This window comes from Eublepharis macularius, chromosome 18, assembly GCF_028583425.1.
Source record: "Eublepharis macularius isolate TG4126 chromosome 18, MPM_Emac_v1.0, whole genome shotgun sequence".
Lineage (NCBI taxonomy): Eukaryota > Metazoa > Chordata > Lepidosauria > Squamata > Eublepharidae > Eublepharis > Eublepharis macularius.
This window is the reverse complement of record NC_072807.1, coordinates 14,037,058-14,172,573: the sequence shown is the minus strand read 5'-3', so window position 1 is coordinate 14,172,573 and position 135,516 is coordinate 14,037,058. Positions and strand designations below refer to the sequence as shown.

General features: G+C 46.2%; 3 protein-coding genes across 5 annotated transcripts in view; all 3 read left to right on the top strand.

Annotated features, from left to right (window-relative positions):
- The window catches only part of LOC129345739 (uncharacterized), a 13,775-nt gene extending 7,428 nt beyond the window's left edge, over positions 1 to 6,347 (top strand). Inside the window, exons 3-4 of the mRNA XM_055002972.1 lie at positions 1,823 to 1,889; positions 5,132 to 6,347. Coding sequence (XP_054858947.1) covers positions 1,823 to 1,889; positions 5,132 to 6,258 — 1,194 coding nt within the window. The 3' untranslated portion in view covers positions 6,259 to 6,347. The remainder of the gene's footprint in view (positions 1 to 1,822; positions 1,890 to 5,131) is intronic.
- A 2,382-nt stretch (positions 6,348 to 8,729) lies between these two features.
- Positions 8,730 to 33,930, top strand: NOX5 (NADPH oxidase 5). The gene is made up of 17 exons (XM_055002286.1): positions 8,730 to 8,755; positions 14,252 to 14,375; positions 15,036 to 15,186; positions 16,207 to 16,417; positions 17,302 to 17,536; positions 19,907 to 20,060; positions 20,595 to 20,770; positions 21,859 to 22,041; positions 22,414 to 22,546; positions 24,276 to 24,424; positions 25,814 to 25,946; positions 29,466 to 29,569; positions 30,546 to 30,670; positions 31,148 to 31,232; positions 31,314 to 31,413; positions 32,176 to 32,342; positions 33,561 to 33,930. Exons 2-17 carry the CDS (start codon positions 14,256 to 14,258, stop codon positions 33,690 to 33,692), a joined length of 2,358 nt encoding a protein of 785 aa, XP_054858261.1. The 5' UTR covers positions 8,730 to 8,755; positions 14,252 to 14,255; the 3' UTR covers positions 33,693 to 33,930.
- Positions 33,931 to 67,457: 33,527 nt separating this feature from the next.
- GLCE (glucuronic acid epimerase) lies at positions 67,458 to 127,478 on the top strand. Of its 3 annotated transcripts, none has more exons than XM_055002837.1 (5): positions 67,458 to 67,584; positions 90,550 to 90,627; positions 114,693 to 115,288; positions 116,845 to 117,090; positions 122,342 to 127,478. In XM_055002837.1, exons 3-5 carry the CDS (start codon positions 114,706 to 114,708, stop codon positions 123,364 to 123,366), a joined length of 1,854 nt encoding a protein of 617 aa, XP_054858812.1. In that variant the 5' UTR covers positions 67,458 to 67,584; positions 90,550 to 90,627; positions 114,693 to 114,705; the 3' UTR covers positions 123,367 to 127,478. The 3 variants fall into 3 exon arrangements, with proteins under 3 accessions (XP_054858812.1, XP_054858814.1, XP_054858813.1); XM_055002838.1 differs by lacking the exon at positions 67,458 to 67,584 and adding an exon at positions 78,843 to 78,889; XM_055002839.1 differs by lacking the exon at positions 90,550 to 90,627.
- Positions 127,479 to 135,516: the final 8,038 nt, after the last annotated feature.

Below are 135,516 nucleotides of genomic sequence, written 5' to 3'. Positions count from 1 at the left end.
TCTCCTCCCTTCATGTATACAATGATTGTAGAGCCACCATCTGCTGCCATTTTTGCACTATAGGACATTAAGGTTCAGAAATTGAGGCTAGATTGAGGACATCCATCCAGTGGTGAGCTGGATCTTGAACCCTCTTCTCAAGTGTGTTAGTTAGCCTTACGTTTTTACTGTAACAAATATGTTCCAAATTAACTATAAATACATGTACTTGCTTTAACCCTTGACTTCATTTGCTGCTTAGCTCAGTCTGCTACCTACGGCAACCATATTAAACCTGCTGCATGCCATCTATTTGACATGTTGCTTTTGAGGATGAGTGATAGGAGGATCACTGAACACCCAAGAAGATTCCTTTTATTTTATATGGATCAGTGCCAGGTTCTCCAGCTGGGTAACAAAAATGCAAAGCATGAATACTGGATGAGGGATATACTACTGGGTAGCAGAGTATGTGAACAAGATCTTGGGATATGGATGAATAGGAAACTAAATATCAGCACTCAGTGTGATGCAGCAGCAAAAAAGGTGAACACGATCTTGGGGTGTATTAACACAAAGGCCACCAGAAGAGAACCTTTCTGCTTCATCCTGACACTGTGCTTTTTTATGCAACGTTCCTAACATTGAGTTGTGGTTGTAATGGTCAGAGTTTTGGACTAGGAACTTGCAGACCTAGGTTCCAGCTTTTACTCACCCATAAAGCTCACTAGGTGACCTTGAGGCCGTCATTCTCATCTGGACTTACCTTGCAGGATTGTGGTAGGGAGAAAATGGAGGAGGGGTGAGAAATGTAAACCACCTTATTGACAGTGTCAATAAAAATTGAAAATGGATAGATAGGGCAGAATGCCACCCCACCAGGACCTAAAAGCATCCTTCACAATTTCCTGGGATGGAACAAAGTTCACACGGGTAATGCAAAAAGTCATTAAGGAGACATTTGAAGACTGTATTGGCAAGACTTTGCAGAGCTTGGGCCTTCAGCTGTTGCCAGACAACAAAACTCTCTGTAGGCATGGCTAGATGGGTATAGCTTGCCTCCTATTCCGCCCAGGCTTGGCCAGGCCAGATGTGCTTGTGGAGCTGGACTTGGGAGGGGCAGACCTGAGGGTCTGAGGCACTGAGTCTTCCTCCAACAACTGAAGCACCAGAAACTCTAGCCCAGTGCCTCTGTCCCAGTATCCACCTCCCCCAGCCCCATCCATAGTTTTAGCCTGGGCAAAGCTAGAAGATGGAAATATCTTTGCAGGATCTGCCCAGCAGACTAGTCAGAATATTCCTATTTTATTTTATTAATTCTTAGCCCGCTGAGACTAACGGCAGATTACACATTGGTTGGGAAAGGAATATCGTCATGCTGTCTGCACTTTTTGCCCTGCCCTATCATAAGAAATGTGACACAGTTACCCAGTGAAATGTCTGGAACCTTTTCAGAAGGCATCTCAGTCCTCATATTAGGCCATGTAGATGACTACTCTGTTCTTGGTACTGATTGATACCTATGAGGATTTCTAAGCATGAATACTTAGTTGGAGCTTGCTAGCAAATAACTGACACAACAGTTCTGTACCCGAAGCAAGTGAATGGGCTACAGGCTACGTGGATTCTTCATTTGTAACTTTCCATATTCACCCTGCAGAGGTAAAAAAAAATAATCATCTTTGTACTGAGCACAGGTAAACTAGCTTTGGCCATAGTTTTGAATTTCTGCTAATTTTAAAAACAATTTATTTTGTCCAGGTGTTTTTTTTGACTTAATTTAGATTTATGCCAAGTGATGAGAAACTGACTACTTCAGTGAATAGGGCCCTTTCCTTTACAGATATCTGTGCACCCAACTGCTACAGTGCAGATTTCATCGAATGAAGAAGAAAGCCCCAAGGATCAGAGTAAGAATTCTTCTTTTACCTTTCCATGTCAGTTGTAAAAGATCCTGGCAATAAAATTACTTAAAGTACAAGGAACCAATTCATGGGTGGGCCTGTGTCTCTGTTTCCATGTTCTAAAGCAAAAGGCATAAGTTCTGAGCATCAGCAGGACCATCTTGGTTGCCTGTTTAGTGAAGCTCTGCCCTCTTTTCCTTTTCTGTTCCAGCATAAAAGGTGTGCCAATTAAGCCTCTTGCACACCAGGTTATGTTTCTAGTGGCTTTCCTTGTTTCATGGACAGTTCTGGGATGCATTTAAGTGGGTAGCTGACCTCCTAGAGTATCATGCAAGTCAACTAGATGATAAGCTGGCTACAGACCCATCATATTTATCTATAAAATGTATAGTCTGCATTACTCACTTTAGAATGGCAGGAAAAATTGAAAAACAAGCAAAAATCTTATACAGAGCTAAAACAATACTAAAACAAAGCAGAAGCAATTTAACTGTACATGTTAAATAATGCAAAAATTACCTAGTAGGTGCATACTTACAGCAACATACAGTATGCAGTAGTGTAGTCTACAGTCACTGTCCCTTTACCAAAACATTTTTATGAACCCTTTTCACATATACGTAGATATATCTGTGTTGGTGTGTGGTCAATAGGCAGCACTAAATAAAGGGAATTTTGAATCAAAGGACTTCTTGGGCCCAGTCCAAGCCAAACCATTGGCAAGAAGGAAGATGTCAATGACTCTCTGTTGGGAATACTTTGAAATCTTCCAGCAAACATCACTTATTTCAACCAAGAGTTATAAGGGCGGAGGAATAGGAAGGGGACACCATTTAAGGTGGTTGATTTCTCTCACTATGAAACTTGCTCAGGTAATGCAGTGGAGGTATTTGTCACTTTACCACTCTGGGTGAAGTATTAATTCCAAACAGAAAAATCCCACAGCCAGCAACCTTTCCCTTCCTGGGAATTCTGTAGTGGCTTATTCCAGCTTTTGGCCTCAGCTGGGTAGTTTCTACTTCACACCTCATTTTCCTGCAGGACTTGTCTGCTCCTACTCCCTACCTCTTCCCTCCCCTTTCTCTAATTGGCTCCTCCCCTCCTCTCAGAAGACCCTGCCCCACTCTTTAGCTCCCCAGACTTCTCTTGTAAAAGCTAAGGTTCCTTAGCAGGATTGAATGTGTTCAGTTGCGCTGCCCAGTTCTGGCAATGCATTTCTACTTGTGAACTTAAAAATAAAGAGTTAAAGGTGCCAAGCTGGAATAAGGAAACAAAGCTGCCCCAGTAGAGACTGAGAAGAATGTTTTTGGGACCCGGTCTAGCCCGTCATCAGCTCTTCTAATAGCAAAGTCGATGGTCCTTTTTATCAGCAAGACAATAAATCAGGACTGTCCACAGACAACGAAGCAGTTTCTGCATACTCACGGGACCCCCCCAGGTATGCAAAAAATGGCTTCTGAATTTGAAAAAGAGAAATAAACGCCTAGTGGCCGCTGAACATGTTTCTTGCCCTCCTGGATTCATGCAGCGTTGCAAGCAGTTGAGTATCAGTTACAGAAAAGGGGGGGGGAGATGGGAAGGGGAAATTGGCTTGATGAAGCCCCAAATAGTTTATGGTATCCTGGAGGGGTGCAGGAACAGAGGAGGAGGCATGCCAATGAGACCGTGTTGTGATTGGGTCAGATACTAGTGGAGAGGGGAGGAGCGCCAACTTGCAACCCTGTTTCCCCAGTCTCCCCTGATCCTTTGCCACCAAAAAACAGGAGCAGCACATGTATGCACACATGCATGCTCAAAATGCACTCTGGTTGCTGCCACCAACCTGTCCCCTAACTGTCATAGGCAGAGCTGGATAGGTGACGCTCTGCCATCCTTTTCCATACCTTGCCACACACAGCCTCTAATTACAGCTGTGGATTTCATTGAGTAACCAAGGTGGCCACAGCTTGGGGGGAAAGCAAACTTTATTTACATTAGAAAGAGAGGCTGCTCATCCAGGATCCAGGGAGAGGGGAGAGAGAATGAGCTCGAGAACACAGCTGAAGTTGCAAAATAAAGAAATTCTAATGCACTGGACCTCCATTGGGGCACTCCCTTCTCAAGGCCCATAGGAAATATGCCAAGGATTTCCTGTGCAATGGGATTTTGAATGGGTGGGTTAAGGTACCGTTTCTCCCCTGGAGACTGGACTGCTCCTTCCATGAGTTTCTGATTCCTGCTTGGAGAAGAAGCTGGGTGTGGAGATTCATACCTCTAGCACAGCGAAGGAACCAAGATGCCATTAGCCAAAGTCATGGTCCTGAGAAGAAGAATGTGGCTAAAATGAGCTAAGCCCTGCAAGGAGAACACAGCCAGGGGAAATGTGCAAAAAAGGATGAGAAATTACTGGGAACACGATGAGACAATCATGACAGGCTTCTGTCCCTTGACCCCAATCCCCACCTCATTCAGGGTGCTGTAAACTTTTAAGAGCTTTGACCATTTTGAATTTAAAAGTGTCATGGGGGGCGAGATTAATCGGGATAAGTGGAAAATCACCTCCTCTAGTTTTACTTAATTGCACCCCACCAAGGATGATCACCTCTAAAAGGGGCTGAGTCAAGTATGTTTTTATTCTGCCCTTCTCCCAAGGAGCGATGTGCATGGTTCTCCCTTACCTGTTTTATACTCACAACAGCCCTGTGAGAAAAGGCTGTGAGGGATTGGCCCAAGCTAATTCATGGCAAAGTGAGAGGAGGGAGGGCAGAGAAATTGTGCTCAAGAAGACTCATTCTGTGACTCAGGCATTCCCCAACCCCTTCCCTGTTTCATACATGGTGTATGGGAACGAAGGAGGGAAAATGTGCCTATCTCATTTGTACTGCACACTTTGGATCTAGTTCTTTTCCCTGCAGTGTAGGCATTGTGCTACAGTATTAGATGGCTGAAGGTCAGGGTTAGGTGAGGAGGAAGATAATTCAGGCCCAGAGCTCAGCAATATCACAGTTTCATTGTGGAGGAGGAAGATTTCCCGATCTTCTTCAATTCCTTATGGGCCCCCAACATTTTGTAAATACAAAGCTACAGTGAAAGAACCAAGCAGTTCAAAACACATACAGAATAAAGCAGAGCAAGACCCAACATTTAGCCTTACGTAACACTTTAGCTGCAATACGCCGCAACGGACATGGTCTAGAAATTGAGTTGGCTTACAGAACAGGAGAGGGCTTGCAAGAGAGACATTCGCTCATGGTTTTCATGTTTTACAGAATCAGCAGACGCTAAGGAAGAAGAGAAAACTTTGGATGATCTTGTGGGTGTTTTGCAAGACATGGTAAAAGATATTCCAACACTGGAACCACAAGTCCCCCAACCGACCGAGCCACCAGTGGTCATCACACCCGTCATAGAGCCTTCCCAATCAGAAGCAGTTGAAACTGTTTGGGTAAGTTTGAAGCCAACACCTAGGGAAGAACAAGCGGAGACATCAGAAACAGTTATCTCGGCCGACCAAATTTCCCCTGCCAGCACAACAGCATTGTGGGAAGTACAAGATAGCACAAGTGAATCTGTTTCTCTGCACACCACTGAGGCTACTGAGACTACTACAGGAAAACCACTGGTCAGTCTTTCACTCTTTATAGAAAAGGCTACTACCAAAAAAACAGTTAAGGACTTTGATCAGCTAACAAATGGAGCCTTGTCAAACCTGGAGCAGTCGCTAGAAAACGTTCAGAAATTAAATGGGATACTTGATACGTTCACGGAAAAACCAGCGGGTCAGCAAAGTGAAGGTGGGAAAGAACATAAGAGGAAGCCTACAGCCGAAGACATCTTGGACTTGATTGAAGAACTAATCGAAACCTTGAAAAGTACACCTTCCTATGTGAAAGAAGACCGAAATCTCTATAAATACATTCAAACAGCAGAGATCTACATTAAACAGGCTCTGGAGCTAACAGTAGAAGCAGAGAAGAAACTTCAGGAGGAGAATCATTTCTTGCCTTCAACACCTCCACCTGCCCAAGAGGAGAAAACGGCCCCTATGCCACTTCCAGAACCTTTGCCTGTTCCAACCGTGATTGTCCAATCAATATCACCTCCGCTTGAGCCTTTAACAAAAAAGGTAGAAGATGTACAAGTGAAAATGGGCAAGTTAAAAGCCTTTATTAACTTGCTGTATGGTTTTAGTCCCCAGCTAACGACATACACGCATAATACTGCCCATAAAAAAGTGGCTGAGGATATTGTTGAGAGAGCCCTCGCAGTCCTTGATGCTATCAGGAGCGTTTTCTGTGGAAGCAAAGAAGCACAGAGCAAAGGGGCCCTAAAGCAGCTATTGAAGGAAGACATGGAGCTTGTGAACCAAGCCATGAAGGCCAAAAGAGTCTCTTAAGACGGCCCGTTTGTTTCCTGGCAGTGTCGCTATTTTTCAGCAAATTTACATTTGATCAAATACCCCCTTTGTAATAGCCATGTAGGTGTTGTAGGCATTTTCAGGTCTGGAATTAAATTTTTATTTTTAAATAAAGCCCTCTCTCATTTTTTATCCCCTTCTTGAACTGATCTTTGAGAGGCTTACCATTGAACGGTGGGAATGGCGGTGGGAATTATTTATAGTCCACCTTTCTCACTGAGAGCCAAGGTGGATTGCACAGTGCAAGTGAAAATACAATATAATCAACTGCTAGGACATTCACTGAGCAAAGTACAATAATGAACAATAGTTAGGACGTATCGTCGAAGGCTTTCACGGCTGGAGAACGATGGTTGTTGTGGGTTTTCCGGGCGGTATTGCCGTGGTCTTGGCATTGTAGTTCCTGACGTTTCGCCAGCAGCTGTGGTTTATTTATTTGGTGCTACACCTCTGAAAATGCCAGCCACAGCTGCTGGCGAAACGTCAGGAACTACAATGCCAAGACCACGGCAATACCGCCCGGAAAACCCACAACAACCAACAATAGTTAGGACGTTCGGTGAAAGAGATACAATAGGGTACAGGAGCAGAAATTTGAAAAAACAAGCATAAAGCAGAGCAGAGATGAAATCTTTCTGAAACAAGGCATAACTAATTTACACAGCATGTTTAGCAACATGGAAACTCCCTAGGAGGCATACATCGGCAGACAGTATGTTTAGGTAAATTATTGGAGAAAAATCCTGAAAAAAAGCATACAAGTTATTACATATGAAGAAAAAGTAAAGAAAAGAAAGTGAAGTAACTCTTGCCCTTTTAGGGTAGCCTTGACAGCGTGAGGACAGCAGAGTTTTGTTGCTGGGTCCGATCCAAGGTTACACGCATGAAGCTGCCCTTTGCAGAATCAGATCGCTGGGCCATCAGCTCAGACTAGCAGCAGTTCTCCAGGGTCTCTGGAAGGGGTCTCTCATAGCACCTCCTGCCTAACTGGAAATGCTGATGTGGGAACCCGGCACCTTGTGTATGCCAAACAGGTGTTCTACCGCGGGACCACTCCACCTCCCCATCTCGCCAAACAGTCTGCTCCCAGCACAGGCTGGCTAGATTCTTCTAGGAAGCTTACAAATGGGCAGAGTTGTGATAGCAGTTCTTTGTTGGTGGCCTGGTTATCAGAACTGTCCCGCTCTTGAATGTGGAGGCTCCATTCCTACCTTTTTGTGTGTATTGATAGGCCCATCCTACACAGATTTCTCTATATCTTAGGAGAGGGGAATCATCTCTGTCTGTGGTCATCGTTGCTGGGGCAGACCCAGATGTTAAAACACCCCAGGAGCAAGCTGAGGGGAGAGGCCCATGGCAGGCTAGCATCCCCATAGGGCTGCTTGGCTTCTATCTGGCCAGCGGTGACATGGGAGGAGGTGACAGGTGACTCCAAGCCCCTTCTTATTGTTGATCCTCGCCCAGTTCTAGTCGAGCGGCTCCCGCAATATTTCTTGAGGCTCAGCTCAGCTTGCCTTGGCCACCAGGGGCCCTCTAGGGAAACAGCCGTCCAGGAACCTACCTAAAGGGCCAGTCTGCCCCTGATCACTGCAGGCCAATTGACATGATAAGAGATCCTTGTGGCTGCCCCGAGGATTCTGGACGTCACCTGTGATGGGACCACTTGGAGAAGAACGATACTGTTTTCCTGATCAGGAAACAACCTCTGGGAGCTGCTCTGTGCTGCGCTGGGGAACTTGTGTATAATGATGCTGACATGTAAGTTGCCCAGTGGGGCAAACAGCAGGTCCCTGGGGATATTTCAGGTTGGGAATATGGCACTGTGGAGGGGGAGGCGTAAGTCCCTTCTCCATATGCATCATGGTCCTGATCAGAATTGGGCTTCACGCGCCTGGGAAGCATAGAACTCCTGGCGCCCATGTGATCCAAAGCCCTCGTGATGACTGAGACTTGGTATTGTGCAAATCAGCCCTGTGCATTGTGCCTAACCCCCCCCCCCGGTAAGTTAACTGTGCGATACATGAAGAGACTGCGGACAAAACAGGAAGGGAACATCTTAGAAGACGGAGCTTAAATAAAACTGCTAGGCGAGATGATGCTAAGAGAAAAGCAGCTTTGGAAAGGCTAAATGAAATGTTTTCCAAGAAAGAAAAGGCACCGTGCATGCATTCTGTGCCACGGTCAGCCCCGTGGGACTCCAAAGGTGCCTTTTTGCATACAGCTTGTCAGCAGCACCTGTTTCTGGGTTCTTGCCTGAACTGGAGCTGCCTCCTGTCACCGGCAGTCCGATGGGCTGCTCATCAGCAACAAACATCCCGGCAAAGAGTCTGCACTTTGAAAGATTTTCTGCGTATATAGTAGATTTTATTTCATCCATTTTTTAAATTCAGTCAGAAAGGACAAGAGGTTCCCTAAAGTGTTGTGGAAGAGGTGCCCATAGGACTCGGCGTAGAAGCCTGTGGGACAGTAGCACCAGGTAATGCAATGGGAGGGGAGGGCTTGCCTTCTGCTCCAATGTGTTTATTTGTTTTTCTAGCTGTTTGTTCTTCTGGCCCTTTAGTGCATTAGAAGTGCTCTCTGCTGTGAAGCACATTAGGACTTGGATTGTGTGAATCACTCTTTGCGGGGTAGGAAAACTGGATTACCTGATCTCTGGGCAAGGGCGTTAGATTGAATAACCTTTTAAGATTCTTTTGGTCCCCCGATTTATTTATTTATGTCATTTATAGTCCGCCTTTCTTACTGAGACTCAAGGTGGATTACATACCTGCTTGCGGGGAGGGCGGAATATAAATACGATAAAATAATAATAATAAATAATAATAATAAATCGTGTGAGATTAGTACAGTCAATATCAAGGACATTTCCATAAACAATGCCACGGGGTAAATAAACACAACTTTACAAAGACTAGCATTAGCAAGACTCCAATGCAGAGTTGAAGAAATGCTGAAACAGAGCATAAGCCGTTCTAGGGCTGACATTCGACAACATGAAGCGCAGGTAGTTCATGGGAGCACATATTTAGAGCAACGGATAGTATGTAAGTGATTATTATATTCGATTTTTAGTCCGCCCTCCCCACCAGGCGGGCTCAGGGCAGAGTACAACATTTCAAATTACATAAATACAGTTAAAAACAGATAAAACAGTATACAAATAACATTAAAACAACTTTATACAATACAGCTGCTCTTCAGTTGGAGATGATAAAATACTGCTTTTTCAAGCCCTGGCTCATATGTAGGGTGGTGGACAGATCTTTAGTGTGGCCAGTGGGGGCCCAACCTAGCCTCCACCATATGCCTGGCGGAACATCTCTGTCTTACAGGCCCGGCAACATAGTGGTGAAGTCTGTGGTCCCTAACTCACTAGCTCATCTATACATACGTGACTTCCAAAGTGCTTTTTAATATGCCACATGCCACAAATCTTACTTGTGGCCATGGCAAACTTGCAGGGTATGTTAGGCCGAGACAGAGGCAGCCCTCCGACCACTCAGTGCGCTTCACAGATTAGAACCTGGGTCTCCCATTCCAGGACCCGTCCGCACACTCCCCGTACTGCACCCCTTTGCGCCATTCATCAAGTGAACTAAAATACCCATCGGTGCAAATGCCTTGCCTTCATATGCAAAGCTAACACAAGAATCTAGCATTTGTTTCTGCTGCCTGAAGGGCAAAATGCAAATGGCTGTCTGGTCTTGACATTCCCATAGCAACCCCACCCTCAAGTTTGGAAGAGCTATCTCACTCACAGTGTTGCCTGACAAGCAGGGTTTGCTGAAAGGTTACTGAAAAGGTCTGTCACAAAAAGGACGCTCGCCCGTGTTTCTGATGACTGGACAAAGGCCCAGCGTGACTTTGAGGGTGAGCTGGGCAGGATGTGACCCAATCTTTCTAAAGCTGGGAGGATTCATGAATATGAATCCATTAAGTTAAAAGAATAACGTCAATGGTTTTGATTTGTGAGCCCTGAAATCCAGTGTGGCGAGAGGGTGAGTGGCTAGCCCCACGCTGAGAATCAAGGAGCAGAAAAGTTGACAAGGATTTTTAAAGGTAGAGACTGAAATGGGCTGGTCAGGTCAAATCTGTGAGGAAGCAAGGCTTTTTCTAAGCAGATTCGTCTGAGGATGGCAGTGCCAAGTGGCTAAGGGCCTCACAAGTGTGGTACCACCAACCAGCAGAGGGATTCGGCACTGAGGTCGCTGCTGCTGTTGCATAGAGCCAGGGCTTTTTTTCAGCTGGAACACAGTGGAACGGAGTTCCAGAACCTCTTGAAAAGGGTCACATGGGCTGGTGGCCCCGCCCCCTGATCTCCAGGGGAGTTTAGATTGCCCTCTGCGCCATGCCTTGGGAATGTTTAGTTTGGAGAAGAGGAGATTGAGGGGGGGCATGATTGCTCTCTTTAAATATTTGAAAGGCTGTCATTTGGAGGAGGGCAGGGAGCTGTTCCAGTTGGCAGCAGAGGGTAGGACCCAAAACAATGGGCTTAAATTACATGCACAAAGGTACCGGCTGGATATTAGGAAAAACTTTTTCACGGGCAGAGTAGTTCAAAGGTGGAATCAGCTGCCTAGGGAGGTGCTGAGCTCCCCCTCACTGGCAGTTTTCAAGAAGAGGCTGGATGAATATTTGTCAGAGACGCTTTAGGCTCATCCTGCATTGGGCAGGGGGTTGGACTAGAAGGTCTGTATGGCCCCTTCCAACACTGTGATTCTGTGATTCTTACCAGGGGGTGCTATTTACCCTGTTAGGGAAACTTAGATACACCATTGGTATACATGGAGCTCCCGACAGGGTAGGCAGCACACCCTAGGGAAAATGGTGGGGGGGGGGGCATTACCTTATGCTGTCTGAATTGTTTTCTTTGTTTTGTAATCCGCCCTGAGTCTCAGAGAGAATGGCAGGATATAAACAAAGTAAATAAACACACACCTGACTGTGAGAATCTGGGGGGAAATGTAACATGTATTTATGCACCAAGGGTCAGCACAGATCTATGAGTGGATGTCCAAATATTTTCTTTCATGTTAAAAAGCAGCTGTGGTTGTGGAGAGGGGGGGGGCTATTTGTATTCGGGCCACGGAGCAGTGGAAACCGCCATGCGGTGCGGAGGGCAATCTCAACTCCCCTCTGTCTGGAGATCAGGGGGTGGGGCCACCAACCCATGTGACCATTTTCGCCGAGGGCAACCCACAGAGTTCCACCACTTCTTTTCCCAGAAAAAAAGCCCTGCGTAGAGCAAAGGTGAGAGCCAACCTTCAGCTGTTGTCATCTGAGCAGAGCAGGCCCCGTGGCGCAGCCAGCACTGCTGACTTGGGGATACTCATCGCCAGAGGCAGATAGCCCCTTGAACTTGCCCAGAAAGGCCGTGTCCTGGCATGCTCAAGGACAATCTGCCTCTAGAGCCAGTTTGGTGTAGTGGTTAAGAGCACGGGACTCTAATCAGGAGAACCGGGTTTGATTCCCTACTCCTCCACTTGAAGCCAGATGGGCGACCTTGGGTCAGTCACAGCTTCTTGGAACTCTCTCAGCTCTACCCACCTCACAGGGTGATATTGTTGTGGGGATAATAATGACATACTTTGTAAACCACTCTGAGTGGGTGTTAAGTTGTCCTGAAGAGCGGTATATAAATCGAATGTTGTTGTTGTTAGCCTATTCTGTACTCTTTTGGCAGCTGTGCGTTTATTGGTGATTCTTCTATATAGGACTGCCCCAGTTCATAAAATATTAGGACCCCAAAAGTCCAGCTCGGCTTCCCAGCAGCACCCATTATGTGTCAGCCTAGCAAACCTAGCCCACAATGCGCTACAATCAGGAGAAAGGCTCAAAGAAAGGTGTTCAAAAAGCTGGTGGCGTTAGAGAATTCCCTAAAATGTCCCCAGATGACAAACTGCTCAGCAGCCAGTTGGCCAGGCAGCCTGTGAGTTATATTGAGTTGGCCAGGCAGCCTGTGAGTTATATTGAGTTAGACCACTAAACCCTCTAAAGTAGGCTGCTTGGACTGGCAGGAGAGATTTCTCTACACAATGCTTCTTACCCTCGGATGCTCAAGTGAAGGGGGATGCAATGTTAGCAGGGACATGTATTTTAAAAAGACAGAAGACTCTGTCTAGTTCCCCTCTCTACAGAAGGGTAGTTTAAAAAGACAGCTGACAAAGATGCTCCTCACAGGATTTGTTAATTAGATGAAATTAACAAACACTTTGAGGAGCTATCAGGCTCTGTCTTTTCAAACCACCCTCCTGTGGAGATGGGAAATTAACAGAGAACTTCGGCTTTTAAACTATGCCTCCCAGCTGAGCTAACATTGTGTCTCCCTTCGCTTGAGCGTCCTCATGTATCGTGCAGAGAGACTCTAGCCCTCACAATGGCTGTTGTCATACATTTTAACCATCGCGCAAAATAGCACAAAACTCATGGAACGACGACATGTTCATGGCGCGATTTCCCGTCATGACTGTTTCGTGGTTACGATTTCCCATCATAACTCTGTTTTGTGGTGTGATTTCTGATGTGATCACGCCACAGTTAAGACGTGTGAAAACAGCCCAGGTGAAACTTCAGCCACTCAAGAGGCACGTAACTTCCAGCAAAACCCTGTTCATCTCATATATACCCAAGGTCACAAGATCATTTTCACCCTCTACTAGTAATTTTAACCCCCTCTCTACCACTTGCTCGCAATGTTTTTTTATACCACCAACTTTACTGATTGTTTTGTTGCTGATAATTAATTTTAATCCAGTTATGTAGTTGTATCATTTATTATTTCAATTTTGTTAACTGCCTCTGGCAAGATCTCTGGAGAGATGGGATAGAAATATTCTAAATAAGAAACTAGGAGCCAAGAGTAGGGATGGCCTAGCCATTAACCAAAGGCGATAGAACATCTCAGGAGTAAGCTTAAAGAGGAGCAAACTGTCAATTGCTTAACACATTCTTACCACCATGGGGAGATGCCATATGGATTTGTGCCTGAGGCACAATAAAGGCCTTGGGCTGTTTTTGACAAAGAGGGTGCAGCAAATAACTGATCACATAATTTCATTTCTCTCCTCCCCAATAAGAGTTTGTTCAGCTTGGTATAGCCAGATCTCAGATGCTAAGCAGAGTTGGTACTTGCATGGGAGACCACCGAGGAAGATGGGGGTTGCTCTGCAGAGGAAGGCAATGGCCAGGGCTCATTTCGAGGGGGAACGCACAGGAACACAGTTCCGGCAGTTCCCCAAAGAGTTCACATGTCAGGTGGCCCTGCCCACCTGACTCTCGGCCATTTTGGGCCCATTTCAGCCCGGATTGGGGCCGAAACAGCCTGGATCGGGCCTCTGACAGGTGGTGGATCACTCTCCCACTCAGGAGCAGCCCGATCCTGACAATTTTGGGGCCCTTTTTAACCATTTTCAGCCCCTTTTTGCCATTTTGGGCACAATTTCAGTCCTGAATGGCCAGGATTGGGTCCAAAACAGCCAGGATAGGTGATGTCAGGGGATGTGGCACATGCAAATCAGCTATGCTAATGACACACTTCTGGTGATGGTAAGGGGTGTGGCATGTGCTAATGAATTATGCTAATGAGTCATGCTAATGAGTTCCTCCAGCTCTTTTTCTAAGAAATGACCCCTGGCAAAGGCAAACCACCTCTGTTCCTCATTTGCCTTGAAAATCCCTTGACGGGGGGGGGGGGGGGGGGGTCACTATAAGTTGATTGCAACCTGACAGCACAGACACACACAATAGGTGGTTCCATGGCACCCCCAAGCCAATTCGTTCAGTGTGACGGTTGGAAACCCTGTTCATGAGTATTTATATACCGATTTGAGTTTAGAGTAGCTCACAGCAGTTTTTCCAGGTGCATGTCTGGCCCCAGACGGCTCCCAATCAATGTCGAATATACAGCGGAAACCAGAGCAGGGAGGTGACTGCAGAGATCCCTTCTCAAATGTTCTAGTTTCTGATTTCCTAGGCTCATGGATTTAGAGGACGACACACAATGGCTGGAGTGGGTGGCCAAGCAGTTTGAGAACATTGCTGGCGATGATCAAGAGATTGACTTGGAAGAATTCAAAGCTGCTCTCAAGCTGAAGGAGGCAAGTTTTGCTGGTAGGGGAGGATGTCAAACTAGGTGCTCGTGTGCGAATAAAGGCAACCAAGGGGCTTCCCATCTTGTCATGTACTCCCTAGAGGTGAAATCTGGAGGGCTGAGTGGTCAAAAGAGGCAATGGAGGACTAAGGCAAAGAGCAATCTAGAAATGGAGGGGGCCCCAAGAGCGGGGGAAGTCTGTTGGATTGAGGGGGAGAAGTGGGCGTTTATGGGAAGAGGTGGATCGAGCTGTTAAGATAGCCAAGAGGCAAGTTGTGCTGAGTGGTTTGTGCAGCACAGAGGAAGGCAAGCCCCTTCTGTGGCTCAACTTGGATCCGTTCTGGCCACCAGTGGCCCTTCTGGACAGCACCCACCAGGTATTTTCTGCCCCTGGGTTGGATAAGCAAAGGAGTATTGGGTGCTGGAGGAACTGTGAGCTACAGATGACCCCACAGCAAAGTACATGTGGGTGGAGGGAACGGTCTGTCATATCTTGATTTGAATCATCAGTCAAGCCTTTGCCCAATTGTTCAAGAATTTGGCTCCTTCCTTTCCTACCAGGCTGAATTGAAGCAAGACCAGGGACAGTATGGAGCAATGAGAACATAAAGATCTGGTTTCCATCACCTCTGTTTATGTTGCCAATATTTTCCCCATCTTCCTCTAGTCCTTTTTTGCTGAGCGGTTCTTTGCTTTGTTTGACGCCGACGGAAGTGGCACAATCAGTTTGGATGAACTCCTGGAAGCCCTGAAACTGCTGATCCATGGAAGTGAAACAGACAAGCTCCGGTTCCTCTTCCAGGTTTATGATGTGGACGGTAAAATTTCAAACTACATACATGCTTTGTTTGTCTTTTATCAAAACAAGGTTTTCTTCTGCAAAGTCTTTTCCTTATGCCCCTTACTAATACTGCAAGAAGGTAACTTGTAGTTGTCCTGGCTTTGCACAGCAGCCTGGAACAGTTGAGCTCTTGACATCCTGAACGTTGAACAGCTGTTCAGGGCAGACAGAAATTCAAGAGGCGCAGAATTTGTGCAGAATTTCATTTTGGCTCCAGTATCAGTTCAGAACAGCTGTTCAGGGCAGACAGAAATTCAAGAGGCGCAGAATCTGTGCAGATTTTCATTTTGGCTCCAGTATCAGTTCTTTCTTCAGACCTACACTTTTTTCCGTTTGCTTCATGTACAATTGACTCATCCTTTAGAGATGAGTTTGTTGGGCAATTCCGCAGTTACATTAATGAACAACAGGTAGGCTTTAAGTCTGTTCTCTGGCAGTTAATTCTTTCATGCAGGGCCGTATTATTCATAAGGCTGACTAGGCCGAAGCTTAGGGGCCCTGCAGGGACTGGGGGCCTGTCAATTTTTTTTGCTGAGGCACACCCCCACATAAATTCCAATTAATTGATTCTCTTATATAAACTCTAATAATAAGATAATTAACTGCTTCCTTATTGAAGGGAAATAAATGGTCTCTTATATTAAAACAATTATCCATAAATTATATATATATATTTAATAAATAATAAAACGTTTATTCAAAATATTACAGAATTGAACAATTATATCCCCAAAATGTGCTTTCCTGAAGAGTTCTACTTGCGCAATAAAAATATTTTTAAAATTGTGAATAGAATTCTTCAGGAGACCCTCAAAATGGATATAGGACCATGTACTGTGGTCTAGTACCTACCGTACCAGGGTCAGGCTGTCAGCTGTAGTGGGGTGAAAGACTGAAGTGCCAGAGGGGGCCCCAAAATACCCGAAAGCCTAGAGGCCCAGCCATGGGTTAATACGGCCCTGCTTTCATGTCAACTGGAAATCCTCTTTCATTGCAGGCAGTGGGTCTATTGACTCCGATGAGTTGCGCCTTGTCTTAAAATCATGCCTGAGGGAGAGTTCAATATCTTTGCCAGAGGAGAAGCTAGATGACCTCACCGTGGCTCTTTTTGAATCAGCGGACACTGACAAGAGCGGATCCATCACCTTTGAAGAGCTCAGAGGGGAACTGGAGCGTTTTCCAGAGGTCATGGAGAACTTAACAATAAGGTTTGTCATTATTTTCATCTGTGAAAAATTGGCGGATATAGAAATAATTCCCCCCTCCAATCGGTCACAAAACAAACTCCATTTAATCAAGGGTGGCGGGGCACGGATGTTCTTTGACTTCCATTTTGACCCTGTGTAAAAGCCAGCAAGGCAGAACCTTCTGTGCTTAGAGGTGGTTGGAGAACAGAAGTCCTATGATCATTAGGTTTGTTAAAAAAGTCAGGCCGGGGTGGGCACCAGGAGACCCTAAAGGGAACTTTTTCAGGCCTACAGGTCCCTGAAATATCAGTATTCTGCAAAATTCTTGGCTGGTTTTATGATCTTCTGGTTGGAATAGTCTATTTTATTTTTTAACTATTTTAAGTTAGTTTTACCTCTAGATTTTAAAGTTTTTATTAACCAGGGCTTTTTTTCAGCAGGAAAGCGGTGGAACGGAGTTCCGGAACCTCTTGAAAACTGTCACATGGTTGGTGGCCCCGCCCCCTGATCTCCGCATGGCGCGGAGGGCAATCTCAACTCCCCTCTGTCTGGAGATCAGGGGGCGGGGCCACCAGCCATGTGACCATTTTCTCCTAGGGCAACCCGCTGAGTTCCACCACCTCTTTTCCCAGAAAAAAGCCCTGTTATTAACTATTGTACCATGTGATTCTGTAAACGTGTAATGGCCAACAGCGAAATACAATATAAGTCTGCAGGAAATTCTGCAAAACAGTTCATGAGGTCGGGCGCTTGGCTTGGCTTAGCCAACGAAGAAGGGTGAGCTTGCTGCGCATGTGCCGTGGGGAGAGGTGCCTTTTCACCAAATTGGTGAGCTTCTGAATCCGTCCCATATTGCTATGGCTATCCAATGGCCCCTGGATGTTTCGTATTCTCCTCTCTTGTAGCGCTGCAAACTGGCTGAAGCCCCGCCGAGCTCCAAGGAAGAGCGGCGCACCACGCTGCCTGAGCCCAGCCTATTGGCAGAACAACAGGAGCCAGTTTCTTTTCCTGGGTGGATATGTGTGCCTGAACGTCCTCCTCTTCACCTGTGCAGCGCTGAGGCATGCTGAATTTGGCATCTGGCTGACGCTGGCTAAAGGCTGTGGGCAGTGCTTGAACTTCAACTGCACATTCGTAGTTGTAAGTAGAGTGGCACGCCCATCACGTGCAAACAGATAAGATTATAGAGCCTTGTGAGTGAGGCCAAAGGCTCAGCGCACAAAACAGGAACCGTTCTTCATCAGAAGATAAGGACATCCTCCTCCCGTGCATTCCCCTGGGCTCTCCTAAGGTGCATCCAGCTAGATCTCTGAGTGGCTGATTAGGGAAGTTGCATCAAGTGTCTTGCCCCAGAAAATGCAGCTATGAATAGTTGAACCAGCCCAGCCTTGGTTTGGCAGCTGACTAGCCTTTCCTAAGCAAGGCAAGATGCTGATGGCTGCACTTACCATACCACATCACACCCACTCCTCTGTGCTTGTTTCCAGAACCTGGGGAGAAGAAACACAGGAAGGACAGACCATCCACACATGCTTACCTTGGCTTTTAATAGTCTTTCCCTCTCCCAAGGGAATCCTGGGAACTGTAGTTCTGTGATGGGGATGATGGCCCCCATTTAGGATGCTGGTTTTTACCTTCAAAACCCCTTCAGATCGTTCACGGCACAAGGCTCACATATCTGAGATGCTTTCTTTCCCCATAAGAGTCCCACCATTGTAACTGGAGAGTTGGGCCCTGTTCTGGGTAGACCTGGGCCTTTTACAGCTGTTGTGGAATGACCTCATCCAGGGAAGGTCCAGTGTTCTTCCTCCTCCTCCTCCTTTACTTTTTGGTGAGGATGTCTTTTCTGAAAGCCTTTGTGGCTGTTGCACTTTCCATGACTGTTTAAGTCACCAGAGTGAGTTCACCTTGACTTTCTGGCCCAAGGTCCATGGGTATGATCCATCGGCCACCGTTGGTGATAGGTGTCTTCTGTGATGTTCAGTATGATGGCCTTAATTGGCGGTGGCAGCTCCTGATAAAGTTTCCACCAGTTCCTGAGTAAGGCCGGTGAGACAGGGCGTGGGGATGGTGGCCCACTGAGCCTAGTCCCACCCTACTGCCCAGGCAACTCTTTTGAAGGTATTCAAGAATGCCTCACGGTCATCCCTGGGCCCCATCTTCCCAATCTGGGGGAAGGGATGAGTCCAGGTGGCTGATGTGGGGAGCAGTGTCCCGCCGCCCCCTGGATTGGTGTGCCACATCTGACGGACTTACTTCCACCATTGTTGCTGGGCTTCTGCCTGTCTCTTTATCAGCCACTCTTGTCAGCTCTATCTGTTGCTTTCCCAACTGCTGAATGAGCCAGCCCTTGGCTTCTTCCACTGCCCTCGTCAACTGGTCCTCAGATGGGGTTGTACCTCCCACCTCCATGGGAGTCCCTGGCATCTGTGCCAAGTCCCACACTGCCCATCTGGTCCATCTGCAAGATGGGTGCTCATAGTTGGCTGGGAAGGGGCCGAGTGGTTAAGGGCCCAGGGGCTCATACCACTCAGAGCTGCAGGGAAGGCTGCTTTATGGGCTGTCTGAACCCGCAACTGGCCCTTGTCCCTTGTTCTTTTTCCTCCTCTCTCCTCCTGCACCCTCCCTTATGCCTCTCTCATGCTCTCTCTTCCCCTCCTCTCACCTTTATGGCCAGTCAGTCTTGTAACCCTGCCCTGGTTCTCACTCCCTGCTGCCTATCAGAGGCACTGCCCACCAGCCCTCCCAGGTCATTGGCAGAGATGGCATTGATCCTAGCATCCCCACCTTGGCCATACCACCTTCATACTTGGTGTGCTGTGGCTCATTCTCTGGGTTGAACCAGCTGCTCTCAGCCCCAGTGTGCCACCCCATTGCCCACCATCCTGCTGCTTCTGGGTTGGTCCTGGTCGGGTAAGTGATGTGAGGGGTGTTCCCGACCCCAGCAAGGCAAGGCATTCAGTGAGGAGGGGAGTCCAGGCAGAGACCCAGTGGCTGGTTGCGGTGGGGGTCCCCCACAGGTCTTCCCACCCTCACTGACACTTTTGAATGGAAACAAATGGAAAGGAAGTGGTAGCTTTCAGTGCCCATCAGGTCTAGTTCAAAGGGAGGTCTCAGTCAACAATCTGGTTGCTGTACTTTGATCAGCTGATGTTTCCAGGTAGTCTTCAAATATAGCCCTGTGGGCTGTGATAGTTTTATTGCATGAATCTTCTGACATTTGGGCATATTTGGATTTAGAAACCAATCCTGTTCCCAACACAGTGATCAGTATTCAGATCAGGCTGTTTGAATATTGAATCTTGACTTCCTAAATGTTCCACTTTTTGAAAAATGGTGAAATTTTAAAGAAACTCAGAAATGCAGTAAAATGTTGATAGAAACCTTCCAAGATGCAAAAGGAAGTACCGAACCAGGACCCCAGTAGGGTGCACCCAAGCCTGCTTCTCCCTTGTTGAACACTGAGGTTCCTCAAGGTAAATTCTGCCATGATTTCCTTTTTCCTGGAAGGTGCTGATGCTACGCCGATGCCTGACATGGTTACGGGCTACCTGGGTTGCTGGAGTCCTGCCTTTGGACCAGAATATCCTTCTGCACCAGCTGGTGGGCTATGTAGTGGTAGCTCTGACCGCCGTTCACACTGGAGCTCACGTGGCCAACTTTGGTGAGCACCAATCTCTGGGTCTTTTTCAAAAAGAATTCCCATCTCTTATAACAACAACAACATTTGATGTACATAATGCCCTTCAGGACAACTTAATGCCCACTCAGAGCAGTTTACAAAGTATGTTGTTATTATCCCCACAACAATCACCCTGTGAGGTGGGGCTGAGAGAGCTCTGAAAGAGCTGTGACTGGCCCAAGGTCACCCAGCTGGCTTCAAGCGGAGGTGTGGGGGATCAAACCTGGCTCTCCAGATTAGAGTCCTGCTGCTCTTAACCACTATGCCAAACTGGCTCTCTTTTAAATTAGTGGATGTATGTTTCAAATCTTAAAAATAAATTGAGCGTAGTATGAGCATAATGACAAAAAAATTGGGTTATAAGGCTGCATGGGCCTTGGTTCAGGAGTAACAAATGCTCCTCTGCCCAACCTGTTCGGGTGTCCTGGATCAAATCTTAATATGGAATGTTCATACTGGGAAACGTGCCTGGGATGTGGCCTGAATCGACTCTTCCTGGCTTTCTTTCCATGGCAGTAAGAATGTCTCAGACCCAAGACAGCTATTGCCTTTGGGAATACCTGTTCACAACCCGACCTGGGATCGGCTGGATCTATGGTACCGCCTCTCTCTCGGGCCTCCTCCTCCAGCTGCTCGTTGGCCTGATGTTTGTCTGCTCCTGCCCCTTCATCCGCAAGAGCGGCCACTTTGCGGTAACGGGACTGGCCTCCACTTTTCCCTCCTTATGTATTTCACTTGCTTTCCGATTAGCACCAAGCACACAAAAGAAAAGGATGAGCGAACCCACAAATGATATTCACCCCTAGAGCCATTTTCAGTTCCCTGGAGTTATAATAAAGAAGCGTATTTTGGGGGTGGGGGCAGACCGCCTTTTCTTCACGTCTGAAAAAGCACAGTCTGGTTGGGACATCTAGGTGGGTATGAGCCCGTGCCTCTCATTTAGAAATTATACATGTAGGTAAAGAGGAAGACCTAAAATAAGATGGCTTAACTGAATAAAAGAAGGCATGTCCTCCATTTGCAAGATCTGAGCAAATCTGTTAATGATAGGACTTTTGGAGGTCCTTTCATTCATGGGGTCGCCGTAGGTCAGAGACAACTTGATGGCACATAACACAGACCCTTTAATATATATTGTTCATCAGAGAATCTTTTCAAAGTACCAGGGTATGACACATTTGCAGCTCTGATTTCGCTTTGTTCAGTGATTAGCACCAAGCACACAAAAGAAAAGGATGAGCGAACCCACAAATGATATTCACCCCTAGAGCCATTTTCAGTTCCCTGGAGTTATAATAAAGAAGCGTATTTTGGGGGTGGGGGCAGACCGCCTTTTCTTCACGTCTGAAAAAGCACAGTCTGGTTGGGACATCTAGGTGGGTATGAGCCCGTGCCTCTCATTTAGAAATTATACATGTAGGTAAAGAGGAAGACCTAAAATAAGATGGCTTAACTGAATAAAAGAAGGCATGTCCTCCATTTGCAAGATCTGAGCAAATCTGTTAATGATAGGACTTTTGGAGGTCCTTTCATTCATGGGGTCGCCGTAGGTCAGAGACAACTTGATGGCACATAACACAGACCCTTTAATATATATTGTTCATCAGAGAATCTTTTCAAAGTACCAGGGTATGACACATTTGCAGCTCTGATTTCGCTTTGCTCAGTTATCCCAAATGAGTGATGTGTTCTCCGGCTCCTGGGGATCACTTGAATTTTATGACTGAAACAGCTTCATGGTCTCTCGGACAAGGTCTTCACTCTTCTGTGTAACTGACAGGTTTTCTACTGGACCCACCTCTCTTATATCTTCATCTGGGCTTTGTTAACGGTCCACGGCCCTCATTTTTGGAAGTGGTTTGTGGTGCCTGGATTTCTGTTCCTCGTGGAGAAGATTGTCGGTGTTGCCTTGATGCACATCAGAGGGCTACACATAGTGGAAGTCAACCTCTTGCCCTCTAAGGTTGGTTGCCCCAATGAACAAAATGGTAAAATGTTGAGGGAATATGTTTATGGAATGTGCTGAAGAGGGTAGCTGCTGGTTTAAGGAATGTGGCAAGAACTAGGACGTGGGTTTCCAGAAGTCTCCTTACTTCGTATGACCAAATCTCTCCTTGGCTGTTTCCACACGGCTTACCTTCCCTCGGAACGACCCGGAACATCACGCAAAAACCGCGGAAGATCGCGTTTTCTCGCGTGAGATTTGCGTGACGTCGCGCAACGTCGCGCAAATCTCGCGCGAGAAAACGCGATCTTCCACGTTTTTTGCACGATGTTCTGGATCGTTCCGAGGGAAGGTAAGCTGTGTGGAAACAGCCCTTGTTTTCCAACCCAGGTGACTCATCTAGTGATCAAGAGACCTCCGTTTTTCCACTACAAACCGGGTGACTACGTGTACCTGAACATCCCAGTCATAGCCAAGTACGAATGGCATCCCTTTACCATCAGCAGTGCTCCAGAACAGCCAGGTATTCAACTGCCCAGAGAGCAGCCAGATGAAAGAAATGGTGGGGAAGGCTTGACACATCAGCAGCTGTGCAAAGCAAAAGGAGGGGAGGACCAAGGGGCCTGTGGACTTGCAATCTTGATCTCAAGGGGAATTATTTCTTTTCTTTGAGAAAACAGCATTGCTGCAGAATATATACAGGAGTCTGCTGTATTTAATATTTTTTAAAAAAATTAATGCCCCAAGCTTGCTTTTTTGATGTATGTTTGTCATAAAATTGAATTTTATTTACTTATTTTATTTATTTGTACCATGCTTATCTCCCGGTGGAGACCCAAAGTGGCTTGCAACATTGTTCTTCCCTTCTTCATTTTATCTTCATAACAGCCACCCTGTGAGGTAGGTTAGCCTGCGTGTGTGTGACAGGCCCAAGATCACCCAGTGAACTTCCATAGCAGAGTGGATATTTGAACCCGGATCCCTCCCAGATTCTAGTCTGAAACACTAACCACTATATTATGTTGAGGTATAAGGGCTAGAGTGATTGAGTTGTTTTCTTTCTTTCTTTCTTTCTTTCTTTCTTTCTTTCTTTCTTTCTTTCTTTCTTTCTTTCTTACTTTCTTACTTACTTACTTACTTACTTACTTACTTACTTACTTACTTACTTACTTACTTACTTACTCACTTACAAATTCAGGATTCCAGTCACAGATTTAGAGACTGAAAGAGACCAAAGCTTAGGCTTTGGTGCTTAAGGGTAAGGTAAGTTTATTGTTTGTGGCTAAAGGCCATTACAATCCATACAAATAAAACACATACAACACTCTAGCATGTAAACATATGTACAAAGATTAAAAGACTAAAATGATCTAGGCAGAAAATACCAGTCAGATAAAACCATTGCTGTCTCTGGAAACAACTCTAGCCCGGATTTTCTTGGCTGCTAAGGCGAACCGAGAGACCCTATAAGAAACAAATACAGCAGAGTCAGACAGGAGAAAAAACAATTTATCAGCGTCTGAAGAGGAGTTCAAACCAATTAAAATCTCGTCTAGGAATTTATTCCTTGGCTCAGCATAAAGTGGGCAGGGTAGTAGGTAATGTGGTAAATCCTCCACAACGTGGGCACCACAAATACAGTAGCGGAGGGCTTGAGGTGTTTTGGCATAGCGCCCAGCTAGCAGCGCTGTGGGCAGAGTTTGGAACCGAATTGAGGTAAAGGCTGTTCTGAGATTGTGAGGGAGGATGTTGACAGGGCGCTCTAACACAGGCCTTGAAAAGTTTAAACCATGGGGAGAATTTGGAATAGGAGATCGCCTGCCTATCCGTTACGGCGTCACAGTACTTAAGAGATGGGGCGGGGGGAAGTCTTCCTCTGAATGCACTAGTTTCAAAACATGTATACTGCTCAGCAGTAATACAGTATTTTTGTTGCTGGCAGCAGTAGGAGTTTATTCCAAACTATTACATTCAGTGTTTTTCAGGATGTTTTAAAATGGGATCCCCCAACAGAGATTTCTTGATTCAAGAACTTTTCGTCCTACTTGATGCCCTTTTTCAACTTGCTTCTAGCCTTCTCATCACCACCAGATCCTCGTGTGTCACCAGGCAGGCAGTGAAGGTAGCTGCTAATTTGGAAATTGGTGCCATAATACAATATGAGGTCCTTTGCTCCTGGCTAATGGCTCACATCAGCTGGAAGGACTAGGAGGTTTGCCTTCATCGGGGAATGTTCTGTTCTGTCTCCAAAGGGATCATCTGGCTGCATATAAGGTCCCTGGGACAGTGGACCAATCGGTTGTATGAGTACTTCGTTCATCATTGTAAACTTTCCAACAATAACCCTGAGTGTCTGGCCAGAAATCCAAGGAAGAAGGGCTGGTCCCAGACATGGGTGCAGGTTTGTATTTTAAATTCTATCACTGCTGCAGGGTCATATTTCAGAAACCGAGAGGGCTCTCCCTGGGATTACAGACTGAAAACCAACAAACTGTTCCCAGGGGAAACAACACAGGCAAAAAGCCCTACAATCAACAAAAAGGTTTTCTGTAAAAAATTTAACAATTTTATAAAGTGCAAAAGTGTATCAAAATATTTACAAAATGTTACAAACCACTCATAATACAATATCTATACAAAATTCATATACAATCTGTTTCAAATGGTGGAAAGAATGATTCAACACAACTTAGAAATAGCCCAGAAGCCAACTCTACGGAGCAGGGACACTGTAGCTGAACCCGTAGGCGTGACCTTCCACAGCTTCACAGCATTGTTGTGACAACCTGAACAACTTGAAGTCTACATCCAGAGGAGTTAGCCGTGTTAGTCTGCAGTAGCAAAATCTAAAAGAGTCCAATAGCACCTTTAAGACTAACCAACTTTACTGTAGCGTAAGCTTTCAAGAACCACAGCTCTCTTCGTCAGATGCACATCTGACGAAGAGAACTGTGATACTCGAAAGCTTACGCTACAGTAAAGTTGGTTAGTCTTAAAGGTGCTACTGGACTCTTTTCGATTTTTCTACTACAGACTCTCTGCTCCATAGAGTTGGCTTCTGGGCTATTTCTAGCTTCAATGTTATTAGAAGAGTGCTTTTGCACCGCTGAAAAGGGACTCCTTGTGAATGAATTAACTTGTGTTGAATCATTCTTTCCACCATTTGAAACAGATTGTATATGAATTTTGTATAGATATCGTATTATGAGTGGTTTGTAACATTTTGTAAATATTTTGATACACTTTTGCACTTTATAAAATTGATAAATTTTTACAAAAAACTTTTTTGTTGATTGTAGGGCTTTTTGCCTGTGTTGTTTCCCCTGGGAACAGTTTGTTGGTTTACAGGGTCATATTTGGCTTTTCCTGCTAGGTATTAACAGGTAGTGGTGCGGGATAGGGGATAAGTATTGGGTGGTGAGAATGCTTTGGAGACGTTTGAAGGTTCGTTGCTTGAGTTTATCCAGCTAAAGGAAACAAGACAAGGAGGCTTCACTTGGCCTTTTTGCAATCTCAGGCCCCATTCCTGTCAAATCGCAGGTGGGGGCAGAGGCAGAGATGAAGCCAGGTGCATGTCAAGGTGGGAAGGAGCAGTTGCTCACGGAAAGAGCCTCTGCTTTGCACACAGAATGTCTCAGATTCAATTCCCGGCAGTGTCTCCAGTTAAAAGGGTCAGTAGATGATGTGAAAGACCTTTACCCGAAATCCTGGACAGCCACTGCCAGTCCGAGTAGAATACTGACCTTGATTAGTGTCTCCGTAGAAGGCATATGCTTGAACTTTGTTTCAGAAATGTCTCCTGGGCTCCTCGGACCTGGATCCATCTGTGGCCACCAATGAGGACGAGATGATTGAGATCTTGTCGTATACATCTACCACATGTCCCAGCTGGGCGACTGCCAGTCCTGGTGTTACTGGCAGGTGTGAGGAGGTGAGCACACAATTCAGAGAAGAAAGGCGGTGCTTTTCCTGGCAAATGAGGGCACATCCAGTCCTTAGAGAGAATCCTTGAAAAGCCCATAGTTGTATACTCCTTGCTTCATTGATTAACCACAGGGACAGTTCCAGGGAATTTAGTTTCCTTTGTTCACCGGAGATTTGGGATATCCTTCAAATATGTGATATAGCAGCAATTAAACAAGCGGAGCATATTGAGTACCCTTTTAGCAGGCAGCAAAAGCACTAATCCTGCATCAGATTCCCAAAGAGTGGGTGGCTTTTGTCCCAGACTCTCTCCTTTCCACCTCTGACTGTCTCCAAATTGTAACTACGATCCTCCCTCCTCTTTCTGGCAGAAGACAATATTTTGAGGCCTTCATTCGCACTGAGGAAACCTTGGTTGACCGTTTCTGATGGATATCCAACAGACATAATATAGAACAGAAGATTTTCTCTCCCCTTCAAATAATCAAAAGCGTAATATACTTTGAAGTTAAAGGCATAAATTATATCATTTCTAGGAAGACTAAAAGCCTTATTTAGGATCTGTGACCATAAAAACGTCCACGGCATCGGTTCTGCCAAGAAATAATAAAGAATTTGGTTGTTGTGAGTTTTCCGGGCTGTATTGCCGTGGTCTTGGCATTGTAGTTCCTGACGTTTCGCCAGCAGCTGTGGCTGGCATCTTCAGAGGTGTAGCACCAAAAGACAGAGATCTCTCAGTGTCACAATGTGGAAAAGATGTAGGTCATTTGTATCTACTCAGGAGGGGTGGGGTTGAGCTGAGTCATCCTGTAAGAGTTTCCCAGGGTGTGGAATGCTAATGGCGGGAGGCTTCACTGTATCCCGAGGAGGTTCTTTTGCATATGGATTGGTGCTTGATGTGCTAATCTTCTCTGCAGGGCTATTGTCGGGTGTGGAGTGTTTTGTTGGCCTGGTGTTTTTCAGAACTGGAGCCCATGCTCTGTTCATTCTTAAGGTTTCTTCTTTCCTGTTGAAGTTTTGCTTATGCTTGTGAATTTCAATGGCTTCCCTGTGCAGTCTGACAAAGTAGTTGGAAGTGTTGTCCAGTATTTTGGTGTCCTGGAATAAGATACTGTGCCCTGTTTGAGTTAGGCTATGTTCAGCCACTGCTGATTTTTCAGGTTGTCCAAGTCTGCAGTGTCTTTTATTCTTTTATTCTTGTCTGGATGCTACGCTTTGTGGTCCCGATGTAAACTTGTCTTTTCCACACTGTGACACTGAGAGATCTCTGTCTTTTGGTGCTACACCTCTGAAGATGCCAGCCACAGCTGCTGGCGAAACGTCAGGAACTACAATGCCAAGACCACGGCAATACAGCCCGGAAAACCCACAACAACCATCGTTCTCCAGCCGTGAAAGCCTTCGACAATACAATAAAGAATTTGTACGTGGTAATTCACATAGGTTTCTCTCCCTCTTTTTCTCTCTGCGGCTGCCAAACATATTTTTTGGATGGGAGAAGCTGAAGGGAACTGCTTCTTTAAAAAAAGGGGGGAGCTCAAACAAGCTCAGAACCACACCCCGAGGGGAGGGAGCATTGATGCCTTACCCCAAGCCATTTCCCTGCACAAATACAGCGCGTGAAAGGGGTCTTATTATGCTGACTTCGCTGTTCCGTGCATGGAGAATCTGTGCATAGATTCTTCACAATGAACCACAAATTCAGTGAAATAACTCCCCTCACTCACAGTTTTCAAGTGAGAAAATGGCATTACAGGGAAGCTGGAGCCTTCCCCTACCATTCTGAGCTTATTTGAGCTCTCCTTTTTAAAAAAGAAGCAGTTCCTCTCAGTTGATATGTGACTGCAGGGAGCACGTTAAAACCAGTGCATGCCTGTGCAGCAACGTATCATCTAGAGAGACCCTTAATTAACACTGGGCTTTGTGCAAAACCACAACTGTGAAGCTACAGCAGGCTAATCCAGCTTTTCATATAAAAGGTATTTCCCTGTACAGCTCATGAATTCTATCAATGCTTTTTATTGCTACAAGAAAACAGATGTAGAATATTGTGAGGCATAATTCCTCCCCTAGACACCCCCACCCATCCACATACTCTTCTACCCATGCAGGGATCAGAGTCAAAGTAATCTGGGACTGGATCTTCTGTGCTTTTATTTCTTATTAAAAAGAAGCTGTGGGGGTGGTTGGTTTGGATTGTTTCCACTGCTCCGTGGCCCGAATACAAATAGCCCCCCTCTCCACAACCACAGCTGCTTTTTAACATGAAAGAAAATATTTGGAGATCCACTCATAGATCTGTGCTGACCCTTGGTGCATAAGTACATGTTACATTTCCCCCCAGGTTCTCACAATCAGGTGTGTGTTTATTTACTTTGTTTATATCCTGCCATTCTCTCTGAGACTCAGGGCAGATGACAAAATATAGAAAACAATTCAGACAGCATAAGGTAATGCCTCCCCCCGCCATTTTCCCTAGGGTGTGCTGCCTACCCTGTCGGGAGCTCCATGTATACCAATGGTGTATCTAAGTTTCCCTAACAGGGTAAATAGCACCCCCTGGTAAGAATCACAGAATCACAGAGTTGGAAGGGGCCATACAGAACTTCTAGTCCAACCCCCTGCCCAATGCAGGATGAGCCTAAAGCGTCTCTGACAAATATTCATCCAGCCTCTTCTTGAAAACTGCCAGTGAGGGGAGCTCACCACCTCCCTAGGCAGCTGATTCCACCTTTGAACTACTCTGACCGTGAAAAAGTTTTTCCTAATATCCATCCGGTACCTTTCTGCCTGTAATTTAAGCCCATTGCTTCGAGTCCTATCCTTTGCTGCCAAGTGGAACACCTCCCTGCCCTCCTCCAAATGACAGCCTTTCAAATATTTAAAGAGAGCAATCATGCCCCCCCTCAATCTCCTCTTCTCCAAACTAAACATTCCCAAGGCCCTCAGCCTTTCCTCATAGGACTCAGGGCCGGCACCACCATTGAGGCGGTGAGGTGGGGGCTGTGGGGGCCATGGGGCCGAAGGGGGCGCCAGAGGGGGTGCCGGGGGTGGAGGTGTGCGCCACGGAGCTGGCGTGCCTGGCCCGTGCTGCCGCCAGCCAGCCCCGCACTGCTGCTGCCACAAGCCCCCTGGTGGGCACAGCAGCCATGGGCCAGGGACGGCAGGCGGCCAGGGCGGCATGCAGAGCGTGGGCAGCCTCCTCACACTGCCCCAGCCACCCGCTGGCCAATGGCCCCAGCTTTACTGTGTGATGGCGTCATCACGTGATGATGTCATTATGCAGTTCAGGGGCCAATGCACTTGCCTCCTTACTGTGAGGGGCTTGGGGATCTAATTGCCAAGGATTGACACCCTAGGACTGACAGTTTGTTCCAGATATTCATATGAGAAACAAAGTGTCTCCATTTCCTCATCACTGCAAGGCTTGGCAGATAGAAGCCCAGCTCAATGAATCCAGAAGGACTTTGGCACCAGACCTTGTACACAAGGTTGCTTCTAAAAGCTGGGCATTTGAGATTCTTTTGAAAAACGATACGATGTCCCTATTTCTAACACGAGCATCTTTGTGCCACAGGTTTTTGGCAAGCTAGATGACAACCGGCAACACTGCAACATCAAGGTAAAATCTGTTGTTTCTCTTTGACATTTGTCTATTATAAAAACAGTTCATTTGCGTACTGCTCTTAGTGCTCTCTCAGATTGGTGAACAAAAGCAGAGTTGTTAGCCCCACAATGCAGCTGGGGATGAGAAGAGTGACTTACCCAAGGCCACCTGGGGAGTCCATGGCAGGAGCGAGATTTGAACCAGTGAAGTGCTTCATTGGAGTCCCACTACTTAACCGTTACACCACACCAGCTAGCACTGTGCCTGGTACTGTACGAAAATGAAGAGATTTCAACCTCGGAAAATGTACCATCCATGTGAGATGGGCGTGGGGGGAGGCAGGAGACAAACGAGAAGCAAGAGTTTGGAGTGTGTCCAGCAGCGCTGGAGATGGACAGGAGCCAAGGCTGATGTGGTTCAGGAAAGGCTTTGCCAGGAGTGAGGTTTGCTGTCTAATCACAATGTGGTCCCTAATTGGTTGGGATCATGCTCTGAAGAATGGTGTTGAAGGAAAAAAGAGCTGCAGATTGCAGAGGCAATGGTTGTGAAATGGGCAACTGAGTAGGAAGTCGATTTTTTCCCCCTGGACTCTTTCTTCCCCTCCAGAATGGCAGATTTCACACTGAAAATGAAGCTTGATGAAAATGTAGTGCCTGGAGCAATTAAACTTTAATTGAGCCTTCCTTCAAGTCTTCTTTTAGTTTCTTTACACTCACAATCAGGAACCAGAAAATGAACACAGCTAACCAAAGCTGCCATTTGGGCAAAACCACAGGCGGCGGGGGGGGGGGGGGGGGAATGTCCATTTTGTCGTGTTTGCTCTGTAAGACTGGAACTTCTTTTCTGTGCTAAATCAGGGTGCCATCAGGTTAGTCATGCAGTGTCACCAAGGCCAAATCATGAAAAAACAAGCTAGCTTTGCAAAGAACAGAAGCAAATCTTCCTTGTGCAAGCCTCAGAGGCAACACTCTCTTCCCTTCTCTCTCCTAAGTGCTACATTGATGGTCCATACGGGACTCACACGCGAAGAATCTTCACTTCAGAACATGCAGTGCTGATCGGGGCAGGAATTGGGATCACCCCATTTGCTTCCATTTTGCAAAGTATCATGTACAGGTTGGCTTACTCTTCTGTTTCACCCTCACAACAACCCTGTGGGTTAGGCTCGGCTGAGGAAGAGCGATTGGCCCCCAAGGTCACCCAGCAAGCTTCCATGGAAGAGCAGGGATTTGAATGCCAGCCTCTCAGGTGTTAGATCAACACTCAATCCACTACAGCTCCTGATCTCCAACGGGTTGTGTTTAAATCTTTGGAAAAGTTCTGATCGTGCCTTTCTCCCTTTTCCATTTTAAAAAATGGACCAACTTTAAAAAAACGATAATAGAGCTGCACATTTGCTTAACCTTTTCCAGAATATTTTAAAACTAAAATGGTAAAATCTTTTTAAACATAGTTTTTCAGTTTTCCTAGCTGCAACCAACCGTCGTGTCAGGTGGTGTTTGTTCATATCAGCTGGAAGTGAGGAGGACATTGGCGGCTCCTTCTGCGCCTTGGCAGAGATGCCCTAGAATATTCGGTATTCTCCCCTCCTAGGTATCATATGAGACAGCAAGCCTCTTCCAGCCAGTGCCCCATACAGAGGGAAGCCTTTAAAAATCAGGAAATGAAGCTCCAGAAGGTGAGAACGAACGTGGGGCATTTGGTGATGGCTTGGAAGTTCCCAAAGAAAGCAGAACGTGTCAAGCCCTTCTTTTTTTAGGTTGACTTCATCTGGATCAATCGGGATCAGAAATCCTTTGAGTGGTTTGTAAGCCTGTTGACTAAGCTGGAAGTTGATCAAGCCAAGAGAGACCCTGAAGGTAGGGGATCAAGGTGTTTGGATCCTCGCTCAGCTGCGTCCCAAACTCGACACCGAACCAGGGCCAAGCAGAACACAACCACCTCCATTTTCCAAAACTGTGTCTCCTGCACTGTCCAGCCTGCCACTTAGCCTCCTCGTAAGCCCTACTCTCTGCACCCCCCCCCCATACACACCTGCAGAGGGGATGTAGATGGTGGCTAGAGACAGGGCTTTTTCAGTGGTGGCTTCATCTGTGGCATGCCCTCCCCGCCTTGAGACTTACTCAGTGCTTGCTTTCTATCTTTTAGGCATTTAGACCAAACATTTCTTTCCACCTAGATTTCAGCTGAGGAGTTCCATCAGGTGAAATTGTGTTCACAGATTGCTTCTAACCTATTTTATGGATATCATTTTAGGCAGCTAAACATTTTATACTTGTTTATGTTCTGGCTATATTTTTTTCCTGGCTTGTTAATTTTCATGCTGTTTTTATGGTTTTATTGTATTTTGAGCAGATCTCTGGAGAGGTGAGCACACAATTTTTTCTAAATAAACAAGACAGTATAAAATTTAAAAATAAATAAAAAGACCAAACAGTGGGATGGAATCATCTGCTAGAAAATACTTGGTCTGAATCCGCACAAAAACAGTCCCCTTGCAACCACGTTCCATGGCCGTGGCCTGCCAAGTGGTCTCAGCTGGCTCATGACCAGACCTCCTGTCCAGTCTCTGCTACAATTAACTTGAAGTTCCAACATTCTGCTCTCCTCCCGATGCACAGGCTGCTTTCTGGAGATGCACTTATTCATGACCTCGGCTCTCAGCAAGAACGATGTGAAGGCCATCGGCCTCCAGATGGCATTAGATCTGCTGGCCAAAAAAGAAAAGAGGGACTCCATCACCGGACTCAAGACCAGAACCCAGCCAGGACGCCCTGACTGGAACCAGGTAGTCTACCCAAAGCAACAGGGGCAAGCCAGGGCAGAGACCGGTCTTAATACAGATGCCCCCTGGCCAATGTATCAGAGTCAGAGGAGGCACTTGGGACTCTGATATTTGCTTGAACCGCTGAATCTGAGTGACCCCAGATCATGGCGATGATTTCCGGCACAATTCGGCAATCCCCCGTGTGGTGCAGGCAGCTTCTGTGTGGTTGCCGTCAAGCCCACACCTCCTTCCCGAAGGCTTTCATCGGCTCCTAGTTTAAAGCTCATTATCTTCCCTCTTCTTCCATGGGGTGAAATGTATTTTGTGCAGGGCTCATTTTGAGGGGGAACGTGCAGGAACGCAGTTCCAGTAGTTCTCCAAAGAGGTCACATGTCAGGTGGCCCCGCCCACCTGATTTTTGGCCATTTTGGGCCTGTTTCGGCCTGGATTTGGTCCCAAATGTCCAGGATCGGGCCTAAAACAGCCTGGATTGGTCCCAAAATGGCTAGGATCAGGCCTCTGATGGTTGGTGGATCACTCTCCCGCTTAGCAGCGGCCCAGTTCTGACCATTTTGGGCCCCCTTTCAGCCATTTTCAGCCCCTTTTTGCCATTTTGGGCCCAATTTCAGCCCTGAATGGCCAGGATTGGGTCCAAAACAGCCAGGATAGGTGATACCAGGGGGTGTGGCATATGTAAATAAGTCATGCTAATGACACACTTCCGGTGATGTCAAGGGGTGTGCCATATGCTAATGAGTTGTGCTAATGCGTTATGCTAATAAGTTCCTGCAGCTCTTTTTCTATGAAATGACCCCTGATTTTGTGGGATTCTGCGGTTGCATCTAGACAAGGAAATGAAAAACTAGTGGGTTTATACAGGGTCGACATTGCTATGGACCACTTTGGATTGCATGCAGGCTTTGCATGTCGATGGCCACACGTGGTAACAGTGTCCGTGTGGTGGCCACATGCAGCACTTGCCCGCTCTTATTTTGGCTGTGACAAGACCCTTTTGTAGGCATACAGAGTTATCGATGAGGTGGAGCTTCCACAACCATTTTGGTTTGGTTGAGAGGGGGGAAGGCCGCAGTGTCTGAGCTGGGAATGCTCCAACATGTCTTGGAGATCTTTTGGCACATGGCAAAGCCTTCTTTTTATAATGTGTAGACAAGTCCAAGAAGTGGCTGTACATTTCTGCTGTTTTCTCCTCTCTTTTTGCTCCCTGATGTTTGATGCCAGATCTTTCAGAAACTATCCGAGGAGCGTGCAGGAAAAGTCCATGTCTTCTTCTGTGGCTCTCCAGCTCTTGCCAAGGTCATCAGAGCCCACTGTGAAGAGTTCAACTTCCGATTTTTCAAAGAACACTTTTAAGCGGGTCCCTCTTGCTTCTCACTGGCTTTCCCGTGCTGAGGTGGCAAGCCCAGGTGGGGCGCAGAGGTGTGCTGTGTAGATGGCTCCATCCATTATGCTGCCATTCTGTATCCTTTGCTAAAAGACCTCGTAAAGCAATTTTGCTATCCTCTTCTGTAGGTGCAGCGTTTAGAAATGTAGTACAACTCGGAGACCATGTTTTCAAGATACTCTGCAAAATAAACCCAAATTTGGCGGAGTTTGTCAGTCCAGTGTCATCCTTACAGTGTTAAACTGGCATTGGTGAATAATAAGATATGCCACCAAGAGGCGAAAATTGGCAGGCGGCTGTTTTGGGCACCCCAGCCCCTTGCCCTGAGTGATAGGCTAGGGCTTATTACTGTGCCTGTTAGCACCACAAGATCTCTGTTGCTCCCCCAACATTTCCTTCCCTCTCCCCTGCCTCCCCCCCCACCCCCCCTGCTCTCTGCTAGGTGTTCCAGCCCCACCTACCTCCGGTCAGACTTGGACTGACTTGAGGAATGGAGGCACACCCATGTAGAAAGCCAGTTTCAGCTTGTCAAGGTATAAAAAGGAGGTGCTAGCAAGGTGAATGCCGAGACAGCCTCACCTGCTCCAAAGCTTGACAGATGTGAAAATCACTTCCCTGTTTCGGGTGACTGAACAAAAGGTTCCCATGCAGCATGTCTGATCACAACATCCCTTTTGGGCGGGTTGATTGGCAACCATTTTTCAGCAAGTTAGTTTCAAAAGGACATTTCCTTTCCACCCCCTCCACCAAAACTTTCCAGTGAGAGCTTGGAGTGGCTCAACGGCCAACAGCCTGAGATGGAAAACAAGAAGTCCTGGGTTCAAATTCTGCCACTGCTGGGAAGTTGCTTAGAGCCAAAACACACGTTAAGAAATACCTAGGTTCAGCACGTGTTCTCTTACCTCAAGGTTTGCCGGGATCTGTAGGCGTCCTGGAAGCTTAAAGTTTAGCATTTACAGAGCAGCAAAAAGGGGAAGGGAAATACAGGCGCCTGTATTTTAAGCTTTAAGCTTCCAGGACGCCTTTAAGCTTCCAGGACGCTTACAGATCCTTTAAGCTTCCAGGACTTTAAGCTTCCAGGACCCCTACAGATCTTTAAGCTTCCAGGACGCCTACTTTAAGCTTCCAGGACGCCTACAGATCCCGGCAAACCTTGAGGTAAGAGAACACGTGCTGAATCTAGGTATTTCTTCTCGTGTGTTTTGGCTCTAAGTGGCCTATAGAAACAAAGCTGGAAGTAACACCAAGGGTCATTTAGTCCACCCCTCTGCACAATGCAGGAAAATCACAGCTACTTTCCGCCTTACCTCCCCTATGACCAGGGCTTTTTTTCTGGGAAAAGAGGTGGTGGAACTCAGTGGGTTGCCAGCACAGGGGGCAACTCTTGGCGGGTGGTGGTGCCCTCGATACCACATGCATGTACGCAAAGTGTGCACATGCTCCCAGGACCACACAATGACGTAACTTTGGGTCATCTGGAACAAGGGGGAAGTTTTTTAAAGTTTAAATCGCCCTCAGAGAAAATGGTCACATGACTGGTGGCCCTGCCCCCGATCTCCAGACAGAGGGGAGTTTAGATTGCCCTCCGCGTGCTGGAGCGGTGTGGAGGGCAATCTAAACTCCCCTCTGTCTGGAGATCAGGGGGCGGGGCCACCAGCCATGTGACCATTTTCAAGAGGTGCCAGAACTCCGTTCCACCGCATTCCAGCTGAAAAAAAGCCCTGCCTATGACCATGCTCTATGCCCAGAGGAAGGCAAAAAACCTCTAGGATCCCTGACCAATCTGGCCTGGAGAAAAATTCCTTCCTGACTCCAAAGTGGCAATCAGCAAGCCTGTTGAACTTCAGCCCTGCATTACTGGCTTCCCTTACCTCACTGTGTACATTACAAGAATCTGAAGTGCAGATTATGTACTAGGTCTTCTACAAGTAGGTAGTTGTCTCAGAAGCAAGGTCTGAAAGTAGAAGCCACGTAATAGCTCTCATTGGATCCAACCAGAATGACACAACACAGTGTGCACACATTCCAGTTCTCCAGAGTATGTATATGTGAAACACTTTTGAACCTCTCAAAGTGCTATACAAATACTGAGAATGATTACAGTTACCTGAGTCCATTTAGGACACGGCATTAATCCTTGGTTTAGAAATGTCCCCTTTCCTTTGCCAGCATCCAGCTCCTTTGGCACCAGAGGGCGCTCCTTCCTCACAGACTAAAATCTTGATCCGTAAGGGTCTTCATAGAAACAGGGAGGCCGGACTTGGAGTTTCTCACAGACCAACCATTTTTTTAATGCTGATCCCAGAGAAGACAGCTCAGCTGTGCATGGTGACAATTTTCAGCAACGTTGGCTAGTCTAGGAGCCCCAAACGGGGGGACAGAGCTTGTTCTGCCACCCAATGGCTTTGGCTGTAGCCCCAGCAGCCCTTCCCCGGCAGGTTCCTCCTTCCGTCTGGGAGAGAGCAGAGCTAGCTTGCCAAGGGATCCATCTGGACGTATGGCAAGACCCCGTGCAGTCACTCAGCGGCAAGGGAAATTTGTTCTGCACCTGCTTAGAGACCTTTCATCTCCTTTGGCTGCCAATGTTCCAGTGTGACAACCTGGAGCTCAAAGCAGATGTCTGCCCGGGTGACTTGCAGCGCTCTCCTCCTCAGGAAAACACCTTTTTCTCTTTTTTGAGGTTTGCAAGGAAATGGCATCAGTTTGCGATGACGCATCCCAGCCAGCAGCCTCCACCTTTGCCAGCCAGGGGATCCTGCATGGTGCCTGCTGCTTCCTTCCCCCGCAGGTCAAATAACAGAGGAGGCACCTGAAGTCGAGAAACTGGTGGGGGGAGGAGCATTTGAATCCCTTCCCACCTCCGCCCTAGCTCCTGTCCAGCCTGCCCTCCTGCCGTCACTGCTGTTAAGATGAAGTCACCAGCACAGGTACCAGGCCCTGCAACAGACCCAGATGCCAGCTCTGCCCCTATATCTACCCAGGGAATACAATTACAGGACCCAATGGCATCAAGTACACTGTCTTTGGCTCTTACAGCTGCTCATCCTCCAATCTGATATATGCCCTCATGTGCCAACAATGTCCTTCTGCTCTGTACATTGGACAAACCAGCCAACCTCTACGCAAAAGAATAAGTGGACACAAATCTGACATTAGAAATGGCAACGTCCAGAAACCAGTGGGAGAACACTTCAATCTACCAGGACATTCCATCAAAGACTTAAAGGTCGCTGTAGTTCAACATAAACCTTTCAAAAACAAAATCCAACCGGAGGCTGCTGAACTGGAATTCATATGTAAATTTGACTCTGTCAAGCTGGGACTGAATAGGGACTATGAATGGTTATCTCATTATCACTGGTAACTGATTTCATTTACATAGGCGGGGTCAGGGAGAGTCCAGTGGCACCTGACGTGGGCTTTCGAGGACCACAGTTCTCTTTGTCAGATGCATCTGGCGGGGAGGGCTGTGGTTCTCAAAGGCTTGTGCTGCAGTGGAATTGGTTGGTCTTGGTGGTGGTGTTGGACTCTTTTTGATTTTGCTACTACAGACTAACATGGCAAACTCCTTTGAACCTTTATACAAACAAACTGATCCCCACATCAAAAGGAGCTGTTTGCATCTCCATATCAAAGGAGTTGTTTATATCCCTCATCTCCTCCTCCCCTCCTCTCTCCTCCTCTATATTTGACCAGTTTCTTTCTGCCCTCCATGCATCTGACGAAGAGAACTGTGATTCTCGAAAGCTTATGCTACAATAAAATTGGTTAGTCTTAAAGGTGCTACTGGACTCTTTTTGGTTAAGATGAAAAAACATCTCATTTGGCCTCAAATACCTGGGTGGGCAACTGCCAAAATCTCCCAGGCCCCAAAGCCTCAAAGCTGGGCCGGCAGCTGCTCTGACCCCTCCAAGCATTGACTTTGGTGCACACCTTGGCCAGCCCCTCCACTGGAGAAGGGACCTGGACCCCTTCCCTCTGCTGTCCTACAGCTTCTCTGTCTGGTTTTCCGCAATGATTCTGGCCACAAGTGAGGTTGGCCTGACAATCTGGTCAACTGAACAGCGGGCTTCTTCCTCTGCACAGCCTTCTTGGGCGATTCTCCATCCTGCTACCTGTGGACCAGCCAAGGGACTATTCTGTCGGCAGGAAGGATCAGCCGCAGGAAACAGCAATGACTTCTACGCACACTTTTTGAATCCAGAGGAGTCAGCCGTGTTAGTCTGTAGTTGCAAAATAGTAAAGAGTCCAGTAGCACCTTTAAGACTGACCAACTTTATTGTAGCATAAGCTTTCGAGAGCCACAGCTCTCTGACAAAGAGAGCTGCATCTGACGAAGAGAGCTGTGGTTCTCGAAAGCTTATGCTACAACTAAGTTGGTTAGTCTTAAAGGTGCTACTGGACTCTTTTTGTATCGGCATTCCTGATTGCACAGGAAATGATGGATAGCCGTGAAAGGGAGAAGAGTTATAAAATTCCGCCTGGAGTGGAGAAAGGGGACAGAGCACTCCAGGTGATCCAACGAAGCTGATAGGTAGCACATTCAAGATGAACAAAAGGAAGTCGTTCTTTATACAAGGAGTGATTAAAATGTGGGATTTGATGTCAGAGGATGTCGAGATGGCCGCAGGCGTAGACAGCTATAAAAGGGGGATTAGGCAGATTTATGGAGGGTAGGTCTATCAGTGGCTGCTAGCCACGGTAACTGACGTGACCTCCACGCTCAGAGGCAGTAAACCCAGAGGCGAAATTAGGGGAAGACCTCAGCCTCCGTGCCCCGCTGTTGGCCCTCCAGGGTAACTGGTTGGCCGCTGTGCAAGACGGGGATGCTGGATTAAATGGACCACTCGCCTGAGTCAGCAGGTTAGCTCTTATGCTCTTATGTTAAAATCCTTGGCCAGGCTTCACTTAGCAAATATTTATTATAAAGACTTCAGTTAAAGATATTTAGCCCCAAACCTCAGTCTGATGGAAGCAGAATACGGGAGGGGAACTCGAGGGCCCCCTGCTCTTCTGATCCAGCCCAGCATCTCTGTTTATTATTGATGGCCCACGAGAGACCAATTGCATCCCAACACAACTATTCCGGCAAAACCACATTTCCCAGCAGATGCATACGTCTTTCTTTTATGATGGACCTAGGCAATATGCTGACTCTTCTATTTAAAAGGGGGGTGGGGTGGGAATTGTTCAGAGAAGACTGTTTTTTATGGCAAAGCCAGCCACGAGTGTGTGTTTTTAAAGACATGTATCTGTTTATACACCCTGACCTGGATAGCCCAGGTGAGCCTGATCTCATCAGATCTCAGAAGCTAAGCAGAGGCGACCTTAGAGCCAAACTACAAGTGACGCCTTACACAGGTTGGACACTTGTCAGCTTCCCTCAAGTTTTGATGGGAAATGTAGGCGCCCTGGTTTTATAGCTTGGCTCTCCATTACAGCTGCAAGACCAGGATGCCTACATTTCCCATCAAAACTTGAGGGAAGCCAACTAGTGTCCAACCTGTGTAAGATGTCACTTGTAGTTTGGCTCTAAGTTAGTAATTGGATGGGAGACCTCCAATGAAGACCAGGGTGGCAGAAGGTGGCAATGGCAAACCACCTCTGTTGGTCTCTTGCCGTTGAAACCCCACCAGGGGGGTCACCATAAATCAGCTATGACTTGAGGGCACTCTCCACCATCTGTTTATACATGTTGGGGCAGAACAGCCCCACTGATGCATGGACACTGTCCCTCCTTGCCCTCCCAGTCCAAATCTCCACCTGGCACGTGCCACCCATGTGGTGCCCCTGCAACCCTCAGAGGGGCTTTTGCTCCTTCTCTCTTGTACCTGCTGCCACCACTTGTCCTTTGAGAGAATTGCCTATGGAGAGGGCCAAGACCCCCTACTCCTGTGGGCAAGGGTACCCCTCTGGGCAGATGCAGAGCAACCCAGTCTTGTTGCATTTTCACAGGGGATGGGCACATCCTTGTTTCACAGGACCTTCTGGGACTGGAGCCAGACTTGAGCATCCCCTGAGCTACCAGGGAGTATGGACCAACATTTCCACGCTACATGCATCAACCTCCATCCCAAGGCAAATTGGCTCTTTAACTGGCCAGGAGGGTGCCTGGTGGCCAAGGGGAAGCCAAGCCAAATTCCAGCAGCGCAATATTTTGTCAGGGGCAACCTGGTTTTGAGCTGGCTGGCAACAGCAGGGGGGAGGAGGCAAGCCCAGGTACCAACCTGATCTGGGGGGGTGTTGCAAGGACCACTTGGTTTGATCCTGGGCCATTTCCATGTCCCATCCCTCCCTTGCCCCTGATGTGTGGGGAAAGCCTTCCTTCCCAGCACAGTGAAGCTGATGAAACACTGAGTCCAGCAGCACCTTAAAGACCGACAAATTTTCCAGAGTGTTGTAAGCTTTCATGATTCAAAGCTCGTTTCATCAGATGCAGCTAGAAAACCAGTGACTTCTTGCACCCTAAGCGACGTCAAAAAGAGCATCTCTCATTGGCAGCCACTACATGGGGAGGGGAGCAAACAGGACAGGCTCCTCATCACACACACACACCCAGTGGCCCACGCACGGCCTCCTCCCGAGGCCCCGCTGCAGAATGACGCAGACACGGATGCTCTTCTTTCGGCCCCTGCTACCTTCTGACCTGCTGTTGACAGTGTGAACAATGCCTTAGGCTTCATGCATGGAGCTCTGCTTTTCCCTTGGGCTTCATCTAGATGATGGGACAAAGAGTCTGGAATGGGCAACCGTTTTTAAAAGCTGCCCGCATGAAGCTTGTCTTGGTGACTCATTTGCCTGCCTCCCTCCACGGCTTCCCACTCTTTCTCAGTTCCAGGGACTGCAATTAGCACATGGTTCATTCCATCAGCCTGCTTGCCAGTCCCTTTCATCTTCTTCGCAGGAACAGCAAGCTCCCCCCCCCCCTCCATGTGTACCTCCGGCAACAGAATCTGGGGAAACAGGAAAATGATGGCATTTGCTGCCTCGCGACCCCCAAAGAGACCCACGACAGCAGGCCTGGGGCTGTAAGGTGTAGATGAGACTTGAACTGGGAAGATCCCAGTTCAGATTCCTGCTTGCTTGGAGACTTTGGGCCAGTCACCATTACTCTCCTTGACCTACCTCACAGGGTTGTCGTGGCCCTTGGCAAGCAAAGGAGGGCAGCTATAAGGAAAGGGCTTGTTGTGGATCTGATCGGCTCTGCTCAGGGGCTTTTAGAAGCCTTGCAGGACTTGAACGTCTAAATCCATCAAACACTCCCTGTTGCTCCTTTACAAATTAAGATGAATGGCTAAGAGAGTATAGATCTCTGTTCTTGCAAGTAGCCCTGTCAGCCCAGGAAGGACCCAGCTCAGGATTTACACAGTGGAAGACTTAAATTTTCTGTCACTGAAGGCTGAAATACTGACTTGCCTAAGACTCGAGCTTGTGATTTTCTCCTGCTTTCAATCACCATGCCAATAGCACATTGCAGCGCTCTTCCAGTTCTAAGCCCGCAGCAGGGCGTGGGGAAAATCCATTGCCTGCCAGACGGGAAGAGCTCCTAACAAGTTGTAGCGAAGAAGGGAACTTCTTGTCCTGTCCACAGCTGGGGCTAGCCTCTGCCAAGGAGCAAAGACGCCATGCATCACTGATGTGTATTGATCTGGTCGTCTGCAAAGCTCAGGGGTGCAGAAGGCCGAGTCCCTCCTCTCCCTCTCCTCTCCTGCTTGCCTTCCCAGGCTATGAAAGAAAGACCAGCCATCCTTTCGGTGGAGACAAGCATATTCTTCTAGCTGCTTTGGTTGGTTTATTGAGCCACCAGATTTGTATAAGGAAATGAGCAGAGATTATGCGCATTGGAAGTAATGAGAGTTGACACAGACTCCAGTGTAGCTCTGTAAAAATACTTTACTAAGAGGATAAAAATTAAGGTTCCTTTGGAAGAAAATAAATTGCTAATAGGCTACATCTTGCTAGAAAAGAAGATTGAAGACTAGAAGATTAGATACAAAGGAGAGAGTGTGTGAACAAAGAGCAATAAAACTTCAGTATATAGCATCACTTAATTGCACCCCCCCCCAATAAACAAGTTGCCCAAAATGAAATCCTAATTCTGCTTCATTATTTATAGACTCCCCTTTCTACTGCCAGAATCTTTACTAGAAACCCTAATGGTTACATGCAGAGTAAGTTTACTAATTATGCAAGTAACACAAATAGTTTAACTTTTTCGTGACTGAAACGGAAACGCTTTGCTACAATCCCAACAATTTGTTAGCCACTTTCCAAGGATTTCAAAATGGCAGGGCTTTTTTTCAGGGGGAACATGGGGAACGGAGTTCCGGCACCTCTTGAAAATACTCGGCAATAGTGCTTGAAAATAATATGATTTCAAAGAATCCCGTGTGTTTCTTCCTCATTTCCCTCTTGAGAGTTCCACCACCTCTTTTCCCAGAAAAAACCCTCTGCAAAATGGGGTATCACAGACAGATTACACAATCAGACATTCCACAATCATAAAGCCATTATGACTACATTAAAACCACAATATTTAATTTGCAAATAACTATTAAAAAAATCACCATTCAAATAAGTTGACCGTATAAACAACAGGATGTAAATACCCCAGCAGTTTAAAATCAAAACTGTCGATTAAAAATCCCCAGGGAAAAAGAAGCTTTCACAGAATGCCAGTAAAAAAAGGGCCAAATGACTCTCTCAGGGCAATAAATTCTACACCTCCGGGGCAACCACAGAGAAAGCCCTGCTATGCCCTTGCAAATGGTCTCAATGCTCAGGAAGGTATTATAGAAGAATAGAGGCTCTTGGCCAGGTATGTTATTCTGGCTGTTTAGGGTTTGAAAGGTCAATGCTACCGCCTTATTCCAGGCCTGAAAATGGAAGGATCATGCCTGTACAATTGTTTCAGTATTGGCACAAGACATTCAACGCTGCTCACACCCTTGAGAAAAGCTGATCCTCCGACCCCAATGGCAATAAAACACCATCTTTTCCTACACAAATATCTTCTTGGGTTGCAAAAGTCAATGGAAGTACTCAGGGGTCATTTCGTAGAAAAAGAGCTGGAGGAACTCATTAGAATAACTCATCGGCATAACTCATTAGCATATGCCACGCCCCTTGACATCACCAGAAGTGTGTCATTAGCATAACTGATCTGCATATGCCACACCCCCTGGCATCACCTATCCTGGATGTTTTGGACCCGATCTTGGCCATTCAGGGCTGAAATTGGGCCCAAAATGGCAAAAAGGGGCTGAAAATACCCCAAAAGGGGCCCCAAATGGTCAGGATCGGGCCGCTTGCTGAGTGGGAGAGTGATCCACCACCCGTCAGAGGCCCAATCCGGGCCATTTTGGCCCCAATCCAGGCTGAAACGGGCCCAAAATGGCCAAGAGTCAGGTGGGCAGGGCCATCTGACATGTGACCTCTTTGGGGAACTGCCGGAACTGCATTCCGGCGTGTTCCCCCTCGAAATGAGCCCTGGAAGTACTTAATGGGAGAGCTGCCAACCTCCAGGTGGAGCCTGGAGATCTCCCAGAATTACAACTGATCTCCAACCTACAGAGATCAGTTTCCCTGGAGAAAATGGCAGCTTTAGAGCGTGGACTCTATGGCATTATACCCTGCTGAGATCCTTTCCCTCCCCAAATCCCACCATCTTCAGGCACCACCCCCAAATCTCCAGAAACTTCCCAATCCAGAGTAATCAACCCTACCTAATGGGACTACAGTGCAAATCCTAAACTGAGTTACACCCTTGACTTCAATGGGCTCCGAGAGGTATGCTTAGGACGGCAGCATTATTGAGGTGGAAGCTTGGTCAGAGTTGACAAAGTGTGTGTGTGTATAGTGTGTAAATATACACTTGCCACATGTACCCTGTGGGATAGCCACAGGCAGCTCAAACCTAATTTAGACCTGAGCTAAAGTGCCTCACTTCTATTCCAACATGGAGCTGGGAAAGCTAATTGGCCTCCTATGGGATCTCAGTAGAGCCAAGAAATGCCAAAAGAGACTCGGCTCCTAGGAACTGAAAACACAGCGACAGAACTAAGGTCCAAAGCGACCCCAGCCAATCACAGAGCAACATGGAGGGGAGGCTCAATTCCTCCCTCCCCCAGCACGCCATGGTCTAATTTGAATTGGGCCTCTGAGCACCAGAAGACAAGGTTTACATCTGGGAGTTTCAAACATGGGGCTCTCTGTGTGCTTCTGGTTTGACCCAGTGCTGAATACGTTTTTTTAACCTCTAGTACTTATATATAATCAGCCCACTGGGGATATACTTCATGCATCTGATGAAGTGGGTTCTGATGCAACAAGTCTCCTTTTTCTTTTGACTGTAACCAGCACAGAGAGAAATGTTAAAGGGAAAACTCAAAGCCTGATGTGGGTTTTGCCTTGGTGGCTGTTAACTTGGGAGCATCCCCCTTCCTCCTCACACATGAAAAACTTCCAATCTACCAAGCCACTTTTCCCAAGACCCAACAGCCTTCACACTCCAGCCAGGAGACGATAAAACCAAGATCTTTTATCCTTTTGGTGGGCCTCAAAGACAGAGATGTTCCACCAGGCATATGGTTGAGGCTGGTCCCCTATGCATCAGGTGAGCCTCCCTACTGATCTCCTGTTATGGGGGGGGGCTGTACAGTCATTCCCACCCCCCACAGGAGTCATAATGTGACCAGAAGTTAAATAAATGAATGAACATGCTTTGTCCAGATTTGGATGGCCGTCTTCCTCAATAAGAATAAGATTAGCGTGCCCACAGTGTACGCATCAGCATTCTAATTTCCTCCAAAATCCCATTTAGCAAAGTGACATTTCAAGCTAGTGCTGCTCAAAAGGCTTTTTAGTTTCCAGATCATTTCTGGATGTGCTTCAGGTGGTACAGAAAGCATCCTAAAAGAAGAACTTAGAATTCAAAGTGCACTGTGACTGTAATCTTACACAACAGCCCAGCAAGGTAGGGCACTTTTGAAAAGCAGGGGTCTTTTGCTTGCCTAGCATTGCCTGCTAAGTCCATGGCAAGGTGAGATTTACAGCAGGGATTTTCCTGGTCCTTGTTTAGCTCTGGACTGATCTTTTTATATCAATCAGGTCATCAAATTCAAGCTCTGGAAGGCCCGTCATCTGAGCCAATGTGGTTCCCTGCTCAGGTTTCCTTCCCCTGCAGTCATTTTTAGCTGTCCAGACAGTCTCCTTTGTTTTTCCTCTTGCCTCAGCCTCCCCTCAAGATTTATGGCTCCTGGCATCAGTGTGAGCAGCAGCCAGAATGAAGCCAGCCAGCTCCCACTTGCCTCTGGCTCTGGCCATTCATTATCCAGCCAATCCAGTGGCCGGGAAGTCCTTGCTTTAGTGGTGGGGGCTCTAAGGGTGGTTGTTCCAGCTGCTGTTTTTGCTTCAGGCTGCAGGCAGCTTTCTCACCCACCCTTTTTTAGGAGCTCCATCCTGCAGCTAAACCCCTATGAGCCCGACTATACATTCAGGAACCCAAAGGGAAGGGACTAGATCCAGAAAGCCCTGGCCCAATGAAGGCCAAAGGTGTAACCAAGGAGGCAGATGAGGCCTTGGTGCTCTCTGAAAGGGACCACCCTGTGTCTGGGTCTGGGTTGCAGGGGACTGAGTACTTTGCCATACACACAGAAAAACTCCCTGCACATAGAAAACAAGCAGCAAAGGGAAGAAAAAAATCCAATCAAGCCCTCTTCCCAACATTCTTCTTTTCTGTGTACAGCCAGGCATGATTTTGGGTCCTCTTTGAAGGATCTCAGTGGGGCGGGGCCTCCTTGGCAGTTTAAAGAAGCAGCTTGAGAAATTCTTCATGTAGCTCTTCTTGCTGCTGCAAATACAGAGATATCTATAATGGCAACAGGATGTGCAAACTTTCCTTGCTTTAACCTTCCCTTACCCATGGCTACCATTAACCACCACCACCATTTCCATGGATGCTAGATCACTAGAGGCAACATATACATTTTCTAAATAGCTCAATCAACTTATCCCACCATAGGTCAGGGTCAACAGGTTTGGTAGGTTTTGTAATGTTCCAAAGACTTGCAAACCTGTTAAACTGGAGATGACATTAGACCACTTGAAAAATGCATGCCATAGGCAATGCCGCCTTCCCCACTCTCTTGGAAAGGGTCTCCTGTCTCCATTTTCAGCGCAAGAACTGGCAAAAATGCCAACAGAGGCCTTATCTCAGGCTCTCCAAATGCAATTTCACACGTCACTCTCTCATTAGCCTTGGCAAGCAAGCACCTTCACATAAAACCTTGAGGAAGTCCCTAGAAAACCACCTAATTAACGAGGGACAGGAGAGTGGCATGGTATTGTAAGGGCTGCCCTCCATGTCACATCGAAGTCCTGGCCTGAAAACAGCTGGCAGCTGATGCCACCAGGCAAGAGTGCCATAACCTTTTGTCTCTGGGCTCTTTGCTTGTTTGATTCTCTCATCTTACATGTCCACGCTGACCAGTAAGAATATTGGGCAAAAACTGGAGTGAGATTTATAGAGTTTTGGGGTTACATCTTCTGTCTGCAGCGGGAAAGCTGACTCAGGAGTAGGAGGGTCCATTGTGGGGGGAGGAAAATGAACGCTTAGATTCATTCAGCCTGCCTGAGTGCACTGCCTTAAGAGAATTATTAACTGCCAGCAACTGATGAACCACCCGGTTTTTAAAATTTTTACTTAGCTTAGATAGCTACACCCAGGGCTTTTTTTTCTGGGAAAAGAGGTGGTGGAACTCAGTGGTGGAACACAGGACTGAACAAGGGGGGAGTTTTTAGAAGTTTAAATCACCCTTGACCAAAATGGTCACATGGCCGGTGGCCCCGCCCCCTGATCTCCAGACAGAGGGAGTTTAGATTGCCCTCGGTGCCACTCCGGTGCCACTCCATGCAATCTAGACTCCCCTCTGTCTGGAGATCAGGGGGCGGGGCCACCGGCCATGTGACCATTTTTAAGAGGTGCCGGAACTCCGTTCCACCGCATTCCCGCTGAAAAAAAGCCCTGGCTACACCCTGTTTTCCTCTCTAATGGGAACCCACAGTGGCTCAGAACAGTTTTATTCCCTCATCCAGCTGAAAAAAGAAAGCATGAAAACTTAACATGAAGGACCCCCCCCCCTCCAAATGTGAACTGCTTTCACATGGTGGGGGTGGTTCCTGGGCTTGCTTATGGGCTGGCATGCGCTTCAGTGACAAGTATTAGCAGAAACAGGAAATGTGCATCACGCACAACACTGAATATTCAACTGGCATTTTCTTCTCTTGACAATTATGACAACCATGTTTGCGAACAGAGGATGTTGTGTGCATGCTCTGGAACTGGCCTGGAACCCACCTGCGAGCACAAATACCTTTGGGACTTCTCCACCTGTCTTACTGGATTTCTGTCTGTCACCTGCGCAAAAGCCCTTCCTTGCGCTAACTGCTTTCTGTTCTGCAAAAAGGTGTTGGTCCCTGCTAAGCAGAAACTGTGAGGCAAGTTAGCAGTGGCAGAAAAATCTGCTTATTCTAAGCAAGACGTAGCACAAGAAATATGGGGAGTGCTACCTGGCAGTTTTCTCTCTGACTTCCAAGCAGGCATGTGGCTCTGAATGTGATTGGAGCAAGAGTATGTGGAGGGAGGGGATCCTTAAACCTTTTCCTATAGGATATCTTCCTAATCCAAGTTGCGTGCTCACTCCCTCTCAATTGTTTGGTGGTGGAGAGTGCCGTCAAGTCATAGCTGACATATGACGACCCCCTGGTGGGGTTTTCATGGCAAGAAACTAACTAACAGAGGTAGTCTTGCCTTTGCCTGCCTCTGCAACTCTAGTCTTCATTGGAGGTCTCCCATCCAATTACTAACCAAGGCCGACCCTGCTTAGCTTCTGAGACAAGATCAGGCTCACCTGGGTTGCCAAGGTCAGAGTCTCTCAACTCTTTACCTCCTCAGATATCAGACCACGTAACTTTTCTCCTAAGAGCTAAAAGCATCAAAAGGGGCTTTGATTGTGAAAGGAAAGATTAAACATCTCATTTTCCTCCCTCGGCTCCCACCAAACTCTCAGCCCCCCTGCCGTGGTTTATTTTATTTATTCGATTTATATTCCGCCCTCCCCACACCAGCAGGCACAGGGCGGTTGCATGAAAGCAAGAAAGGGCACTTCAGAAGGCACCTCCAGTCTCTCCTGACCCTCACCTGTCTTTGTTTGGAGGGGAGGGGAGGGGCCATCTTTGGGGGGGCAGAATGTCATGTCTGAGCCCCATCCATGCCAAGTTTGTTTCTGTTCTGCTGAACTCAGTGTATTTTGTTTTAGCTCAATACCACTTTGCTAGTGTCATAACTTCTCTTTCTCAGGCTTTCACAGGTGTTTATCTGCTGGACTGTAACAGCTTCCGATGTTTATTCTCAGACGGTGCTGTGTCTTGCCTCTTAGAGCCAAAACACACGTTAAGAAATACCTAGGTTCAGCACGTGTTCTCTTACCTCAAGGTTTGCCGGGATCTGTAGGCGTCCTGGAAGCTTAAAGTTTAGCATTTACAGAGCAGCAGGGAGGGAAATACAGGCGCCTGTATTTCCCTTCCCCTTTCTGCTGCTCTGTAAATGCTAAACTTGTTCTCTTACCTCAAAGTTTGCTTGGATCTGTAGGCGTCCTGGAAGCTTAAAGTTTAGCATTTACAGAGCAGCAAAAAGGGGAAGGGAAATACAGGCGCCTGTATTTCCCTTCCCCTTCCTGCCGCTCTGTAAATGCTAAACTTTAAGCTTCCAGGACGCCTACAGATCCCGGCAAACCTTGAGGTAAGAGAACACGTGCTGAACCTAGGTATTTCTTAACGTGTGTTTTGGCTCTTAGTAACTCATCGAGATATCACGAATATGTGGAACATTCTCACACAAAGAAAGTGCCAAGGTATTGTTTACAGTTGGGAGGAGGGAGAAAGGAGGAACCAAAGGGGTAAAAGAGAAGTGTCTCTCACATAATGTCTTTCCTGTCAATTTCTACTCATGCTGCTCAGAGCCAAGCTACAAGTGATGCCTGACACAGGTTGGACACTTGTCAGCTTCCCTCAAGTTTTGATGGGAAATGGAGGCATCCTAGTCTTGCAGCGGTAATGGCGAGCCAAGCTGTAAAACCAGGACGCCTCCATTTCCCATCACAACTTGAGGGAAGCTGACAAGTGTCCAACCTGTGTCAGGCATCACTTGTAGCTTGGCTCTGAGCAGCATGAGTAGAAATTGACAGGAAAGACATTATGTGAGAGACACTTCTCTTTCACCCCTTTGGTTCCTCCTTTCTCCCTCCTCCCAACTGTAAACAATACCTTGGCGCTTTCACTTGTAGCTTGGCTCTTAGACGCTTACATTGCTTCTGAGTAGACCTATGGACCTTTATATAGAACTGATTTGATTTCTGAATGAAATCCATTTGACTTAAGTACTTGTGTCTTACTGCAAATGGGCCAGAGATCTGTCTGCTATATCCTGTCACCCATAGCCTGACAGGAGCATGAGAAAAAACCCGTTCCGAGGCGTTTAGGCGGTCACATTCAATCTGACAAGATTTCCCTTGTGCTCTCTCTAGTGTCCAAATGCGTGGCTGGGGCCAAGGGGTGAAAGGTCTGGCTGAAGGTTACCCAGAGGTGAGAACTTGCCCGGCTGGTGCGTCAGCAGATGATAAACGCCAGTGTGAGTCATAAGTTTATGTCGCATCCTGATAACACAGTGGCACTTTGTCCAGTGACATAAACAAACCGAAAGGTGACAGGTCCTTACCCAGAAGAGCGTCCAATCTAAATTTGGGCAGGAAGAGAGAGAGCAAAGAAAGTGGCAAGGGGAGAGGGAAAGAGCATGCCAGCCAGCAGGCGTGAGCCCCTGCTCCTGTTGGCTTTTATGGGCTCAGGCTGGCTTCTGCCTTTGAGCGCCAAAGGGCTGGGCAGCAGGCCCTGCTCTCGCGCCAGGTCTTGCCTCGCCTCTCTGACAGCGAGCCGCCTTCCCTCACAAACCATCTAATATGAAGCAGATGGTCGCCAAGAGTCCTGGGAGGGAGAAAGAAACTGCCTCAAGGTCAGTGCAGACATGATGAACGCCAAGCGCCTCTCCTCTCTGCTGGGGCCCATGAAAAATTAATGCATTTCCTCCTCCCTGTCTGCAGATGCTCGGCTGGCTCCCGCTTTCCCACCTCTCTAGTTCATCAGATATTGCCTTTGGAGCGGAGAATGACAGGAAATGCTGGAGAACGCCATTCTCCTGGATCTCTCCCAGAACCAGCATCCTAAGTGGATGGGCTTTGGCCACGGGGATCTAGCAGTGTCTTTTCAAACAGCCATTCTCACATTCCCGCCATTCGCTTCAACAGGAAGGTATTTGCATCTCCGATGATTGCACTGCTGCTTCTTGCGACCTTGCGACCATCTGAACGTGCATATTCAGACTGTACGGGGAATTCGCTTGCTTGTTTGCGCAGGGAGTAGGAATAGAGATCTTCACCTAGTGAGGTGACTGTGAGCAACTGTGAAGAGTGACATAGATCCAGAGGAGTTAGCCGTGTTAGTCTGCAGTTGCAAAATAGTAACGAGTCCAGTAGCACCTTTAAGACCAACCAACTTTATTGTAGCCTAAGCTTTTGAGAACCATAGCTCTCTTCATCAGATGCATTGTCAGATGCATCTGACGAAGAGAGCTATGGTTCTCGAAACCTTATGCTACAGTAAAGTTGCATCTGACGAAGAAAGCTGTGGTTCTCGAAAGCTTATGCTACAATAAAGTACTGATTGTACTGATCTCACACTATGTAATCCGCCTTGAGTCTCAATGAGAAAGGCGGACTATAAATGACATAAATAAATAAAAAATAAATAAAGTTGCATCTGATGAAGAGAGCTGTGGTTCTCGAAAGCTTATGCTACAATAAAGTTGCATCTGATGAAGAGAGCTGTGGTTCTCGAAAGCTTATGCTACAGTAAAGTTGCATCTGACGAAGAGAGCTGTGGTTCTCAAAAGCTTATGCTACAATAAAGTTGCATCTGATTAAGAGATCTGTGGTTCTCAAAAGTTTATGCTACAATAAAGTTGCATTGATGAAGAGAGTTGTGGTTCTCGAAAGCTTATGCTACAGTAAAGCTGGTTAATCTTAAAGGTGCTACTGGACTCTTTACTATTGTGAAGAGTGTGATTCGGCAAGATACAGAAAACAAAAACAGATTTAAAGGTTTTATTGAGTTTATTGAGAGACTGGGGTACTATATCAGAAATGGGGGGAAGGAAGTTATCCTGAGTTTAAAAAAGCACAAGCAATTATTTCCTGGCAACACCTAGAAAACATCAGCAAAAGTAATCCCAATTCCAGTCGGAGCAGGACTTACCTCTAAGCTTAAAGTGTAAAATGTGGGGGGAAATGGGGAACAGGACAAAAGATGAGTGAAAGATCCAGAGGAGTTAGCCGTGTTAGTCTGTTGTAGCAAAATCAAAAAGAGTCCAGTAGCACCTTTAAGACTAACCAATTTTATTGTAGCATAAGCTTTCGAGAATCAAGTTCTCTTCGTCAGATGCATGATACAAACTGGTCAAATACAGAAGAGGAGGGTGGAGAGGGGAGAGAAGGGGACATATATCAGAAGGGGACAAGATGCAATTAGCGGGGAGGCAACCAAAACATTCCTTTGCTAGTAAACGTAAACATCTTTTGGTGTGGAGTCAGTTTGCCGTGTTAGTTTGCAGCAGTAAAAGCATCCAATTCCTATGTAGTATAAGCCTTCGATAACCACAGCTCTCCCTGCCAGATGCATCTGACAAAGAGAACTGTGGTCCCTGAAAGCCCACACTAGTCTTTCTAACTAGCATAGAGAAGCAGAATGCCAGCTCTCTGTGTGGTGCAGTGTACATTGGAAAATTTGGGGTGAGGTGGGGGAGAAGATACGGAGCAAAGATATACCTTTCCTATTCTGCATGGAAATCAAGAGGAAGAAGGAAGGGTCCAGTGCAATGGAAGCCTGTTGCTGTCCATGAGATGCCCAAAAGAGACCAAGTGGTTTCAGCAAGAGTACACTAACTGTGGGGTTGGGGTAGCAAGTAGGATCCAGGAACCAGCTAGTAAGTAAGAGAGAACAGGTTCCTTGATGGTCCTAAAAGTCAATTATTGCCCAGCAAACTGTGATCTTTAAAACATGGCCTGAATTTCAATGACCCTCAGGAAGCCAAAGCATAGAAGGATTGTCAAGGGAACGTCCAGCCCCCCTAGGGGAACCTGGCTATCTTTGTCAGCCAGCTTCTCTGTTCCTGCAGGCTTTCCTTATGTTTAGGGTTGCCGTATCCCTTTAACCTTCCAGTGGGAGGTGTGGGGGAGACCTGGTAGTTATCTTGTTGATTCTCTCACTCATGCATGTGTTCCCGGCACCCGCAATGATGTCACTTCAGGGCCCCTGCGAAGGGCAGGAGCATGCTCACTGCCGGGTGTGATGACATCACTGCCGGAAGTGATGTCATTCATTGCACCCATGGGGACTGCACCTGCTGCACGCTGGCCCGGGAGGTTTTTTGCCTCCTGGACCCACTCCCTGGAGCTTTCTCCCCCACCAGCCAGGTGAGTGGCCGCAGGGGGCAGAAGCTGGGAGAGAGGATCCCTCCACACACACACCAGGGGACCTGGCAGCCCTACTTATGTCTCAGTTTGATATCGAACATGGCCTCTCTGTCTCCTGCAATCCCAGACAGCATATGGCCTGCAAAATCAAGGAGGTGACCAGAAGACATGGCTCCTGCCCAGGAATGCTTACTCTTGTTGGTATCAGGAGCGACTGCGTTCAGTCTAATCAGGATTGCTTAGTTCCATGGCCTCTGAGGGCCAAACTACAAGTGACGAATGACACAGGTTGGACACTTGTCAGCTTCCCTCAAGTTTTGATGGGAAATGTAGGCAGCTTGGCGGAATGTTGGACAAGTGACAGTTGGAAAGCCCGTTGGACAGCAGTCGGAGAGCCAAGCTGCAAGACCAGGATGCCTACATTTCCCATCAAAACTTGAGAGAAGCTGACAAGTGTCCAACCTGTGTCATTTGTCACGTGTAGCTTGGCTCTTAGAGTCACAGTTAGCCAAAAGGGCCAATTTCTAAGTACAGTTCGGGACAACCTGGTTTGCAGGGAAATAATTAGAGGTATGGGGTGAGGGAGAGGCGGTCTGTACTCTTGTTAAAGACAGCACGGAGAGAGAGAAGAAGAAAGAGAGATACAGGAAGGGGTCAGGCCAGGGGACCACTCATCAAAACTGGTTAGGCTTCCCCTGGACTCATACTAAAACATTTGTACTGCTAGGACTATCCAAACTTACCATTAAAGTGGACCAGAGGTTGGATTCAGTCTGGAGACGACACCTTCCCCTGTAGATAGGCTTCCTGACTGCCTGTAACATGGCAACTGCTAATGGCAGAGCACAAAGCTTCCCAGCACAAAGATTTTATTGCAGTCCAATTGGATTAGTCCTTCTGCCAACTCGTTCCTGGCTACACAGTCAGCTCCATCGTTTCTACTCCCATGGGCTCAGATTATGATCCTACATGACAGAAGGCATGGCGATGTGTCTTAACAATTGTAGATATCTCCTGGTGGGCCTTGAGTGTCAGGAAATGGCTCTGGCTTGGTGCCCATTAGGGCTTGGAAGAGGTGAGTCCCCGCTCCTAGCTGAAAAGTGGAGAAAGAAGACAGGTGTCTGCGAAAAGATTCTGGAATAGACAGAGGGGGCAGGCACTGATGAGAGATGGTTGCAGTGCCTAGGAATGGAAAATGAAAATCTCTCTCTCCCTCTCTCTCTCTCTCACTAACACACACACATTGTCTTTTGCCTCCACCTGAGCTCTGTTTGTACAGTTTGGTATAGTGGTTAAGAATGGCAGGCTTCTAATCTGGAGAGCCAGGTTTGATTCCCCACTCTTCCGCTTGAAGCCAGCTGGGTGACCTTGGGCCAGTCGCAGCTTCTTGGAGCTCTCTCAGCCCCACCCACCTCACAGGGTGATTGTTGTAAGGATAATAATAACACACTTCGTAAACCGCTCAGAGTGGGCATTAAGTTGTCCTGAAGGGGGGTATATAAATGGAATGTTATTGTTATGTTATTAAAAACAAATACTACAATAACACCACAAGCCTCCAGGGGGCCATAAGTTTCCACTGCTCAAAGGGAACCCACTCCGGTCAACCCACCCCTGGAAATTTCTCACTACCCAGAGAAATGAGGCATGCCTCACTATTTTATCCCATATCTCTTTTAAAAAGGCGTTGAAGATGCAGGGATGGGTGCAAAAATCTGTCTCATTAGCCCCCTCCACAAGCATGTCAGGAAAAGTTTGATGCTGTTATGTTATGGTACAGGTTCAAGACCAACAAAAAGGTGGCTACAGCAGAGTGCAGAACAAACAAAAACTGGCATCTAAAACCAGGCAGGTAAACATGGGTTGCCTTGTGAGAGCTGAATCACAGTTCTCAGATCTGCTGCACAGAATGGCTGAGTCATGTATGTCGCCTGCAGCCACAGAAGAAGGCATTTTCGCAACCATATCAGGTGCTGCCTTCTGATGCCGTTTGCCAGTTGTGTGAAAGAAAGCAGCATGTGTCTTGACGAGCTTGCTGGCATCCTATGGCTGCAGCATCCATAGAAATAAGTTGTATGGAAGAGTTACATGACAGGAGCTGGGCCTGAGACAAGGGTCCCAGTCAACTTGGCCTGAGCAAAATGGTTAACAATCCCATTCCTGGTTTTTTTTCCTTCCCAGCCAAACTGGATTTTCCATTCCCTCACAGAATCAGCACAGCTTGCTAACATGCTCTTTCCTGTAGTTATTGGAATGGTCATGAATATTCCAGTACACAAGAACTGCTCAGCCAAAGGCAGGAGGGGCTTACTAGGCAATGGAGAAGGCGACAGATGATTTCTAGCCCATTCTATTGTAAGATATATCAAATAACTGGCTTCTTCCTGATACGATAAGATAAAGATACAACCCAGACCAAACCCGGGACTGTAACGGTAACATTACCCCTTTCTTTCCTTCCACGATCCATCAGCCTGTGTGTTGCTGTCAGAGCACTTTCATTGTTCCTGTGAAATCCAAATTTGTCATGAGTTCCTCAATAAACAGTATTCATTACCAGTGTGATCACATGTGACATATTCTATTACTAAGTGGTCCTTCTACATAGATATTATTCACTCAAGCGATCAGTCACTGTCACCTAATTACAGGATGCAGGGAACGGAATTAGCAAAATGAACTATGGATGTAAAATTCATTTGAAATTCAATTTAGGAGCAACATTAGCTTTCAATTAGACTGCCCAACAGTTTGAACTAGTCGTGTCCCCCCCCCCATCATTGTTTTTTTTTAAAAAAACCCAAAATTAGAAATGTCATTAGCATTGGCTGCAAAATTTCGTATTGATTCCGTTGATATAATCTTGGCAGTTTTGCTCAGGAGATGTTGCTTGTGTTGGCACATTGGTGGAAAACAAAAAGAACGGCTGATCTCTGGTGTTTGTCAACATTCTGTGGACATTCTAGGACAACCGGATGCAAACGAGGGCAGCACGGCTCCTGTGCTTTCAATAGCTGCATAAAAGAGAGGATAAGCCATGGCCTGTCATTTAGGGCTGAGAAAAGTTGCACCGGCTGAAATTCTCCTTTCTACATCTCTAGGAAAGACTGCCTTGCAACTTTCATTGTTCCTGTGAAATCCAAATTTGTCATGAGTTCCTCAATAAACAGTATTCATTACCAGCGTGATCACATGTGACATGTCACATGCCGCTGCCTTGCAACAGAGAAAGAGAAGTTGGGAAGAAGCTGAAGCTGATAATCTGTCTGGCGAAGCCCACATAACCTTGGTCCAGACCAGGGCTTTTTTTCTGGGAAAAAGAGGTGGTGGACCTTAGTGGGTTGCCAGCACAGGGGGCAACTCTTGGCGGGAGGTGGTGCCCCTGGTACCACATGTGTGTGCACAAAGTGCATGCATGCTCCCAGGGCCAGTGACATCACTCTGAGTCAGCTGGAACAAGGGGGGAGTTTTTAAAAGTTTAAATTGCCCTCGGCAAAAATGGTCACATGGCTGGTGGCCCCGCCCCCTGATCTCCAGACAGAGGGAGTTTAGATTGCCCTCCGCGCAGCAGCGCGGAGGGCAATCTCAACTCCCCTCTGTCTGGAGATCAGGGGGCGGGGCCACCAGCCATGTGACCATTTTCAAGAGGGCAATCTCAACTCCCCTCTGTCTGGAGATCAGGGGGCGGGGCCACCAGCCATGTGACCATTTTCAAGAGGTGCCGGAACTCCGTTCCACCGCGTTCCAGCTGAAAAAAAGCCCTGGTCCAGACCAGAGAACAGATCCTGGAGAACAGCAAGGTCAGGAATAGTCTTCCTTCCCCTCTCCTGTTTCCTTTACTGGCATTTCTTCTTGACATAAACCAGAAGACGAGGGCACCTCTTCCTCCGCCTTTTCCTATCAGGATGGTTGGTGGCAACTCTGCATGGGGCAAACCAGACTCTCTGCTGCTTGGAGGGCAGAAGAGCACTCTTCCTGCACCTTTGCTTGGCTCCAGAGTGTGCCATCGCTCAGTTTTTCAAAGGGTATGGCAGCCATCTTCTCCCATACCATAAAAGTCTAGGAAATCATGTACGACATATACGTAGTGACAGAGCAATGAACGGTGAAGTATTATGTCTCTGAAACCTCTCTTCAACAGGCATTACTTAAAAGTAATTTGCCATCTGATGTAATTTATTTGTTACTTAGATTAATTTTGTAACAGCCTTTGGCCACGTGCAATGAAACCCACCTTCCTGAAAAGAAATCTCTTTTGTTTTGTGTTGGGAAAGCAGCTGTTTGGGTGAATATCCCATTGTCCAGTCCTTAAGCTTCCCAAGGGTTCTGGAAATGTTGCTTCCCTCGCTGCGTTAAGATGCCGGTCCGCTTCCTAAGAAGACTGTCTGCTATGCCCATTCAGCAGCTGAAATATATCTGTTCATTTCGGTTTGTACAGATGTGAGTCCAGCAACTGCGGCGTTCTGTCCCTATTCTAGTTCAATAATAACATTCGATTTATATACCAACCTTCAAGACAACTTAACGCCCAGTCAGAGCATTTGCAAAGTATGTTATTATTAGCATACCATTACTAGCAGGCCATTGATTTGGCGGTCCCCCTCCCAGCGGCAAGTGGGCGCTTCGCAGCGGCCTCGAGGCCTGAGTCGTCTGCAATGTGCCCGCATGATAATAAAAAGTGAGTCGTCGCCAATTCAACTTACCTTTTATATATTAGGATTATCCCCACAACAATCACCCTGTGAGGTGGATGGGGCTGAGAGAGCTCCAAAGAGTTGTGACTGACCCAAGGTCACCCTGTTGGCTTCAAGTGGAGAAGTGGGGAATCAAACCCAGTTCTCCAAATTAGAGTCCTGTCGCTCTTAACTTCTACACCAAATCTGTGGGCCAGCAAAGATGTGGCCCACTGGCCAGCTCTGACTTCCTGGAACATCAGTGATTGGTGAGCTGACTTCTTGGCTTAAGATTTGCTTTCCTGCCAAAGATATCTGTCAAGTTGTGACGGACAATGCTGAATAAAATACAGGCCCTTTAAAAGCTCTGCAGCAGTCAATAAGCTGGAACTGTCCACTGTCTCCTGTGATTACCTCCTGAGTAGGTATGCTGTTTGAAGTGAATGTCATAATATTTCACTGGAGATCTGTTTTGCTCTTCATCTTTGCTGCTAATGTGAATTAAGCCAGGGTCTCTCTACGGGCTGCTTACTGAGTGATCAGTGATTATCAAGTACACTTTTCTCAATGCAGAGAAAAAGGGAGAATATTAGGGTTGCCAGGTCCCTCTGTCCTCTCAGCAGGAGGATAGGGGCCTGGAACTTACCCTCGCTCCGTCGGCGGTGTGATGATGTCACTTCTGGAAGTGTGTGGTGTCATCACTTCTGTAAGTGATGTCATTGCGCCGGCTGTGGGAGTGCTCCCGTGCTCCAATTTGGCCATTTGGGGGCCAAATCAGAGCACAGGGGTGCTCCTGCAGCCAGCGCGAGGGGTGGGAGTGCACGCACGCCACATGCTCCTGTGGTGTGTGCCAGTGGTGGGCACGCTCTAGGAGTTTGCCCCCTCCCGCCGATCACTCAGCGATCGGCGGATTAAGGGGGCAAATCCCCAGGAGTTTGCCCACCACCAGTGGGCACCTGGTAACCCTAGAGAACATAGGTTTGATATGGTGGGGATTTGGGGCCCAAATCAGTCCATTGCGAAGCACGGGATCACTCCTGGGCTCTGCATGATGACATCGCTTCCAGGAACTTACATCATTGTGCTGGCCCGGGAGCACTTGCACGCAACGTGAACATGCAAAGACACTGAGTGATTCCGCACACATTGGATAATGCACTTCCAATCCTCTTTACAGATCATTTGGAACGGATTTTTTTGTGTGCAGAACAAAAAATCCACCTCAAATGATTGATAAAGTGCATTGAAAGTGCATTATCCAATGTGTGCAGAATCAGCCACTGAATAAGGTACCAGGTTCCCCCCCCTCCCACTAGGAGAGTAAGGGGGCCTGGCAACCCTAGAGTGAACATAAGAAGAGCTGTACTGGATCAGACCAGTAGTACATTGCCGTAAAGTGCCAACAAACAGGGCACAGAGGGCACCTCCTGATGTTGCCTCCTAACAGTGGGGTTCAGAGGTTTACTGCTTCTGCATGTGGAGGTTCTTTTTAGTACCCATGGATACCAGCCCCTGCTAGATCTCTCCTCCATAAACCTGCCTAATCCCCTTTTAAAGCCGTCCATGCTTGTGGCCATCGATATACCCACCGGCAGTGCATTCCACAATTTAATACCTTGAGTAAAGAAGTCTCTATTGTACACTAACTTAAGTGCTTTTGAGTTCTAGTATTACCAGAAAGGAATACCATGTCCTCTGTTCATTTTCTTCACCCCATAAACAACAGTATAAAGCTCTGCCATGTTCCCCTAGGTTTGTTAACTTACCTTCTATGGTAAGCAATCTCTTGCTGCCTCCTCCTGGCCCCTGCTGCTGCTTCCGCAAGTGGCAGGGAGGAAATGGGAAGGGGGAAAGAGGTCATCGACGTCCCAACATCACTTCCAGAGAAACCCCAGAAGTGATGTCACCGATGCGCTAAGATTTCACCAATCTCCGTGGTGAAATGTGACACTCAACAATGTCACTTCTGGGTTTTAGCTGAAAGTGACATTGACTATCCTTTTTTCTCCCCTTATTCATTCATTCATTCATTCATTCATTCATTCATTCATTCATTCATTCATTCATTCATTCATTCATTCATTCGATTATATTCCACCCTCCCCACACCAGCAGGCTCAGGGCGGATTACAACCATATACAATTAAAACACATCAAATAATTGATACCAGTTAAAACCATAAAACAGTCAAAGTTACACAGTTAAAAATACATATATATATACATAATCATAATGGCACAGCAACCAACTGACCGACCTTCACCCATCTCTAGAGCATCATACTGGGGACTGTGTGCTAGATGGAGGTACTGCTAGTAGGGAAGGCACATTCTGCAGTCTACCAGCCAGGGGGCTCCGCCTAGCACTGCCCATATGCCTGGAGGAACGACTCCGTCTTGCAGGCCTGGCGAAAGGATAACAAATCCTACCAGGCCCTGGTCTCATTAGCCAGAGCGTTCCACCAGGCTGGGGCCAGGACCGAGAAGGCCCTGGCCCTGGTCGATGCCAGGCAGGCCTCCCTGGGGCCAGGGACCCTTAGCAGATCTTTATCACTAGAGCAAAGAGCCCTCTGCGGTTCATATGGGGAGAGGTGGTCCCGCAGATACGCCATACACTCTCCTCCAATCTCCAGAGGATTCCAGGCATGCGCCTGGCAAACTTATGCCCCACACCATCTTTTCTCTAAATTGAAAAGTCCGAGGCTGTTCAGCCTTCCCTCATAGAAGAGGTCCTCCAAGCCCATAATCATCTTGGTTGCCTTCTTCTGTACTTTTTCCAGCTTGGCATTGTCCTTTTGGAGATATGGTAACGAAAGTTGCATGCAGTATTCCAAACGAGAGCGTACCAGAGCCCTGTACAAACGCATTATGCTATTGGTCATTTTATTTTCAAGCCCTTTCCTAATAGTTCCCAGTGTGGAGTTTGCCTTTGAAACTGCTGCCACTAACTGAGTATTATCAAGCTGTCCCAGGGTTGCCAGCTTCCAGGTGGTGGCTGGAGATCTCCTGGGATTACAACTGATCTCCAGACAACAGAGAACAATTCCCCTGGAGAAAATGGCTGCTTTGAAGAGGGGACTCTATGGCATTATAAACTACTGAGCTGCAGCCCCTCCCCAAACCCTGCTCTCCCTAAGCTCCAACCCCTCAAATCTCCAGGTATGTCCCAACCCAGAGCTGGCAACCCTAAGTCCACTGCATCTCCAAGATCTCTTTCCTCTCAGTCTTTGCCAGTTCAGACTCCATTCGCACATGTGCTCACTATTTGGGGTCTTGCACCTCGTAGTCTGATTCTGGAATATCTAATCTGCAATATAGTAAAGAGTCCAGTAGCACCTTTAAAACTAACCAACTTTATTGTAGCATAAGCTTTCGAGAACTACAGCTCTCTGCACCTGACGAAGAGAGCTGTGGTTCTTGAAAGCTTATGCTACAATAAAGCTGGTTAGTCTTAAAGGTGCCACTGGACTCTTTACTAGAGATGGGCACGAACTAGGAAAATTTTGAAACATGCAATTCATGGTTCGTCACGTTTCACGAACCAGGGACTTTCACAAACTTGCCCCAATTCATGAACCAGTTTGTTTGGTTTGTGAAAATGTCACTTCTGGGTCAGCAGAAGGTGTGCAGCGAGTCCACCCCGTCCCCCCGCCCATTGTCTAGGAAACTGATTGATCGGCGTCAGGCTGTCTGTAGTGACAAACCAAAATACGAACCAAATGAACTGGGCTAAAATTCGTCATGGTTTGTGAGAATGAGCTCCCGTGAGCTGCTGGTCCACAAATCACGAACCAGTCCGGTTTGTTACAAACTTCGATTCATATTTTGGTTCGTGCTTGCCTCCACTCTTTACTATCTTGCAACTAGAGACTAACACGGCTAACTCCTGGGAATCTAATCTGCAATATCAGCCCCTGCGACTGGCAGGAAATATGAAGCCTTTGGATTGGCCAAGCCTGATATAAATGCTGGGAGAGGCTAACAGAGCAATCCTAAAAAGAGTTACTCCAGTCTAAGCCCATTGATTTCAACAGGGTAAAACTTTTTGAAACGCATTTCACACTCTGGTGCTGGTTGCCCACTCCACTTCTAGCACATGATGGCAGGGACCCTTGGTGGCAGAAATAAATCCCATGTTCCAGTTCAGACAGTTTCCCTGTGTCCCGTCCTGGACCTGATGAAGCTGTGATCTTGGTCATGTGGTGTATTATCTGAGATACCAAAAAGTGGTGCCTCCTTGTTGTCCAAAATTTTTTTTATTATAAAGTTTTCTTTTTTAAAAGGTCATTTTTAATTGATTTGTAAAAGGAAAACTGATTTATTTGGTTTAATGGGGCAGATATAGCATTCCAGCAATTTTGAAATTTTACTGTATCTTATAGGCATTGCTTCCAAGGCATTTATTGTGGCTACGGGATCCTTGTATGTGCATAACATATTCTTCATAAATTGTATGGTTATTTGGTAACAGCGGACCACTGATGAAGATTTTGCTGACATGCTTGGTCTTTTGTTTTATTCTAACGTAATTAGCCTCTTCTATACATTTTTATTGACATTATGTGAATGCTATGCATTTCTTAAAAGTTTTGTTATCACTGCTTTTTAAGAACAGATATATCCTTCTTCCGCAACCTTTTTTCTTGGCTTTTTTAAGTTTCAGTTTTAGTTTCAATAGCCTTATCTCTATCCCCCTTTTTCTTTGCCTGAATGTTTTCAGGCAGGGTACCATTGATACTAACCAGTGGCAGGGGACAGACATGGCGGGGGGCTACCCCCATCAAGTCCTATCATGTGCTTTAGTGGCCCTTAAGGATGATGGGACAGGCTTGACTCCGTGTGATAAACTGCGCATTTAGTTTTACGGGGTCCTACCAATCAGGGAGTACAAAGAGGCCAAACTGGAATACAGCTCTATATTTCTAAGTTTATTGCGGGGAATAAAATATTAGCGACTCTATTATTCTTTACTGCCGGGTATTGAAAGTTGGAGCTCTTTCCCGAGCTGATCAATTGAGAGGCTGAGACTCTTTATGTCCACTAAACCAATTAGCAAGTTCCAAGCCAAGGTCAGGCTTTACTCCCAACAGACCTCTAGAGGAGAAGATTAGGTGAGTTCTAGGAGTTCTTGCAAAACACACATTTTGTTTCTCCTCTGTCTGGGAAGACATCCGTTGCTTAGCATTGTGATAGCAAGCACACAACCTGAACTCTTCACTTTGGGGCTTCTCATTCAGTTGCTGATGTGGCCACAACTTGGCTAGCACAGGTGAGAGTTAGAAACTCAACACAGAACTGACTTTTTGCAGTCGTCTGGAAGCAACGCCTGGAGGTCAGAGAGCACGGCCCACTTCTGCTCCCCCATTAGCCAGAAAACCGATCCTGCTGTTAGACTTCACTTGGTGGGCCTGATTGATGTGCTTTGATCAGCATCCCCGTCTCCTTTTTCTCTCCTTTGCTGGAGGCATAACATAAAGGTTAATAACAGATACCGGGATCCAGCACATCACAAACTGACAATGATAAACCCTTGCGGAATACCGATGGCAGGCAGACGACAGGGGGAAGTGTCAGTTTGAGTGAAGTTGGTCCTTCATCCATCAATGCTTTGACAGAGCTACAGAGCTGATGTAGCGCAAGCAACTGTGGGGCTCGTCCTTTTTACAGCAGCAATAATGTACAATCTGGGAGATGTAGCAAATGGGTCTGGTTTCCAGGAGCTCAAAAGAAGTTTATTTGCAACTGGTTCAGTTGGAGGGGTGCTATCCACCGGCACGTTCGCCTGTGCAAACCCTGCTTATTACATGTCCGTTGCGCTGAAATGGTGGTTCATGCCAGTAATGAAAATATCATGTGGTGAGCTGTTCCTGTTGAAGACCATTAGGAAGGCGTACATCCAATAACTGTGCCCAGGAAGAAGTTGTGTATACAAAACAGGAATGATATAATATGCAAGCATAATCCCATCGGCACATCAATATTTTCATTTGATCTGGATTGTGGTCACCCTTCCCTGTGGGACTTTCTGCCGACATTCCTAAAAAGGCTCTACTGCAGCTCTCACCCAGACGTTTCTTTATGAATATTACAAAAACACGGACAAACAACTGTTACCTTGTATAATTGTTACCTTGTATTTATTATATATTTATTACTTGTATGAAATTGTATTTATTGTTGACACTTTGCACTTTTGCACACTTTGCACCAATATATTGTTATAAAAATCAAAAATTTCTTTGACTGTATATTCCCGGTATTGTTTCTTGTAGCCTTTGACTACCCGGGGTTTCCCTGCTTTGTTTCTGATTACATAGAAATGGCAGCCAGTGCATGCACTGCATCCCCCAAGCCAATGGGAGGTTGATGCTCTCCCATGTGGCCACATCCCTTGGTGGCCTAGGCACACTTTTGGTTCAGTGAGGGAAGACAACAGCCTTTTCCACACATCTTTATTGTAGCGGCACACCATTGCTATTCTGCCGTTTTATTTACATCAGTACGTATGTCCTCGTAATCCAGCCACCCACATCCCGTCATTTCCCCATTATTGTTGCACTTTACCAGAGAACGCACATTTGCCGGTTTTTCTGCTTGGAAACGGGTTTTTCATGCATTTTTTTGATTGCATGAGAACGCTTAAAAGCTCTTCTTAAGAGAACGGCCACACATATTCAGCCACTCCTCCTAGCTCGCTTTCCCCTCCTTCCGAACACCCAGGGGTCATTTCATAGAAAAAGAGCTGGAGGAACTCATTAGCACAACTCATTAGCATAACTCATTAGCATATGCCACACCTCTAGCCATCACCGGAAGTGTATCATTAGTATTGCTGATTTGCATATGCCACACCCCCTGACATCACCTATCCTGGCTGTTTTGGACCCAATCCTGGCCATTCAGGGACAAAATTGGGCCCAAAATGGCAAAAAGGGGCTGAAAATGGCTGAAAAGGGGCCCAAAATGGTCAGGATTGGGCCGCTGATGAGTGAGAGAATGATCCACCACGTGTCAGAGGCCTGATCCAGGCCGTTTCGGCCCCAATCCAGGCTGAAATGGGCCCAAAATGGCCGAGAGTCAGGTGGGCGGAGCCACCTGTCATGTGACCTCTTTGGGGAACTGCCGGAACTGCGTTCCTGTGCGTTCCCCCTCGAAATGAGCTCTGTGAACACCAATCCTCCTAGCCTTTTCCGAGTCCAGTCCGAAGTTTCCATCATTTAAAACAATATATTAGCTTCTTATTGCGCTATTGCAATGCCACATTGGAAAGGAATCTTGATTGAATATTCCTGATATTGATAATGGAGACAGCCCTGGAAATTCATCGCAGAATTTTGTTTTACAGTATATTGTGAAAATGACGGTTCCTTCCTTGTGTGGATAACGGCTGGCAAACTAACAGCCTATCCCTGCCTTGCTTGAGGCAGGGGAATTGACCCAAGCTTACATAGGGAAACAGTGATACAGCACAATTCTGAATGCGGGGAGATTTTTTTTAAAAAATGAATGTTGGGTGTGAATGTGCTTACATCAGCTGTGATGAAAACTCATCCCTGGCCAAAACCCCGCTTTTTTTGCAGCACGTGTACTTCTGGAAGTGCGACGGAAATGCACAAGTCAAGACATTTGCCGCAGCCTGAGAACAGTCCGTCATGAGAGCAGGTTCACAAGAAATGCCATTAAGGTGTGAAAAAAGTGCAAAAATAAGGCAGTGCTGAAATGGCCAACAATCAGGGCAGGGCGAGTCAGTCCCCGTCCACAATGTACCCTCATCTCAAGCTGTGTCCTCAACTGTTACAGGGTTTCTTGCTAGTTCTGGTGGAAATTAATCTTTTCTCTGTTGCAATTATATCTCACTTCTCGCTCTCACAAAGTAACTCATGTCAGCTGGGAGATGCAAGCCTTTCCCGCAAAGATACCCAAGGGAAGGAGGGAGCTCTAGTTTTCTACAGAATTAATGACATAAAAAATGTGCCACACTTGCTGAGAAGTTCTTTTGAAAAGTGTTGAGTACAAAGGCAGCCCTGTGCGTGAATTCTTCCGTTTGGCAATGAAAGCTAGAAGCTTCCTTACTGTTTTGAATGAATTTGCAATTGTAATGCTTGGAAATGACGAGCTGCAGCAGCCGAGGTTAGACATACCTTTTCCTACTTTGATAAAGTGATAGCCTTTCATTATCTCTGCATCTTCTTGCAGCTTTTGCGTTGCCATTTGTTTCCAGTCTGTGGGTGGGGAGAGGAAAGTTAATAATAATTTGTCTAAAGCAGTGGCCTGTGGCTGTATAGAAACCATCTATGTGGAAAAGGCGACGGGGGGGGCGAGGGGGGGTTAAATTTTTAACAAAATGTAAAGCTGATGAAGTTGCATTTGACCTTCAAAACTGCTTTTGGTACATCAACGGCACCTGAAATCATCTATACAAAACACTTCCCTTCTTAATGGCTTAATGGTGGGTAATTAACATGATGCTTTAATTAGGACACTTACTGAGGGTTGGTTTTTTTTTACTCACTTGGTTAATTTAAAATCAGTGAAAGGTCAATGCTCCATTATCACTCTTTGTTGGGTAAAGTAGGAAGGCAAGAATTTAACCTTCCTGAAACAAACAGTGCTTGGAGATGAAGCTGTGCTCAGTGAAAGCCAGAGGTGGGTTTCACGCACATCCAGTTCACATGCAAGGAACTTGCTCTCCCCCAGGTGCAACCATATGGTGCAGCCTGCAATTTTTTTTATGCCAACAAACTGGTGATGAAAGGGCATTTATTCCATGCATGGTCATAAGCCACCTTCAAAAGTGCTGCAGGGAGCCAGGGTGTGTTGCACTAGATAAAATATAGGAGCCCCAGGTCTGAACACCTGTTCTGCTACGGAAGCTCGCTGGGTGACTTTGGGCCGGTTGCTCACTGTCTCTCGGTCTAACCTACCACACAGGGTAGTTGTGAAGATAAAAGAATGATGCTGTACGGTGATGGCTTGCAGTGCTCAAAATATGGGCCAGTTTCTGGCTCCAGGTCTTGCACATAAAAAACACATGGAACAGGTACGAGATGTCATTTCTCTTCCGCTTGCACCCCTTGGAGTCTGACCATAGGTTTGCACAAAACTAACAGTCACAGAAGTAATCAAATAGAACCTTCCAATTATTAGTAACAGCAAGATTGCTCAGGAACTGTTATAAGAAGAAAAACACCTACGGCAAGCTGGAGGTTAAAGATCTTCGGAGAATATAAATTGCTTCTCTAGAGTCACTTTCAGATTTTTAAAATATTTGGAAGTGAGTATTTTCAGTTTTCTTCTGCTTTTTCAGCTGCAATTATTTTAAAATAGCTGGGGCAGAAAAGTGGTGGGTGAATATCTAAAATATAGTTATCTAGGAAAGGCAGCGACCTCTTGGTGGCTGTGTCCGTGGATAGAACTCCTGCTGGAGAGATGTTTGCCTGCCCCTGACTTTGCCCTTTTTCAAGCACCAGGCAAAGTCCTGTTTTCCCATTTGTGTTTTTCTCCGGCTGCCCTACTTCTTTGATGCATGGCAATTGCGCTACTCTTGCTTCTTGATCGTTGGTGTTTTAATCGCTGCTCCTGCATTTCAGTCTTTTTTTTAACTGATTCTTCTCATTGGCATGCATGCAATTTTAAAACACGAATAAGTGTTCCGCATCCCAAGCTATGAGTGATTCCGCACACGTTGGATAATGCACTTCCAATCCTCTTTATAGATCATTTGGAATGGATTTTTTCGTGGGCGGAACAAAAAATCCACCTCAAACGATAAAGTGCATTGAAAGTGCATTATCCAACATGTGCGGAATTAGCCTATATTGCACTCAAGAGATAATCCACCCTCGAGCTGGTTTACAATCCACCTGCACAGCCAGGAACAGGCGCACTGAGGCGCACCTGGGCACCGCTTCTGCCTCTTGGCCGGCGACCCTGCAGGCGAGAGCCGCAACCAGGACCCGTATTTGACTGTCGAGGCTATTTTTAGCTCAGCAGCCTCTGCGCAAAGGCGACAAGCACTTTGCATATGCAAATCATAGCCGGGGAGGAGGGACCCGAGCGCAGCGCGCTTCTTCCCAAGAGCCTCCCGCCTACCTGGCCCCAATTTCATCTCTCAATTAACCCCCCGCCTTGCCCTTAACGCCAAGCTCTTTCTTGGCAGAGCAATCAGTGCGGAGGGAAAAAGACCACGCCCTCGCACAATGCGATTGGACGGAGTCGCAGCCTTCCTCCTCCCGATTGGTCGCTGCTCCTGCGCTCTGTCCGCCCCGCCGCTCCCTCCCTCCCAGCCCTGGACCAGATTGTGATTGGGCAGGAGCTCCAGCGGCGCTATGATTGGGCGAGCGCGTGCGACGTAGGCGGAGCGATAGGGCGGAGCGGCCATTGGGCGGACTCGGGCTCTTGATGGATGAGGCGACAGCCCGGGCCGCGTCCCCGCCCCCTCCCTCTCGGCCTCTTTGGCTCTCGCGGGAAGAAGGCGGGGTACGCTCGGCGAGGTTGCTGCCCGCGCGGCGCCCGTTCGTTCGCCGCTGTTTCTCTCGCCGCCTGTCGAGGTCCGGGCGCGCCAGGGAGGGGGGAGAATTCTGTGGTTCGCGGAGCGCCGCGCGCAGGTAAGAGGGTGGGGCGGGCACCCGCGCTGGCAGCGGACCCTCCTCCCGCCCGCTGAGGGAAGGTGAAAGGGTGGGAGGAAGAAGAGGGCGCCCCTCCTCTCTGTTCGGGAAGGCCAAGCAGCCCCCCGGGGTGGGGTGGGGGGGGGTCTGTTCTGTGCTTCCCCTCAGTGTTCTGCCCAGAGGCAGGAGTGGGAGGTTGTCGCCCGCCTTGAATTTGAGCCCCCTTCTGAGGGGGTCGTACCTGGGGGCACTGCGCTTCTCAGCCCCACAGGGTCAAGGGGGTGGCTAAGGGGCTCGGGAGCCTGAGGGTGGGATCCTTCCTTCTCCTCTGACAAGCCCTGGGGGGTCTTGTGAGAGGAGGAAGAATTGGTTCCTCACAGCGTTGCTGAGGGGCTGAAGCCTCCATGGCACTCGGGTTGCCACCTTCAGGTTGGGAAATTCCTGGAGATGGCACCTGGAGAGGGTAGAGTTTGGAGAAGGGACAGGCTTCAGCATGGCACAATGCCATAGTGGTCACCCTCCAAAGCAGCCGTTTTCTTCAGGAGAACTGATCTCTACGGCCTGGAGACCAGTCGAAATTCCGGGAGATCTCCAGCTGCCACCTGGAGGCTGGCAACCCTGCTTGATTGCTCCGAAAGAGTTTGGGCTGCCTTTGGTTTGGTGCTGGGAAGGGTTTGGCGGGTTGTCTCCCCGCCTCTGCTCAAGGCATGGGATCCTCCACTGCCACCCCCAATAAATGAGCCCTTTCCAGGATCTTTGTGTTAGCTGCCTGGCCAAGAGCAGTGTGATGTGGCTTCGGGGGCCAACACCTGTTGAGTCCCTGCAGGGGGGCATTCATTCCTGTATGAAAGTGAAGAGGAAGAAGCCACCAAAGTGGAACTTTCAAAGCTGGGGTCGGAGCAGGAGTATTCCTCTCATTTTGCCCCTTATCGCCTTGCCTGACTTGAGCTGGTTCTCACAACTGTTGCACCCGAGGAATAACAGATATGTTTTTGTCTGGGGATTTTGAAGCCTCTGTTGGATCTGTCATTCTGTCTTTGCTGAGTTTCAGTTTCTCTGATCCTTTCTTTTAGTGTGTGAAATCTGCATTTCATTGATGGTTCGACAAATCCCAGGTCGTCACTGCGCCTAAAAATTTCACTGTGGTGCCTAATATTTTCGGCAGTCATTTCTGTTCTCAGTGTATGAAGCTCTTGCTAGTAGAGGATGAATTCACTTCTGACCCGCCTGCTTCCTATAGTGCCTCTACTAGTCAATGAAATGTGGAGCATTTTTAAGCAATAGTGGAATTATGAAAAATTGGGGAGGTTAGGCAAGGGTAGAGGTTAGTTTTTTGTTATGGTAATGATAACATGGGCTGCCCTGTATTATTTATATACAGAATACTTGTATCACTGGTTTAATAAAATTGCAAGGAACTTTGAAGAGGTTAAGATTGGGTTTTGTGATAGCAATAATTAGAATATCAGGTCATTAAAATACAAACATCTAAGGAGGGTGGCTCCTAAGCTTTTGTGCTAGCTGCTGGTGCCAATGAAAGTTTGTCAAGGCCTGGTACACTGTGAAAGTCTAGCATTTGGGACTGAGAAGGCAATTTTTTGTTTTGTAAATGAGAAGAGAGGTGTAACAATAGAGGCAAACAGATGCTTACTTCTGCATTGCAAAAATGGTGCAAAAAGGACCATCCCTGGTACTGATGAAGCGAGGAATTGCATGAGAATAGCGAGCAGGTTTGCAGAGACATAATTCTCGCTTACCCAGATATGAGAAGATCAGCCTTTGGAGAGAGACATTTTGCTTGCAAACTTTGGCATTATGTATTTACTCCGTGTGCTTGGCCTAAAGTTTCCTTGCCTTTTGTGTGTGGCTGCTGTGCAGGTGCATTCTGGGCTGGGAGCAAGTTTGTGAATAGTTCTTTGTGCAGTGCCTGCTTTCCTGGAATTGAGATGGCACAGCAAAATAGTGTTGGGTGAGCTCACTGGCAAGGAGAAGGGAAGACGGCGTCTCTGGCCTTAATCTAGCACCTATTACTAGAGCGGCGCCAATGGTTCTTTTGGGAGTCCTGGATGTCATGATGGAGAGATCAATGTGTTTTAAATGTGGCAGTGCTGTTGTGTGATATAATCACGGCTGGAAATGCCTTGAATGTTCTGCAGCATGGATGGTGGTTTGGTTTTTGCTACTTTGTCATAGTGTCATTGTGTTTAGTTTTTTTCTTTGAAAGTATGCAGCTGTGAATGTGTGTAGGAGAAGTAAGTGTTCACAGGTTTTCAGATCCTTTATATAAAGAGCGGTACTACCTAGAATTCAGAAATGAGCAAGAGTGCATACTGTGGCTAAGAGTTGTCATTAGAATCCTGTGTGGTTGGCAATGTGCAATTGTTCTATATGGTGTGTGGGGTTTTTTTTGAGAGAGAGCGTGTAACAGGACATGCTGGTCCAATTCTGATGATCTGTGGGAAACCTAATCTGAGGCATTCGGTGTGAATTGAACTGACACTGATTTGGAAATCCATGTTGGTTGAAGACCAGTTCTTGCACAGCTGGTAGTATGCCCAAGAATCTCCAGGAGAGGTTCCCAGAAGTTGTGCCAACCTGGCAACGATCTGTTCCCCTGCTTCTGGTGTTCTTGTTTAGAAACCAGTACAGTAGTTTCACTACATGGATACAGTTCTTTGTTGGGCATAGCTCTGCTTAACAGAGTGCCAGTTTAGAATCTCAGTTCAAAAGTTGTCTTCCGGGTGTCACTGTCTCTTTATAATTTCACCAAAGCATGCATTACAGCCCTTTAAAGAAAAATATAGTTCTCTCATACAGAGCACATTCTAAAGTCACACTGCCCAGCTCCAAGGCTTTAATAGCATACTGTCTCCTCTCTTGATCCAAAGGTTGTATTTTATCTTAAGTATCCTCTTGAGTCCCTTGGTTCTGTGGCCATTGTCTTTCTTTCAATGCTAGAACAGCCCCCTTCATCTATGTGCCCTTCCAAGCCCAATTTCTTAAATCCTGTTTAAATCATACTGGCTTGGTCTGTTTCTGACTTCTCTTTTATTTCCTCTTGCCTGGCTGATGTTAAACCGTAAAGTGTTGGTGCAGAGATGCACAGCACACAGGCACATGATTGTGAAACATTAAAGTATTATTTGTTTTTGGTCTGTTTTTCTTGGGCTATTTTTAGCAAGAGTATTAATGTTAAGATAAAATTAGTTTTCCTTTATTTTCAGAAGGAAAAACATATTAATGTAGTTGGATGACTCTGATATTTTGTTTTTATTTTGAGAATTTATATATTGCTTCACCAGAGAGACCTGCTCTAGGTAGTCAGCAGTTGCTCTTTCACGTATTTCATATTACAGCCTCTATAGACTGCTAAAGGTTAGCTAAAATATGTCACAGTGTTCAATAAGACCCTACAGGAAGAACTTTGTACTGGCTGCCTCTGATGTTGTGCAGTTGATTTGCAGAGCTTAAAATTAGCAGAGGCCCACAATGATTAGCAGCTGGCCAATAGCCCAGAAAGGCGCAACGCTGGGTTTGGCAGCACTTGGCAGTAATTTTCTGCAAGACAATTGTCCCTTAGCTCTTTTTATTATCAAATCGATTCTTTGACAATAGCGCTTCTGTTTACAATACTGATCCTCTCAGGGCACTTCCACGGGATAAGGAGTCTGACTGGATTGTGAACTGTCCACTTCTGAGCGCAGGCATTCTGTTTAGCAGCTTCAAATTAAATGTATTTTAAGTAAGTTTCTATTACTACTCAGCTCCCTGCCACCACCCCTTTCCCCAGCTGAGATGGAATGAGCATGGGCCAAGCCAGCAATGTGGTGGGAGAGTCCATGTGCGCACCCCGCCATTCACTGCAGGTGAACTTCTGTCCCTTCCAGCTGCAAGGGAGCACATTTAAGTTTCCATTGATTCTTCTACAGGGTGCATACAAAAATGGTCTGCTCGTAGCCTTGTATAATACAGAGCAAGGGAAAGAATTGCTGTGCTGGATTAGATCAAAGGTTCCACTTCCTGTATCCAAGAGTGACCGGCCTAATGTCCCAGGTAGCTCTCAAGGATGACTTGGTGGAAGTTGGCTGTAGTTCCCAGCGGTATATCCAGAGCTAAATTGCTTATTTTACTTTTTTACCCAATCTTCCTCCTTAATGGGGACCCAAAACGGCTTACATCATTCTCCTCCTCCTCACTTTTACTCTCACAACTACTTTGTATGGTAGGGTTAGGCTTCAGAGTGTGTGACTGGCACAAGGCTTCCATGGTAAAGTGGGGATTCGAACCTGAATCTCCCGGATCCTAGTCCAACACTCTAACCACTATGCAACACTGGCCCCACTAGTTAATTGTTTTCTGTAATTTTTTTCAAAAGTCCGCTTTGAAAAAAGGCCGTCTGTGCTGGTGGTTGTCACAACATCTTCTGGCAATGAGTTTCATAGCTTGATGATACGGTGCAAATAGGAGCATGAGCCTTAAGCAACTAGTGTGAGAAATTAATGCATGCAAATTAAAGTTTGACTGCAAAAGAATGGACCTGGAAGAAGACTTTCCCCCCCTTTCTTGTGTGGTAGTTGGTACTTGCTTTTCTGTACTACACCTTTGGCATGAATAACCAAATGGAGTAAGATTTAAATCAGTTGATAGCCCCCGGGATGGATCAAGTTGGGAAACTGGTTTCTCATCTTTTTGTCGATCTCTAGTTGATCGGTGTAATATCAACTTTAGTGCAACTTACACTGATTTCTAAGACAAATTAGTTAAATATTGAAACAACGATTTCAACTTTTCACTGCTGATAGGTTTCTAGAAATGTAAATAATTCCCTAAATAGTTTCTCTAGCTTTTATTCTGCAGCACTCTGGTGAACGTAACCATTTCAAAATTATTTGTTTTAGGCGTTTGTAAAAATTTTTTAAAAAGCATTTTTTTAAAAGTCAGTTTTTAGAGGATAGCGTTGTGCTAAGGTGGCTGTGGTGCAGTCCTAACAAAGTTATACCAAAGTTATACCTGTTGAAGCCCATGGTATGCAGTGGCTCGGTCTCCCTTTTTGGTGCTATCTGCAGTTACAGCAGGTGGCCAGTAGGAGGAGCTTTGCTGCCCTGGTAAGTCTGCCTCTTCTCTACCCCACAGTTGCCAGGCAAGGGGGCAGAAAGCCCTTGGTAACAAAAGACATCCTCCTGAAATTTAAAAAAGGTAAGATGTTACTGCTGCAACACCCTTCTGAGCTTTGTGGAATTTTTGACCGGTGTGCCAACCTTTCTCAGCAGGCAGTAAAAACAGGGATTTTATTGAACCTCTGGTGGGGCTGGTCTCAGCTTGGTGGGTTGCTGGTTGGGTGGGTCAGTTTTGCTGCTATGTCAGGAGCAATGTGGCCTAGGGTGTCCCTGGAAGCACACACCAAGAGCCTTTTAAAGGTCTGGTCACTGAGTGCACCGGTGGGCAGATCTGAGAGAGAAAGTTTCAGGGTCTTTTTCCACGTGGCTGCAGGCTGAGTCTTTAAATTTCCTCATTGTCTGCCGTGTTTTTTGTAGGGTATAAACTGCTTTACCTTTACCTTAAACTGCTTTAATTTTTGTACTGAGGTTAAACCCCTTTCCTGTGTTTTGTGAGGGGCATTTTTACAAAAGGAATAGACCAGTAGTATAATGGAACGGCGCTGGATGTCATTTCTATAAGACAGCTTTGCAGTCTTTTGCAATGTTTATTGTATGTGTTGCCTCCTTTTTTACTGCAATGTCCTCTACCTTTCTTCGTTATGCCATGCCTTAGATAGTTTCTGTTGCCTTAGACCGTTTTTCATTTGCATTGTTTTCCATTTCTGAAATCCTAGTCCTACTGCATTGGAGTGCTGCAGCAGAGGCTCTTGCTCTCTAATGGAATTGCTTTTCATATTTTGTAACCCTCCTTGAGTCTCAGTGAGAAAGGTAGGCTATAAATAATAATGATGATATACTGGATTGTATCAGTACTTTGCAAATTAAATGAACCCCTTGTATTGCTGTTCTGTATGCTCTTCTGTCGACACAATCTGTAAATAGTGTGAAGATGTTTATGTTCAAGATTATCGGAAATGACTTTCAGGGATGCGGCACGGACTACATATTGAACATTGAATAGCTGCTCTGTCAACATTTATCCCTGTAAAATAAGATTCCCCTTTAAAAAAAAAAACCTTGCTGGTTATTTTAAGCTCAGTTGTAACAGTTTCTGAAATCTTCAGCTTGAAGTGTCGCCAAGAGCTCAAAGCTATGGCAGCTACATTCTGGAGCAAATGAGGCTTTAATTTGTTTGGAGTCTGGGTGTGACTCCTGAAGGCTAGGTTTCCAAGTAACTCCAGCTGTGGTAGTGTTCTTGCGGGGTGGAGAAGATGAGCTGCTGTTGTACCTTGGAAGCTGTGATTCTTCGTCTGCACTGGATCTGATTTGGGGTGAGAGACACCCAGTTCCAGAAGACTTGGGGGCAAGTTCAGTACATTGGAGGAAGGGGGCAAGGTTAAAAAGTCCTTTGTGACGTCTTGCTGAATATGATCTTTAGTGGGCTTGTGTCTGTCTGGATTTTTTTCCCCTTTCATGCTTATTCTTGAAGTAGGAAGAAGACAACTGCTTCAGTTCTTAGGCTAATTTAAAAGGGTTTAGCTGATTATTCTCTTAGTGTTTTGTATGGTTGATGACCAAGGTACTCTTCTGTGTTGTCTGTTATGTTCCATGTTAGCATGCAAATAAACCTGGTTTATGTACAGAGCCATTTCTTATCATTGGTACGAGAAAAAGATGCTTTTTGGATTTCTTAACGTGCTTGTCATAACTAAGTGGAAGGCTGACTGTATGCTGTGCACTTTGAACCCCAGGGAATAGCACAAATAGCAGAGAATTGTTGGATATTTCTGTGCAGTAGTTTTGCTGTTGCAAACCTAAAATGTCAAAGCTGTCTGTCAGGTTCCTTTTGAGCTTCTCCCTGGGTCACAGCAGAAGAAAATTTCTGCTTTCCCACTTTCCCACCATCCTCTGCAAAAGATACCTTCATCTGGTGCGGGAGTGAATGAAACCACTTCTTAACGTATAAACTGCTTTTATCAGAGAGGAAAAATACCTTACCTAAATGACTGCAGTATCAAATAGTTTTGCTATTTTCCAAGGGGAATGTTGCATCGCCGTGTAAATAGATTGGTTGTTTCCATTAAAGTTTGTCACAAGTTTCTGTGCTATCAAACAATGCCTTTTCTTCCCATAATCTTCTCTCTTGTGGAGATACTTATGCCCTGCCCCCGTCTCCTGATTCTTCTCACCTCCTTCTGGGTGTTGTCAGGTTTTCTTTCTTGTGAGCTAAGGTGGAAAAGGAAATGTCCCTCCATCGGCACCAACTTGGCAGCCTTGCATAGACCTTGTACTCTGAAGTAATTCCAGTAAAGAAAATGGACGTCTCCTTACGTTGCTTGCCTTACATTTTCTAAGAGCAAACAAGGAGCTCTGATGTCAGAGCTGCCTAGTAAGCAGGTGTCATGGCCTTTTGGGAACCTGTCCAGTAAAAGCATCCCATCCCAGGAGCCTTCTAGTCTCACACACCACTCTCCCTCCTGCTCCCTTCAGCCCTGCAGCAGGCGGGGGCCTTACCGGCTGCTACCACTCTGGTCTGGGAGTTCAACTAGGGGAGGGCAGAGAGCGGCCCTGTTCCCTTCATTCTTCCAAGCAGAGCCCCACAACTGGTGAGGGTATGGCCAAGTGACCAGTCGAGCTCAAGGAATGAGGACCCGGACAGAGTAAAGCAAACTGCTTTATTAAACAGGAGCTATCACTAAACAGGTGGGAAAAGAAACGCTTGTGGGAAACAGTTTAACAACAAGCAGGGCAAAATTACGCTTAAAGGAGTTAGCAAGAAAACGACAAAGCCTCCTAACACAGCTACCTGACTGGTCCTTACGATACCTGGCCCTTCCTGGGTCCAGCCCCCTTGAATGAGAGATCCTCTCCTACTGGTAGCTGCTTCTCTGCCACTGAGCTCCTGAAAAGGGGGTGGGGCTTATAAGATTTCTCCCATAGCCAGCCTCCTTGGTGCCAATTGGCCTTCTTTTCCCTACAATTTCCCTTACTCCTATCCGGAAGCTGAGAAGGATCTTGGGAAATGTAGGCTTGCAGGGGAATTGGCAGTCAGGCCTCTTGGAAATGTACTGTAAGGCCTCAGGCTCCCTCGAGGCCCACAGGCCCAGGATCATGACAGCAGGTCACTGTCCAGCTCAGAATAGTTGGAGTCCGTGGACCAGCCTTAAAGATGGCATTCTAGTTACGTAGCAGTTTGATCTGCTCGGGCTGATGTGCTCCCTGGGTATCTTTGTTGAACGTTGATGTAATTCTTCACTTTATTGAAATGTCCTCTTGAGAATCTTCTGGTATACTTGGTAAGGTGCCGTGGGCGGCTCAGGTGATTTCAGTTAGAGACCACTGCAGACTGACTACCACTGTTGCATTTTGTGTCAGGTGGAGATGAGGGTTGTCCGTGGGTAGCTTCGTTGAAAGAGTGACTGGCCCAGATCATCCCGTGATCTTTGAGGCGGAGAGTCCCCCAGTCAAATTGGCACACTCCTGTCATTAGCCCTCTGCCTGCTGACTTCTGCTTTTTCATATGAGATGGGTTTTTCCCCCCAGGGTTTAACTGCCATCATAGGGAATTTCTCCAGAATCAGCTATTAGTCATGTTTTCCATGAATGGGGTTCCAGTATATTTATTGCCTTTTTCTTTTATGGTCCCTGGCCAGCAGCAACATGAAACCTAAATCTTCTTTGCTTGCTAAAAAATTCAGCCATATTCTGGCATGAATGAAAATGAAATCCTGCCGTCAAGTCATAGTTGACTTATGGTGACACCTGGTGGAATTTTCATGGCAAGTGACTAACAGGGATGGTTTGCCATTGCCTGTCCCTGCAACCCTGGTCTTCGTTGGAGGTTTCCCATCCAGTTACTAACCAAGGCCGACTTGCTTAGCTTCTGAGAACTGATGACTTCAGGCTTACCTGGGCTGTCTAGGTCAGGGCTGAAGAGGGTGTTAAGATTATGATGACCTAAAAAATCTGCCCTTTTCCATTTTATTTTTTTATTTCTCTGGCTTGAGAAAGCGATCTGGGGAACTTGAAAGCTTGCATGCTGTTATTTATTTCATGCTGTTATTTATTTAAGTATCACACAGTATAAGTCAATACAATCAACAGCTGAAACAGTCAGTGAACAATACAATAGGATATGGGTTGCAGAAGTTTGAAAACAAGCAAGAATCCAATACAGCACTGAAACAATAAATAAGCAATTTGACAGGACATATTAAACAAGGTGAAACCTGCCCAGTGCAAACACACTACAGCAGACAGTATGCAGTAGTATAGTCTACAGTCTCTATCTTTTTAACCAAACTGTCTCAGAACCATTTCCTTACAGCACTGCCCTATTACCTGTGTAAAAGAAGTCCTCTTGAATAAGTCAGTTTGGCGTAGTTTGCAAAAATCCAGGAGAGTGGGAGCTTTCCTGACCACCTCAGGCAGGTCATTCCATAAGGTGGGAGCCACCACAGAGAATGCATGTGTATGGGCAGCTGTTGATATGTCATTGGATTGATCTTGTCAGAAGATTATATGGATATTGTTCTTGGCTTTTTGGAAGTTTTGGCTCAACATGGGTGTAAACAACTTGTTCTTATAGATCAGCCTTGGAAACAAACCCATAAAAGTTATTGGCTCCTTCTTTTGCTAGCTCACCTGTCCGTACATGTCTTTGTTAGGTACCTTTTGATTCCCCGTAGGCGAGTGCTGATGGGCTGTTTGTAAGGCTATTATGGGCTGCCTCAAGGTTGGTTCTAGATGAGGGGAGCTTCAGAATCTTTCCCTTCTGATTTCAGTAGCCAGAGTGTCCCTGTGGGTGTCTAACCTTTTGCCTTGTGCTCTGGATCAGAATAAAGGGTGTTCTTGGACCATTAAAGAGAAATTGCTGTGTCCAAGATTGGAGTGGTCAGGGAAGAGCTTACGCTTCCCCCTAAGTGGCTGTTTGTTCCTGTGCGGTTCTTTCCTCAGGCTATTCAACCCACAATATGATTTATGCAAGAAAGTCTAGATATGTTAGTGTCTTTGGAACTTGATCTCTATCTCAGTTTTATCCGGGTTTTGACCAGAAGCTAACATAGGAGCTTGTATTAAATAAAAATGCTAAATCATGCAAAAAATAATACTGTCTTTTCTAAAAAAAAATAATTCTTAGTTTTATTATTGAAGATCAAATCTTTAAATGAAGTGTTTGCAACCAACCCTGGTCCCAAGAAAGCAGTCTTAGTATATTGCTGGTAATGTATCAGGGCATCATCTTTAGGTCAATTGGTAAACTCTTAGAATAGCAACTGTGTCCCATGCTGGCATCAGTTGGAAGTATGCCAGTCTGGGGTCAGAAATAGGCAACAGTGCTGAGGCGTGCTGGAGGAGGAGCAGGATTTATCCTCTGCCTTTGTGCAATGGTGAAAATGTTGGTGTAATTTTAACCACTTGAAGGGGGATCAGTAAGAGTCTAGTAGCACCTTGGAGCCGAACAAGATTTTAAGGTGTTATGCTTCTGTGCGTCAGAAGTTCCTTGCTTTAGATACCATTGACTCTCAAAATAATAATAATAATAACTGCACTTGTATACTGCTCTTCTAGACAGATGAGTGCCCCACCCAGAGCGGTGAACAAGTCAGTGTTGTTGTTATCCCCACCAGGGCTTTTTTCCTGGGAAAAGAGGTGGTGGAACTCAGTGGTGGAACGCAAGACCGCACAATGACATCACTTTGGGTCAGCTGGAACAAGGGGGGAGTTTTTAAAAAAGTTTAAATTGCCCTTGGCAAAAATGGTCACATGGCCGGTGGCCCCGCCCCCTGATCTCCAGACAGAGGGGAGTTTAGATTGCCCTCCGCATGAGCGGCGCGGAGGGCAATCTAAACACCCCTCTGTCTGGAGATCAGGGGGCGGGGCCACCGGCCATGTGACCGTTTTCAAAAGGTGCCGGAACTGCGTTCCACCACGTTCCCGCTGAAAAAAAGCCCTGATCCCCACAATGCAGCTGGGGAGCTGGAGCTGAGAGGAGTAGCTTACTCAAGGCCACCTACTGACCTCATGGCAGGAGTGGGATTCAAACCAGTAGAGTGTTGGTTCGCAGCTGAACCACTTAACCCTGAAAATCTTATTGGTCTCCAAGGTGCTACTGGACTCAAATCTTGCGGTTCTGTTGCAGACCAGCATACCTGAAACTATCTTCCCAGCAAGAGGCACAGCCGTGGTACAGTTCAGGGAATCAAGTAAGTCTGCAGCCAGTTGCATCTCTCCTAAGCGCTATATCAGGGGGTCCCAACTTTTTTAGCTTGTGGGCACCTTTGCAACTCTAACACAGGGTGGTGAGCTCAGCAACAAAATGGCTGCCACAGAAGGCAGAGTCACACCCAAGTACAGAGAAAAAAGGGAGGCAATTTAAAAAAAAACACTGGGAAAGAAGAGTGAGAGAGAATAAAAAGCAATACTATGGTGGCCGCTGCTGCCAAAACAATATTATTTTAATCTGCACATCCAATCAGATCTCCAGTGACCAACCAAAAGCCCTGCTGCACAAGAGCCCCAGTGGCCTTGCCAACTTCCTAAAAACACTTGGTGGATGCCATGGCACCCCTGCTCTATAGAAACTCCAGGAAGACACCCATATTCTGGATGATAAGGTGCATGGCATTGGGGCGACATCTTTCTGGCTCATGTCAGGCAAGCTTAGAAGCAGCAGGGGAAAATGAACTTTTAAGAAATTTGCTTCTTTCTGTGACCTACCTACAGAGAAGCAGAATAAAGCCAAACCTGGCTGGGTTTTCCTGTGGTGCCAGTACTCTGTGGCAGACAGCTCTTCTCTTTGACTTTGCCATGCAAGCCGGAATCCAGGGCGGAATTCAGTATCCTGGGAATTTACTCGTCTCGTTCAGAGGAAATTTCTTTGCCTTGCCACTATCAAGAAAAGTTTGAATATTTGGGGCAACTCTTGATCTGCTTGGATGGCGCTTTCCATTGGTCACGAGCTTGTGGGTACCCGTTCCCTGATCATCCGCTTGTTTGTGCTTCCTCCTAGCTGCTGTCCCTCCCTGCTGTCTGTACCTTATGCAGTATACTTAGGCCTAATCCCTACTTTCTTTTCTCTGCATTTTTAAAAAAGGAAACCTGAGATGTGAAAGAAAAATAGATTACGCTCAGCCAACACACGCATGCATAATGATTCCAAAACCATTTCCTGGGATTTGAACTTGGAATTTTGGGCAAAATGTGCTGTTGGCCCTGCTCCTTTCATCCAGTGCTGGGCTATAGCTTGTTATAAACCAGAACCAAAGCAACTCTGCGTTTTGTTGGCTTTTGCAATTTCCTCCTTTCAGCCTGGCCTTTAATTCTCTGTAGGATGAAGGGGTGGCTATTAGGCAGAACTGCCCTATATGGGCCACATGAGCATTTGGAGGTAGGGTAGAAAGCAACCGTATTTAGTATCTCTTTGCAAAGCTTCTCCCCAGCTGTGGTGAACTGGAGAGGCCCTGTACTGGCAACTGGGGTTTTCACACCCCAGGTCTCTGCACCATCTTGTGAATTAAATTGTAACTGGCCCTGCCAGCTGGCTCCCAACTCTGATTGGGTTTACGAGGCTGCTTTTGCATCCAGCCCAGTGCAGAGACCTGTCCTGTTGGCACAATAATTAATGTACTATGTGGATGGTGGCTGTATAAAGTAGGTCAGTTATTTTAAAGTCATGATTATTTTATCAGTGCTTCTTTGTATGGGATAATGGCATTTTTTGAGAGGGGGGGCATCCAAGCAACATTGTCAGAAATCATCAGAGCAAAACTAGCTTCAAATATTAAGTGGGTGCTTTACTGCTGCCGGTCTCCCCTTTCCACTATGCTGGTATTGGGCAGGCACAATGGAGATGGAAGGTTAATAGGGTTACCCTTCAAAAACATCTAATGCCTTCACTTTCCCCCTTGCATCAGATGTTGTAGTGGTTAAAATCAGTGCTTCTGAAGCCTTTCTCTGTTAGGGTGTCATAGAGGTGCATTTCCATTGGAGATGCTTTTTGGCTGAGGATTTGTTAAAAATGCAGTGTTTCTAGGCAGTGTTCCTCTGGAATTAGGTTTTTAAAGAACAAATCCGCTTATCTGTTCAGCTCAGCAGAACAAGGGTCTCAGCAGCTGTAATATTTTGAAAGTATTCAAGAGTTGCTATAGGATTGCTTCACTTGAGGATGAACTTGGCTAATCCAGTATTGGTCTGGACTGTTGCCTGGCAGCAGGCTGGACAGGCACATCTTTATTCTTGTCTGTTCCCTTTAGTGTGTTAGACAGTTCTTAAATTCATATTTAAAAGATGCATTGTATAATGTTAATCTCTCCTTAGTTAGAGGTGGTTGGAATGTTGCTATTCTTCCTGGTGATGTTTGGTGAACTAAAGGAATCCTGGTAAAACTGTGTGTCCAAATGGCTGTCGGTCATCAGGATGTTGCATATTCTGGGACTGACTGCTGCCTTCCCTTTGCCCCCTGCAGTCATTTTTATAGAGGAGGCAATGGAGTTGTGGAGTAAGGCTTCTGGAGGCAACGGGTGGGTTTTTTATGCCCTGTTCTTCCCCATGCTTCCGAAGCCTGCCCTCTAATATAACTTGAGAAATAAGGAAAGTAAATATATTCTCTCACCTCTTTCTTCTTTCTGGCTACTGCCTGGTCCTTGCCAAAATATCCCAAACTTGGTAACATCGTCTCTGCAATTAAAAAGTATGGATAGGTAGACTTCTACTACTGGCTCAAGGTATACTCAGAACAAGCTTTTGCTGTGTGATGCTTTGTTGTAAATTTTCAAAAAGAGCTTTGTGGCTTCTGGAAGGGAATATGCCCGGGCTGCACCTGTAAATTCTCTTTTCTTAGTGGGAGCCCTGCTGTTCTTCTAACAGTGCATTGTTTTGAATTGCAAGTAACAGTGGTCTGCCGAAGTACTTGGCTAATACTGGCAATTTTCATCACCCAAGGCAAAGCAAACTTAAGCATGGAGGAGCTGCAGAATCTGTATCTCTGTCTGGCAAAGGTGAAACCCAGAAGGAATGCCGTGTGAGATTTCTTGATGCTGTGTTGTTCTATAGCCAGCAAAATAAAACCCACAGCCATTAGCAGAATTTAAGACAACTGTAAGTTGCCTAGGTGAAAAACAGTGATTTTTTTTTTAAACTATCATTTTACTTTGGAGTTTGTCCCTGTTCATGAATATTGCAGCTCCAATTTTGATTTTTGGTCAGAGGCTATAAAAGCCATGCCAGACCAGAGCAAAGGTCCATCTAAGACAGCATCCCGTTTTCCATAGTAGCCAACAGATGCCACGGGCAGGGTCAGGAAAGCAACAACTTCCTTGCTAGTGGCTTTTGATAGGTAGTAGCATAACTGATTGTATGCTACTAAAGCCCGAGGTTCAATCTCTGACACTGCCAGGATCTCAGACGGCAAGATCTCAAAACAGAGATCAAGCCGTTACAAATACTCTTCAGATTTCTGAGCCAGCTGAAAAATTTAGGACCAGACTCAATTTCAGCCTTTGCAGTTTCATGTCTTAATGACCACATTTTCCAATTATTGGTACTATGATCTCACCCTAACCTCTGTGCACAGTTTCTTGTAATTTTATTAATGCTGTGACAACTATCACCACAACAAAAAGCTAACCTCTAGCTCCAGTCTAACTTCTCTCCAATTTCTTATAATTTTGTTATTGATTTTAGAAAGCTTCACTTAATTGAATATTGGGGACACCAGAGGAAGCAAATGGTTAAGAAACAAATTCATCTGTCGCCACTGAATGGTGAAAACTAAAATTTGCATATAAACAATTTTGAGAACATCATGCACGTTTCTCTTTGCCCTTCAATAGAACAGATTCTGACGCAAACATGATAAAATGAGCTTTGTACTTCCACTGAGGATTGCCGAGAGATGCTGCATTAAGATTACTTGCAGAATTACAAGGCACCATGATGATATTTCTAGGCGATTTGATGACCTGACCCCTGGGATTTGTTGAGCCTAGACAATACTAAACTAGCTAGCTCAGTTTTCTGACTCTGTATTAAGGGAGTTTCATACATTCTCATATGTTAAGGGAAATCAAATTCTCCTGTGGATACAGTCCCTTGAAACATAAAAAATAGCATTATCGGACATCAGGCACCCAGACCCATATTATGTATACTGACAGGCTTCAGGCAGAGTCTTTCCTAGCCATGCTTCCTGAAGGCCTGTCGAACCTATATATGTTAGTGTTCTACTGCTGAGCTTTGAGTTAAAATAAACTCTTTCTGTGCACACATAACCAAATGGATCTTTGCAGGTTCGACACCCTGTGCTTTCTCAGGGGAGAAACCATGAAGCACATTTATTAGAATAATCTTGACTTTCCACCATTGCTGCTTACTAGCTAAATAGTTGCATCTGCTTTGAGATCTTGGCTTTCCTAATTCTTTTAAATTTTATAAAGCCCGTGATCCATTCTGTTACGGTGCTTAGAATGTTGGACTGGAACAAGGGGGACCAGGTTCAAATCTCCAGTTAGCCATAGGGCTCGCTAGAAACCTTGGGCCAGTCAGTTTTTCCAAGCCTTGCCTACCCCACAGAATCTGAGTCCAGTGGCATCTTAGAGACCAACAAGATTTTCAGGTATAAGCTTTGAGAGTCAGTTTATACTCTGAAAATCTTGATGGTCTCTAAGGTGCCACTGAACTCATTTCTTGCTGTTCTGCTGCAGACCAATTCAGCTACCTGCCTCACAGGTAGAGATGCAATGTGTCTGGAAATTTTGAAGCTGTGAGAAGTTATTTTGAAGCTGTGAGAAATTCCATTTACAAAAATGGAAATTTTAAGATAAAGTGAAAAACATGCAATATTTTCCTCTCAAACCTAAACTTATCTTGCTGCTTTAACAAAATGAAATGCATCATTTGTAACTTAGTGTATAAAATTGTACAAATTGACATATATATGGAATTTAAAAGTATAAATGGCTTAGTTTTCAACTATAGTTTACAACTATATCCAGAATTCAAGAGATCTGCAAACTGCTTGCTCCAATGTTACCTTAGCATATGTATCTTAATTTTTGCCATCTGTGTGGTAGGAAAATATTATACAAGTTGAAAGTAGAAAACAAATGTCTCAAACAAGAGCTTTTTTGGACAGAAACAATCTCATAGAACTAGCAACTTATTTGGATATCAAGTTAAATGTTATAACATAGAACACTGAACTCTTTAATTTATCATCACTGAGCCATTATAGTATATTAATCATTTCCAAAATCGCATTATCATTTTGCAAAAGAATTTTCATACAACACATTTTGAGAGAATACAACTTTGTCTTCCAAAGCATTTTAGACATTCCAAAAGGAGGGGGGGGGGAATGCTTTTTGCGCTGTTCCCCCAAATCCTCCATTTTTCTCTCTGAGAAAATGATGCCAAGCAGGAAACGGTTTTTTATTCTTAACATCTGTTACTCACAGGATTGTTGTAAAGATAAAAGGAGAACCATGTGTGTTTTGAAATGTGAAAATAATTGGGTTATCTAATTCTATAGATTCGTGCATTTAAAAACAAAACTTCACACTACACAGTTTGAGTAAAACTTGGCCTTAAAGCATTTCACTTATTCTGAAAGAATCATAGAGGTTTTTGGTGCAGTCCCAATCTCCCCTTTTTCTGCTGGAAAGAGTTGAAAACCCCCGGGTAGAGAAATATGTAACAGCTTGAATTTTCCCCTGAATCTTTTCATTTTCTTTCCTGGGCTTCCACGTCACCACGGTTCTTGTCTGTGAATTCTCAGGGTCTGATTGGAAAGCCTGTGAGGCTGGGTTTTTCCATTGCGTGGATGGATCCCCGGTGTATTGCCACTTCATGGATTTCAATGGAAAAGAGGCTGAATAAAAACGGGACAAGACATCGCCATCAAGCCGTTACACACTCACTTAAAACGCGAATTGCTCAGCATGAGCCATAGCTGTACAACATTGGTTATTTTAAACGAAGAATTGAAAATTCAGGATCCTTTTCCTGCTTGGATTTTTTTTTTTTGGTCTCTGGCTGCTGCAGAGGGGAGAGAAACAGGAAGAAAAATAACCCCAGTGCTGTGTTTAAAATGTATGGCTTTTTTGAGTTAGGGTGTTAATTAATTCATGGTTTTAGCTAGCAGCTGAAGTGTTTGAAAAATCAAAGTGCTATTTCTGGAACTTTATATACTATATTAAATACACCTCTTTTTTTTTTAAAAAAAAGGTCCGATGTAAGATGAAATGGCTAGTGTTTTTCTGTTAATTTCAGGCGTGTCAGCATCCCACTTCTTTAAAACCTCCAAAAAAAAAACCCTTTGATTAAAACTTATTTCCCCTTCATCAGTTTCCTGCTGGGGAAAAGAAAGGAGCTGGAGACTGTCTGTTAAAGGAAAGTGGATTTCTGGAAAGTGCCGTAAATTTTTTTGGGTACTGATTCATGCATAGTCTTTAGTATTGATCTCCAGTTTCCAGCACCTCTTGGAACCCCTCCCTGAGGAATGTTGCTTGCCGTAAAACAAGCCACCATAAGCAAAATGTCATTCAAATCAGTACCGACGACTTGCCACCTTTTGCTGTTTTTTGGGGCCGCTCAAAGGATGTGCTTCAATAACGGCTCCGTTGCGACCCAGCTCAGAGAACCAAAATGCCTAGTACGGTGTCTGCCTCAGCCCTGGTTTTCCTCTTAACGCAAGCTAGAGCAGTGTATGACTTCACATTATGTACAGGGGACTGGTGGTGAGCAGAAGGCACTTGTAACGCTCTTTCTATAATGCTCTTTCTCCTGTCTTTTTGCCCATGGGGAGAAAAGCTGCTCGTGTGTGTAAAGTACCATCAAGTTGCAGCTGACGTATGGCAAGCCTGTAGAGTTTTCAAGGCAAGAGGCTTATTAACAAAGGTGGCTTGCAATTGCCTGCCACTTACAGCATAGCCTTTTGCCTGCATAAAAAAATCCCTCCTGAATAATTCAGTTTTGGATAGTTTGTGGAAAGCCAGGAGAGTCAGAGTTTTCCTGACCTCCTCAGGCAGGCCATCCCAGAAGGTGGAGCCTGCCACAAAGAAAGCACCTGTACAGGTAGCTGCAGATTTTGCGCAAGTGCAGGATGGTATCTGCAGAAAGCCCCGTCCAAATAAGCGAAGCTGCCGTAGGAGAGCATTGGAGAAGAGGTGGTCCTGCAGGGACCGAGGTCATGAAGGGCTTTCTATGGGATAGTCAAAATGTTGAACTGAGCCTGCTAACTGATGGGTAGCCAATGGAGTGACTGCAGAATGAGAGTCATATGCATGCTTTACCTATTTCCTGATAGTTGCAGAACTCTGCAGCTTGTTTCCTATCTGGAGTCTCCGAGTTGTCTTTGAGGGGAGACCTGTGTAGAGTGCAGTACAGTAGTCTAGTCTCTGCTACCATGGCGTGAATCCAGATGGCCAGATCGGCCATGTCAAGGTAGGGGGCCATCCTCCAAGCTAGTCTGAGTTGGGAGAAGGCCTTTTTTGTGGCTGCGTTTGGTTGCTTCTTTAAAAGCAGTGCTGGATCCAATATGACCCCTGGGCTCTAAACTGAGTCAGGCAGGGTCACTTGAACCCCATCGAAAGTGTGAAGCACAATGTCCTTCAGGATTTCTGCTTTCCCAGCTGTAAGGGGAATATGGATTAGATCATAATATACTCTAATTATACACATGTATTCTAGTGAACTGTGTACGAACTTTAATGTAGTTTGTCAACAGATGTTCCTTTTATCTTTGACAGCCAATTAAAAGTAGTGGACAGTAGTGGATAAATGATTCTTTAATTGCTAGAATGGAGCAATGATGATCGGCTCACTTTGTCATCACCTTCTAAAGATTGATGAAGCTTATATTGCATGTTATCTGTAACATGGTATCGCTTCTGGCTTGATAGAATGTCCCATGATTGGTTTTAGATTTAGCTGGTTCTTTGGATTTTCAATCATATTTTTATATTGTTGTCACATGTGAAAGATTTTATAGCACATGCTAATTACTATAAAAGATGCTAACCCAAATAAGAGATTAGGGTTTTGACGAAGGGAATATCATGAAGATCTAGCCTGATTTGATTAGTGGCGCCTGAACTTTTTTTCATGTCATCTGAGTTAAGTGGTATTAGTGTTTTTTATTGTATTTTTATTAGAATATTGTTGGAAACTGCCCTGATCCTGCTTGCAGGGTATAAGTCAAAATAAATAAATAAAATAGGTGAGAAATACATCTGTATGTGTGCTTATTGAAAATCCAGTGTGTTTCGTAGTAGATCTGATTTTAAATCTATCTTCGGTTTATTTGGGAGATGTTAAAGTTAATCCTTGTTGCATGTACTTGTTCATTACTTAAAGGTTTTGTTCTAATCATCCTTTACATTTTAGTATCATGTTTAATTAAAAATATTAGCCTTTATTTCAATAAAGATGATTTTTAAACTCTAAAAGAATTCTTTGCACACTTTGATGGGAAGAGTTAAAACAAGGAAAACCCATACCAACCACTGGACTCAAATCCTACAGCACCACACGTGTGTGTTAGCATAGCAGGCCTGGGAAGCTGTTGGTTTTCCTAATACGTGCCAGCTGACCTGGCCTGGAGTCCTACCTAAACCTGATTGGGTCATGTTAGTTCAGGTGACCTCTAGACAATGTATAGGTTCGTTGGAGCTTTCTTATATTTCCAGTTACTAGCATTGCCTGGTTGCAGTTGGAACCCCATTTATTTCTACTTGGTCATGAGGTTAATTTTTAGTGAATTAATGACTTCAGTGTCATAACTTCTCCATTTAGTATCAGTGGCTTGTTTTGGGTTTACATTGTTGAGATGGAATTCTTTGAACTCTATCCTAAATTTTCCATTGTTAGTATGAGATTGTAAAGGAACTAGTTGAGGCATATGTGAAGCTCGGGCCTTACAGGCTCAAGGAAAGAAATGGAACACGTTTCTGGTAGAGGAGCTGACTTGGATGACAATTTGAATCTGAACTTGAGTTGATAAAAGACAAACATCCATGTCTCCATCAATAGTGCTGTAATTTGTTACATAGCCATTGGTTATTCACTGGGAATCTTTCTCCTGCTCTTGCTCCTCTGAAATGATCAGGATGCATGCACGAGAAGTCCCTGGTGGATTATGCCCTGGCTGTCTCTCCATGGCCTTGGCCTTGCAGGCTTAAACACTTTTCCAGGGTTGCTGCCTTCCAATTAAAATGCCAGACGCTGGGTTTCCTTTGGCATTAAGGGTTTGCGCATAGTGCTGTGAATTGGATCGCGTATAAAATTGGCATCTTAATTGGGTTAGAACAGAACTGTCGTCTCCTCCTTTCCTCAATCAGGTGAAAATGAAATAGAGTGAAGCGGGGTACAGAGAAATGGGGGCGGGGTATATGGGAAGGAAAAAGAGGATAATTACATTGTTCAGGGAGAGGATGAAGCAGGTTACTAGGAATTTAAAAAGTGTTTTTCTGTCCCTGCTTGAAATGTTGATGAATGTGGCAAATATTTGATTTAAGGCAGCTGATCATCATTTTAAAAGCCTCATTGTCCTTCCCTTAATACCCATTAGGGAAGATGATAAGTGATAGTAACGTACTTGAAGTATCCCTTTCCATCCTAATAATGCAAACAGTCTAAGGAGCGGATCTGTGCAGGGCCTTGAGGCTGCCATTCTTGCTTTCTACTCCTATTTCTAATGCTACTTGAGCCTTTGCCGGAAGCTTTTCTCTTCTATCCTGAGCATTACCTAAGAAATGATCACTGTGTAGTGACTTTTCCCTGTCATTTTCCTGCAAAGGTGACACATGCTCACTTCTGCCTTAATGACCTCTTTGCCTGAAGCTGACTCTAGCTACATAGAAAAGCCTCGGAGAGTTGTTGTGGAAGGGCTGGCTTGTCAGTACACCTGGTGCTGGTCACTGAATCCTGTCTGATGTCCCTGGAATTGATTGGACCTCTGCCGCAGGGAGAGGAGCATGTTAACTCCAACTTACTAAGAAATCTACAGCATTCAGGAACCTCTTGGTGGAAGGTAGATCTTTGGGACTGATGTCAGAAGTGACTATCTCAGGTTAACTTTGGAACTGCTGAGACATAGGGATGGCTGATGCTGCTGGAGCGTGGATAAGTTTCTTCAAGAATTGCATCTGTTTTTTTTAAAAAAACTTGTTTTAGTGAGTCTATATTACAATATACAATATGTAATATATATTATAATATGTACGTAGTCACATACGTATTCTCTTCTCCCTTCTACTCCCCCCCTTCCAACAGGCAGCTGGTGGAAAAAAGCTGTGAGTTGGTTCTTTGTTGACCCCACCCTCGTCTGAATTAAAAGAAATGCTGTGAAAATGTAACGTTCTGATGACTGTATCTTTAAGAGCTGTGGAAGAAAATCTGACAGTTTAATGGTGTGTGATTCACTAATAAAGATGCCTGTGTGGGGGTATGTTTAATCCTTTAAAGAGGAGAAAAGAGAACTTCACTTATCGGTATTCAGAAAGCAAGGAACAGATTTAAATCTGTGCAAAGGCTCAGAGACTGAAGAAATTTGCTGACTGTATTGCATAAGGATTCTGACAGGCCTGTTGCATCTATAGCAGAGTAAGTTCTGAATTATTGAAGCTGTCTTTGTGTATTAATTTAAGCCTCTAACAAGAGGGATATTGGAGAATGATAGGCCTGGGTCCAATTAAGCATTATATTTAATGGCCCTTTAAAAGAAATGTGTGTCTTGTTGCAGATGGTACATAAGGCGTATTTATTCAAAATGAGAAATTCTCCCTGTTCAGATTGAAGAACTATTCTGTACAGCAGTCTTGCCTCCTGGAGAGGGTAGGCTGATCGGAAGAAGACTGCAAATTCTCCGTTGGAATGGAAAGTTGTTTCAAAGACACTCTTGTCCCTCCCCCCGCCCCGAATTTATGAAGGGCATTTTAATAGAAGAAGGTTTTTGTTATTGGAATCGAAGTGTGAAATAAGAGCCACTGTGCAAAGCTCTGCATATCTCATGCATAAAAAAAAAGACCCAAATATCATCCAGAATAGGAAGGGATGCAGCTCCCCACTTCCATTTTATTGGTTCTTAATAAATAAGTACCAAAATGACAACGTTTAAATATTTTGAAATTAAAAGTTTGTAGTTTTGTGCAGTTCTAAAACTTCGTTGCATTTTATCTGTGTTTCTGTTGCATTGGAGCATCTTAGAGACTTCTTTCCACTGTGATACTGACATATGAAACACCCCCTCCCCTGTCTTTACTTTGTGTTTGGCCTTCATGAGAAATATGCATGTTATGTAAAATCTTAATTGGAATCTTTCTAAGGAGCCCGCCACTGCAGAGGAAGAACTCTTTTACTTGGGATCTGATTTAAAAAATTAAAATAAAGTAACGCTTTTCAGGCTTTGTCTCTTCCTGATCTAGAAAGATGAAGAAATGTGACTGTTGGGACATCCCGGCACTGTCTTTTTTTGGCTTTTTCCCCATTTAAATCTCCGTTCTTGTCTAATGCAGGCTCTCGAGTGGAACTTCGTAGTGGTTGCTTTAAAGCAAGAATCCTTTAAATATGGGGGTGGGGGGGGATTTGACGCCAGCTTTGCGTTTAATGAAAGCTGTGCTTCTTATGACACCACTGGGCAGCTGTCAGGATTAACTCTTCAATTAGGTAGGATTGTGGCGGGCCAAGAAGATTAAACTCCTTTGCAACCGCCTGGAGGAAATGGCACTGATGCTCTTGATCCTCTTTTGAGTCTCTGTGTCAAGTCTTTAAATTTATCATCAGGCAGCCTTTCTGAGCAGGAGTTCCTACATACAGCAGAACACATTTCAAGGGGGGGGTCTTAATTATCTTTATTTTTATCTTCCAGGTGGTTGTTTGAAGTCATTTTAAGAAGAGCTTGGATTTTGAGATGCATTAACGTTTAGAGGCCTCCTTTTGACTTAAGGTATGTCTCAATACAATCGGTAACTGAACTTCTGTCCTTTGCAGCCAAACAAGGAAGCTTGGAGTTGAAAGCATGTGGTGGTCTCTTGCCCTTGAAATAATTAAGGCTCGTTCCGTTTTCAGAACTTTGCAGCTGCACGGGGCTTAAACCTTGCTTATCTGGAAGGAGTTGTGCTGGTCACTGGCCCAGAGAACTGAGAAAAGGAGGGCTACTTATCATGGGGTCTGAGCCTATGTGATCATACTTTGGAGTATAGAGAAGGGGTGGTTTCACCTCTGACTCTTGGCGCTGAGGGTCTGTTTTATTCGAAATATTTTTGGTAATATCCCTGTTTCCTCAATAAGCAGACTCGTTGTGGGGGAGGAGAGGAGGCATGATTAAAAAAAAATCTTTTAAAGAGCTGTCGTGACTTGAAGTGCTAACTGATCAAACCCCAGATCAAAGTAAGCAGCAATTCCTGGTACCTGACAGCGTGCAATTACCAAATGTGTTTGTTTTCTCCCCCCCCCCCCCGCCCCTCCTCACTGAACCATTTTCAGTCAAGGCATGAATAGCCATGTTCAGTTTCTTAACTGTAACCTTCTGTGAAGCATTTATTATTTCATTACTGATTGAGCCATGATATAGTGAATTAATATTTCCTTAAAAGTAAAAAAACACGTTTTTTATGATTGTATGAAATTAATTTGAGGGTCTTAGAAGTTGCAGAAGTTTTGGGCATGTCTCTTTCTGCAAGAGTAACCTGGTTCACAAATTTCTTGTCTTGTTTTGAGATCTGTCTGCTGCTTTCAGAAAGAACACCCAAAATAGTCTGGGGAGCCAAAATAAAGCAAGGCAGAGTTTGTTTGAGGTGTCTGTCTGGTTCCCCTCCACATTGACACTTTAATAGCAATGCAGCTCTGGTAGGAAGAAATGAAATTGACAAACAAGCTGTTTAATCTTAATTTCCTGATGAAGTGTACTTTTCAATTTAAGTCATCCTGATTTTCTTTTTATAAGTATTACTGCATCGTTCAGGAACAAAGGCCTTTTTTGTTTAATTTGGTGTTCCGAATCAATATACTGTCTGTTCCCTGTGAGATCTTGTGCAACTGCATCCTACATTTTCATTTTAAAAGTGTTCCTACTCTTAAGAGCTTGACTAAGGCAAGCAGAAGAGGGTATCATTGCTTGCAAAAACGACTTATGAAACATTGTGGTCTCTCCTGTCCAAGTTCGGTTCAGCCAAGATTCTGGAATTTTTCTCTCGTTATTATTTTGCTTCGGATGCTCAAGGGAACTAAATCTATCAGACTTGCCAACATTTATCAGACTTAATAAACAGTATATTTTTTAAAATTAACCTGCAAGTAAAAAAAAAGAGAGAAGAAAAGGTAAATGTGTATGCTCTTCATAGAGCAATTTTTTTGCTGCTATGTATTAAATGTAAACATCAGGGAACTTTGGCACTGCGCTTATGGCGCCTTTGCAAGTTTTCAGTTCTAAATTGGAATGTTGGTGTTTTTTTCAGCGTGAAAGTATTTGCAGATGTGAATTGCAAGGAGAAGATGAAATTAAAATGCAGGAAGACTAATGGCAACCTAGCAAGCTTTAATATTCTGGCGTTATACATATTTAGAAGCAGGTGAGATTGAATCCTGCTGAGGGAAAGCAGTCTTATTCATAGGCTTCTGTATTGGCATGTGCCTTTTTAAAAAATGATGTATGGTGTTGAACATTACTGTAAAGGAGCTTCTGAAAATCATTTTGCTGTTGCAGGGACTGTATTGGAGGCTTTGATTACCCGGAGTTTAGCACTGGGAGTCGAGGTGGTGAGGTTAGTGAGCCAAAGGAGTGATGATTATAAAACATCAGTCGTTTTTGTACCTTATTTTTGGCAGTCATGAATTATTCATTCCCCCCCCCCCCCCGATTTCTATATTTGCAGCTTTTAATATATTTTAAATGACAGCGAATTGGATAACATGGTGAAGGAAGAGATTGGGTGCTGTTGATAAATACTCTGCCTAGCACATGGCAACAGTAGATTAACTGGAATTGAAATGTGTGTGTTGCTGTAGCGTAGTGGTTAGGTGGTCGGACTGCGAAACAGCACTTGGCTAGTTCGACTCCCACTACTGCCATGAACTCTGCAGGTGGCCGTGAGTAAGCCACTCCTCACAGCCCCAGCTGTATTGTGGGGAGAACAACACCGACTTTGTTCACCGCTCTGAGTGCGACACTAATTTGTTCAGAAGGGCAGTATGTAAGCACTCTGTTGTTGTTATTACTACCATGCACAAGGACATGTTGATATTGTTCTTAAAAGCAAGTTAGGTGCAGCTACGGACCATCTCGTCTCATGGGAGTTGGGACAGGGGTCACCAAATCCCAAACTTCCTGGGCTTCTCAAGGGGTGTCACCTGTGAGGAGAATTGACTCTTATTCCATGCCAATGGCCCTCGCTGTACAGGGACACTTGACCACGAGAATCTCTCTGAAGGATACCAAATAAAGGGCAGCATCAGATTCTCTGGTCTTCTCTGGCAGGGGTCCCCAGTTTGCAAAGAAATACTACACATTCCCTAATTAGAGCATGGTACTTCATGTGCTCCATTAGCAGATGCGCTGTTGGCTGCCCTGATGTCCAGTGCTGCACCCCCAAAGGATGGGGAGGGAGGCCCCAGAATTCCATAGGATGAGAAAAATGAACAGAACAAACCCCGGCGATTGGAGCCTTCCCAGCACCTTCAGTCCTCTGGGCAAGAGACTTGTTAGCGGAGGTTTTCAGCCCAGGCTATAAGCATCTTAAAGGGTGGGCTGACTGGAGGTGCCACTCACGGCTTCTTCCATAGCAGATACCCGCCTTGATTCTCTTCCATTCTCTGCCAGGGCAAAGGCTGCGTCCGTCTTCATTCAGGCAACAACGTGACTCAAACATGGGCAAGTAGGTGCTGCATCCACATCAATCCTGGCCCTCTTTGAGGATTCTCTTAAGGAGGTTCTTATCAACAGCTCAGGAAAAGGCTTTTCCCTGGGCCTTGAGGAAGGAGGATGAGAGACCCAAGGAGGGCCTGACTCTGCCGTCACTTTTCCAAGCCTCCGTTCAGGCTGTGTGAGATTTCAGGTCAGGTAGACCAATCTGGCTTAAACCAGTGCACTTTTCCCAAGCAGCCAGGGCTGGCTCAGGCTTCCCCAGGCCCTTCCAAACAAGCCTGCAGGATAAGTCAATCACTCAGTGACCTCCAAACAGGTTCTGCTGGAGAGGAGGGAGAGTCAGTTCAGTGCTAAAGGCCTGGCAGGAGTTCATCAACAACAGGCTGTAGGAACTACTGGAACTGCTAACTACTGCAGTCACCTGGAGGCCTCTCACCGTGTGGGGCTATATTCACAGGCTGTTGGTGTAAGGAGCAGACCCTGTCCCACCATATTCAGAGTAAAACTTTGGTTCAGGCTTCATGCCTGCAAGAGATCTTTCTAGGCCTGTTTGCTGAAAGAGGCACAGCCGCTGATAACTGGCTTTACCTGCATTCCTATCGTTTCCTGAGGAAGTGGCCTTGAGAAGCTCAGTGCCTAGCGCTGCTCTCAGCTCTAGCCATACTCCCTAAGCTTTCACACTGAGGTAATGTCCAATTAAGTAACGAGCCCTGATTGGTTCCTTGGGTGAGCTGATGGCCCCCATCACTTTGAAGAAGCCTCACTGTTTCTAGGCAAGCTATCTTTCTCTCTAGATTATTCCAATCTTGACCAGTTATGCTACCTTGTAATCACTACCAGCTACACAAGGAGAGGGCTCCTAACTCCATGCCAACTCCAGCATGCCTAGAGTGAGCTGCCATGGATGGACTTTGGTAAGAACAACCAGCCTTGGCACCAACTCAGAGAATGTTTAGACAGCTAGCCAGCAAAGTAGTATTTTGCACAGATAGAACATAGATTAGCAAGCTGTTATTTGTTTTTGCCCTGCCTAAATGCTTTTATGAGCAGTTTCTGTCTAGCACACACTCCAATGTTCTCTTTATAATAAATTCCGTTTATACTTTACCAGTCTGTGTCCAGTGTTGCTTGCTAAGGAGGTACACACACTCCAAAAAGAACCCAGAAGCAGGAGTGCTTCAAACTAATGACCAGCGCTCTTAGAGACTCCTAGGGGTCCTCTGCGGTTTGGAGAACCAGCAGGGACGGGGGATGAGAGGCTCTGGGTCAATACAGTTGGGCCCAATGACTGGGTTATGACTCTTATATGTCACGACTGGGTTATGACTGGGTTATGACTCTTATATGTCATGTGAAAAACTTATTTAGATCTTTAATTCCTCATGACATTCCACTGAGTAGTCTGCTGTCACTGAGAAATATGAACATTCTTTGCTTTGTCTTGGTTCAGGTGGGTGCCTAGATCAGTACGGTCACAAAGACCAGAATGTTGACTTCATGTTCCTTTTTCATTCCTACTGGGGCAGAAAGGTACTTGATTGATCCCATTTTCGATACCTGGGCTCCAATCTCTTCCCTAATCTGGAAATAGAACTTCTAGTGTGCAGGGCAGTTCCCCACCCATCCCTAGTGTGGGCTGTTGGGAGCAGAGTATGTACTAATGGGCTCCTGCAGGCTGTAGGTGCTTATATGAATTCCTTTACTTTCAAAGCCATGTGGCAGACCCTTGAGGCTGATTCACACGAGAGAGCAAAGGAAGTAAAACTTATCACCATAGACCATGTATGTATGTCTGGTGGTGGTGGGATTACCAGACCAAATATTTTACCATGGGGAGAATCTTTGCCCAGACAGAGTCAGCATGTTAAAGAGAAAGTCTAGAGTTCTTCTCTCTGGCACTAGGACATGATTTAAATGTGCTGATGGGCAGGCAAGAACTTCAGTATATAGCGTCGCGCTAACCCAGAGTCCTGTCTGAAGTAGGCCCTTAGCCCCATTACGCATGCAGTGCTACCATTCCGATAGGTTCGTATTCCATGTCTGGGGTGGCTTCGTGATATGTAGACAAGAGCTTTTGATCAGGTGACTTTCCTCCTGGTACAGTCCAAATACAGTTTGTTTGCCACAGAAACAAAAGGCGTTTCCATGAGCTTGGATTCTGTCATCTGTGACTACTGGTTGCTCCTAGATCTTGTGTTTCCCTGGGTTTTTTTGGCCTTTCTGCTGCTTTCTTCCACTGCTCTGTTAACTTTCAGGTCCCCCCCCCTCCCCCGGGCTTATAGAACGCTCTGTGAAAACAACTTAGAATGCGTTCCTTATTTCCCCTCTCCGTTCATCACAAAAAAGCATAAGCAACGCAATTGCTAAATGTGTAGGAAAAGAGGCGCCTGGAAACTTCCGTATGGACTGCTAACTGCTTGATCTGCCAAAATCTCCACACGACTGCCTGCCTAGCATTATTTGTTCCTCTTGCAGTTTTTTGTGAAGTGCCACATCACCCTCTTTCAGGGCCCTGCCATGGGGAGAGAGTGGCACGCTAAAGAGCACCAATATGTCAGGGAGCAAAGTCATGTCGTGTTAATGGGCACACTTCTAAAACAGCCCCGTCCTGTGAAGTGCCGGGGCTTGCATTGTTAGTCGGGGAATGCTGTGAAGGCTTTGCTCCAGACTTTGAGGTGCCTTTGGGAGAGGCACACCTTAAGAATGGAGCAGAAAAAAAATTCTGAGCATTGGGTTGTTCGAGAGCAGGTGGTTCTGGCGGCACTGAAGCCCTGCAAGTTGAGCCCACAAACTGGATGGCCCATGCCCATGGAGAGGGGTGTTTTTACTAAACGGCTGAGGGAAAGGGCAGGCAACTTTTTATTCCTGAAAGAATTTGCCAGGCTTCGAGTTGGGCAGATTATATCTTCAAGGGGGTTCCTGTTATCCATCTTCAGATCCAATGAAAAACAAGTTCAAGACTTGTGTCTTAGACATAACGTTCAGAGAAAATTCAAAGATCTCCATAAAGGGAAACCGAGCTCTGTTTCCATATTGTTGTGCCATGGGACCTAAGAGGGGTTTTGGTTGTTTGTTTGCATTGGCTGGGAATTGAACCCAGGTTAACTGTTTGGAAGGTAGCTATGGTCACCACTATATCACCAACGCCATACTTGAATGGGAAGGCTTCGTGTAGGTTTCGACCGTGGGCGTGAATCCGACAGATGGTGACTCTGATCTCTCAGATCCGATGTGAAAAATTCTCGGATCCGATAGTGGAGACGGGAATCCTTGAGGGCCCTGCAGCAGATCCTGGTCCTGATCTGCAGCTCTCCCTCTTTTGTTGACGGACAACAGTCCCCTTGACCTCAGTATCTGAAGATGATCATTGGCTCCAACGAGCCCTACATCAGGGCAAGATTGTCTGTTTTCGATTTCCTTCCCATCTTGAAAAATACTGATATTCTCGTCACTACCTCCACCCCAGGATCCTTGGAAACCTGTCCCTTTGAGATCTGGGCCTGGTACTTCTGAAATGGAATTAATTTTTGCCCCGCCACGATCAGAGTCACCTGCCTACTACCAAAAAGGTGGCTCCTGTGGCGTTAGTTTCAGGCAGGTGTCTGCTGCATTCTTTATATGGTTTGCTTTCAAACTGTCAGTTTTTTTGCCCTGAAAGTTCCTGCAGACTAATTTATTCTGCTCACGCATCCCAGAGGCTTTGAAGCTTGCCTGCTTCTTTTGGCGCAACTAGCTTGTTGAAATTCTCCTGGGAACGAGTGAAGTGTGGACCAAGGCAACTTGTCACTCAGCTTTAGGATGATATACTCTGGCGAAGTCCCTGAAGGTATTGTCTTTATGGGAACACTGGCAAGTGGACTGCCTCTGAACTACGAACAGCTTATTGGAATAAAGAGTATTAGGGGTGTCAAAACACTAGAAATCACAGAAGCTCTCGGCAGAGGAGGACAGAAGGCACTAGGAGTTATTCCTGTATCCCTGACAGGCTGTTGGTCAACACAACAGTTAATAATCCCCCCTCGCTCTGGCAAGAGAGACTCACAATAGAGATGCGAATGCTGCCATCATTCAAAGGGACAAACTGGTGGCCTTGCCTTTGATCTGGTTTCTTCCACGAGGTTTGGATCTTTGTGTCTTTGCTTTGTAGTTTAAGATTTAAACGCCTGCTAGGTCAGGCTTGGACTATTGGCCTGAGAAGACCTGGATTAGAAAAGTTGGCCTTCTAATGCTGGGTGGGCAAAAAGCCAAGGAAAAACGAAGTGAGTGCATATTGTGTTTATTATTTTATTATTTATTGATTTTATTTATACCCAGTCTTTCCTCCCCGTTGGAGACCCCAACCAGCTTGCGTTCTCCTCTCTCTCATTTTCTCCTAACAACTCTGTGAGGTAGGTTAGGCTGAGAGAGTGTGATGGCCTAAGGTCACCCAGCAAGCCTCTGTGGCAGAGCAGGGATTCGAACCTGGGACCGCCAGATCCTGGTCTAACACTCTAACCACTACGCCACACCACACCGTTTGTTCAAATCAGTATGTGGATTGAACCAAACCCACAACTGAAAGTGCCTTCAGGTGGTTTGCCTTCAGCAAGCGGTTAAACGCTGAAGTGAGTAAAATTCTTTTCTGCTGCACTAGAGTTGCTGTTGGAACGACTGGGTGTGTCTGGTCCAGGGTTCTCTGCTTACCAATATGTCCAACCATAGTATGCTAAGGTTGTGTTTCCAACTCTGTTCCAGCATGCCTGGACCCTACCCTCCTAACTAGTTGGCAACTGATCAAAATAACTCCCTGTGGAAGTTATTCCTGGCTTCGTAGCTTTGTATATGTGGAGGGCAGGCATACTTAAATGGTGAGGCAAACCGGCATGATGTTAGCTTTCTTAACTATAGAAATCATAATGATAAAGCCCTACCGATTGTGGAACATGAGAAACTTGCACAGTTTCTGATAACATTGCCCTCTTGTTGATAGGCTCATTTTATAGTAGACTAGGGGATTCCTTTGGTAGGCTGACTGAATTTATGTATCACTTTTGTCTTCTGGTATCTGCAAGTGTACCTCCTTTGAACTAGGAACAGCTTATTGGAATAAAGTGTTTTAAGGATGTCCAAACAGTAGAAACTACAGAAGCTGTCAATAAAGGAGGGCAAAATGCACTCATAGTTTTTCCTGTATTTTTGCAACTGGGAGTAGAGAACCAAGCCCCCAGTCCCACCCTGTTCTGCAGATGCAACTTCATTCTTTCACACCTGGCAACTTGGAGATGGGTAGGTGATGTGCGGCTAGCTACCATGTGTGCCTGGCAGCCACTGTGACACTCCGCCCCATCCTCTTCAGTAAAGGTGGATGAGGAGGGGGTTACATGTTGTGTGTATTTTTCCCAGATGGCAGTAGCATGAGCTTCAATTGGAAGGGGAAAATCACAAGAACAGGGGCAGTTTCATTCCCCCCCCCCACCGTTTCCTACTGAAAATGATCACCCTCAAACTCTTTTACTCTTTGGAAACACTTGTCCTTTCCCTCCCACCCGGTCAGCCTTCCCCTTTAATCACAGTTACCCATGGCTGCAAGCTGGGGGGGAAATTGAACTTCATGCGGTGTGTTACACCCACAGGCTGCAACCATATCTGACTTTGGGCCACATGGTTTTTAAAATGGAAGGTGCATACTTTCTAGTCATGCAGTTTTCTTTCTTTCTTAAGGCTACGTTTTTTGAGAGAGAGAGAAACAAACAAAATTCTTCCTGGATTGCAAAGGAGTATTTGGAGATCTTCAGCTGTTGCAGTGTTTAAAAGACGTGTGGGAAATGTCTCATGGCAGGGAGCTCTTGATTCCCCTGCCTTTTTGATTTCTGGCAATGGTATGACTTACAATTGCCGTTTTGTTAAAATGACAGTCATGAAAAATAATCATTCCTTTGCTGGTGGAAAATTGGGAATGGTTTTAATTATTCCCGAAACTTTTGCAATTACTGCAGCAGCAAATCATGCCGTAATATAAAAATCAATATAAATAATGCAGTTGGTATCTAGTAGAGAGTTCTAAGAATTGTTGGTGCACAAATGCTCATCCTTGATCTAGCGGCAGGTTTTTGCGGCCAGGAGAGCCCGTGTGCTTAAGGGGGGGGGGACCCTGCAGTATTTTTAAGCTTCCAGTAGCTTCCCCCACCCCAGTCCTGTTTTCTTAAAGAGGATCCTTGGATGCCAACAGCATCTTATTTTTACCCTACTGTTTCTTCAAAGGAGTATATGGTTCGTCCTTCCTCATTTTATCATTTTGCAACCTTGTTAGACTAGACTGTGTACGACACACCCCAAGTCATCCAGCAAACTTCATGGCATAGCCGGGATTTGAACTGGGGCCTTCCCGATCCTAGTCCGAGACTCCAGTTACTACACTACGCTGACTGCATATTAAATGCATTGGGGTAAAAGGGGATTAGACAAATGGATGAAGGATGGGTCCATCAGTGGCTAGTAGACATAGTGCTAAAGGGAACCTCTGCATTCAGAGGCGGTAAACCTGTGAGTGCCCTCACCTAAATGGCCCAAACTAGCCCAAAGCTAAGTAGGATCAGCCCTATTTAGTACTTGGATTGGAGACCACCAGAAAAACCAGGGTAGTTAAACAGAGGCAGGCAATGGCAAACCAGCTCTGAATGTGCTTTGCTTGGAAAACGCCTGTGGGATTGCCATAAGTCAGCTGCGACATGATGGCGCTTCCCACCACCAACATGCTTGCTTTTTCAAAAGTCATTTTGCTTCTTCCTCCTGAGCCTCAAGGCAGGTAACAGTGCATGAAAATAGATTTGAGATCAGTTAAAATGTGATATATAAAAATAGCAAAAGTCTGACAAATTGACTTTTTAGTACAGGAGCATTTATGTAGTATCCAAGCGCAGAAAATACTTCATCTCAGTAATCCTTACAGTGGAATGGCCCTGTAACAATAGGCCAGTATCTTCCCTGTTTTGCAGGAATATGTATTGGGTGGGGGTGGGGGGGTTGAGAGAGGCTTTGCCCTCAGCCCAGTTGGTGAGTTCGTGGCTGAGTTGAGATTTGGTCCTTGTCCTTGGTGTGTCTGGGCTACTTCATCAGGGAGTAGAAAGACTGAGAGAGCTTTGCGTGGTCTAATATTCTGGGTCTGTAATGCATCAGCCAAACGTAGGAGTGCAGGGGCCGGACCAGCCACCTGCTGCTATCACACCTGAAAGTTTTCTACCTTTGGACTGTTAACTCAAATCTGAGCTGTTCTCTGCTGGCCTCTGCCGTAGCCCCCTGGGTATTGTGTCTGTGCTTCAGGCCATACGTTTTCCAGCAAGTTTCAGGGTAATACCTGTCACTGGAATCTGGAGGGGCAGGGGCCTTGAGAGTTCATTAACTCATTCCAAGGTAGACGGTAAAGATTTCCCATGAGCAGGATGGGCTCCAGCTTGCAGTTTCCATGTTCTTAAGGAAACGGGGGTTAGCAAACCCAGTGTGAATGAGCCACTGCTTTTCATGTCTCTTCATTCTTGGAAGCAGCAGGGGAAGCTGCAAAGTCACAGAGGCAAGCCATTTCGCCTCATATGAACAAGGCAATATGAAGATGATATTGAACTCCTAAGTAGTTCCCATGCGTGTTAGCTAAATTCCACCTGCAAGAGACAGAGTGGACCCTGCAGTTATGCTCCAGTTCCCCCATCCTGTGCCTTCCCATTAAATAACAGCTGTTGCTTGGGTTGTGGTATGCATGGATATTCCAGGCAATGCCATTAATGAGGCCGTTCAAGGCCCAGGCACTAAGCTTAGTTAGCTGAGTGAGGAACAGCTGCCAGTGTTGAGTAATTCCTCCTAATAGTGTGGCAGCTGCTCCAGGTAGCAGAAGGTAGTGCTGCCTTTGTCTAATAGGGCTAGATTTGCAAGGACTTTTTAAGAACACACGAGGTAAATCAGGCTTACCAGCTGTGATGGGTAAATTTGCAAAGAAGCCAGCCAGTCTTGTCTTGCAGAGAAGCAAATGATCATCTTCTTCTTGGGACAGATTCCTTTCCCCTGAAGATGCTGAAACAGACTGCAGATTCTTCTGATGCCGCCTCATACTGTTCATGGCTTTATGACTTGAAACCATCTTTTCAGGAAAAGCTTCTGTTACTGGTATGGCAAGGATGCAGTCAGAGGTGTAGCTGAAAGGGCCTTCCACCTTAATGAGACAACACTGCTGATATTTTTGTCAGTGGTTGTATCTGCGTGTTCCTTGCCCTTGAGCTGTTTGTTAACTGCCTGTTTCAGATGCGATTAATCTCAGCCTAATCTTTGTCTCTTCACATTAAAAGAATATTCAGACCTCGTTTCGCCTGCACTGAAGATTGTTGTTAATGCTCCTGAGAAAGCCAGACTACAAATAACATTTATTTTTTATTATTTATTTACTTTGTCTCAAAATGAAAACAGAATAATTTACTCCAGTGTTCATTACTGCTGGAAACTAACAGTATTTTACACAAGTTCCGACAAAACTAAAAGTTAGGTGTAGTGGTTACGAGTGGCAGGACTCTAATCTGGAGAGCCAGGTTTGATTCCCCACTCCTCTGCTTGAAGCCAAGTGTTGCTTCTTGCACACCCCTAGTCCCCACTGTAAATTCTAGGAAGCCTTTCACTTCATGGTTCTGCAGGTTTTTGAGGTGGGGTCCCCATTAACTGTCACACTCCTTCAGTTTTGGACTCTAGTCCAAATGCAGTTTTGGGCTGCATCAACAGGCGTGTAGTATCCAGAAAAAGTGAAATAATAGTATCACTTTGCTCTGGTTAAACCTCATTTGGAGTAGTGTGTTAGTTTTGGTTACCACAGTTCAACAAGGATATTGACAAGCTGGAACATGTCCAAAGGAGGGCACAAAGATGGTGAGGGGGTCTGGAGATCAAGGCCTATGAGGAAAGGTTGAAGCAATTGGGTGTATTTTGCAATCGGGTGTATCTTCCAATATTTGAAGGGCTGTCACATAGAGGATGGAGTGGAGTTGTTTCCTGTTGCCCCAGAGGGTCAGACCAGAACCAGTAGGTTAATATTAAAAGCCCAAAGAATTTTCAGCTAAATGTTAGGAAGAACTTCCTGACAGACCAGTCCCTCAGTGGAACTGGCTTCCTCAGGAGGTGGTGGGCTCTCCTCCCTTGGAGGTTTTTAAGCAGAGGCTTACATGGCCATAGCAGCAATGCTAATTCTGTGACTCAGTCTGAACATTTGCAGATTGTGAGAGGGAGGGGCAGGAAGGGATGAGCCAGTGCTTGGCTCTCATGGCCCTTTGCTATGTGCCCAGGACAATGCTGTCTGCTGCTTTGGGCTCGGGAAAGAATTTTCCTCCAGGCCAGCTTGTCCAAGAATCCTGGAGGGTTTTTTTTGCCTTCCTCTGGGCATTTAGCAGGATCACTGGGGGAGGAATAGCTGTGAATTTCCTTCTTTATGCTCGGGGGTTGGACTAGATGACTCATGTTGTCCCTTCCAGCTTTATGTTGAATGATTCTGTGAACTGCCATTAGGTACGCTCTGAGGGGGGAAAGGCCATCTTGGCCTGTTCTCCAACACAGGGCTGCTGTTTTTCTTCCCAACCTTTAGTTAAGTGATTTTTCAAGGGGCTGCTTTGCCTCCCTCCTCTCGTGTATCTGTTTCCTTCTATTCCTTCCTGGAGTCTCTAACAGTCTCCCAGCTAATGAAACAAACCTTCAGCCTTCTACTGGTGCGTAATCTCCCATCTCTTCCCTCGTTGCCATAACATCAGTGAATTGTTTGCGGGTGTCCCTGACCAGTCTTCCTTACCTTTACACTGGCCCGAGGTCCCGAGATCTCACTCCCTGCTTACGGTAGTCTCCAGACTTCATCTTAATCAGGACATAGTTCGCACCCCGATAACACTTTTTCTGATGCCAAACAGACTCTGCCCTCCGTGGCAGTACATTCATTTTGACATGAAACCAAATTCTTCTGGAATGCTGTTCTTAAATCTTCCTTTACGCTCTGGAGGGACTTTCACAGGGCACAGTGTGCCCCCACAGCATTTCAGCCATTCACAGAGATGATCAAGCTTTGTTGCTCGGTAGCATGTCAACTGCTGCTTACTGCGCTTCAAGCCCATTCTACCAGGCAACGTCTCCACCTTTACCAGGGTTCACTTGAGCGACAGCATGGTCTCGTTGCATGAATAGGCAAAGCTGCCTGTGACAGGCCTTTCCACCTGATGGAGGGAACCCACACATCCTTCTATAACTTTGGGAACTAGGTTTGTTTTGAAATGTAAACTTTCCCCTTGGTTGCTAGATGGTCTTATGATAGCAAGCGTAAAGGCCTTGGAGTTTGCTGTTGTGAGGTAATTGTTTGTGTTGCTTCTGAAGCAGGAGATAATACAACAAAGAGCATTTATTTATGTACAGGTGGGATTTAATGGGGCTTAGGTGAGCTGTGATTGGCTGGAGATTTAATTGGGATCCTAAGCCATACTTTGGCTAGTGTAGGCAGAAGTGTATGGGTACTCCCACCCACAGATTTCAGAGGTAATTTTACAGTTCCGCCAGTGTTTTTGCCGTTGTTAATGTTATGCCAGCACAATGGGGGCGGGGTTAGAACGCCAGTGAAGTCTCTTTCCTCTGCCAGTATACTCCCCCCCACTCCATGCTTCCCACTTCTGGCGACTGTACTGGTGTGGCTATTCACCCCAGGAGGATGTCAGCGGCGCATTACGCTGATGTATCTTCATGCTGTGCTGGTTGGTCGCTATCCTACGCAGTTCATTCACTGGCCTTATGTTTGCACCTCTCAATAAAAGTATGGTCTTGGAGAAACCTCAGAAGCTATAACTCCCAACCGGAACCGCAATATATGTGCAGGTTTCTCTCTAAGTGGAAATATTTTGTGGTTGTGCTTTCATCCCTTGGAATGATTTGACCCTTGGGTGGGCCAGGCGCTAGGGGTTTGCGGCAGCGTAATGCCCAGGACAAAGGGGCTGTGCATAGGGCTGGTGTGTAGGTGATGGGAGGAGGGAGGGACTGCTGAAATGTTGTGTTGCCACTTCCTTCATCAATCTGTAAAGCAACAATGTGGTGCTCTGGCTGTTTCAAGGGGGGCTCGTAATGGCTTTGCGAGCAGCTGGCAGAGTTCGGTGTTATTGTTCGTGCCATTAGCAGAGGGGGTTTAATAGTCTAATCCATCTGGAGAGCAAGTAGATTTATTAGTCTGTATGCTAAATGGGCTCATAATTACGACGGCCATTTCCTCATGCTCCGTTTCCACACACACACACAGTGGCAGGTTCTGAAGAGGGAGAAGGGCATCAAATAAAGGAGATTTCAGCTGGTTTCAAAGAACACAATTCTTTGGCCGTAGCTTGCTTTCTACTCCTTGCCTGTCTCTTTTGCCCAGAGCTACCTTTCCCTAGAGTCTCTCTGTGGCTCTAGCTGAAATGTGTTGCTTGGCAGCAGAACTGGGGTAGCTGTTGTGTACCTTTGTGTGTGTGTGTGTGAGAGAGAGAGAGAGAGAGAGAGAAAGAGATGAGTCAGACTTAGAGCTGTGGGTGTTAAAACTGAAATGAAAGACAATGAAAAAACCCACCCCTGGACTTGGACTTCGTAAAAATGTTCCAACAATATAGCTTTTAAGATGCCTTCAAAGCAATTTTTCATGGACTTCATGTTTACACACTTCAGTCCTAATATGTCAGTTTGTAATTTTAGTGAAGCAGAAATGTGTCCAGTATTGGTGGGAGTGAGGGCGCCATCTTTTTCTTTTTTTTAATGGTGCAGCCAGAATGCTTGGTCAGGAGCAAAATAACTATGTATGGACCTAAATGATAGAGGGAATTTGGGTGGTGGCTCTTTGTTGTCACCCCTTCTTTGGATCAAATTGTGTTTCTGGCCTGGAGCAACATGTACTGGTTTAAGATTCTGGACTGTAACCTCCAACATCATCACCACCTATGGCAGCTCACTCACCACCACCCCCAGACCTTGTTCCTCGAGAGTAGATACTGCGGAAGAGGGCAGCAAACATGGCAAAATATATCCACTCACACTTCTCTTGGGTATCCAAGCTTTCCGTAGGTGTAGTCTCTTTGCAACCACAAAGCCAAGAATACACTGAGATTCCCTGGCAGACTTGGCATGTGGATGTTTGGGAATGCAGAATGCCCCGAGTTTGGGGACTTTTGTGTAACAAGGAATGTGAGCAAGTAACATAAACGGAGGCTTTGTGCTCAAGGGAAAAGCTGTGAACAGACCTAGCTGAGGATCCGGCATGGAAATCTCTGGTTTGTAGTGCATGTTTTGGTATAATAGAGAGAGTGTAGCGTACTAGTTAAGCGTGTCAGACTAGAATCTAACAGACCCAGGTCTGAATCCCCCACTCTGCTATGGAAACTTGCTGGATGACCTTGAGCCAGTCATGCACTCACAGCCTAACAGGGTTGTTGTGAGGATAAAATGCCTAACCCTAGAAGAGAGCAATGAAAGCTGCTTCGAGTCCTCATTACAGACAAAGGCAAGGTATAAATGAATGAAGTAAATCAATGGTGTTGGGAACATTGTGAGCCAGTTTGGTGTAGTGGTTAAGAGCGGCAGGACTCTAATCTGGAGAACCGGAGTTGATTCCCTGCTCCTCCACTTGAAGCCAGCTGGGTGACCTTGGGTCAGTCACAGCTCTTTCAGAGCTCTCTCTCATCCCCACCCACCTCACAGGGTGATTGTTGTGGGGATAATGATAACATACTTTGCAAACCGCTCTGAGTGGATGTTAAGTTGTCCTGAAGGGCGGTATATAAATCAAATGTTGTTGTTAATGTTATTAACATACAGGAAAAATTAAGTATGTTTCATCAACTACTGTTATTTTATCTTTTCACTTTTAGAACTAAGGTACCCGAAGGAATTTTTTTTGCAGAAAATATTTCTGGGTACGCTGTTGTTTAGCTGAGCAACACAGTAGATTGTGCCTTTCAAACGCTACACAGATGGAATGTGACTAACAGATGTAATTAAATAGTAAATCTGCTGTGAAAAGTCGGCCAGCATGGAGAGCCGTGACGTAGATTCAATTATCTGAGCTCCATTCAGTTGTATTTGGGCGGAATCACAACGGCAGGCATTGGTTAAATAATAAAAAAAAACCAGGACAGAATTTAGGACAGGATGCTAAACAGTAAAGCGATTAAAAGGAAGATTAATTTGAAGATAAACTGTTAAAGTGTTTGCATATTCAAATCTGTTTTCTAAGAGAAGGGCAGCTTTTTTAATGCTGCAGGGGTTGATATGAAGCCAGCCTATAATTTTATTTTCCCTGCGCCATTCTTGCCACTGTCTGGTCACTGCAGTTTGCATCATAACGCTACTGACGGCATCATATTGAAGCCAGCCCTGAGCAATCCTGCAAATTGCTTTAATTATCTTGCTAAAGGCACATGTAGCACAGACAGGAAGTCCGAGAAGCCACAAACACAATGACACGACTTTATTGGTTCAGAACCTTCAGAACCCACGTTGTTGTTTTTTCTTGCCAAAGGCACATGTAGGGCAGGCACATCCCATGCCATTTGTTAGCCTTCCTGGAGCGCTCCAAGAGCTCCATCTTTGCCAGCCACTGTAATGGGAGGGCAGGTGTGAGTCTTACAAAGCAGCTTGTGGGCATTTTGGCTGTGGCAACATCATGGGGATACTTTGGCTTACCACATAATGAAACCTGTGCTGTTTGGTATAGAAATACGCTCTCACACAGAAAACATTAACATTTCCGTTGTGTTTGTTTGATTCAGGCACTTGCCTTCTGACATCATCGGGTGCAGACTGAAGCCAATATTACTTTGTGTGGAGATGCATTATAGCATGGTCTTTAACGGGACAAAACTTGAATCCAGTAGCACCTTCAAGATCAACCAAATTTCCTATGGGTGGAAGCTCATTTTGTCCAGATACTAACCATCTGACGAAGCGAACTGTAATTCATGAAAGTTTATACCCTGAGATTATTTTTTTTTTTTGGTCTGGAAGGTGCTACTGGACTCGAGTTTTGTTCTGCTGCTACAGATTAACATGGCTACCCACCAGAAATTCTTTAATTGCGTTCTCCTCAGCTAGGCACCTTCTTCACAAGCAGCTAAGGCAAGGCTGATGTGCTGGTGCTGAGCAAGGCTGTTGCAACCTTTTCTCTAAGTCTTCATGGCAGCCCTTCCCATAGGATCATCCGGCAGTTTATGCAATAACGGCCAAAGGCAGGAAAGAGCAGCTGCCTCCATATAAAAATGCACGTAAGGTAAGATGGCAGAGAGTCCAAGAGACCCACAAGAATAAGCAGCTGCGAGTTCAAATCCAAAGGGCCTTCCCAAGGTACATCTGTGGCTGCCTAGCGAGAGCAAGGAGGGCGAGCCTGTCTTGGCAAAGCACTCCAGAGATGTCGCGGCACCAGCCAAGAAAGGGGCCGTTGGTGCCCTCGGCATATGTTTTAAAATAGATTAAGTTGGTGAAGAATTTTGAAAATCAGCATGTGCCTTATCTCAGTCTGGCAGAAATCTCTAATCTTTATGCGGAGGTGATTTGTTTTTCTCCTGAATTGACAGCTGAAACTACGCTTTACTGAACTACTTAAGAGAAATGTTGAATCTTTTGGTCGTTATTTTGGGATCATGTTGTCAAATAAACGCAGGTTTTCAAATGTGGGTTTTAAGAAATACCAGTATTCAAAAGACTTGAAAGCCAGCTGGGTGACTTTGGGTCAGGCACAGCTTCTCGGAGCTCTCTCAGGCCCACCTTCCTCACAGGGTGATTGTTGTGAGGATAATAATAACACATTTTGTAAACTGCTCTGAGTCGGTGTTAAGTTGTCCTGAAGGGCTGTATATAAATCGAATGTTGTTGTTGTTGTTATTATTTTGGCTGCAGGAGGGGTTTAGGGTGCATAGATGCACGGCTTTCCTCCACAGACTCAGTGGTGTGCTGCTGGTAAAGAGGCTGTGTAAAGCAAAGCCCAACCCTGAGCTTTCCTGTGGTACTCATACAACACTCCATAAAGGGGAGGGGGGGTAATTTCAATTTTTCGTTTTTCTGCAACGTAAAGCAACTACACCAGCAGTGGCTGCGGTGTTTGACTCATTCTGACAGTCTCGGCGTAAGGCACGCAGGTACGGCAGTAACTCATGACACTTCTTAGCTTGCCAGCGTAATTCATAAGGCAGCAGCCTCCGCCTCTGGCTTTTTAGATTTAGTTTTTCTTAATTTTCTTGACTTGCACTGAAGAATGTCTTTGGAGCCTTGGCGCTCCTCATTGCCAAAATCAAATTGCTTCATTACATATTGAAATAAATTGCCTTCCATAAATGAACTGAGGGGGGTTTCTGCCCATAAAATGTTATATTACCCTGTGTTTTAATTAGAAGGCTCTTTGCGTAAAACCAAGGCTAAAATCAGACAGAGGTGTTTATGCAGAGGCTGCAGTGAACTCTGGAAAGCATCAGAAGATCCATGATTTGCATTGTCTCCTGGCAAGTCCTGTAATAAATCTGTTTTAAAATAATTCATTCACTTACTTTTGACAGAAACATTAGTTTTGAGTCCACTGTCATTGATACGTGAATAGCAAACTACAAGTTAGGAGTGGCAGATATTTTAGGACACTTGTCATTGTTATCTTACTGATAGAAAAAAAAGTGAAATGCAAAGGGCAGAAAACAGATTGATGAGAAACTATCGCTCTGCGTTTTTGGTTGTTGCTGCAATAAGGGACATGCAGTCAGTCTGTGGCTGATTCTGCACACATTGGATAATGCGCTTTCAATGCACTTTATCAATCGTTTGAGGTGGATTTTTTGTTCTGCACTCGCAAAAATCCGTTCCAAATGATCTATAAAGAGGATTGGAAGTGCATTATCCAACATGTGTGGAATCAGCCTATGTGTCACAGTGCAAAGTTTCCTCTGATAGATATGGAGGGGAACTTGACGTAAAGCAGCCATCTAGTACTTTTCATATTGAGGGCCTATCCTACCTCACAGGGGTAAAAAAGGTAAAGGTGCATGCACTGAGTTATTACTGACCCATAGGGGGATGTCGCATCACGTTTTCCTGGCAGACATTTTGTTACGGGGTGGCTTGCCTTTGCCTTCCCCAGTCATCTACACTTTACCCCCAGGAAACTGGGTACTCATTTTACCGACTTTGGAAGGATGGAAAGGCTGAGTCAACCTTGAGTTGGTTACCTGAACCCGGCTTCCTCCGGGATCGAACTCAGGTCATGAGCAGAGCTTGGGCTGCAGTACTGCAGCTTACCACTCTGCGCCACGGGGCTCTTCCTTCTCACAGGGGTGTTGCTGGATAAAATGGAGGAGGGCGAATGTTGCAAGCCGCTTAGGGTCCCCATGGTGGAGAAAGGTGGGGTATAAATGAAAGAAATGTTTCCGAATCAGTTTCCTCCTCAGATGGTGCTCAGTGCCCCAACAGTCAGCTCCATAGTCCCCAGGACTTCCCTTCCTTGGCTGGAAACCATCTTGCAAGCTTCCTAGTAGATTGCAAGGCTCTTCCTTGTCTCCCTACCCACTCAGAATCCCCCCAGGCAGCTTCATGTTTTCTCAGTTCCAATTTCGATGTGCATTTTTCTTCACACGCCATGGGGATGGGTGTCAGCGTCAGACAGCGGTATGCATGGATTCTTCCTCAAAGTTAAACTTACGGTTGGAGGACGAGAAGCTATTTTTGGAGTCTGCTCGTGTAACAATATAGCAGTGGAGACAAAAGGCAAGGGAAGTGCAATCCCTTCTGTGGCTAGGAAAGATGAAAGGAAGTCCTCCGAGCCTGGTGCCTGCTTCTTTCACCCCTTTTAACCCACCGTTCAGGCGGACTCGAGATTCACAGGAGCCTCTTAGAATGCCGCCAGCTTTCCATTCAAATGAACACAAGCCTCACGACACAAACATAATCAGGCACGACCGTCTTTGCTTTATAGATGGTATTTAACACCTAAGAAATTAGCTTATGGGAATAGCCAAATGTCAGATAAATGTTGGAAGTATAAAAAGCATGAAGGGTCGTTTTATCATATATGGTGGTCATGTGAAAAAGCTATGCAATTTTGGGGGAATATTGTTGATGTTATGTCAGATATATTACAGAAAAAAGTGAGTAAGAACCCAGAGTTGTTATTGCTATGTATAAATTTAGAAGATTTTGCGACCCATATATGACAACGGCAGCAAGGATGTTATATGCACAATTGTGGAAAACCCAAGAGATACCGACCACAGAAGATTGGATACAGAAATTGCTGTACATGGCGGAGATGGACAAATTGATAAGGAAAATAGAGCAAGATTCAGAAGAATTTGTTACTGACTGGGGGAAATTTAAAAGATATTTGGAAAAGAAATGGGACGTTAAGGAAAAAATACGGTTATTGGATCATTATTAAGGGGGGAGATAGGTCTTTATCGATGGTAACAACAAAGTTAGAAGATGATAATAATAGTATAAGAAAAGATAATTTTTATGTTGGATAATGTATTAGTTAGAATAATGGATATAGTTAAATAATGGGTTGGAAAGCTGTTGGAAGTCTACCAGAAAAGGGGGGAGGGAGTGGGTGGGGGAAACAAGAATATAGGGGTTAATAGAATGTATGTTAATTAGTATGTAAACTCACCCAATACAAATTTTTATTAAAAAAAAAGGCACGACAGTCTTTGCCTGCTAGTAGGAGGCTGTTTGCAGCATTTTCACAAGAAGGCCACACCTTCAGACAAACACCATGTTGACCCTCAGGCACCTAGACAAAACTGGTCAAGTAGCAACTTGGCTCTCCTCTCTCTTTCGCTGCCACCACATAAATACCTACACATCTGCCAAGGCTTTTTTGGGGTGAAGAGTGCTTCAACAAGGCTCCATTCCCCCTGGCCTGTCCAGGATATGGTTATGGCTTATCTGCCTTCTAGCCTGGATTTTCTCCTCCACTCGGCAGAGTGTGGAATGCTGATACTTACCATGCGGACTGTTCTCGTTGCTGGATGGAGGGAGTCTAGCCCCTCTTGGGATATTAGTACTAATGTTGGAAAGTCAGCCTCTGATCAGGTCTTTCAGAATTTACAACTGTGTCTGAAAACACAGTTCTGATGTCCTTCCCAAGACTGAAACGCAACCTCTGCACTCACCACTGGCATAAAAGCGTATATTTCCCTTCCACTTTGGGGTCAGACCAGTTGAGAAACAGTGCACTGCCTGTTGCTTTCATGGCTATTTCCTGTAAAGAGAATCTGCAGAGGGCTTCTGTTTCCCTCTTCTTTCAACCTGCTGAGGCAGGTTGCTACCAGCTTTTCTGAAATCAAGCCCCCAAAGAAAGTTGGGCTTATAGTGTGGTAAAGGAGCAGAAGTCATAGGTGTTCCAAAAAAACCAAACAAACAGTATGATGAAAAGCAGAGAACTCATATGGGAAGCAAGTCAGGGGGAATCCACTGAAGTAATCTTTCCTACCTTTTTAATCTTCTTTTGTGAGCACCAAAGAACAAGGGGGGGGGGGCAACAGTCCTGCTGATACAAGCTTTGTCTCTGTTTGAGATACCCTGGGCATCATTGCTTTGGGGTGTGTGTTGTGTTACGTGCCATCAAGTTGCTTCCGACCTATGGCAACCCTATGAATGAAAGACTTCCGAAATGTCCTATCAGTAACAGACTTGTGCAAGTTCTGCAAAACTGGAGGACGTGGCTTCTTTTATTGAGTCCAGCCATCTCGTTTTACGTCTTCCTTTTTTCCTACTGCCTTCCACTTTTCCTAGCATTATTGACTTTACCATAGAATCTTGTCTTCTTAGCAGGGGTTCTTTGAGAGATTTGCAGTGCTGCTCTTAAGAATGCTTTCTGGGGAGTAAGTTCCATTGAATAGGACTTGAATAGAATTGAGTAGCCTATTTAGAATGGCATTGTGGGCTACTTAACTTTTGAAGACGCCGGAGAAGGTATGTTGTATGGAGGCTTTGCACTATAGTAAAACTAAAATAAAATTTTGCATCCAGGTCAACTAAATTCTGTGGTCTGTATGTATTAATTTGCATAATTCTTCCGTTTCTACTATTACGCATAATTCTCATCTTGCTATCTGCGGGGTAGTGAGTGGGGGCAGTAGCTTCCGGCCTTTTCACTGCCTCCCTACTTCTGACTCTCTTTGCAGTCATGAAAATTAGAATCTTGCATTTTCTTCAAACACAAACTGCGGGTCTTAATTTGTCGGGAGCTTTTCTGAGCTGTTCACAGGTTTATAGTATACCCCCAACTTGTTGAATTAGAAATTCCCCCAGTTTGATGCAAGGACCTCCGTTGCCTTTGCATATGGCCTCTTCGCAACTCTCTGCAGGCTGTGAGGATAAGAAAATCCCTTTTGATGCCTGTGGGGATAGTCAGAGCTTGTGTGGGATCGGGAAGGCTTAAGGAAGGTGAGCAGTAGTTAATAATGAATCTTCACAAGTACCAGACAAATGGACTGGAGAGTTTGCCCAGGCTAACTCCGTGGTAGGAAGGCTCTATCCTCAAGTGTTTTGACAGTGCTGTAGACACTCTGATTAACCTTAATTGTGGGATTTGTGGAGGTCTCTCTTCCACCATAAAATGGCGCTTAATAACTTGTTCTAAAAATGTGTAGTAATGGGCATGTGGATATATATTGAGTTCTGGCAGTTCTCCCCTTCCTGTAATAGCTTAACAGAATTTAAAGAATGTTGGTATAGTAGGAGAACCAGTTTGCTAGTGAAGTGACTTTTACCTTTGGTAAAGGGGTGGAGGAGCAATGTATTTGCTGAGGTTGTTCTAAATAACATGAGTTTTTTCAGACTTTGTTGAAGTGGAGAGAGAGTTTGCTCTTGCTGGCATTTCTTAAAAAAATGCAACTAAATAATTTCGCTTTCTCTTAATAACGTAACAACATTCGATTAATATACCGCCCTTCAGGACAACTTAACACCCACTCAGAGCAGTTTACAAAATACGTTATTGTTATACCCACAACAATCACCCTGTGAGGCGGGTGGGGCTGAGAGAGCTCCAAGAAGCTGTGCCTGACCCAAAGTCACCCTGCTGGCTTTCAGGTCTTTTGAATATTGGTATTTTTTAAAACCCACATTTGAAAACCTGAATTTATTTGACAACATGATTCCAAAATAATGACCAAACGATTCACAGGCCTCCTGTTGCTTTTTCAACATTTACGGATGTGCAGATTGTACATCTTTCTGCTCTTTGTAGTAGCACTGTAATGGCTGAATGCCACATTTTGCTATTTTGTTGTAAGAGAAGCCAATTTCTTAAGGATCCTAACAGACCAAAACATTTTGCTGGCTGGGGGTAAGACAGATAAACCCCAAAGGTTAATACCTAAGATAGCTGCCAGTTATCTCTTGGAAAGAAAAACCTCCCCCCTACGTGTTTTATAGTCCACCTTTCCCCTTGTGGTTCGATTCCTGAAGTGCATTCTGCCCGTCCTCCATTCCTCTGCCCCATACCTAGCTCTTAATAAAACTCCAAAAGGGCTGAGGATAAAACCCACACAATCTTGAAGAAACAGTTCAGTGACATTTTTGGTGGCCAGTACGTACAAATGCCATTTCTTCATTGGTGGAAGACAGCTGGAGACTTAAGCCATGCATGCTGCGTGCATCTTAGCAGCTGGTCCGACCAGTTGTAGTGAGTATCGGTGGCTTTCAGGGAGCCCATTCCAGATGGACCGTCAGCCAAGAAATGCCCATCAGTTTAGAATGGAAGCTGCATGAGATGTAGAGGACCCAGGTTGGGGTGGGGGAACGTTCCATTGTACCATTTATTTGTGCGGAGTGCTGGCTACGGCTGGTGAACCTCCTTCCCACTACTACGCAAGACCACATCCGGCACTCTCCCATAGCTGCCTTTCTCAGGGGAAGGTGGAGACCGGTAAGGTAATCTGGAGACAGGCAGGGGAGCAAAGTTTGCCACTTATTCATCTTTTCATTGACACACACACCCCTCTCCGGGTAAACTTGCAATTCTGCCTGTGGCTGGGGATGGCAGGAGCCATGTTCCTAGACTGAGTGCTGGTCATTACCTTCCCATAACTTTCTGCAGGATCAGAGAAATAGCCATCTCATGTACTTGGACTTTTTTTAAAAAAAAATTATCCTCTTTTTTTCTTTTTTAGGTATGATGTGAATATGCGTTGCTTGGCGGCTCGGGTCACCTATAAGACTTTGATCATCATCTGTGTTCTCTTCACTCTGGTCACGGTCCTGCTGTGGAATAGATGCTCCAGCGATAGAACAGCACTGTTCCTGCGTGACCCAAACGGTGCCTTCCGGGTGGACGGACTGGACAAGCGAGCAGCGGCGTCGGAGAGCAACAATGATGTGAACAGCCTAGCCAAGCAACAGAGCGAGGAGGCCTCGCCCCAGGAGCAGCAGAAAGCTCCCCCTGTAGTCGGTGGTGGCAGCTTCCATGGGAACAAACTCTTGGGGCTGAAGTACGAGGAGATCGACTGCCTGATCAACGATGAGCACACCATCAAGGGCCGGCGGGAGGGTGGCGAGGTCTTCCTGCCGTTTTCGTGGGTGGAAAAGTACTTTGAAGTCTATGGGAAAATTGCCCAGTATGACGGCTATGACCGGTTTGAGTTCTCCCACAGCTACTCCAAAGTATACGCCCAGAGAGCCCCTTACCATCCAGATGGAGTCTTCATGTCCTTTGAAGGCTACAATGTGGAAGTCCGGGACAGAGTGAAGTGCATCAGTGGGGTTGAAGGTTAGCTTCTCTGGTTCTTACCTGAGCTACCTGTATTCTACAGTCTGTAGCAGAAAAAAAAAAAAAAGACACTGAAATGTCAATCTGATGTTGATACAGTCACAGTTTGCCTTTAAAATAGGCGACTATAAGAAGCATTCCAAATTCCCCATAGGCAGGGCTGTGAAGAGTTTGCAAATATTTAGATCCCACTTCTATGCAAGGATACAGTTTCTGTATGGCCTGCCCTTTCTCCAAGGAGCTCAGGATGTTAGACCTGGTTTTCTCTTCCCCATTATGTCACAACCACCCTGTAAGGTAGATGAGGTTTGAAGGAGCAGCTGACTCAGGTCTGCCAGTGACCACCTTTTGGAGGGGGGCGGGTTTGAGGTTGAATCCAGTTTCCCAGATTCTCAGCCTACATCACGCTACCCAGTCGAGCATTTTTATTTATTTGTTTGTTTGTTTGTTTGTTTATTTATTTATTGCATTTCTAATCCGCTCTCCCTGCAAACGGGCTCAAAGCGAAGCACAACACATATAATATAACATAAACATATTCATTTAAAATCAGACAAAACATCAGTAAAACCCAGAATACAATACAAGACAACATCCAGCGGTTCAAGGGCCTAGAATTCTTCCGTCCCTGCTTCTGTATTCATGCTTGTGCTTCTCACTTGGGATTTTCCAGCTGCCTTGGCTTGTTGTGTACAGGGCTTGAAGTGAACTTGAACGGCAGTGTTTTGCCAGGGCTTTTTTTCAGGGGGAACGTGGGGGAACGGAGTTCCGGAATGTCTTGAAAATGGTCACATGGCTGGTGGCCCCGCCCCCTGATCTCCAGGCAGAGGGGAGTTGAGATTGCCCTCCTTGCCGCTCAGTGGCGCGGAGGGCAATCTCAACTCCCCTCTGTCTGGAGATCAGGGGGCGGGGCCACCAGCCATGTGACCATTTTCTCTGAGAGCAACCCACTGAGTTCCACCACCTCTTTTCCCAGAAAAAAAGCCCTGTTTATTACCTTCTTGCTTCTCTTCTGCCCATCCTTCCTAGAGAGAGAAAGAGATTCTGTCCTGTCCCATGTAGCCTGCCAGTTAAGAAGATCCTCTTTCCAAGCCCTGCTCTCTGTGCCCCTGCCTGCAGAGGCAAGGTGGGTGGTAACCAGAGCCACGGCTTTCAGTGGCGACGCCTCTCCTTCAGCATGGCCTGGAGACATATCTGGAGCCTACTTCATGGCCCATCAGGCACCGTGCTAAAACACTTCTTTTAACCTGTCTTTCCTCTAAGGAACACAGGGCGGCTGACATACTTAACGAGTTAAAAGGATCTTGGGAAACCTCACTGGAGAGCCAGGGTAAGCAGATCCTGAGCTGGATGGGGCCAGTGTGTAAGGTAGCTTTATATTTTAGTGCCTTAAAGGCAAAGAGTTAATGCACTTAGTCAGAATGAGCCACAAGTACTCCTGTGTAATGAAACAGGACTAGGCCAGAGGGAGTTGCCTCCGTCCGCTCCTGCACGGCGTTCTGTGGTTCTTGTGGCAGTTCACGTTGTGTCTTCTCTCCTTCCCTGTGCTGTCCTAGGTGTGCCGTTATCCACCCAGTGGGGGCCTCAAGGCTATTTCTACCCCATCCAGATCGCTCAGTATGGACTCAGCCACTACAGCAAGAATCTGACTGAGAAGCCGCCCCATGTGGAGGTGTACGAGACAGCGGAGGAGAGGGACCAAAGCAGCCAGCCAGGTGACTGGACTGTGCCGAAAGGCTGCTCCGTCACCACCTTGCCTGACAAGTCCAGGTTCACAAACGTCAAGCATTTTGTGGTCCCAGGTAGGTCAGCGAAAGGGAGCAAGTGTTATTTTTCTAAATTTATGGGTTCATATCTCCAGTCTTTCTCCAGATGGTCAGTGATTTATCATCTCTGCGAGGGAAGTTGGGCAGCTTTGCTTTGGGAAAGACGAATGGCTTGACTGTTCTACTTGCAAAACCTGGTTCAGCACTTTTTCCTCTGAAGGAGTGAGCGGTGACTCACGAAAGCTCCTACCCTACCACACATTTTTTTAGTCTGATAGGTGCTACTGGACTCTTGCTTTTTTCCTACAGCACATTTGTTTAGTGCCCACAGCATGCCAAGTTCTGTAGAGAGCGTAAAAATAGCAAAGTCCTTGCTTTGATCGTTTATGCCAGTGGGTTGGGAAGGGGCTCTGACATGGGTCTCAAGAGAGGACCAAGCTGCTGCAGGGAGAGCAAGGTGTCCATGCCTCCTGCCTGCCTCTTTTAGTTTGCTTGCTGAGAACAGCAGACTAAACCGAGAGGCGTTCCCAAGAGACAATGGAATCATTAACAAAAGCAACACCTGGGACTAATTAAACTAATCAGTAAACGGTAAGTCACAAAAGTCTTCTTATATTTCAAAGTGCAATAAATACCATTAATTACTTACGGTACAAAGTTATCAGTTCATATACAAAAATACGAATTTCCATCAAATTCAGAGATAAATATACAGATATTATACAAAGACCGTATCCTTCCAATAGAGTCTCTCAGTGATTGAGAAAAAGTCTCTTGAATGACGTAGTTAAACGTTTGTTCTTCTCTTAAACACCGCTAAGCTAAGCACTGGAGACTCCCGCGTAGTTCACTGTTCCGTTGGTGTGCAAAAGTAAAGGTGGGGTATCTTTAAATCCCTTCTTCAGGCGAAGAGCAGGAAACAAGTGACTAGGTCTCAGCTTCCTAATTCGAAGCCATGAGCAAAAGGTGGGACATCAAATGTTCTAAAATGCGGATACGCACAGGGCATGTTACATACATTTTAGAACATTTGTCTAGAATAAGAAACCGTGTCATGGAGGCACCACTTGTTGAGCATTTTAGCGCGAATCATACTAAAGAAACGGAATTCAAATTTACAGTCCTCTACGTTTCAACCAAAGGAGGACAGCATACCATTCAAACAGATTTATTAAGACACGAGGCGCAACGGATACATCAATTGGGGAGTTTGCAGCCCAGGGGTTTAAATTCTGAATACAGTTTATCTTGCTTTTTATGAATGGAACACTGTACATGCTTGTGTATGCTGTTTCTTTAAATGTAACTTAGGGCTTCTGCGTGTTTGTATTTAAATCTTCCGGGGGGTGGGAACCTTTACTATGACCGTCCTGGAGGTGCGTTTGAGCAGCACATGAGAATTATAGCAGATTGTTTGTGGTGAGTGTATTGATTTCCAGTTGATTTTTTGTTATTGAGGGATAGCATCAAAGAACAAACAAGATTTTGACAAATATAAATCCTTTTATTTATAGAAAGTCACTTATATGGGTGGAGGCGAGGTTGGCCCCTGAGGAATTTTATGTGGTATGAACCAAGCTGAATGATCTAGCTGGCAGCTTGTAGGGCTGGGGCCCTTTGAGGTCCTTTTCCCGTCCTTTGGAGTCCACCTACTCAAAAGAACAGAATAAGAAATAATTTTGGTCTGTTTAAGATACGTTGACGTCCCACCTTTTGCTCATGGCTTTGTGTTAGGAAGCCAAGACCCTGGTCACTCGTTTCCTGCTCTTCACCTGAAGAAGGGATTTAAAGATACACCATCTTTACTTTTGCACACCAACGGAACAGTGAACTACGCGGGAGTCTCCAGTGCTTAGCTTAGCGGTGTTTAAGAGAAGAACAAAGGTTTAACTACGGCATTCAAGAGACTTTTTCTCAATCACTGAGAGACTCTATTGGAAGGATACTGTCTTTGTATAACATCCGTATATTTATCTCTGAATTTGATGGAAATGTATTTTTGTATATGAATTGATAACTTTGTAACATAAGTAATTAATGATATTTATTGCACTGGGCACTTAGAAATATAAGAAGACTTTTGTGACTTACCGTTTACTGATTAGTTTAATTAGTCCCAGGTGTTGCTTTTGTTAATGCGGAGAAGAGCAGCAGAATAGCAAGGTGAGCCCATACTGGTGGTGAAAATTCCTCTGTGGTTGGGACCGTTGGCTTGTTCCTCACCATGGCCATACCCTCTGGTTCTTAGCTTTTGTTTCCTGTCTGCTGCTTCTGAAATCCTGGCCTTCACACCAGTGAGGTAATAACATGATGCGACTTCCATCATGGGCCTGTTACTCAGTTGAGAGGGCTGGCTTGGCTACTCAGCCATCATTCACAGTCAGAAGCTTGGCTCTTAGCACGTAACTTGCTGCCGATGGCCCGGATTGAGCAGGCCCATTCAAGGGATCCAGGACCACCAGCCCGGGACGTAGTTACTCTTTTTTCACACCCCTTTTGGGTCCCACTGAAAAGATAAGCGGAGTAAAAAATGGTCCAGTGCATATGGCTATTGTGAAGCCAGGGTAGTCCAGGAATGATTTTGTTAAAGGGATGGGGGAGAGAGAGGGGGCAAAGGTGGCTGCTCCAGTCATGGGGCAAAAGCACAAAGACACGAACAATAGAGGAGGAAGAGTGTGAGTGTGTGCTTGTGCAGGGAACGAGAGAGGTATCTGACGAGACGAGATGAGGGCACAGAGGTGTTAGGGACTCTTGGTTGTGTTGTAGTGTGGGTACTGCAATTGTGAGCCAGCTCATCCCTGTATAAATCTTGCCTCTAGAGCCTATGAATGTGAGTGTGTGTGAGGGGTTCTTTTTCCAAGAAGTTTTCACTTTCTCATTTGAGGAGAGGGGGATATCCTGATGCTTGGGTTCTCCTTCTCTCATGATTCCTAGAGGCAGGATATTAGGTCATTCCTTTCTCTATTAGGACCACTCCTTTCTTGCAAAATGAAATGAAGGTACAGCATTAGCAAGAGTTCACCACATAGAACAATGACATGGATGTAGGGGTACAGACATGACAGATACCTTGAATGATAGCCTTATAGAAACCAAGAATAAAAAGAAGGCCATGCCTTTTTTCCAGGAAAGAAGATAGGTGGCAGAATAATAATAACATTAATAATAACATTCGATTTATAAACCGCCCTTCAGGATGACTTAACGCCCACTCAGAGCGGTTTACAAAGTATGTCATTATTATCCCCACAACAAAACACCCTGTGAGGTGGGTGGGGCTGAGAGAGCTGCAGAGGGCTGTGACTAGCCCAAGGTCACCCAGCTGGCTTCAAGTGGAGGAGTGGGGAATCAAACGCGGCTCTCCAGAATAGAGTCCTGCGCTCTTAACCACTACACCAAACTGGCTCTCAGAAGGGGTTAACTCCCAGTCCTTAACGACAGGACTCTCCCCAGATTTCATTCAGACTATAGAAAATTGACCTGGTCCAGGTCAGAATCTTTCTTCAGGTCCAACTCTCAGGCCACTGGCCACGCAGGGCCACAGCTCAGGGAACAGGGTTAACCAGCCTCTCAGCAAAAAGTAAGGTACATGATGATACAAGGTAGCGCACAGTGCAGCCATTTGCATTGAATAGACTTGCAGTTCAGCTCATAGAAAACCAGGGCAATGTATATATTTAAAACCCATAAATATACTATATAATATGATTTTAGATGCTAAATAAATTATAAATGCTGCATTTAATGTTAAAGCAGTAGAATAAGTTTAGCTTTGAGAGGAAAGCAATTATGCCATATATTTCAGTCTTTCCCCAAATTTCCATTTGAGTAAACCATTTTTTTTTCATGCCTTCAAAATTTCCAGAAGTTTTCCATATCCAGAAGTTTTCCATATCCACTTATCTCTTCCATGAGTTTGCAAGATGGTGTTGGGCAAGCCAGCCTCCTTTCCCTGGTCACCAGCTACAGTGGGGAGGAGCTACTATTGCTCTTAATAACAACAGCAACAACAACAACAACATTCAATTTGTATACCGCCCTTCAGGACAACTTAACACCCACTCAAAAGCGGTTTACAAAGTGTTGTTATTATCCTGACAACAGTCACCCTGTGAGGTGGGTGGGGGCTGAGAACGTTCTGAGAAGCTGTGACGGACCCAAGGTCACCCAGCTGGCTTCAAGAGGAGGAGTGGGGAATCAGACACAGAGAACTGATGAGGAAAATGTTTCTGGCCCTCTTAAGGAACACAAATGCATAGTGTTTGCTTCCCGTTCTTCCCGTTTTTGTTTCAAGCTGAAAGGGACAGACTTTTTCCTAGCTCAAATGTAATGTTTTATGCGTGACGTGTCCCCTCCCGCTTTGTATCCAGACAGCCTCATTAGTAGGGGCCTAATGCATTTCCTCCAACTAATCAATAGCCATTAGGATTAATGAGTCCATTACTTTAAAAGACAATGAAGTGATTTTAGCCAGCACCTTAGGCCTGGGTCTCCAAGACCAGGCGGCAGAGGAATCTTGTGCCTTTGTGACAGACAGACGGGCCTATGTGCAGGGCTCTTTGCTGTGCCTTTCTGACATGCTCCACTCTCCCTTTGTTGGTGGCAGAGAGATCTTCAGGTCTGCCCATGGTGGGCTTAGGGGGTGCCGACATGCTGCCCTCCGGGAGTAGGTGTTGGCTTTCAGAATTGCTGATGCCGCCTTCCTGGGGATGTTCTTCTGCACAGGCTTCTGTTATGCTGCGTGGCACCTTGTTCTGGTCCTTGCCCTGCCTGCTAACTTTGATCCAAAACGATCAAGGTGAGTGTGGCGGCTGCTCTGGTCTCACTGGCCCCAGCCAACCTCGCGGCATCCCAAAAAAGCAGAGAGTGGCTTCTGGCAGACCGGCCGCTGGCTCTTGTGTGGAGGTGCTTCTTGCTCTTGCTTCTGGTGCTGAAAGCCAGTAGCGTTGCCCTGTCCAGCCGGATACAACAAGAACGTGCGTCTGTGCGCTCACACATGTTCGTGTCTCCAATTTCTGGTTGGTAATACCCTCCTTCTCTGGGTGGAAGCTGGGGTGGGGGAGGGGAGAGCTTTGGGCTTGATCCAGTAGGGATGTTGTTAATTAGCAGTAATGAGCCGATTGAAATGTTAATTGGGTTGAAAGCCCCTAGAATGTGCATTTGGTTTGGCAGGCAGGCTAAGGGGAATAGCTTTCTTGACGTGTTGTCATCGATACATGGACTAAAAAAAAATATCCTTGTTTGACTTTCTAACAAATGGCACCCTCTTCTTTTTATTGCCCTTTAGAAAATTCTGAGGGCGCCTCTCTGCAGCTTGGAAACTCGAGGGACTTCATTATTTCTTTTGACCTCAAATTCGTAACGAACGGCAGCATTTCCGTGGTCCTGGAGACGACCGAGAAGAACCAGCTCTTCACAGTGCACTATATCACAAACTCTCAGCTGATCGCTTTTAAAGATAAAAGCATTTCCTATGGCATCGGGCCCAGGACTAGCTGGAGCACGGTCACCCGAGACCTTGTGACGGACCTAAGGAAGGGGGTTGGCCTCTCAAACACAAAAGCGGTCAAGCAGACCAAAATCATGCCCAGAAGGGTGGTGAGGCTGGTGGTGAAGGGAAAGGGGTTTATTGACAATGTCACCATCTCAACCACAGCCCACATGGCAGCCTTTTTTGCTGCTAGCGATTGGCTGGTGAGGAATCAGGATGAGAAGGGCGGGTGGCCAATCATGGTGACTCGGAAGCTGGGGGAGGGCTTTAAGTCTTTGGACCCGGGTTGGTATTCTGCTATGGCACAAGGACAAGCTATCTCAACCCTAGTCAGAGCCTTCCTGTTGACAAAGGACCACGCGTTCCTCAATTCGGCTTTGCGAGCGACAGCACCTTACAAGCTCTCGTCAGAGCAACACGGCGTGAAGGCCGTCTTCATGAACAAACATGACTGGTACGAGGAGTATCCCACTTCTCCGAGCTCCTTTGTTTTAAATGGGTTCATGTACTCCCTGATCGGACTGTACGACTTAAAGGAAACTGCAGGGGAGAAGTTAGGAAAAGAGGCAAAGCTTCTGTATGACCGGGGCATGGAGTCCCTCAAGGCCATGCTTCCGCTCTATGACACGGGTTCGGGAACCATCTATGACCTTCGTCACTTCATGCTCGGCACGTCTCCCAATTTGGCCCGGTGGGACTACCACACCACCCACATCAACCAGCTTCAGCTGCTCAGCACGATAGACGAGTCCCCCGTATTCAAAGAGTTCGTCAAGCGGTGGAAGAGCTACCTGAAAGGCAGCAGGGCCAAGCACAATTGAGCAGAGCTGAGAACCAAAACGATGTTTCCCCTCGACCGCTCTGCTGATGAATTGCCATCTTTTGAACTAAGCTAAGGAATAGTTGAAAAGGTGGTGTGTGCGTGTGTATGTCCTGGCTTTTGAAAGCAGGCTCTGTTTCAAAGAAGTGGTCCTTAAAACCCATCTTTTTAACCAATTGCATTCCAGTGGATAAATACTTGAGCATGGGAAGGTGGGATTGCCGAGCAGAGGGTGGGACCCAAGCCTGCGGTGCTGTCATAGGCAGAGTTGTTTCAGTTTAAGCTCACGGTGGGTTTGAACTGGAGATACTCTGTGTTAGGATTACCCTGTTAACTTGTTTACAAATCTTCTCCACAGTGATCCGTTGTGACCCTCCAGCATAATGTGTGTGTCCTCATGAGGGTTCCTTCCCTTATTTAGGAGAAAAAGGAACATACAGATGGCTTTCATAATACAGTGTCTGCCAGGGAAATTAGAATATGGCCTCTTTAAAATAAAAACAATAGAACTCTTTCTGTTTGCAGCAGAGTTGAAAAAACAATATTATTTTCTAGAAGACACCTTTGCCTACTTGGATCCCAGAGAGTAGACAGCATCCCTCTTTTTGAGGGAAGAAGTTTTTTTTTTAATACGTTCGTTTCCTTCTATGGAAATTTCAAAGCTATTTGTTTAAAAATAATCAAGTACTTTAAATGCTTCGTTTCTTTGAAGATGTATCAATGGGGAAATTGTAATGCCCTTCGGGATTCCCCGTGAAGCTCTGTGGAAGCCCCACCAACAGCAAGAACTGCCAAAGAGCCCATCCGTGTCCTTGTGCAGTTCCCCACTCTATGTGCTCGATGGAACTTGCCCGTTGTCGAGCCGGAGCACTTGCTCTCTAAGCACAACCACAGCCGACTGCACAAAAGGTGGCCGCCCGGTCTCCAGCTGGTTCCATTGGCCCAGTTTTAAGCTTTATCTTCTCTTTCCTCTGTGATAGTGTTACAAACAGACAAACCTTGATTTACAGGTGGAGTTAGGATGAGCATTGAGGAGTTTTTCTGCAGCATTTAGATCTTGCAAGTGCTCCTTTGCATTTTATTTTTCTTATCCCTAGGGAAGTGAGCCGGACTCTTGTGGTTGCTTGCCTGGGAGTCATTCCCTTTCGGCCTTCTGCCCCTGATCTAAACCCGACTGCCCTGGCTTCTTCATCCATTTGGCTTGGACCAGTGTTAATCATGGTGAAGGCTGGCCCATTGGGCTTCTGCAAGCACAGGCATGTGCAGTTCCCATGTATCTCAGTCGATGCCTCCATGTCCAGCTGCAGATGTGCCTGGGGAAAGCCTCTTGTGATGCTCCAAGCCATTCCATGGAACCCTCCCATTAATGAGGTCGTTTGGAGACTTGGGGTGAGAGTTTGCTTAGAAAGGGTTATGGGGCTGCCTGGAAAATTCCTTCCCTTTCTCCCATCCTGTCAGATGCCCTGCATTTGGCCACTCCCACTTGATTCCCAGCCTCCGAGAAAGCAGATGTTTGAGAAATCCAAGCAGATGGCAGGTATAAACTGCTGAAAAGGGTATAAACTGGCAGGCATAAACTGCTCAAAAATTTGTGAAGGATGCCCTTCCCAGTGAGGGGCAAGTGAAGTGTGCCTCGCCGATATATAGTGCCCTTTCATTGCCATTGGTTGTTTCTTCTGCAAACCACCTGGCTGGTCACCAAAGCACAAACTCTAGATGCGTTTCAGCCAAGTTAGATATTCATTGTTGGCAATTATTCATTCCTTATGCTACCAATTGCAGAATCGCCCACGTTACTCTGTAAGGACATGGGTGGATCTCTCAAAGGTTTTCTGTAGAGGGAGGGGCGAAATTATTTTTGCTGATTCCCCCCTTCCCACCTCAGATCCCCCAACTCACCTCTTGCTGTATCCTGCCCCCTCCCCCCATAAAGCAAAATCTCAATGGGCTCTTTGGGCCCCAGCAGAAGGGAGAAGGTGAAGAAATCATGCTGTGTTGATAGTGCTATCGGTGGAAACATTCAGCGGGATTCAGGCCATTGAGGCAGCTGTATTCAAAAGATGTGTCAGAATTGCAGCATCTGCATCGAGCTTGGAGAAGTGAGTGAGCTTTTCGAATGGCTCCCAGAAGATTTCCCATCTTTTGCCTTAGTATATGGTTTCTTCATGCCAGGGTAGAAAACTATTTCAAGTTGGTGACACTTTTAGGCCCCTGCCCTATACCGGTTTGAGAGAAAAAGTTAACTTCCTTGGCATCTAGTGAGCAACTTGGCAGTTCTGTCTCTCCAAGTCTTGAGACAGCAATCTGTGGTGTCCTTCATGTAGAGGTGATTCAGCATATTGTTTGTGAAGGAAGTCGTAGTTAGAGAAATGAGGGTGGAAAGGGTCCATACTGCAAAGAGAACGGCGGTTTTCCTTTGAGAAGCAGGAGAATTTTGGAAAAGAGAAGGAGAGTCCTTGGAACCCAGGAGTCTTGGACTGCGTCACTTTTTCTGTTCCTGCCAGTGTGTGTTGAACAATTGCCCGAAGGGCCGCAGATGGGTGGCAAAAGCAGATGTGAGCCTTGGAAGTCTATCCTTGGTAATGATACCTAAGTGCTGAGAAAAGAGGGTTTTCTAAGAAGCATTGCCCCTTCCACAAGACTCACGTTCCCTTTATTCTTCTTGCAAAGTGCAGCCCACTGGACTTGGAGCAGCAGGTTTTGGAAGTACCACTTTGGCGAAAAGTTAGTGCCTTAACCAAATGACTGTAGCTTTCTGTTGCAATCAGAAATGACAGTTCCGTTGTGGCATTGGTGGTTCTGTGATTCACCTCAGCATCCCCAGGGCTTCCAGGCGTGTAAGGTTTTTGCCTGCATCTTGGCCTCAGATTGCCAGGGGTGTAGCAGGTTGGAAGAGCTAGCTCTGTTCTGTTTGAATCTTGGGGGCCTTGTTCTGTCTCCTTGACCTGCTGCCTTGGGTTGCACTGACGATTGTGTTAAGTACGGGCTTCTCGCCATGGTTAACTGGATTGTTGGCAGCAGACGTGTGGCAGCTGGGTGAGTGGCTGGTGGATAAAGGTGATCGAGAGGGGAAGAAGCATACTCTCCCACAGGCTTGTTGTGATTGGGGGCTTATCTTCTGCAAAAAGGGGATTGTGAATGTTTGCTCCTTGAGGTATCTCCCATAACGTTCCGGATCTCTTAAACACGGTTAGATTGGAAACACGCTGTCATTTCATGTATACCTCACCTTTCCTTTCACATGTGTTCCTGCTCCTATCCCTGTTCATAGTTAACCATGGTGCAGTGCTAACAGAAGGTTTAGCCCAAGGTTTTGAAAGCTCTGGTAACCATGGCTTGTGTTAACATTGCTGCTGAATCCTGGTTAGCTCAAAGGGGGCTATTAATTGGGGTGGGGGGAGCCTCGGCATGCTCTCAGCCGATTTAACTTTGGGGATCTGTCTGCCCTTGGGAGTGTGTGTGTGTGTCTGAGGTGGCCAGCCATGGCTGGTGATAGAATTCCAAGGAGTTGTTTCTTGCACGTTCTTTATTTAAAGGGGGGGCGGGTTGTAATAGGGCGGACGCTGGTGTGCATTGGGTCATCGAAGCGCTAACCCGATGCCTTGTGGTTGGCTTCCACCTTCTCCGTCACATCACTACACAGCAGTGTTTTCTCACAAGGGGCACTGTGCATGTTAGGAGACACAGTTCCGTGAGACACAAGCACAACTGCTGACGGGGGCAGCGCTGGCCGTTTTCTTCCCTGCCCTCGCAAGACGTTCACTGACCGGGAAGCTGCTCTCTTTTGCCCGCCTTGTCATGGTTCTCACGTCGTTTTTTGTTTTCCTTTTACATATGGGATTTACACCATGTGTTAAATATGCAATAAATTGTTTACAAGATGCCTTTTTGGTGGGCAGTAAGTCCTTTGTAAAGCTGTACAGACTTTGTGGGTTAAGCACAATGTGCACAGGTTAGTTTTATATACAGCAGGTCATGATTTTTTGCAGTGGGAAGGAACCTATTATGTTTATATATCTATAAGAAAGACTATTAAAGTAAACCGACCAACCTTTGTGCTTCATGTAAAGCTGCTTTATAAAATTGTAAAATAAAAAGTTTTTAATCTTACAAGTGTAATTCGGTGTGCTTAATTCTCCACTAAGACAGGCTCCAGTCCTGCCCCCCCCCCCCAGCCTAATGGGAAGGAGAGAAACGCGCTTTTTAGAAAAGATCTATTCAGACATCAGATGAGACAACTTACTGAGCCCTTACTGTTCTACGGCATAAATGCATTTGACAGAATTGGAATGCTTTCATGATAGAGGGATGGGCTTGTGTAGGAATGGCTTGAGGAACCGCCTAACTTCCTCTTGGGGGTCATTCCTTAATACAGCAGTTACTCCAAAGGGAGACTTAATACGGCCATTCTTGCTAACCTTTGCAAGATCAGCAAGGCGTCTTGGGTGTGGTTGTTGCATAGACTGGTATGACAAGCGGGCCGCTGTTCAGACCTTTGGGCCCTAGGCCCAGAAAGCCTTAAAAGGCAAGTATTGACACCATCAGATGGGTAGCCAATGGAGTGACTACAGAACGGGAGTGATATGCATGCTTTGCTTAGCTCCTGATAATAACCAAGATGTGGCTTTCTACACCAACTGGAGTCTACAAGCTATGCCCAATCCAGTGGCTACTGTTAGTATCAGGACACTGCAGAAGTGTCTTCAAACAACCAAGATTCAATACTAACAGAAGCCTTTAGGAAGCGTCTGGTATAAGGTGAGTGAGAAGAACAGCTGAATGTCTGATTGCAGTAGCTGTTGTGGCAAAGGCATCTGCCGCTAGCCAATTATAAAGCACGCTTGCTGCACCTGTGCCTTGGCATGGCTTTGCTTCCTGTTTGCTGAAGCCTGGGAGCCCACGGAAGCGTCGGCCCCGCAATGCTGTATCTCAGCCCACAAGCACTTCCACTAGCACAGATTGCCCACCCCTGGAAGCCCAAAGTGCCCTTTGCTCCCACCTCTTGTGCATGGTGAAGTGACCCACAGAGGCTGTGGAACGAAACTGCCAAATGCTGCCTGGACTTCAGCCAGATTCAGCCGGTTCCAGCATCTGCAACCTGTTTCCCCGACGAGCGCTCCAGCATCTCTGCCTTTTTCCCTGCTTGGTCTTTGGATGACAATATTGATTCTCATTACTTGGCAATTTGTTAAGAAGGTCTGTATGGAAAATAGAAGGGAATTTAAATATGTTGTCTTGGTGATGAATTTGAATGTTTGCTGCTCAATTTGTGGCGAAAGGAGATACATTTGCCATCTGCTGAGAGTGATTGATAGCTTGCATGAATGGCGTGGCATTGCTTGCATGTTAAATAGCCTGCCTCTGTAGCATGCCACGGCCCTCACTAGAAAATAGAAGGAGCTCCTTAACCCCCCCAAGAAGGATGATGGTCTTGGCCTTCCAGGTGGCCAGGAATGGATTACTTTGCACCAGGGCTCATTTTGAGGGGGAACGCGCTGGAACGCAGTTCTGGCAGTTCCCCAAAGAGGTCGCATGTCAGGTGGCCCTGCCCACCTGACTCTCGGCCATTTTGGGCCCGTTTCAGCCTGGATTGGGGCCAAAACAGCCCGGATCGGGCCTCTGATGGGTGGTGGATCACTCTCCCGCTCAGCAGTGGCCCGATCCTGACCATTTTCAGCCCTGAATGGCCTGGATTGGGTCCAAAACAGCCAGGATAGGTGATGTCAGGGGTGTGTGGCATATGCAAATCAGTTATGCCAATGACACACTTCGGGCGGTGTCAAGGGGTGTGTGACATATGCTAATGAGCTATGCTAATCTCCAGCTCTTTTTCTACGGAATGACCCCTGCTTTGCACACACCTCTTGTTGGTGTCTGTTACAGTCTGCCTGTCCTGGGGCAGAGGAGCATTGTTGGCAGACTGTCTGGGGGCTACCAAGTGGCTAGAAGTCTCAGTAGGGATCCATCTACAGGTAGATTTTGGCCTTGAGTTGGCCCTGAAGACAGCATGTCTCCTAGCGGGATAGCCCCGTCTCCAGGCAAAAGCCCCTTGTGCGAGGCCCAGATCCAAAGTTGCACCACTGAGAACCAGCCTAGTTCCCCACAACCCCATAGAACCAGATCCTAGCCAGCCATGCTGCCACCTTCTTGGCTGTTGGGCTTTTCCCAGTTCCAGTGGCTGGGATTCACTTCTCACTCTGCCAACCCCCTAAGGAGGAAAGACAGCACTTCAGCCTCCTGTTCCCCATTTGGCTCCTCCCTTTGAAATGTTCCACACTGTGGCCTCTTCCCTTTCTCACTTCCTCCCGCTTGCTCTGCGCCTTGGGGTCCCTCATTGGTGTTCCCCAGATCTGCACGCTTGCAGACACACAGACACACGCTAAAGCTGTTGCTTGCAAGGAACCAGGCAGACTCCCACTGCCACAACATTGAAGCGCACAAAGAGCCGTATGGTTGTAGGGGTTAGAGTGTCAGACTAGGATCTGGGGACCCGGGTTCAAATTCCCACTGTACCATGGAAGCTTGCTGGGTGACCTGGGGACAGTTACATACTCTCAGCCTAACCTATCGCACACGGAGGTTGTGAGGATAAAATTGAAGGGGGGGGGAGAATTATATAAACGACCTTGGGTGCCCAGTGGGGACAAAGGTGGAATATAAATGAAGTCAGTAGGATTAAAATAATCCCCTGCATCAGTGTGTTTTGGAAATGCATCTGCAGGAGCAGAACAGAGATTGGCTTCTGGCATCCTGGTGAATGTAGTTGCATAATGCATGGAATAGGCCTTTCAGCTGAGCTTGGACTGATCCTTGGGGATGCTGTGAGGCTGCTGGCAGGGGGAGGGATGTGAGGTCTCCAGACCTTGTAGAACATGGAACCTTGGGGAGAATCTTCTGGAAAGTTCCCCCCAAAATATGGTCCTCAAAGAACTCATGTCTTGCCCCTCCTCTGCAGAACTCCCCTTGCAATGAGTGTGTGTGTTTAGCGTCCCTGTGATGCAAACCTTCCCATAGGTCTGCAGAATTCGTAGGGCCCAGTGATGCCCTGCCCTTTTTATTTGGGTACCCTCCACCCCCACAGCTGTTCAGTCATGGCCAGGGCTTTTTTTCAGCAGGAACGCAGTGGAACAGAGTTCCGGCACCTCTTGAAAATGGTCACATGGCTGGTGGCCCCGCCCCCTGATCTCCGGACAGGGCAATCTCAACTCCCCTCTGTCTGGAGATCAGGGGGCGGGGCCACCAGCCATGTGACCATTTTTTCCGAGGGCAACCCACTGAGTTCCACCACCTCTTTCCCCAGAAAAGAAGCCCTGGTCATGGCCAAAAAGAAAAATCCCTTGCAGTGCCAAAGAAGTGAGGAAAGGGAAGTGAAAGATGTGCATCGATTTGATTTGCTTGGCGTCTGTTTTGGCTACCCAGGCCTTGCCTTGGCACTCAGCAATCTGAGTGAGACAGTTTGTGGGTTCCAAGGGAGATGGGAAGAGACTCTTGCTCTCTCTCCGCCTACTTTACTGCAAGCAGCCACTGCTGTGGCAGGTAGCAGAGAGGCAACTGGGAAGAGAATCTCCCCACATGCATTTCAGGTGTGCTTTGGACACATCCGAGGGGCAGCCTAGAAAATGAAGCTAAGATGAGAGGCACCTAAAGTGTGTGTGTCGGAGGGGGTGGGGTTGGATGGTACTGCGGTCTTTGTTGTTCCCATTAAAAACAGGACTAAAATAAAGGAGGCCAAGAGATACAACAGAGTGAAACCCAGTGAGGCTTTTGAAAATGCAAAATAAACCTTGTCCCCCCTCCGTTTCTCCAGCAGAAAGGGTTGGCTGTTTAGACCCAGAAGTCTTCCAGGAACCTCTTTTCAGCTGTGCCATTCTAAGGGTTTAAAAGTTCTGTTTTGATTTTTATGGGACTTTGTTTATAGTCCGCCTTTATCACTGAGAATCAAGGTGGATTACAGAATGTAGTTCAATACAATCAGTAGCTGGGGCATTCAACAAATAGGGTCCAGACTGCAGAAATCTGAAAAGAAGCAGACATCTGATAGAGCTGAAACAACGAGGAAACAAAACATAAGCAACTGATACAACGTAATATATGACAGTAATGGACAGTGCACAGATGTGTTTCTGCATCCAAGTTTTGATTGAGAATTTTGGGTTTTGGTGGATCCTTATGGCATTTTCACACTCTGTGGGCATAGAAAGTCCACAAATAGTTTTAAAACTGTGCATTATTTCTAGCTGCTGGAAGGAGGGCTGTCGCTTCAACTTCATAATGCACCACGGAAGGAAAGCAATGTGAAAACAGGCAGCCAAAACTTAATTTTCCAGGTCCTTGGAAATGTCCAAAAGCATTGTAGAAATTTCCCCTGTTGCAAAGCGGAGCTCTGCAGGTAAACTGGAGGCAACTATATGAATGCATAAAACACGTCCGAGTGAGAGCAAAGCAGGCAGGCCCCTGCCCTCAAGATGCTAAGGGGTGTGGACAGAAGAGGGCTTTTCCCTTCCAAGTCTTGTGAAGCTGAGTGCGGGTTGTGGAGGAACTGTGCCTCTCTACTCATCAGCAGTTGGGTGTCGCTGACTCTGTACCTTTGTTCTACTAGCTTTTTAAACCACTTTGTGAATCCTTTTTGTTGTTGTCGTCGTTCCAGCTTGGAGTCCTGACAGAGACAAACCACCCGAACAGACCGGCCAGCCCTGAATGTCAGGAGCTGGCCAGGTGTTGCGCCGGAGGCCTTTGTTTCCAAGTCCCCAGTGACAGGCGGGGAGGCCAGCTGAGGCAAGGAAGGGCTCTCCTTTTGCTATTGATCAGCAATGCAGGCCCAGCGCAAGCCAGGGAGTGCCAAGCGCCTGATGAGCTGGCCCACGCCTGGCAAGTTGCAGCCAGCCGCTGAAAGAAAAGGGCCTGGGCTTGCCCATTACCAGGTAACGTTATCCAATTTGGCTTCCAATGGCTCTATGCCTCCCGAGTCAACTCAATTACTCTTCATGTCTGTTAATTCAGTGGGGGGGGGGATACCACCGCCCCTTTTAACGGCTCTTTGGTGTTAGCGACAAGCACTCAGCTCCCAGTTTTTATATTCTCAGGTGGACCGTGCCGTTCTCCCTCTTTACCGGCGGGCCAGAGGGGCAACTTAACACTGGATCGACCCAGTACCGCTTTGATCTGTTCAGATCTGCTGGGCGTTCTCCAGTGGATGCCGAAAAGGCGCCTCCGGTCCTGTTAACCCGCAGCTTCTGGAGAATGTGGAAGCTGGCATGCTGCTTTGTGGATGGTTAAAGGTATTAAAATATCTCAGGGACAGGAATCCGTCCAAGAGGGTTAAGCTTGACTCTGCAGGAGACCCCAGATGCCAAAGCAAAGAACCTCTTTTTAGCTCCAGCCTGGAGGGGGGAAGGCTTTTCTCTTGCCCTCCTCCAGTACCTGCCTTTGCCCTCCCTTGTGCCCCCTCCTAGTCTCCCTGATTCATTGCTTGGCTGCCTCTTTCTCCAGGCCATCTCAGCAAAATATCTGCCCTCCCCCCCCCCCACACACTCCTGGCAATGCCCTCCATATTGGGCATTTAGCACCCCTCAAACCCATTCCCGGAAGCGTTCTGAGCATGACACATAGTTGGCAGTTGCCAAAGTTCTGGGTGTTCGGAGAGGTTATGTGCCCCCCCCCCGCCCCCAGGATGTATTTGAAAGGCCTGTCTAAACAAAGGGGGTTTTAAGAGTTCGAGAGGAAGGCCAGGCCGCTCCCAAGATGATCTGCCAATTCCTGTTGCAAATTGTGTGCAACTGCTTCTCCCCACCCCACCCCAGCATGCTCTGCAGCCTGGTTGGCAGATGGAGGTAGAGGCTATTCCCTGGTGGGAGGCTGCATGTACAAGTTTTGCATGCCCGTAGCCTTCTGAGCTGATGCTGGAGCCCCGGCCCGTTTGGACGCAAGCTACTCCGGCTGCTTCTCTTCCTGTAAATTCCAGCTAAGGCACCGAAAGCTGCTTTGCATCAGCACGCTCTTGCCCAAGGCCTTCTGCAGCGGCTGCCAGGCATTTAATTGAAGCTGAGCTGCGTAGTGTGAATGAAATATTCATACTGCGCACTGGACTCCCTGCAGCACCGTTCAAAAGGCCCAGGCTGCTGCGCCTCCCCTCCCGTGCCAGCCGCCGCCTCTCCCTTCCTGATCTCTGTGTTTGGGGAAACGTGGAACTCTCCATATGGTGGGGCCTCAGGGTGGACACTGGGTCTCAGAGCATTCTCCTGTTCTAGCCGTACGGGGAGCTGCTTCTGTCTACTTATTTGAGAAGGCCTGATTAGACGTTCCCCCTTCATTATTGGTCAAGGTTGGATTTTGGTTGTGGGGTGGGGTTGCTCAGCCCCCCAGCTGGATCAGCATTTGCAGGTGGCGAATCTGGGCAAGGATGGTGCTTGCAGAGCTGGGGCCTTGCAGGTAGATGCTGGGCAGGCTGCTCTTGCGGGGCGCTGCCAAGCTCCTGCCAGATGCCCGGACCTCTTTTGTTGTGGCCAGTCTGCAGCAGGGCCTTCAGAGTCATCCTCAAGCTTCCCTCCTGGCTCAGATAAAACAAATAGCCTGGGCCGATCCCACCACCTCTACAATGACAAGAGGGAGAGGCGGGGAGGGGGGGGAGCTATTTAAAGGGCCACTTAGTCCCCGGCATTCAGCCCTGCCTTTTTTGGGAAGCTGAATCCGACTGCTGACAGGGCAGGAGCGACCTGCCCTCCTCGCTGCAGCAGTAAACTAGCTATGCAGCAGCTTACTAAAGGAGGCCAAGGCAGCAGAGGCGTTGGCCTGGTCAAACTGTCCCGCCTGGCTGCAGGGACAGACCAGTCTGTGGCCCGGGAGGATGGCACGGGGCCTAGCGAGTGCCACTCTGGGAGGCAAGGTAAGGTGGGCAAGCTGTCATGGTGCTGCTACCTCTTGCAAGGACAGGGGCGGGAGAGGGAAAGACCGCTTGCAGACGCTTGGGTACAGTGCAGATACTGAAATGGCTTTGTGGCCGCAGACTCAACGCCACTCCCCCAAAAGAGGGCGCAATGCCTTAAAATCTGCCTGGATCACTGAGGCCTGCTGCTTTTAAAGTGGACGGAGAAGCGGTGGAGGGGGCACTTGCCCCCAGCTAGGCTGGGTTGCAAAATGCGAACCGCTGGGCAATCAAAAGCTGCTTCGGGCAGTTTGGGTGTCTCGTGCTGCTGCCTAAAGGGGGGGGGGCTCTTCTCCAAAGTGGAGAGGGTCGTAGCCCTGAGTGATTTGGGGCCTGCCCCGCTCCAGCCCTCCCTGTGTGCCAACAGGGGCTCCCCCGACACACCGGCCTGCGGTGTGGCTTGGTTTTGCAGTGGCAAATGACCTGGGTGCAATTAATTAGCAGAAATGTGCCACTCGGCTTAGAGCTGCCTTAGTTGCAGCTCGAAGGGGCGATTTTTGCATCTGCTTGATGACCTCCAGGCATCTAGCTGACATGTGAAGCTGGCTGACCTCTTTGCATTGGCAGCTAAGAAAATTGGGGCCAAAGCAGAGCCTGTCCTGGTAGCAAATTGTTCAAATTTGTTGTAATTTCATTTGTTTTATAGGAAGTATTACTCTTTTATCATAATTTTTGAGCGGCCCGCTTGGCTCCTGTTTTTTTGCACGGTCTTTGTATTCCTTTTTCTTTTAACTTGTGTTATTTCTTACGTTAAGCTTGCAATTAATTTTAGGATTGCTTGTGAAATTGGTGCCATTTCCAAGAAGCCAGGCGACGCTTTCAAAGCTCCGCAGCTGCCTTTTGAATGATCCAGAGGGAATGGACTGAACACCAGCACCACCTGGTGCTTGGAAATGAAACAGCGCCAATGCCGTGCATGCAAAAAAGGGCATTTAGGAAAACCCTCATTGGGGGGTCCAATTTGCCCTCGGTGGCTAGCGGGAACACCTAGGGGTCCAAAATTAGGGGTGTTCTAAGTACCCTGGAGGCTCTTGGAGCAATACAGTGCATTCTCGGGCGCACCCCATCTGGCCTGGGGATTTGTACACATCCAGTGCAGCGAAGTGCTTCTCAACTTCTTTGCCCATGCCAACCAGCATCCGTGATGTCATGCCTTGCCTACTACCATCTCTAGGTGGACCTGTTCTCTCCTTCATGGAGAAAACTGAAGCAAAATAGGCACTGACCCTT

Bases quoted from the DNA above. Each gene is read 5' to 3' on its own strand.
- NOX5 (XM_055002286.1), top strand. From the start codon at position 14,256: ATGGATTTAGAGGACGACACACAATGGCTGGAGTGGGTGGCCAAGCAG. The intron at 22,042-22,413 runs GTTGGTTGCCCC...TTTCCAACCCAG, and splicing joins TCAACCTCTTGCCCTCTAAG to GTGACTCATCTAGTGATCAA. The intron at 22,547-24,275 runs GTATTCAACTGC...CTGTCTCCAAAG, and splicing joins CAGTGCTCCAGAACAGCCAG to GGATCATCTGGCTGCATATA.
- GLCE (XM_055002839.1), top strand. From the start codon at position 114,706: ATGCGTTGCTTGGCGGCTCGGGTCACCTATAAGACTTTGATCATCATC. The intron at 115,289-116,844 runs GTTAGCTTCTCT...GTGCTGTCCTAG, and splicing joins GTGCATCAGTGGGGTTGAAG to GTGTGCCGTTATCCACCCAG. The intron at 117,091-122,341 runs GTAGGTCAGCGA...ATTGCCCTTTAG, and splicing joins CAAGCATTTTGTGGTCCCAG to AAAATTCTGAGGGCGCCTCT.